At 48.3% G+C, this 110,063-nt stretch overlaps 7 long non-coding RNA genes, 2 other non-coding genes and 3 pseudogenes across 12 annotated transcripts, besides 15 other annotated features; 8 read left to right on the top strand and 4 right to left on the bottom strand.

Annotated features, from left to right (window-relative positions):
- Positions 1-11,228: 11,228 nt before the first annotated feature.
- On the top strand, positions 11,229-11,310 carry MIR4267 (microRNA 4267). The gene has a single exon (NR_036225.1). It is a non-coding gene; the product is annotated as a microRNA 4267 (primary transcript).
- Positions 16,874-17,374: an enhancer, noted in NCBI's record as "H3K27ac hESC enhancer chr2:110821474-110821974 (GRCh37/hg19 assembly coordinates)". NCBI's record gives its function as "activates a minimal SCP1, AML or CMV promoter by ChIP-STARR-seq in primed H9 embryonic stem cells {active_cell/tissue: H9 hESC(primed)}" and the evidence as "EXISTENCE:reporter gene assay evidence [ECO:0000049][PMID:30033119]".
- Positions 25,957-26,495: an enhancer, noted in NCBI's record as "H3K27ac hESC enhancer chr2:110812353-110812891 (GRCh37/hg19 assembly coordinates)". NCBI's record gives its function as "activates a minimal SCP1, AML or CMV promoter by ChIP-STARR-seq in naive H9 embryonic stem cells {active_cell/tissue: H9 hESC(naive)}" and the evidence as "EXISTENCE:reporter gene assay evidence [ECO:0000049][PMID:30033119]".
- Positions 26,496-27,034: an enhancer, noted in NCBI's record as "H3K27ac hESC enhancer chr2:110811814-110812352 (GRCh37/hg19 assembly coordinates)". NCBI's record gives its function as "activates a minimal SCP1, AML or CMV promoter by ChIP-STARR-seq in naive H9 embryonic stem cells {active_cell/tissue: H9 hESC(naive)}" and the evidence as "EXISTENCE:reporter gene assay evidence [ECO:0000049][PMID:30033119]".
- Positions 31,696-32,541: an enhancer, noted in NCBI's record as "H3K27ac-H3K4me1 hESC enhancer chr2:110806307-110807152 (GRCh37/hg19 assembly coordinates)". NCBI's record gives its function as "activates a minimal SCP1, AML or CMV promoter by ChIP-STARR-seq in naive and primed H9 embryonic stem cells {active_cell/tissue: H9 hESC(naive and primed)}" and the evidence as "EXISTENCE:reporter gene assay evidence [ECO:0000049][PMID:30033119]".
- Positions 32,706-38,416, top strand: LOC105373986 (uncharacterized). Its single transcript, XR_001739118.2, has 6 exons — positions 32,706-32,896; positions 33,253-33,352; positions 33,660-33,747; positions 34,177-34,651; positions 37,240-37,410; positions 38,072-38,416. It is a non-coding gene; the product is annotated as an uncharacterized LOC105373986 (long non-coding RNA).
- Positions 33,390-34,236: an enhancer, noted in NCBI's record as "H3K4me1 hESC enhancer chr2:110804612-110805458 (GRCh37/hg19 assembly coordinates)". NCBI's record gives its function as "activates a minimal SCP1, AML or CMV promoter by ChIP-STARR-seq in primed H9 embryonic stem cells {active_cell/tissue: H9 hESC(primed)}" and the evidence as "EXISTENCE:reporter gene assay evidence [ECO:0000049][PMID:30033119]".
- Positions 38,047-38,612: an enhancer, noted in NCBI's record as "H3K4me1 hESC enhancer chr2:110800236-110800801 (GRCh37/hg19 assembly coordinates)". NCBI's record gives its function as "activates a minimal SCP1, AML or CMV promoter by ChIP-STARR-seq in naive H9 embryonic stem cells {active_cell/tissue: H9 hESC(naive)}" and the evidence as "EXISTENCE:reporter gene assay evidence [ECO:0000049][PMID:30033119]".
- On the top strand, positions 39,833-41,636 carry LOC105373549 (uncharacterized). Its single transcript, XR_923182.1, has 3 exons — positions 39,833-40,377; positions 40,865-41,089; positions 41,552-41,636. It is a non-coding gene; the product is annotated as an uncharacterized LOC105373549 (long non-coding RNA).
- Positions 40,466-41,188: an enhancer, noted in NCBI's record as "H3K4me1 hESC enhancer chr2:110797660-110798382 (GRCh37/hg19 assembly coordinates)". NCBI's record gives its function as "activates a minimal SCP1, AML or CMV promoter by ChIP-STARR-seq in primed H9 embryonic stem cells {active_cell/tissue: H9 hESC(primed)}" and the evidence as "EXISTENCE:reporter gene assay evidence [ECO:0000049][PMID:30033119]".
- A 20-nt stretch (positions 41,637-41,656) lies between the features above and the next one.
- Positions 41,657-45,432, top strand: LOC105373548 (uncharacterized). 2 transcript variants are annotated; one of them, XR_923180.1, is made up of 3 exons: positions 41,657-41,692; positions 43,691-43,814; positions 45,359-45,432. It is a non-coding gene; the product is annotated as an uncharacterized LOC105373548 (long non-coding RNA). The 2 variants fall into 2 exon arrangements; XR_923181.2 differs by lacking the exon at positions 45,359-45,432 and adding an exon at positions 44,232-44,409.
- Positions 44,930-45,767: an enhancer, noted in NCBI's record as "H3K4me1 hESC enhancer chr2:110793081-110793918 (GRCh37/hg19 assembly coordinates)". NCBI's record gives its function as "activates a minimal SCP1, AML or CMV promoter by ChIP-STARR-seq in naive H9 embryonic stem cells {active_cell/tissue: H9 hESC(naive)}" and the evidence as "EXISTENCE:reporter gene assay evidence [ECO:0000049][PMID:30033119]".
- Positions 46,071-48,510, top strand: LOC124906058 (uncharacterized). The gene is made up of 4 exons (XR_007087177.1): positions 46,071-46,189; positions 47,217-47,418; positions 48,167-48,283; positions 48,370-48,510. It is a non-coding gene; the product is annotated as an uncharacterized LOC124906058 (long non-coding RNA).
- Positions 48,800-49,448: an enhancer, noted in NCBI's record as "H3K4me1 hESC enhancer chr2:110789400-110790048 (GRCh37/hg19 assembly coordinates)". NCBI's record gives its function as "activates a minimal SCP1, AML or CMV promoter by ChIP-STARR-seq in naive H9 embryonic stem cells {active_cell/tissue: H9 hESC(naive)}" and the evidence as "EXISTENCE:reporter gene assay evidence [ECO:0000049][PMID:30033119]".
- Positions 49,606-50,105: an enhancer, noted in NCBI's record as "H3K4me1 hESC enhancer chr2:110788743-110789242 (GRCh37/hg19 assembly coordinates)". NCBI's record gives its function as "activates a minimal SCP1, AML or CMV promoter by ChIP-STARR-seq in primed H9 embryonic stem cells {active_cell/tissue: H9 hESC(primed)}" and the evidence as "EXISTENCE:reporter gene assay evidence [ECO:0000049][PMID:30033119]".
- Positions 49,689-61,366, bottom strand: LOC112268438 (uncharacterized). Its single transcript, XR_002959478.2, has 2 exons — positions 60,158-61,366; positions 49,689-52,028 (listed from the first exon to the last, which is right to left on the bottom strand). It is a non-coding gene; the product is annotated as an uncharacterized LOC112268438 (long non-coding RNA).
- Positions 52,153-52,974: an enhancer, noted in NCBI's record as "H3K27ac-H3K4me1 hESC enhancer chr2:110785874-110786695 (GRCh37/hg19 assembly coordinates)". NCBI's record gives its function as "activates a minimal SCP1, AML or CMV promoter by ChIP-STARR-seq in naive H9 embryonic stem cells {active_cell/tissue: H9 hESC(naive)}" and the evidence as "EXISTENCE:reporter gene assay evidence [ECO:0000049][PMID:30033119]".
- LOC105373985 (uncharacterized) lies at positions 52,630-53,790 on the top strand. Its single transcript, XR_002959476.2, has 3 exons — positions 52,630-52,716; positions 53,363-53,512; positions 53,706-53,790. It is a non-coding gene; the product is annotated as an uncharacterized LOC105373985 (long non-coding RNA).
- Positions 55,024-55,908: an enhancer, noted in NCBI's record as "H3K27ac-H3K4me1 hESC enhancer chr2:110782940-110783824 (GRCh37/hg19 assembly coordinates)". NCBI's record gives its function as "activates a minimal SCP1, AML or CMV promoter by ChIP-STARR-seq in primed H9 embryonic stem cells {active_cell/tissue: H9 hESC(primed)}" and the evidence as "EXISTENCE:reporter gene assay evidence [ECO:0000049][PMID:30033119]".
- LOC124900614 (platelet endothelial aggregation receptor 1-like) lies at positions 55,782-56,622 on the top strand. Its single transcript, XR_005647120.2, has 3 exons — positions 55,782-55,868; positions 55,976-56,200; positions 56,539-56,622. It is a non-coding gene; the product is annotated as a platelet endothelial aggregation receptor 1-like (transcript).
- Positions 56,744-57,381: an enhancer, noted in NCBI's record as "H3K27ac-H3K4me1 hESC enhancer chr2:110781467-110782104 (GRCh37/hg19 assembly coordinates)". NCBI's record gives its function as "activates a minimal SCP1, AML or CMV promoter by ChIP-STARR-seq in naive H9 embryonic stem cells {active_cell/tissue: H9 hESC(naive)}" and the evidence as "EXISTENCE:reporter gene assay evidence [ECO:0000049][PMID:30033119]".
- Positions 61,367-70,288: 8,922 nt separating the features above from the next.
- LOC645135 (zinc finger protein 532 pseudogene) lies at positions 70,289-73,614 on the bottom strand (annotated as a pseudogene).
- On the bottom strand, positions 85,990-94,291 carry LINC01123 (long intergenic non-protein coding RNA 1123). 3 transcript variants are annotated; one of them, NR_046110.1, is made up of 4 exons: positions 94,081-94,291; positions 92,469-93,710; positions 87,452-87,636; positions 85,990-86,870 (listed from the first exon to the last, which is right to left on the bottom strand). It is a non-coding gene; the product is annotated as a long intergenic non-protein coding RNA 1123 (long non-coding RNA). The 3 variants fall into 3 exon arrangements; NR_046111.1 differs by lacking the exon at positions 87,452-87,636; NR_046112.1 differs by lacking the exons at positions 87,452-87,636; positions 92,469-93,710.
- ZBTB45P1 (zinc finger and BTB domain containing 45 pseudogene 1) lies at positions 92,908-94,925 on the top strand (annotated as a pseudogene).
- GPAA1P1 (glycosylphosphatidylinositol anchor attachment 1 pseudogene 1) lies at positions 96,183-97,206 on the bottom strand (annotated as a pseudogene).
- Positions 99,442-99,941: an enhancer, noted in NCBI's record as "H3K27ac hESC enhancer chr2:110738907-110739406 (GRCh37/hg19 assembly coordinates)". NCBI's record gives its function as "activates a minimal SCP1, AML or CMV promoter by ChIP-STARR-seq in primed H9 embryonic stem cells {active_cell/tissue: H9 hESC(primed)}" and the evidence as "EXISTENCE:reporter gene assay evidence [ECO:0000049][PMID:30033119]".
- Positions 99,942-100,443: an enhancer, noted in NCBI's record as "H3K27ac hESC enhancer chr2:110738405-110738906 (GRCh37/hg19 assembly coordinates)". NCBI's record gives its function as "activates a minimal SCP1, AML or CMV promoter by ChIP-STARR-seq in primed H9 embryonic stem cells {active_cell/tissue: H9 hESC(primed)}" and the evidence as "EXISTENCE:reporter gene assay evidence [ECO:0000049][PMID:30033119]".

The following is a 110,063-nucleotide window of genomic DNA, read 5'->3' as shown; positions in this document are numbered from 1 at the left end:
AAAATACCTGGGGTCAGTCAAGGCACCACGTAGATGCCTCTTCTGTTCTAACTTACCTGCCAGGAGGGTCCAGGAAACACACTGGTTTCTGAGTCCACATCTAGGATCTCCATCCCCTGAAGGGCCTCCCTTGCTGGGTCATGGCGACTCCTTAGAGGCATCATGTCCTCAACTGACAGATGAGGAAACAGTCCAGATTTCACATCCAGAACACATGGCAGTCAACACTTAGATTATGCCTTCTTAAATGCCAACCTCTGTATTTCTCCACCTTTTCTTCCTCATCTCAACCTTTAGCCATAAGAAGTTTTTAAAGGACAGACCCAGCTTATCGGAACATGCAAAACATCATCCCAGGAACATTAACTGTCCCGGTGCATTCTGTCTTCTCAGGTGATTTGATAAATTAAATGTGTGGTTTTAAGTGTCTGAAACTTCTGTGACAGTCAGTGCCCCGGACACCCATTCCTGCCTTCTCCTTTGCTAGCACACTCCTGAGATTATACTGTGCCTGGGCTCCCTGGCAGCCAGGGCTCAATTCTGGCCACTGAGACAGAAGCCAAGGTCTGCTCCAGGGCTGGGGTTGCTTTCCTGATACGGGGCTTAGACTGACTTTCTGGGGACAGAAAGTCTGAGACGGAGAGCCCTGTGCATGCAGGAAGTTTACTGCGGGGGCTTTTGGAAGATGCACCTGGGACAAATGAGGGGGCAGTGGGAAAAGCTGGCTGGCAATGAGGTTGCAACTGAGGCTGTGGCTGACACTGCAGGGAGTTCTGGAGCTGGTTGGCCCTGCAGCTGCCCTGCCTTGAGTAAAGTGGGCAGAGCCTTTGTCTCTCACGTCAGCCGGTAGGTAGTTCCCAGGCAGGGGTGAAGGCATCTGTAGCAGCTGCTCTCCCCAGCAGCTGTAGGGAATGCCTTGGCTTGAACAGGTGACCTGGGCAGGATACCACCACATCCACTACACTGCCACCTCCTCTTCCTGCCTTGGACAAGGACTTCATGGCCAAAGAGATGGCAAAAATAGAATCCCAGATGCTGGCAGCTGTTCGACCAACACCAGCCACCTCTTTGCTTGAACTTTGTAAGAAGTCCAAGATGACAAAATCCGTTTCCCACCGTGGTCAGCTCACGATACATGCAGCTGAATGCACTGCAGCCTGGTAGAAGTACTCTTTCCCACCTTCCACTTCCTCCAAAGGCCCACCAGGGCCTTCCCTCCAAAGCATGGTCCTCCCTCAGGCCTGATCCAGAGACTCTACCTCCAGAATGGACCTGGAATTGGTCTTCTTCCTCCTACCTCCCAGCCTGCCCACACCTTCACCACTGGATACTGCAGAACCTACATCCCAGAGTCAGGCAGCATCTCCAAAGACTTGGGCCAGTCTCTCAGCCATGGTCAGATTCTGCCCATCTCTGGCCCCCAATTCTTCCCTGCCCTCAGGATAAAGTTCGAACCTTTTGGAAAATGACCTCCCATGCCTTAATGACAGGTATGACCTTGCCTTATGTCCAGCTGCAGCTCTTGCTACCCGCATCGCCCAGCCCTGATGGTCCAGTGTCAGCATGGCAGCTGCAGCCAGCTCAGCCCTGCTGTTGCGTCCGTGCACACGGTGGACATTCTATTCCCTCTCCCTGGGAACATGAAGCCCTCTTCTTGTCTATATGAAAAACTCTTGTTATCTTTTAATCTCAAAGTCTTCCTCAACGCCCCCAGCCCTTCTGTGCAGTTAATCAATCATTGGCTCCTTGGACACCTCTGCACCCGGGTTGCGTGCTGTGCTGTGCTGTGCTGTGCTGTGCTGCGTTACCCACTCATGCAGTGCTGGTCTCCCTCACAAGACTATGAGATTCCATGAGCAGGAATTTGGTTCTTGGATGTTTTTATCATCTTTGCCCTTCCCTATGCCCAGCACCCACCCCTGACCCCACCAACCTCAGCTCTGAGTGCTCTGCTCACACTGTTCACAGGAATGGGGACTTGCAAGAGCCACAGCCGGGCTACAGGGACGGATGACATGGCTGGCTCTTAAGCCCTCCTAGTCCTCACCCCCAACCCACTGTCTACATCTCAGGGGAAAAGGGATGTTCTCTGCTTCTTTCCTTTTCTCCTTGGCCTGCACTATGGTGAATTAGTTTCTTTCACTCTAGCTTCCCATCTGTACAAAGAGGAAGAGACTGGCCTGCCACTGCCAGGACCCGGTCCAGCTTTGGTGGCCCTACAGGGCCATGAATCATGCACAGCCAAGGATGTCTTGGCTGTAGGGAAGGCTGGCCAGCTGAGGAAGGGCCCAGCTTGATTCCAGGCCACCCCTGGCTCTGGGCCCAGCACTAGTAGGTGTTGACTTAAAAGGAAGAGTTTGAGGCGTAAAATATAAAGAGTTTACTTGAGCCAAAGTAAGGACAGCTGCCTGGAAGACTCAGACCCAAGTAAGCTTGGAAATGAGCTTCATTGGGTCTTTGTTATAAGAAGTTTTTTAAAGGCAAAAGCGGGGACAACAAGTGGGCCGATATAAATCCATCAGGAATTCTCATTAGTTTATAGAAATAACCTTGAGGCTGAGTACGGTGGCTCACACCTGTAATGCCAGCACTTTGGGAGGCCGAGTCGGGCGGATCACTTGAGGTCAGGAGTTTGAGACCAGCCTGGCCAACATGCCGAAATCCTGTCTCTACTAAAACTACAAAAAATTAGCAGGGCGTGGTGGTGGTGCCTTTCCCAGCTACTCAGGAGGCTGAGGCAGGAGAATCACTTGAACCAGGGAGGCAGAGGTTGCAGTAAGCCAAGATTGCGCCACTGCACTCCAGCCTGGGTGAAAGAGTGAAACTCCACCGCAAAAAAAAAAAAAAAAGAAAGAAATAACATTGATTCATGATTGGCTCTACATTGTGAGGCCATACTGCGTGGTTTAGTGCCTGGTGTGGCTTTATTAGGTTAATTTATGGCTCCTTATCCTTGGCAAGCAGTTTCAAGAGCTGAATACGTAGCTCAAGGTTGATTACTATCTCATTTTATTGTCTCTCTGGGCCTGATAATTTAAATGGACTCTCATACCTCAGGTAAAAGTTCTTTTCTTTCTTCATAGTGCTGATAAAAATGTGTTAAGTGCCCCCAGAGCCCCAAGGACCTGTGTGTGAGGACCTGTTCTGAGGGAACTGCTAGAACAATGGCTTTAAAAATGCCAGAGCTGAACTGGAGAAGCAGCAGGATTTGGGGGCCAGGAGTAGCAACTGTGGCCTTTGAGTGAGATGGAGCAGGGGTCTTCACTTTCCCCCTGGAGGAAGCTGGAGCTGGCTGGAGCAGCTCTGCTCAGGGCATCTCCTTCCTCTGCCTTTGCTTCTTATGTGAAGACTGACATTGTGACATATAATAAGAAATGGAGCTCCTAAAACCCTTGGGATCTCCAAAGTGATATATGGCTTTTTGTAACTAACGAGATGACTAGGAGGGTGGGGGCTCCTGGGTGGCCTCGGGATGGTGCTGGTTGTGAGGGAAACCAACTGTGTGATTAGACGGTTGAAATACTCAGCCCTACTGACTGCCGACTTCTGGTTTGGGAGAGGAGCTGGGGATGGAGTTAATCACCAGTGGCCAGTGATTTAATCAATCATGCCTACAAAATGAAGCCTCCATTGAAAAATGCCAACATGATGAACACCTCCAAAGTGATGGTGTTGGGAGAGCTTCCGGGTTGGTGAACATGTGGAGGTGATGGGAAGGTGGTGTGTCTGGAGAGGGCATGCAAGCTCCATGCCCCTTCCCCATACCTGGCTCCATACATCTCTTCCACTGGCTGTCCCTGAGTTTTATCCTTTTTATTATTATTATGTCAGTAGTCTAGGGGGAGCAGGCAGCATTTGGATGCGTGGACAAGTGCTATAGCGGTGAGTTCTGAGATTTTGATGCACCCGTCATTCTTATGTCTTTGCATCCCTGAGTTGTATCATTTATAACTAAACTGTTCCCATGAGTTCTCTGGGCCATTCTAGCAAACTATCCAGTATAAAGAGGGGGTTGTGGAAACCTCAAGTTTATAGTTGGTCAGAAGCACAGGTGCCAACCTGGACTAGAATTTGGCATCTGAAATGGGAGTGGTCTTGTGGGACTGAGCCTGTAATGTGTGGGATCTGATGCTAACTCCAGGTAGATAGTATCAGAACTGAGTTAAATTATAGGACACCTAATTGGTGTTCCAAGAATTGGAGAAGTGGTTGGTGTGGGGAAAATGCCCGCACTTCTGGTATCAGAAGTGAAGCATTGAGAGCAGCAGTAGGAAGGAGACAGGATTCACATCTCAGAAACATGCTGTCACTTTTAGGAAGAAGGGAGCATGGGGAATGACTCTCTCAGGGTCAACTCCCACAAGCTACCTGACCCAGGCTCCAAATTTAGAGATCAGGGAAGCAGGAAGGAGAACATGAAGGAGGCCCCTTGTGCTTCTTTCTGGCTTTGCCAACTCAGGAAAGTCATGCCACTGCTGAAAGACTCAAATTTTTGTTCATAAATTGGGATGCGTAAGGATTCCTACACCGTATGTCAAGGTGTAGTTACATCAGGGTGGCTAATGCCATCCTGTCAAGGGGTTATTCCAAGGTTAGGTTAAGTCAAGGTGCAGTTAGGTTAGGTGTAATTACAACAAGGTGTAGCAACATCAAGGTGCATTCACTTCAAGGTTTAGATATGGCAAGAGGTAGTTATGTCAAGGCGCCATCATGTTAAGTTGTAGTTATGTCAAGGTGGGGGTTATGGACTGAATTGTGTCCCCGCCGCCAGCCCCCAAATTCATATGTTGAAGCCCTAACCCCCAATGCAACTGTATTTGGAGACAGAGTTTTTAGGAGACAATTAAGTTTAAGTGAGGTCATAATGATGGGACCCTCATTCAATAGGGCCAGTGTCCTTAAAAGAAAAGGAAGAGAACTCGCACTCTCTGCCATGTGAGGACACAGTGACAAGGCTGCCACCTGCAAGCCAGGGACAGAGCCCTCACCAGGAATGGAATCCCCTGGCACTTTGATCCTGGACTTCTAGCCTGCAGAACTGTGAGAAATAAAATGTTGTTGTTTAAGTCATCTGGTGTTTTGTTATGATGGCCCAAGCTGTCCAAGACGGTAAGGTTATGCCAAGGTGCAGGTGAGAGGTACATGTGCAAGTATGCCTGAAGTAGGTTTGAAAGCCTATGAAGGATCATTACTGATTTGCATCATCACACCTGGCAGGAACCTACCCGGTGACATTCCCTCAGCCATGAGAGGAAACAATCCTGCCGCTTTTACATTAAGATCGTGGAGCTATTACTCACTGCAGAGTTAAGGCCCTTTTTTTAAATTTTATTATTATTGTACTTTAAGTTTTAGGGTACATGTGCACAATGTGCAGGTTAGTTACATATGTATACATGTGCCATGCTGGTGTGCTGCACCCATTAACTCCTCATTTAGCATTAGGTATATCTCCTAATGCAATCCCTCCCCCTTCCCCCACCCCACAACAGTCCCCAGAGTGTGATGTTCCCCTTCCTGTGTCCATGTGTTCTCATTGTTCAGTTCCCACCTATGAGTGAGAATATGCAGTGTTTGGTTTTTTGTTCTTGTGATAGTTTACTGAGAATGATGATTTCCAATTTCATCCATGTCCCTACAAAGGACATGAACTCATCATTTTTCATGGTTGCATAGTATTCCATGGTGTATACATGCCACATTTTCTTAATCCAGTCTATCATTGTTGGACATTTGGATTGGTTCCAAGTCTTTGCTATTGTGAATAGAGCTGCAATAAACATACGTGTGCATGTGTCTTTATAGCAGCATGATTTATAGTCCTTTGGGTATATACTCAGTAATGGGATGGCTGGGTCAAATGGTATTTCTAGTTCTAGATCCCTGAGGAATCACCACACTGACTTCCACAATGGTTGAACTAGTTTACAGTCCCACCAACAGTGTAAAAGTGTTCCTATTTCTCCACATCCTCTCCAGCACCTGTTGTTTCCTGACTTTTTAATGATTGCCATTCTAACTGGTGTGAGATGATATCTCATTGCGGTTTTGACTTGCATTTCTCTGATGGCCAGTGATGGTGAGCATTTTTTCATGTGTCTTTTGGCTGCATAAATGTCTTCTTTTGAGAAGTGTCTGTTCATGTCCTTTGCCCACTTTTTGATGGGGTTGTTTGTTTTTTTCTTGTAAATTTGTTTGAGTTCTTTGTAGATTCTGGATATTAGCCCTTTGTCAGATGAGTAGGTTGCGAAAATTTTCTCCCATCTTGTAGGTCGCCTGTTCACTCTGATGGTAGTTTCTTTTGCTGTGCAGAAGCTCTTTAGTTTAATTAGATCCCATTTGTCAATTTTGGCTTTTGTTGCCATTGCTTTTGGTGTTTTAGACATGAAGTCCTTGCCCATGCCTATGTCCTGAATGGTAATGCCTAGGTTATCTTCTAGGGTTTTTATGGTTTTAGGTCTAACATTTAAGTCTTTAAACCATCTTGAATTAATTTTTGTATAAGGTGTAAGGAAGGGATCCAGTTTCAGCTTTCTACATATGGCTAGTCAGTTTTCCCAGCACCATTTATTAAATAGGGAATCCTTTCCCCATTGCTTGTTTTTCTCAGGTTTGTCAAAGATCAGATAGTTGTAGATATGTGGCGTTATTTCTGAGGGCTCTGTTCTATTCCATTGATCTATATCTCTGTTTTGGTACCAGTACCATGCTGTTTTGGTTACTGTAGCCTTGTAGTATAGTTTGAAGTCACGTAGCATGATGCCTCCAGCTTTGTTCTTTTGGCTTAGGATTGACTTGGCGATGCGGGCTCTTTTTTGGTTCCATATGAACTTTAAAGTAGTTTTTTCCAATTCTGTGAAGAAAGTCATTGGTAGCTTGATGGGGATGGCATTGAATCTATAAATTACCTTGGGCAGTATGGCCATTTTCACAATATTGATTCTTCCTACCCATGAGCATGGAATGTTCTTCCATTTGTTTGTATCCTCTTTTATTTCACTGAGCAGTGGTTTGTAGTTCTCCTTGAAGAGGTCCTTCACGTCCCTTGTAAGTTGGATTCCTAGGTATTTTATTCTCTTTGAAGCAATTGTGAATGGGAGTTTACTCATGATTTGGCTCTCTGTTTGTCTGTTATTGGTGTATAAGAATGCTTGTGATTTTTGTACATTGATTTTGTATCCTGAGACTTTGCTGAAGTTGCTTATCAGCTTAAGGAGATTTTGGACTGAGACAATGGGGTTTTCTAGATATACAATCATGTCATCTGCAAACAGGGACAACTTGACTTCCTCTTTTCCTAATTGAATACCCTTTATTTCCTTCTCCTGCCTAATTTCCCTGGCCAGAACTTCCACCCAGATTCATAAAGCAAGTCCTGAGTGGCCTACAAAGAGACTTAGCCTCCCACACAATAATAATGGGAGACTTTAACACCCCACTGTCAACATTAGACAGATCAATGAGACAGAAAGTTCACAAGGATACCCAGGAATTGAACTCAGCTCTGCACCAAGTGGACCTAATAGACATCTACAGAACTCTCCACCCCAAATCAACAGAATATACATTTTTTTCAGCACCACACCACACCTATTCCAAAATTGACCACATAGTTGGAAGTAAAGCTCTCCTCAGCAAATGTAAAAGAACAGAAATTATAACAAACTGTCTCTCAGACCACAGTGCAATCAAACTAGAACTCAGGATTAAGAATCTCACTCAAAACCGCTCAACTACATGGCAACTGAACAACCTGCTCCTGAATGACTACTGGGTAAGTAACGAAATGAAGGCAGAAATAAAGATGTTCTTTGAAACCAATGAGAACAAAGACACAACATACCAGAATCTCTGGGACACATTCAAAGCAGTGTGTAGAGGGAAATTTATAGCACTAAATGCCCACAAGAGAAAGCAGGAAAGATCCAAAATTGACACCCTAACTTCACAATTAAAAGAACTAGAAAAGCAAGAGCAAACACATTCAAAAGCTAGCAGAAGGCAAGAAATAACTAAAATCAGAGCAGAACTGAAGGAAATAGAGACACAACCCTTCAAAAAATTAATGAATCCAGGAGCTGGTTTTTTGAAAGGATCAACAAAATTGATAGACCACTAGCAAGACTAATAAAGAAGAAAAGAGAGAAGAATCAAATAGATGCAATAAAAAATGATAAAGGGGACATCACCACTGATCCCACAGAAATACAAACTACCATAAGAGAATACTACAAACACCTCTACGCAAATAAACTAGAAAATCTAGAAGAAACGGATAAATTCCTCGACACATACACCCTCCCAAGACTAAACCAGGAAGAAGTTGAATCTCTGAATAGACCAATAACAGGCTCTGAAATTGAGGCAATAATCAATAGCTTACCAACCAAAAAGAGTCCAGGACCAGACAGATTCACAGCCGAATTCTACCAGAGGTACAAAGAGGAACTGGTACCATTCCTTCTGAAACTATTCCAATCAATAGAAAAAGAGGGAATCCTCTCTAACTCATTTTATGAGGCCAGCATCATCCTGATACCAAAGGCGGGCAGAGACACAACCAAAAAAGAGAATTTTAGACCAATATCCTTGATGAACATTGATGCAAAAATCCTCGATAAAATACTGGCAAACCGAATCCAGCAGTACATCAAAAAGCTTATCCACCATGATCAAGTGGGCTTCGTCCCTGGGAAGCAAGGCTGGTTCAGTATACGCAAATCAATAAATGTAATCCAGCATACAAACAGAACCAAAGACAAAAACCATATTGAGATATGATTATCTCAATAGATGCAGAAAAGGCCTTTGACAAAATTCAACATCCCTTCATGTTAAAAACTCTCAATAAATTAGGTATTGATGGGACGTATCTCAAAATAATAAGAGCTGTCTACGACAAACCCACAGCCAATATCATACTGAATGGGCAAAAACTGGAAGCATTCCCTTTGAAAACTGGCACAAGACAGGGATGCCCTCTCTCACCACTCCTATTCAACATAGAGTTAAGGCCCTTTTTAAGAGAAAATAACTGGGGAGCCCGCTGGAGGCGGGGATCTGGCTGAGAGCTGGGTTCGGTTACTCGAATGCACCACTGGGTGGCGCCCGCGCTCCGCGCGAAGGCCGGGAGGGGCAGTCCTCGAGTGACATCAGGTGGGCAGAGCCGGGAGCCCGGACCGGCCCGTGCAAACTCTCAGGATCTTACCGGGAAGGCACCCTATGCAGGCGCAGGAGTGACACGGAGGTGCCTGGAAGAGGGGCTTCCACTTGAAGCCCCTTTTTGCTCAGTCGGGTCACTGGGCGCCCGCAGTGTCCCAGGGCACGCCTGCGCTAAAACGGGACACCGGCTCATGCTGGCGGCTCCCGGGGCAGCTGAGGGACCGTGGCTAAGGACATTGGGGTCCCAGGGCTACAGGGAAAGAATCGTGACTGTCCACACTTTGTTAAAAGCCCACCTGTTTCCTTCATCAGCCGCTGCTGTCTGGTGTGTATCCAGGTCTCTAGAAGCTTCCAGGGGCACCTTGACCTGCCCCAGCTCCTACCCTTCCTCTCCAGGGCCCTATAAGACAAATTTACACAGGTGTTTCTCTCACCCTGGACCCGATTATTTGGCCCCACCTGCTGCTGAAATTCTGCCGCTGGGTCCAAGGAGGGGCTGCCCCAGCGAGCACTGGCTCCCACCATCTGGGACACATGCCCGTCTCTCTGTGCCTCAGTTTACTTCTCCATGTACTGAGGGACACAAAGATCCGCTCCAAGGCCCTCCCAGGTCACTACCACCTCCTAGAGAGGGGCAGAGTGTGCCCCTGGGCCACTTTCGTGCAGTGAGAGGGCACATCGTGAGGCCCGAATCAAACCCAGGGCTCCTTCCTTTTATTTTTTATTTATTTATTTTTTCAGACAGGGTCTCACTCTGTTGCAGCGGCTGGTGTGCAGTGGCTAGATCATAGCTCACTGCAGCCTTGGCCTGTGAGGCTCAAGCGATCCTCCCACCTCAGCCTCCCAAGTAGTTGGGACTACAGGTGTGCACCACCCACCTTGCTAATTTTTCGTTTTTTGTGGAGACAGATTTGGCCATGTTGCCCAGGCTAGTCTCAAACTCCTGGGCTCAACCATCTGCCTGCCTTGGCCACTCAAAGTGCTGGGATTACAGGTGTCCGTGCCCTGTCCTGGGGTCCCTTCTGAACGAGGCTCCTTTGGTGTGGATTCAGGAGACACAGATGTGGGAGAAGCTGAGATCTTCCAGGAAGGACACAACCCTGGGAGCACGTGCCTGCTGAGACAGCCATGATGTTTGCTTTCAGCCAAAGCTGGAAGATTTAGTTCTGTTGCACACATGGCTGCTGAGCATCTGCTGGGTGCCTGTTCCTGGGCCAGGGCCTCCTGCTCTCCAGAACCTGGAAGGCTGGGAGCAGAATAAGACAGATCTAGAGGCCTCACGTCTTAGGGTGAGGGGTCACCGGCCCCAGCTGGAAGTGGAGGGGAGGGACTTACTAGAGGCCTCCTAGAAAGTGTGACCTCCCAAAAGTTACTAGAATGATTGCTGGTCAAGCACCTGGACCCTTCTGGTCTACGATCACCCTGGTGGAGCTCTGGAGGATGAAGGGCAGCCTGTGGGGAGAGTCCGCTGGGAACAGCATGAGGAAGGGCACCGGAACAGCAGCAGCCAGCTGGCTGGTGACTGGCGAGAGTCTGGGCCAAGGTCTGGCTCACAAGGATTGGGTGTTCCTGTGACTTCCCACAGGGAATGGGGAGCTCTGGAAGGGGGTAGGGTTTAAGCAGGGAGTGGCAGATCCTTGTGCCTGCACTGGCTACCGGGGAGGGTGACGACTGCAGGGAGGTGACCTGAGTCTCTTTGAGAGCTGTGTCCTTCTCAAGGACTTTGTGTACTTTGAATTCCCTAAGAACTAAACATTGCCATTTTGGGTCAACATCGTGATATATATTCTATCATTATACTTTTTATTAGGCTTAGTAACTATTATAATAGCAGTGTTCTCATGGAGCCTCGGAGGATCAAAGCCCTTGCACGGATGTTTTCTCCATGGCCATTGGGATGTCTACTTGTCAGCAGATTGGCAGATATTCGATGACACCCTCACAGTCCCCCAGGGAGTGATGACTTCTGGATGAGGTTGGCACTAGGGCTGCCATCTCAGAACCCAGAGTAGGCCCAGGGGTGGTATCTCCGAAGGAGCCGAGGATTCTCCGTGATGACTTGCAAACTCAGCAGGCTCCAGCTCGGTGGCACTGGGGGAAGGCTCCAGACCCCAGCCTCTGTCATCCCTGCATGGAGCCCACATCTCCAAGGAGGCTGGGAGATCCTGTTTGGGGGTCAATTTAAATGTGAAGGAGCAGAATACAGAGAGTTTGGGAACCCAAGGAGGGGACAAAAGACAGAATCAGGACCCAGTCTTAAATACGCTCAGATTGCTGGGCACCTCCTCATGACAGGCTGGGCCCTGGGTACTGGATGCTAGGATGAATGAGAAATGGCCTCTGCCCTTGAGGGGCTCACAGACACCAGAAAAGACAAACCAGGAGAGTCAGAAAAAGGAAGAGCAAGGTGCTGGGGAACTGAGCCCCGAACCCCATTTCCCACTCTTACTACCCATGCCCCCTGCATGTGACATGGCCAGAATTTGTCCCTGCCTTGTGCCTTTAACTGTGGGGAATCCTGGAATTTTCTAGAAATCCAATTTCACAGAATGAAAGTTTTTCTTTTTCAGAGGTGATCCACTAAAACTTTAACTTAATTTCATTTTATGCTTCTTTAAAATTCGTTGATGTAAATAACTTACAAATCAAAAAAAGCCAAATTTGGTTTTGGAAATTACAGCCTGCACAGTTCACACATATGTGTGCACACATGCACAGGCACACACACAAAAGGTGCTGCCCACCGTGGGAGCTCAGCCTGAACTCGCACATGTGGATACATGTGCTTGGGCTCAGACCCCAAGCAAAGGCCAGAAGAACAGCTGTCGCTCTGTGAGAATTGGCTGGAAGCTGCAGGGAACACCTGTAGGAGCTGTTGGGGAGCCCTCCTGCCTCTGGCCACCTGTGTTGGGGTAGGTCAGGTAAGGAGTGATGGAGAAAGGTGGAGCGATGGTGGACAGGACGGGCGCTTCTCCAAGCATAGCCTGCTGCTTTCTTACTGCTTCCCCTGGGCTCATTTCAAAGGTGCCTGCAGTAGCACAGCCCAGTTGGTCACTGGGTCCCATTTCCCTGGGATGAAGATTTGGGCCCAGCTCAGCTGAGGGAACACGGAGGGTGAGGGAAAGGACATGAAGTGGGACTCAGGATGTGCCAGGCACGTGACATCTGGTCCTTCCACCCCCCCACGGACCTGGGCAGGGTTCCTCACCCGCCTGGGCTCAGAGAGGTCAGGCTGCCAGCCCACAGCTCACAGGGTGGGTGACTGAGGAGGTTGCATTCTGGCTTAGATCTGACATGCCGAAGTGCCATGGCCTGTGCTACCAAGAGGAAGGTTCAGAGGAGCCAGGGCTCTTCCCCTGACCTCACAGGCTACTGCGTCCTCAGACAGCTTGTGTGACAAATGGGTAATATTTCCCATGCATTTGGGAAGAGGGCAAGATCAGCAAGATTTCCCCGAATAGCATCCACCTTGGGGAACCACTCTCTGCCAAAAAAAAAAAAAAAAAAAAAAAAAAAAAAAAAAAAATTGTATTGTATTCTATGCATTTCATGACATGTAAAAGGTTGGGAAGTAAATAAAATATAAGAAGGTTCTACTATGTGCCAAGGCTGCTTCTGTTTTTATTTTTTGGCTCCACTCCTGCCCAAGTGCAGTCACAACACTCAAGGCAGGTGGACTCCTGGGCCCACGGTGTCTGTGTTCTCAGCTCTGAATTAGGCCAGAGTATTCTGCAGCCCCACGTCGAACCACTTGCACAGCAAAAACCAGCCAGCCTCTTAGGCATCTCTTACTGGTGCAGCTTACATGAAACACTTGTCTTTCATTTCAGATGCAGAGTGGAAATAATACTGTAGGAATAAATTCATACTAAAGTGTGAATGGTATACATAGGCCATTTCTTCCTTTGGCAAGTATCTCTTGAGAGCCAGCTGGTTAGGAGTCAGAGACTTGTCCTGGGCCATTCACTCACCTTTTTGCCTTCTGTTGTGAGAATTAAATAAGGAAATGTGGACCAAGAGCCTGGCACAGTAGAACCTTCTTATATTTTACTACCCAATCTTTTTACACATCATGGAATGCATAGAAAATAATAATTTTTTTTTTTTGCACAATGGAATAAAGTACGGACTTAGTGAAAAAAATCATCACATTACCTTTCTGTATACATTTAACTATGATAAAAATAATTTTAAAGGTATTGGGAGGCATTAAAGGTGAAATTGATATGAAACATCAAAATAAAGGCTTTTTAAAAAACGTAATGAGAAACTTGGGCTTGCATTTATGTAAATACTATTTTGTGTAAGTCCATTTGCTTGAACCAGCTACAATTACTGATTAAGACTTTTAGATTATTCCTTAGGTGAGTGAAACTGCCAACAAGTTCTGCAGGCAACTGGGATAGCAACTGCCCTTCCCGGTAGGCACACACATGCCAATCTCAGAAGGATTTGCATGGGTTCAGGAAAATTTAGGTGTTAATGTCTCAGTGTTAAGAAGTCTGCACATTTGGAATTTTCTGCAGATAATACATTAGAGATTTGGGACCTAGACTCTGGTGTGTAATTGCATAGTTACTTTAGACTTGTGGTTTCAGGTTGAAATCTAAGTTAACAAACTGTTGGAACATTTAAGAGAATATAAAGTTCATCATATTTCAAATTTAACTTACTGATACAAAGGCTCATTTAAGAGACTGAAAACCAATTTATTGTCAGATCACTGACATAATTAAAAAGGAAAATGAGTATATTAAACTTATAAAGGCAGTTTAGAATGTTGGAAGATATCTCCTTAATTAAATTTGCAATTGCACCAAATGTTGGCAAGGTGTAGTGGTTCAAGCCTGTAATCCCAGAACTTTGAGAGGCCGAGGCAGGAGGATTGCTTGAGGCCAGGAGTTTGAGACCAGCTTGGGCAATATAGTGAGACCCCCATCTCTACAAAAAATTAAAAAATTAGCTGAGCATCATGGCACATGCCTATATTCCCATCTATTCTGGGAGCTGAGGTGGGAGGACTGCTTGAACCCAAGAAGTCAAGGCTGCAGTAAGCTGTGACTATACCACTGCACTCCAGCCTGGGTGGCAGTGAGACCCTGTCAGAAAAAAAAAAAAAGCAAATGATTTTCATCAAAGGCCTATTAAAAGTGATTGCTGGCTAAATATTAGTAGTAAACAATCCAAAAGTACAATTAAGAAAAACAATTTCATGTACATAACATCAAAAAGAAAAACATAGGAGTAAATTCAATTAAAAACTGCAAGATTTGTACACTGAAAACTACAAAACACTGTTGAAAGAAATTTAAAAACTCCTAAATAGATAGAAAGGAATCCATGGTTATGGATTGGAAAACCTAATATTAAGAATGCTATATTTCTCAAATTTATCTACAGAGGAATGCAATCCCTAGCAAACCCCAATGGGAAATGGCAATTTTGGAGAAATTCACGACCTGACCCTAAAATTCAAGTGGACATGCAAAGGACCCAGAATGGCCCAAATGATTTAGATCTTGAAAAAGAAGGACAAAAGTAGAGAGCTCACATTTCCTACTTTCAAAACTTAGTACAAAGCTACAGTAATCAATACAGTAAAAGTGGTATTAGCAAAAGTGTAGACATCACAACAACAGAATATAATTAAGAGTCCAGAAACAACTCGCCATATTCACAGTCAATTGATTTTTGACAAGGATGCTGTATTAATCTGTTTTCACACTGCTGATAAAGACATACCCAAGACTGGGTAAATTATAAAGAAAAAGAGGTTTAATTGACTCAGAGTTTCACGTGGATCATGGCGGAAGCAGAAAGGCACATATTACATTGGTGGCAGGCAAAAGAGAGAATGACAGCCAAGCGAGAGGGCCTTTGCTTTATAAAACCATCAGCTCTCGTGACACTTATTCACTACCATGAGAACAGTATGGGGGAAACCACCCCATGATTCAATCATCTCCCACTGGGTCCCTCCCACAACACGTGCAGATTACAGGAGCTACAATTCAAGATGCGATTTGGATGGGGACACAGCCAGACCATATCAGATGCAAGAACAATCCAATGGAGAAAGAATAGTCTTAGGCCAGGTGTGGTGGCTCATGCCTGTAATCCCAGCACTTTGGGAGGCCAAGGTGGGCAGATCACAAGGTCAGGAGATCGAGACCATCATGGCTAACACGGTGAAACCCCATCTCGACTAAAAATACAAAAAATTAGCCAGGCATGGTGGCGGGTGCCTGTAGTCCCAGCTACTCAGGAGGCTGAGGCAGGAGAATGGCGTGAACCTGGGAGGTGGAGCTTGCAGTGAGCAGAGATCGTGCCACTGCACTCCAGCCTGGGCGACAGAGCGAGACTCCGTCTCAAAAAAAAAAAAAAAAAAGAATAGTGTTTTCAGCAAATGGTGCTGGAACAACTGGATATCCACAAGCAAAAGAATGAAGGTGGACCCCTACTTCACTCCATATACAAAAACTAACTCAAAATGTATAAAAGACATAAAACGTAAGAGTTAAAACCACTAAACTCTTAGAAGAAAACACAGGAGTAAATGTCCATGATCTTGGATTAGGCGGAGGTTTCTTAGGTGTAATGCCAAAAGTATCAGCAACAGAAGAAAAAAATAAATTGGACCTTGCCTTAAAACACAGATGGCAGAGAAGAAAAAATATACTTCATCAAAATTAAAAACTTTTTTGCTTCAATGAGATCATCAAGAAAAGTGAAATGATAACCCATAAAATGGAGAAAAGCACGTATCTGATGAGGGATTTGTATCTAGAATACAGAAAGAACTCTTACAACTCAATAATAAAAAGACAAAAATTCCATTAAAAAGTAGATGAAGGTTCTGAATGGTGAATGTATATATATGTATATATATACACACACAAATAGCCAAGAGCCACATTCAAAAATATTGAACTTTGTTTGCCAGCAGGGAAATGAAAATTAACACAAAGAGATATCCCACACACCTATTAGAATGACTAAAATAAAAAAAGCTGATAACTAGCAATCGTGCTCCTGGGCACTTATTTATTTCAGAGAAACAAAAACTTACATTCACACAAAAACCTGTACACAAATGTTCATAGCAGCTTTATTTGTAATAGCCCCAGTCTAGAAACAACCCAAACGTCCTTTGACAGGTGTCTGGTTAAACACACTGTGGCACATCCATCCCATAGAATAGTACTCAATAACAGAGGAATGAACTCCTGATATATACACCTTGGACAAATTTTCACAGAGTATGCAGAGTTTAAAAATCTAATCCTAGGCTGGGCACGGTGGCTCACGCCTGTAATCCCAGCACTTTAGGAGGCCGAGGCAGGTGGATCACGAGGTCAGGAGACAGAGACCATCCTGGCTAACACTGTGAAACCCCGTCTCTACTAAAGACACCAAAAAAAAAAAAAAAAAAAAAAGCCTTCCCCCTCCCCCTCCCCCTCTCCCGTCTCCCTCTTTGCACGGTCTCCCTCTGATGCCGAGCCGAGGCTGGACTGTGCTGCCGCCATCTCGGCTCACTGCAACCTCCCTGCCTGATTCTCCTGCCTCAGCCTGCCGAGTGCCTGGGATTGCAGGCGCGCGCCGCCACGCCTGACTGGTTTTTGTATTTTTTGGTGGAGACGGGGTTTCGCCGTGTTGGCCGGACTGGTCTCCAGCTCCTGACCGCGAGTGATCCGCCAGCCTCGGCCTCCCGAGGTGCCGGGATTGCAGACGGAGTCTCCCTCACTCAGTGCTCAATGGTGCCCAGGCTGGAGTGCAGTGGCGTGATCTCGGCTCCCTACAACCTCCACCTCCCAGCCGCCTGCCTTGGCCTCCCAAAGTGCCGAGACTGCAGCCTCTGCCCGGCCGCCACCCCGTCTGGGAAGTGAGGAGCGTCTCTGCCTGGCCGCCCATCGTCTGGGATGTGAGGAGCCCCTCTGCCCGGCCGCCCAGTCTGGGAAGTGAGGAGTGCCTCTTCCTGGCCGCCATCCCATCTGGGAAGTGAGGAGCGTCTCTGCCCGGCCACCCGTCGTCTGAGATGTGGGGAGCGCCTCTGCCGGGCCGCCCATCGTCTGGGATGTGAGGAGAGCCTCTTCCCGGCCGCCATCCCGTCTAGGAAGCGAGGAGCGTCTCTAACCGGCCGCCCCGTCTGAGAAGTGAGGAGCCCCTCTGCCCGGCCGCCACCCCGTCTGGGAGGTGTGCCCAACAGCTCATTGAGAACGGGCCATGATGACGTTGGCGGTTTTGTCAAATAGAAAAAGGGGGAAATGGGAAAAGAAAGAGAGATCAGATTGTTACAGTGTCTGTGTAGAAAGAAGTAGACATAGGAGACTCCATTTTGTTCTGAGCTAAGAAAAATTCTTCTGCCTTGGGATGCTGTTAATCTGTAACCTTACCCCCAACCCCGTGCTCTCTGAAACATGTGCTGTGTCCACTCAGGGTTAAATGGATTAAGGGCGGTGCAAGATGTGCTTTGTTAAACAGATGCTTGAAGGCAGCAAGCTCCTTAAGAGTCATCACCACTCCCTAATCTCAAGTACCCAGGGACACAAACACTGCGGAAGGCCGCAGGGTCCTCTGCCTAGGAAAACCAGAGACCCTTGTTCACATGTTTATCTGCTGACCTTCCCTCCACTATTGTCCTATGACCCTGCCAAATCCCCCTCTCCGAGAAACACCCAAGAATGATCAATAAATACTAAAAAAATAAAATAAAATAAATAAATAAATAAATAAAAAATTAGCCGGGCACGGTGGCATGTGCCTGTAATCCCAGCTACTTAGGAGGCTGAGGCAGGAGAATCTCTTGAACCCAGGAGGAGGTGGAGGTTGCAGCGAGCTGAGATTGCACCATTGCACTCCAGCCTGGGTGACAGAATGAGACTCCATCTCAAAAAAAAAAAAAAATCTAGTCCTAAAATGTTATATATGGTGTGATTCAATTTAAATAGTACTCTTGAAGTGACAAAATTTTAGAAATAAAAAACAGATTAGTGGGCCACGGGTTAAGGAGAGGAGGAACAGGAGAGAAGTGGGTTTGGCCAAAAAGGGCAGTGTGAGGGATCCCTGTGGGGAAGGAGATGTTCTACATCTTTTCTTTTTCTTACCTTTTTTTTTTTTAAAGAAATGGGGATCTCACTGTGTTGCCCAGGCTGGAGTGCAGTGACTGCTCTAGCATTTAGAGTACCAGATGACAGAGGTGTTAGGTATCTGCATCCACATTGCTCCAGTCATCTAGGTGGGGCTCTTTTATACACCTTATCACCAAAGATAAAAGGACCAGAATTGTTTATAAACAAGGTCAGAGTGGAACTTGTGATTCCCAAGTTGGGGTTTGTTGCTGTGCCTTGTCTTCCGTCATAGCGGCATCTGTGCATCTTTATCCTCCACGCGTCTCTCTCAGTCCATAGGAACAGAACGGGTTGCTAAATCTGATAGAGAAGGCCTTTAGTTTTGTTTTGGCAGTTATAGGACTTAATTTTGTAACCTGGCCAAGTTAGTCCAGAATTCTAATCTATCCACATGTGATCTTTGGCATCTGCTGGCCTCATAAAGGAAGGAAGGAAGCTTCTTCTGACTTGGGAGCCCTTTGTAAGATCTGGTGATTTGGCAAATGTTTATATCATGAGAGTCAGATCAGGACTGTTTTTGACCTTTGTGAGATTTGTGACATTTGTGAATGTCAATGATGGAATCAAAGCACAGGGTTTGATTGCAATACCTCATTGGTGTGTTACCTAAGAAAAAGTCCAGCATAATTTCTGCTTTAATGTAGAAGGAAAAAATATTTTAATGACTTTATCAGAGCAGAGACAGTCCTGGAGCTCTCATAAAGATTTCTCTGTGTCTAATTGATTTACCTAAAGGACAATAGCATGACACTGTTTTCTCTTGTCATACGTCTATTTTCTGGACTTTATCTACCAGACAATTATAATGGCAGAAACACGTTCACGTTCTTTTGAATAACCTAGATGTTGCTTAACCAGTGATCAGATTGATTAATTATCATAGTGAGGGTTTGAAAGGCTAATGTAAAACGGTGCCAGGTCTGTGTCCAACCTGTTGGTAAGTGTTAATTAGAGCAAGATACAATTTGAAAAAAAGCATTTATAGTGGAGGGTTAGAGAGAGAATAGAATAGACTGAGAAAGTCCCTAGTCAGCTTTTTAACAGGCCATCAACAGACAGGAAAAAAAATTGTCAACCAAAAAAAGAAGAGGTTTTTTAAGAAAAAAAAAAAAAGTTTTTAAAGGTAGAGTAATACAGAGTCCTAAAACAGGGACAACATAGGTGGAAGTAAACTTTCTTGATCTGTGATCTTGGGAAAAGTGTCTACTTTGAAGAAATACCATCTAAAGGTCACCTGTAGGGGTGATTTTCCAATTCTCTTGAGAGTGCTTAGCAGGATCTGGCTTGGTGTGACTTGCATGAACGAGGAGTTGTTTTATTTTACTTTGATGGTAGTGTAAGTAGTCAGCAGTACTTCACATGGACCTTCCAGTGAGGTGACAGTGCTTGCCTTCTTTTAAAAACCTTTGTGTACACATCATCTCCTGGTCAAAAAGCATGGCAAGTCTTGTCAGTTGGTGGAGATCACACCCTTTTTATCTGTTGATGATAAGCTCCAAATATATTAGTGCCCGTATATAGCTAGTCATAGCATCAAATTGTTCACAGGTCCCCATAGTGCTCATTCAACCCAGGAATGGAAGATTTAGAGATGCCACCCAAACACTATTTCAAAAGGGGTAATCCATGTCTTTTATTCCGAGTATTCTAAATTTCTATAAGGGCCAGAGGTAATGCTTCTGGCCCTTTAATTCTGGTGTCTAGACAGACTTTTCTCAAATTCCATTTAATGTTTAAATTTTTATGCTCCACTTGCCCTGGGGATCGGGAATGGTATGGGTTATGAAATTTGGAGTACCCTAGAGTGGTTGCAGGCAAGTCGTTTATGCTGTAAAATGAGTTCCTGGCTGGGCGTGGTGGCTCACACCTGTAATCCCAGCACTTTGGGAGGCCAAGACAGGCAGATCACCTGAGGCCAGGAGTTCAAGACCAGCCTGGCCAACAGGGCGAAACCCCATCTCTACTAAAAATACAAAAATTAGCCAGGTGTGGTGGCAGGCACCTTTAACCCCTTCTACTTGGGAGGCTGAGGCAGGAGAATCACTTGAACCTAGGAGGCAGAGATTGCAGTGAGCCGAGATGGCACTGCTACACTCCAGCCTGGGAGACACAGCGAGGCTCCATCTCATTAAAAAAAAAAAAAAAAAAAAAAAGATTTCCTTGATCTGACAATCCATAAAAGGAAGCCAAAGCAATGAAGAATCTGTTATGAATGTTTGCACCACACTGTGGCATCAGAACAGGAAGTGGGACAGCATTCAGTCCATTCACTAAACATAGACAATAGCCAAACTGAGAATAGCCTAAAGCTGGAGGTCAACCTATGGAATCCACTTGGACTGCTGCAAGGGAAAGTGTGGGCCTTCCTGAAGAAGGGTGCTTTCCTCCAGAGCTTTGGTGAGATTTGCAAGTAATGCATTGGGAAATAATTTGGTCAGAAATTTTGTAAATCTTAGAGAAAAAACAATTATTGTTTAGTTCCTTAACTGACGCCCCTCTGCAAACCAACAGGTTAAAAGAAATGGGCCATGGAAGGTCTATCTTTGGAGCATATGCTTATTAATAATATTAGTCAGGGATAAAGGCAACTTAATAAATTGTGTGGAAAATGAATACAGGGGTTCATTTTGGGCTGTGTACTTGGCAGCCTTGTGTTCCCTATCATTCCCTGAAGATATAGTATTAGTCTCCTTAGTGTGGGCCAGAAAATGAGCAATAGCAATTTAATAGGAAGATGAATAGCATGTTTATTACAGGCAGCAATTACACATTCATTGGCAATAGGAGTGCCAGTGGAGGTTAAGAATCTACAGGCTTCCTAGATTTTGCTGGCAGCATGACAGACTCTGAAAGTGTATCTGGAGTCAGTATAAATAATGGCAGTTTTTATTTTTTGTCAGTGTGCAAGCTCTAGTAAAAGCTTTAAATTCAGCAGATTGGCCAGATTCAAGGCAAAGGGTATGTCTCTAGGGCTGCATGCAGGGAAACTATGGCATAGCCATTTATGCTGTTCCCCTTAAAATTTCATTTATGAGAGCCATCATAAAATAGAAATCTGGGTTTGTTACAGGTAGTTAGATAAGGCAACGAGTGGGGCAGGAGAGGGCTCTCCCCCCACCCACTAGAAATGTCAGGTGATTGTTCAATGATTATCACACTTCCTCTCTAACAGTGATAATTTGGCAGCCAGGGAGAGGCCATTTCTTCATAGTCTACACCTGCTGAAATCAAAATATTAATTGAGTGTAGGCCCCAGTGAGAAGAAACTTCCTGGGCATGCACATTAAGAGACAAAAATGGCAAAGTATCTTCTGGGTACACTCCACGAGAAAAGGAAGAAAGCCTCAGATGGGCATGTGTATAACCTCCTAAACACAACGAGCTGTTCAATTCCAAAGGGTACAGAGAGCACTGAGCATGCAGGAAGCTCGCCCTACGGGAAGAATCATGGGAGAGACACAAGCCTATAGAGTCCAAAGATCAATGTTAAATGCATTTTTTGCTCTCCTTTTCTCTCTTTGACTTTCAGGCGCCCACTAGGATCTCTTCCAAGGGTTCTTTCCTTTCTTTCCTGTTCTAAAGCCTGTTTAGTAAACTTCCATTCCTGCTGTGAAACTTGCCTTGGTCTCTTTTTCTGCTTTATGCCCCTCAGTCAAATTCTTTCTTCTGAGGAGGCAAGGACTGAAGTTGCTATGGACCCATACAGATATGCCACGGCTAACTCGGGATAACTCGGATCTCTGCCACTGCTAACATGTTGTCTAAAGGAGTGTCTGAGAGACCCTCTTGTGGCTTTGAAGCCATTTCTATAGCTGCTAGGCAATCCTGTGGAATGGGATGAAGATGTCCGTCATCAGGGAGGGTAGGAGCATAGCAGGATTTAAGGGATTTAAGGTGCTACGAAGATGTAAGATAATAGAGGGATTGATTAATAGGACTATTCATATGTAGTGTGTCTTCGTGTAGAGAGGTGCTGTGCCTTAGGAACTTGTAAGAGCAGAGAGAGTGTGGGGAACACAGAGGCAAATGGGGGAGCCTAATGTAAACGTGGTGGCTTTAGCAATTAGGGGGCAGCTGCTGACACTGCACGTGGGCATGGGAGCATGGCTGCTGCCACAGGATCCACTTGGCATGAGAAATATGCTACAGGGCATATCTGAGAGGCAAAAGGCTGGCCTAGAAAACTTGCAGTAATCCCATTATCTTCATGACAATATAGGTGAAAAGGTTTATCAAAATTAGGTAAGCCTGGGGTGGGGCGGGCAGGGGTGTAGACAATGCTAACTTCAAGGCTTCAAAGGAAGTTAATGCCTCTAAGGACCAGAGGATGGGCTCTTGACTGGCATGTGGGGAGAAAGCATACAGTGGTTTGGCAATAGCAGCAGAATTAGGAATTCAGTGCTAGCAACAGCTAGCTACCCCTAAAATTTGCCTAGCTGCTTTACCAAATTGGCTTTAAGGATCTGAGATAATATCAACGGGAGTCACAATATCCCTGATGCATGTATGTCCATGCTAATTGTCCCCCTCTAAATGTAAGGCAAAGAGAAAGCCAGAGGCAATTTCTGCCCATTGTGGAAGCTCAGGCCTATCACAGAAATACAGATGTCCAGGAGGGATAGGGAGAGCCAGAGATTTGAGAGAGCAAGAGAGAAGGGGGAAATGCCCCAGGACTGAGGCTAGGGAGAGAGGCAAGGAGCACTGTGGTCATGATGGCTCCCTCCAGTCTTTCTGGGTGTGCCCCAGGGGTTGAAAAGAAGCCCAACCCCTCAGCACCAGTGAGAGACAGGACTAGCTGGATTTCCTAGGCCAACTAAGAATTCCTAAGCCTAGCTGGGGAAGGTGACTACACCCACCTTTAAACATGGGGCTTGTAACTCAGTTCACACCCAACCAATCAGGTAGTAAAGAGAGCTCACTAAAATACCACTTAGGCTAAAAGCAGGAGGTAAAGAAATAATCAAATCATTTATTGCCTGAGAGCACAGCGGGAGGGACAATGATCAGGATATAAACCCAGGCATTCAGGCCGGTGGCGGCAACCCCCTTTGGGTCCTCTCCCCTTCTATGGGAGCTCTGTCTTCACTCTATTAAATCTTGCAACTGCACACTCTTCTGGTCTGTGTTTGTTCCTGCTTGAGCTGAGCTTTCGCTCACCGTCGGCCACTGCGGATCGTCCCCATTGCAGACCCACCATTGACTTCCACCCCTGTCGATCTGGCAGGGTGTTCGCTGCGCTTCTGGTCCAGTGAGGCGCCCACTGCCGCTCCCGATGCTGATCGTCGCCATTGCAGACCCACTGTTGACTTCCACCCCTGTCGATCTGGCAGGGTGTTTGCTGCGCTTCTGATCCAGTGAGGCGCCCACTGCTGCTCCCGATTGGGCTAGAGGCTCACTGTTGTTCCTGCACAGCTAAGTGCCCGGATTCGTTCTAATCAAGCTGAATACTACTCGCTGGGTTCCATGGTTCTCTGCCCTGACCCATGGCTTCTAATAGAGCTACAACACTCACCGCATGGCCCAAGGTTCCATTCCTTGGAATCCGTGAGGCCAAGAACCCCAGGTCAGAGAACAAAAGGCTTGCCGCCATCTTGGGAGCGGCCTGCCGCCATCTTGGGAGCTCTAAAATCAAAGACCAGCCTGTAACACCAGCATTCCCAGCCTGACAAAGATCCCAGGTCCAGACTGGACACCCACCCTTAGAGCCTCCAGACCAGAAGAGGCCACGTGCTTAAGATGGCTGATGTATCTGCAGAGAGAAGAAGGGCCTCCCCGAGGCTTTGGTGCAACAAAAGAACTGAGAGAAGAACTTTTATCTGAAGAATGTGAGTTTTTTAAAATTATCAGGCCAAAAGGGACATTAAAATGAGAGAGCAATCACCTCTGGCGTTCCCCTTGAGCTACGTGTTCACCCCTTGAAACTTCTTGCTGTTGCCACGATAAAGGGGACCAGCTCCTCCACGTGGACCTGCGGGTGTTTCTCATCAGGTGGAACAAGAGACTGAGAAAAGAAATAAGAGACAGAGACAAAGTATAGAGAAAGAAAAGCGGGCCCAGGGGACCGGCGCACAGCATACGGAGGACCCGCACCAGCACTGGTCTCTGAGTTCCCTCAGTATTTATTGATCATTATCTCTACCATCTTGGAGAGGGGGATGCGGCAGGACAATAGGGTAATAGTGGGGAGATGGTCAGCAGGAAAACATGTGAACAAAGGTCTCTGTGTCAGAAACAAGGTTAAGAAAGGTGCTGTGCCTTGATGTGCACATACATAAACATCTCGGTGCATTAAAGAGCAGTATTGCCACCAGCATGTCTCACCTCCAGCCGTAAGGTGGTTTTCTCCTATCTCAGTAAATGGAACTTACAATCGGGTTTTACACTGAGACATTCCATTGCCCAGGGACGAGCAGGAGACAGATGCCTTCCTCTTATCTCAACTGCAAAGAGGCCTTCCTCTTTTACTAATCCTCCTCAGCACAGACCCTTTACGGGTGTCGGGCTGGGGGACGGTCAGGTCTTTCCCTTCCCACGAGGCCATATCTCAGGCTATCACATGGGGAGAAACCTTGGACAATACCTGGCTTTCCTAGGCAGAGGTCCCTGCGGCCTTCCTCAGTGTACTGTGTCCCTGGGTACTTGAGATTAGTGAGTGGTGATGACTTTTAACAAGCATACTGCCTTCAAGCACTTGTTTAACAAAGCACATCCTGCATAGCCCTAAATCCATTAAACCTTGAGTCAACACAGCACATGCCTCTGCGAGCACAGGGTTGGCGCTAGGGTTACAGATTAACAGCATCTCAAGGCAGAAGAATTTTTCTTAGTACAGAACGAAATGGAGTCTCTTATGTCTACTTCTTTCTACACAGACACAGTAACAGTCTGATCTCTCTTTCTTTTTCCCCACACCACGAGTAGTTGTAAATTAGCCTAATAATACCATGCCAGACACTGCAACCACGTGCTATAGCTTCACAATATATAGCAAATCACTAATCCGTGTTATTTCTATAATCCAGTGAGAATTCCTAACAAACAGCTTTTATCAGCCACTTCCTGTCCCTCTTTTTTCCTTTAAAAACCCACTAGTAACTGCTGCTCATTGAAATGCATATTCGGGGCAACTTGAATCTATACTCCAGTATAGCAGTCCTCAAGCTTGGCCCAAATAAACGGTCTTCTTATGTGTGTTTTGCCTTTTAGGTTGATCCAACTATGGGGACTTGGCCATAAAAATGACTTGAAACACACAAATGTCTGAGGTTAGGTTTTTTTTTTTTTTTTTTTTTTTTAAACCAGTGCAGCAGGATGGAGTTGAATGGCAAAATTAGAGTGATTTCATAAAGCAAAATATGTCAGATTTTTTTGCTCTCCTGAGTACATGGTTCACACCCTATTGTTAGGAATAACGCTCAAAATCCTAAAGAAATTGAACACTCGAACAAAGGATTCTTAGCAAAGCAATTTTACCTCCGTGCAGAGGGGTGCCTCCTTGGCCAGTTGCCATGGCAGCACACCTGAACAAAGGGCACGAGAGCCTTTATTCCTGATGCAAGTCCTGCCCCTGTACCCTTTCCCCACTGGCCAGGGTCCGGTCATACAATCTAAACTAATCCCAGTTGGCTAAACATTTGAATTTTTTTTAGATAAGATGGGCACATAAAAGAAAGTGGAGAGGAAGGGGAAGGGGTGTCTGTAATGAACTAGAAAGTTAGTCCTCTTTCCAAATAAGGAAAGGAATGTGAGCTGGTACTGATAACGCCTGGTACTGTGGCGTGCCTGGGCATCTAACAAAGGCAAAAAGGAAAAAAGGTTGGGGGAGGGGTACTATGAATTAAAGAATAAAAGATTGATCAGATTATTTGAAGAGAAACCTCATCATGAGGCACCGTCTTGACGGCAGCACCTTACGTGTGCCAGTCCAGCATCACACTGTAGCCTGGAAAAAAACTGAGGCAGGGCTTATACAATGAATAATTCATTTGAGCCAAATTTAAATGCTATCGCCTGGGAAATACTTCCAAGTTAACTTGGGAAGTGTTCCAGAGAACAAAAGAGAGGCTGAGGCTTTGGAAACAAAAAAATATATGACAAATCAGGAGAGGGCTCAATTACAAAAGTTGTTTTTCAGCCATTCCAGTTGGTGTGATCATCTCTAGAGCAGTCTCGGAAGTCAGGGTATTGCTTGTCAGTGAAAAAGGCGGTCTGTAGTCAGGGACCTCCTAGCTCAGCAGAAGGCAGGCAGCTGGAGTTCTGGCCGTCATGCATTCTTCCCTTAAGGCGTGCCTGTGGCTCAGCTGAAATGGCCTTCCTGCTCCATTTTAGGTGCCTTTACCAAACCAGTGTCATTTTCCTTCCTCCACACTTTTGTTCACAGAGCACCTTGAGATAGCTCAGTTGATCCTCCATTATTGATCTCAAAGATTAAGGGGCCTGTTGAAACTCATTTGAGATTCACACAGTGATGTGCTGGTGTATGTGTAACAACCAGCTCTCCAAAAACAATTGTATATACATATATATGCATACATTCATTGTAAAACATTTTTGATATGAGGAATGTATGCCACACTACTTACAAATAATAATAAAGTAGACAATACTCTTAGTTGTAAATTCCATATTGCCATTTGATTCTCAAAGAACGCTTTTGTTAATTCTTGACAAATTATTGTTTCTGTAGCCAACCTATGGGTACAATTGACAAATAAGAATAGTTCCAATATAAATGATAGTTGATATTTTCCTTTAAAGAAAAACAATGCATACATATGTCACAACTTTACTCATCCATCCATAACATGAGCAACTTTTTTGCTGAATCGGATAATGGTTTTTAAATTTTGAAAGAATATTCAAAATAGCAGAATCTGAAAGCATCCCAGACCACAAATTTGCCCTCTTTAGAGTAATTTTCAACACTTAGAATGCAGATACAGATCACGCTTCATATAAACCACAACAGTTTATCTGGTTTGTCAGTGTGCAGATGAGAACCACAACTATTGTTTTCCAAAGAAGAGGGCTTCCAGACGTTCATGATGAGGGCTGCTAATTCACCCTAGTGTGTAACCTATGCAAGACCTCAGAAAGGGTGAGACAATACTGAATCGGTGAAATGTCACCTCTTCTGACCAGAATTGTGGCTCTGTGCAGAAATCAAGCTGGAGGGTGGGTTTATCTTCAAATCAACTCATTTCCTGGCGGCAGTTAGTGACGGTAAGGACACAGAAGAAAGATGGGTTTAATGGGTATACTAATTTCAGATTTATTTCTGCTGATTTTGCAAAGCTATGTTTTGTTTTGTTTTGTTTTTTATTTTTTGAGATAACCTCTTCTCTGTGGGAAGAGAAGTTTCGCATTCTGTTTGGCACAGCAGCAACTGCCCCAGGATACTGCAAATTCCTGAAACCAAAGCTGGAACCAGTTCAGAAGGAACAGGGACCTTGAAGGTATGGATAAGGTGATGGGGCACAGCGCTGACGTGCTTAACTAGTGGGGATTCGTGGGGTTGGATATCTGGATTTTTAAGAAGTTTCCAAGGGGATTCAAATGTATATCCAAGGATAATAATCTCGTCCGTGTGTTTAAAATCACAGGCTTTAAAGACAGACAGGCCTGAATTTGGTTACATCTTGGCCTCACAATAGAAAAGTGATTTAGGGAAATGATGCAATCTCTTCATCCATAACATGGAGTTCATAATAACAGACACTTCACAGAATGATTGATGGAGCAGAGGAAGTAATGTTCATATGATGTCTGGAAGAAAGCAAGCCCCCAAGAAATGATTGTCATTGAGACAGCCAGGTGGGAAGGGGTCCGCAGAGAAACTCCAACCTGCCTGCACACTGGGGTGGAGTTACAGAAGTTCGCACTGTTTGCAGCGGGGAGGAGCCTGGCCCCTCCTCTTCCTGGGTGGAAACTGGGATTCGATCTGCAAGGCAGGAAGCGCACCAGCAGGGACTCCAGCTTCGTGGAGGGTCTCTGTTTCCCATTTTTCCCCTTTTTGTCCAATAAGCTCCTTTTTTCTCACTCTTCAAAGTGTCTGCAAGCCTAATCTCTCATGACCTTGTGACAACAGCCTGGCTCTTAGCTGAACTAAGGAAAAAGTCCTACAACATCGTCATGACCATCACCATTATCATCATTGCTGTTATCACCTTCATCACCATCACCATCATATCAGCAACATGATCATCAACACCATCATCACCACCACCACCACCATCACCATTATCTTCATCATCACCATCATGTCATCATCACCAATCACCATCACCAATATCATCACCATCATCCAACATCATCACCACCACAATGACCGTATGACTTGAAATGGCCAGGGTCCTTCCCTGATTCTCACTGTCCCCTTCTGAAGTCAGGGCTCACACATCAAAAGCTAAAAAAACAAAAACAAAAACAAAAAACAGTTCCTGCTTCCCAAGCCCATTAGATTCAGACATCCTTAATTTGTTGGAGCAGTTGCCTTAACAAAAAGCCATCCATCCACTGGACATCTGCCATAAGCTCACCAGTTTTTGCTTTATGTGTGGAGTGGGAACCAGATTTTATCAGTGCTAACACGGAAGCCGCACCTAGGAGTGATTAAAAGGGAAGTAGGAAATGCAGCCAGACAGCCGCCTGCAGCCCTAGCTGCCCTCCCTTGGAATCTGGGAGAGGTCTGAGTATCAGGTCAGGTCTGAGTTTTATAAATGGGCCTGAAACTGCCCTTGGCTTTGAGGTTCTGACAGGTAACTTGGCCGGGTCTTCTTCTCTTGAGGCCTTGTGTTGGTGAGCCCCCTGCTCCACAGACCTGCCTTAGCCAGGCAGACTTGGCTCCCAGCCTCCCTTTCCACACTACAAATTGAGTTTTAATTGGCAATTCTTATCTATTATTAAGAACAATTACATGAATTCCCAGGAATTTTTTTACCAAGTAGATAAAAATAGATACACCTGGGTTCTTTTTGGGATGGTAAACTTACTTGATGCAGTGCAGCAGATGGGGCCATGCTGATTGGCAAGGCAGAGGCCAGGCCTTTGTGGGATGCACAGCACAGAGACGGTATTTCTCCTGCCCCTTCGTTCTTTACCAGGATGCCTTTTGGAGTGCATTCCAGCGGGGAGGCTAGGTCTGGGGCTCACTTCCGGCCTCCATCTGAGAGCCGGGAGACCGGGGCAGGTGTTGGGATGGCCAGTCCAAAGAGGGTCCTGGGCCTGACAGCTGATTAAACACCCACGTGGGTGACAGCAAGAATAGGGGACCCTGTACTCTTCTCAGCATGTCTCTCACTGCGTGACCTGGAGCACATGACCTTACCTCTCTGCCTCTATTTATCCACTGGAAAATGAGGAGCTTGTCCCAGACCAGTGGTTCCTCAAACTGTGTTCTTTGAACCCTGGGGGCTGTGAATGGGACTTGCAGGGGCTGCTTATGGAGGAAGTTCAGCACAGCAGGGGTCCCTGGGCCCCCACATGCCTTCAAGCCAAACAGAGCTGCTCCACTCAGATCTGCTTTGTTTACGAGGAGTCTATATCAACCTGAAAAATAAACTTCTGCGGCTAACAGAGTTGTTGTGCTGGGGCATCTCTCACCCCTTCCCTGAGAACTCACTAGGTTCCTACCATATGCCAGGCACCATGCTAGGCACTGGGGCCACAGAGGACAGACCAACCCGGTCCCTTCCCTCCTGGGCTTGGAGTCCAGTGGAGAAAGACGGACAATCTGTAAACAAACAAATAAGATGAATAATGGTGGGACTGAGTGCAAGTGGAGAATTAAAACAACGTGGTAGACCCTTAAGCAGAACTCTGAGATGGTCCTTAGTGGGTGAGGAGCAGAGGGGCAGTGTTATGGTTGGCCATGGGATGAGGGAGAGTCCCACAGCTGAGGTCCAGCCACCAGTGTCCCTGTGTCTCAGAGCGGCCATCTCTGGGCAAATGCAGGGGCCTCTACATTCGAGTCCGGAAGGTCCCTGGGGAGCGGGCCACAGTGAGCATTGAACCATAGTCTTCACCCCACCACTGGAAGTGTGTTGAGTCAGCATGGGCTCAACTCAACCCCACACAGACCAGCTTCCACCACTGGCTCGCAGGGGCACCTCATGCAGGTCACTGTTCTCCCTGCATTCACAAAGAGGACACCGCTAGGCAGGGTTGCACGTGGGAAGAGGCCAAGAACAGGGCCTGGCCCACAGTGGGGCCACATAATTGCTCGCCTGCAGCCCTAGCTGCCCTCCCTTGGAATCTGGGAGAGGTCTGAGTATCAGGTCAGGTCTGAGTTTCAGAAACGGGCCTGAAACCGCCCCTGGCTTTGAGGTTCTGACAGGTAACTTGGCCGGGATACAGGTGTTCATCATTGCTTCCTGGGGGCTAGTCCGGGACCTTTAAGTCAAGCCCTTAGGGACATGAGTCAGACTTTGGCATCTCTGCCTCCCCCTCACAGCCCCTCTATTCTGCAGGCAAACAGCAGGTGCCCAATAAATGCCCAGGGCATTGAAAGGTGAATGAGTAATGATGCTGAGTGTGCCTGTGCAGGCGGGCCCCACTCAGAGGACTCCTCCTTTAGCCCTCCCACAGTCTAGCAGGTGGGCTGTCCCAGCACCGCTGCTTGCCAGGCAAGGAAATTGAGACAGCAAAACAGTAAGTTATTTCCCAGACCCCATAGCCGGCAAGTTCCCAGGGGACTGGAGCCTGGCAGTCTGGCTCTTCTGGAAGGACAGGGCAGGAGAGCAGAACACAGAACACGTCTCCCCTCTCTCTTCTGATGCTCTCAGGGAGGTCACATTTCCCTGGGGCCCTGGGAGAATCCTGGGTCAGATTACAGCAGCACAGGTCACCTGCTCCAGCCCAGACAGGCCCAGGATCTGGCCCATCCACTGGCCCGGCCCTTCCTGGCCACCACTGTAGCATGTCACAGCCTGGGCTCTGGGTGGGCCTGGTCCCTCTCCTGGTTGCCGCCACTGCAGGTGAGTCAACAGCGAGACAACACAGTAACACCCTGCACAGGGCCTAGAGCCTACACCTGCCTTCTCTGTCAGCCTCATCAGCTCTATGCAGTGAGGACGCAAGGCTGAGAGAGGTAAATTGCTTGGCTGAGGGCATGCCTCCAGTAAGGATCAGGTCCAGGTAGGAAACCAAGACATAGCCTTCACTGCTGCTGGGGAGGTGCCTGAGGATGGGGCGGGAGGGGGCACATGCTCACCAGCCTCCCCTTTCTGGGTTTCTCTGACCCACCCTCTGTTCCTCGTCTTCAGGCTTCAGCTCTCATCCCTGACCCAAGGGAGGCATTTCCCACACAGCTTTCCTCCCTTCCGGGGCTCTCAGGGATGGCGCCCTCCCTCCACCCACTCTGAACCTTTTCTGGAGCCCCTGAATCCCATGCAGCCTCAAGAGGTTCCTGATGCCCTAATGGATGTTAGCTTTTCTCTGTGAATTGTCTGTCTCCTTTCCTTGGGAGGGAGCAAGGCTGGGCTTCACATGACACAAGTACTAGGATTTTGCTTTGTCAAAGGAATGCATATGATTTATGTGTGTGTGTGTGTGTGTGTGTGTGTGTGTGTGTGTGTGTGTGTGTATATATAGTATTTTCCACTTATTGCCTATAATTCAGAGGTAGGTATCGTGTCCCAATTTTGCAAGTGATAAATCAGTCTGAGAGAAGTTGCTAACTTGCCCAAGGTCACACTGCAAGTGGGTGGTAGAGCTGGGATTTCAGCCAGATCTGTCTGTCTGTCCCCAAAGCCTGCGGCTTCCCCACTGGAACCTGGAGCCTCTCAAGGCCTCCAGAAGGATTTGCTGAGCAGTTTCAAGATAAAGCTCAGTCAGCCCTCGCTTGGTCTTCAGTCCCGAAGGAGGCCACAAGCTGCCTTCGTGCCCAGCACAGGTTTGGTTTGCGTGAGTGGCTGAGGATGAGGCAGGAGCCCACACCAAGCTTCCTGACTTGCCAAGGGCACAGACAGGGGCTTGGATGCACTGCACCCGCACCCAGGCCAGCCCTCCCTCCAGGGCTTCAGGGTAGCTTTGTGAGGTCACTCAACTGCTTTGGGTCTCAGCCTCCCCAGGTGTAAATGAGAGTGTTTCTGTGCCAGGAGATGAAATGTCAGCTCCACTATTCTATGATGTTGATTGCAAGGCGCCCTGAGCTCCTGGAAACTCTAGGAGGTGATGATGATAACTGAGCCCCTGTGGCTTCCTCCCAGCTTAGGTTACCAGGCTCCTGGGCCTCACAGCCAGCCTGTGGCCTGTGTTACATGACCTCTCTGCTTTTCTCTCCCTGCAATTCATGCCAGCTGTGTCCTGAGCAGCCGACCTCGGCACCAGCCACCACGTCCCGTGTCCTCAGCGCAGGCTTGCTGTTACAGCTGTCACGAATTGCAGTGTTGGGCTGAAGTCACACCAATGGAGATGGCCAGCTCAGAGGGGCCTTCTGCAGAGATGAACGGGAAGCAGGGCTCTCATACAGGCTCTTCACTCTTTGCAGGAACGGCTATCCCCTTCCCCCAAGGTGGAGCTGACAGCCACTGCCTGTGCCTTGTTGTCTGCCTGGCAGGCCAGCACTCCATGGCTGGGAGCAACCTGCAGTGCCCCCTGGGCTTTTAGTAAGGAGCAGACATCCCGGTGTTCCAGGAAGATAGGAGGGGAGGGAGGGAAGGGCAACACTGCCTAGGCAGGTTCGTTCCACAATGGACCTGAGTGCAAAGGGCTCCCAGGGGGATGAACACTGCCTGGAGATGCGTGCCAGGAGTCTGGTGCCCAGAGCCACCAGGGCCCACCCCAGGATATAGCCCCTGAGACTTTTGACCTTGATGGAGGGTGGGTGCTATGCCAGAAGTGAGCTGTGGCCTGGCTCTGCCTCTCACCTGTCCTGTGACCTGGGCGACTCCTCACCTGGGAAGTGGGGCTGGCGGTCAGAGGTGCCGCTTCCAAAGGACATTCTCTCCCCACTCACCATCAGCAGTTCCTGCTGCTGTGGCCTCCACCCTTGGACCAGATGAAGGAGTTCATCCCTCTGCCCATGACCCCACTGCTCCGACCCCTCCACCTGGGCCCCCATGGTGAGTCCAGATTGATCACACTGGTCTGGAGCCTGCACTGACACCCCAAGGTCTGTGTGGAAAGACCCTGTCCTCAGGCCTTTCGGCATTGACACCAGCTCTGAGTCATCCAGTTGGGGACACCCTTCTTTCTCCATCTCAGCCCATCCAGTTGGGACAGGCAAACATTCAGCCAGGCAGTGGGGCAGGCAACTGTACATGCCGGTTTATGTGACGGGCCTCCATGCCATCTTTGCTGCCCTGGCTGGGCACCTCCTCGGCACACAAGGCTTCTCCTCAGCCACTTTGTTTTCTCTGGTCTCTGCAGCTGCTGGAATGGAGTGATGGCTTTGTGGCTGGGCCCCAACAGCACCTGCAGTCGGCTCCCAGAACTCACAGACAGCGAGGACTGCCAGGTGACCCCAGTGGGAGGGCAGCTCTGTCTCAACCATTCTTTGCTGGGGAGAGAAGCAAGGAGGTTATGGGGAAGTCCCCAGAAGAGGCTAAATCTCTGGGGATCAGAACTAAGCCTCATTCTCCATGCCTCATTTATGAGGTATGCATGAGGTGTCCATGCTGTCCTTGGGGAGCAGTCAACACCTCCTGCCCATTCTGACCTTGTACCGCGGGACTTGCCTAACCTGGAAATGAGCTTAACCCACCTCCAGGGCTGCTGTGGGGATGGAATGGGAAGATGCACAGGGAAGTGTGAAGAGGCTCAGAGCGACCATGCCCACACAACACTCAGGAGAGAAGCCATGGAGATGTGGGGTGCACAGTGATATGCACACTCGTGGCAGCCGCCTCGTGACCCAGCCATTCCCACACATGCCATGTGTTGCCAGGTGCCCCGTGTGTGCAGTACAGGTGCAGAGGAGGACGAGGCAGGCCCCCTGGGAGCTGGCTATGCCCCTGCGGTGTCCTAGAACAGCTGCAACTGTTGGGACTGCAGAGCCACAGAGAGTTGGAGGAGAAGGTGAGAGCCTTTCCTTAGCCCCAAAGCTCCACAGACCACGTGGACTAATTCCTGCTCACTTCCATGTGCAGGGAATTTTCTTTTTCAGAGGAAGTTGGAGGGACAGAGAGCTTGGGGGATCCACAAAGAGTCTCGGCAGAGTGAACACCTAAGCTGAGGCCCTGACTCAGCTATGTGCAGGTTTGGGTATCAGTCACCATCCCGCTGCCTTCTCACCCCGGGCCCTGTTGTCCCTCAGCAGTGCCCACCTGAACAGGAGCCAGGCCCACAGTGCTCCAGCTGCATTTTGTGCTCTCTGCACTACTTCACAGGCAGAAGCCCCAGCTGCCAGCCCTGCCCCTCAGGTAGGTGTGACTGGGCTTCCCCAATGACATTCGGGAGGCACCAGACCCTGGAGTGAGCTGGGAGGGTCCTTGGGTCTCCTGTGTTTGGACTAGCCTGTCCATACCCCAGGAGCCCAGGTGGCCTCTGAGGGGTAGAGCCCAGCTAGCCCTGGGCCCAAACACACAAAGAACTATCAACACAGGAAGTGGCACAAATGAAATGAGATGATGCAGAAGAAAGAAGTATGCAGAGTGTTGGGGAACGGGGCATTGGAGGATGGCTGGAGTCCTGTTCTGCTCCTGGCTAGGGTGTAATCTTGGCAGACTGTTGCAGTTCTCAGTGTACAGGTCCTGTTAAATTTATCCCCAAGTAGTTCATGTTTCTGGATGATGTTGTAAGTGGAACTGTATTTTTTATTTCCATTTCCAGTTGTTCATTGCTGGTAGTGATTTGTGTGTATTGACCTTGTATCCCTCAACCTTGCTTACTTCATTTATTTGTTATGGTAGTTTTTGTGTAGATTTTTAAGGGTCTTCTCTGCCGGTAATCATGTTATCTGTGAATAAAGATGATTTAAATTCTACTTTTCCCTTTTTTTTTTTTTTTTTTTTTTTGAGACGGAGTTTCACTCTTGTCGCCCAGGCTAGAGTGCAATGGTGCAATCCCAGCTCACCGCACCGCAACCTCTGCTTCCCAAGTTCAAGCGATTCTCCTGCCTCAGCTTCCTGAGTAGCTGGGATTACAGGCATTTGCCACCATGTTTGGCTAATTTTGTATTTTTAGTAGAGATGGGGCTTCTCCATGTAGTCAGGCTGGTCCCGAACTCCTGACCTCAGGTGATTTGCCCACCTCAGCCTCCCAAAGTCTTGGGATTACAGGCGTGAGCCACCACGCCTGACCAACTTCTACTTTTTCAATCCATTCACATTTTGTTACTTTTCCTTGCCTTATTATACTGTCTAGGGACTCCACTACTGTTTTGAATAGAAATGAACATCCTTGGCTTCTTCCTGATCTTAGGGAAAAAGCATTCAGTCTCTAATCACAACGTTGCTGTTAGCTGTAGTTTACGGGTGCCTTTAATCAGGTTGAGGACATTCTCTTCTATTTCTTGCTGAGTTTTATCAGGGATAGATATTTAATTTTGTCCTGTGTTTTCCTGAACCTATAGGGGTAAGCATATGGATTTTCTCTCCTTTGCTCTGATAAGATGGTGAGTATCATTGTTTTTTGGATGTTAAACCAATCTTGCATTCCTGGACTTCATGTGGTTATGATGTTATCATTTTTACATATCATTGAATTTGATTTGCTAACATTTTTGTAAGTTTCTTTTAATCTTATGTGTATGAGAGACATTGTTCTGTAGTTTTTTCTAGTCTCTTTGGTATCAAAGCAACACTGGCTCAACTAATTTTCCCAGGAAATTACTTGCAAAGTAGTCCCTGCTCTTCTCTTTTTCTGGAGGAGTTCATGTCTGTCTGGTATGAGTTCTCTCTTGAGTATTGTATAGAGCTTAGTAAAGCCATAGGGCTTAGAGATTTCTTGGTGGAAAGATCTTTACGAATTAAATGTCTTTGACACGTTTAAGGCTATTCAGATTTTCTATTTCTTCTTGCAACAGTTTGGGAATTTGTGTCTTTCAAGGAATCTGTTCATTTTCTGTTAGGTATAAGGTTGATTGTCAGAGAGTGGTTCAGGCCACATGTTTACTGCCCTTTCAGTGTGTCATCTGCAGTGAGAGCTCTTTTTCATACCTGATATTGGTACATTTTTTTCTCTTTTTCTCTTTATTAGTCTAGTTAGGGCTTTATCAATGTTATTTATCTTTTCAAAGAACTAGCTTTTGGTTTTATTGATTGTCCTTATTGATTTTTCTGTTTTATTAATCCTGATTTACATTTGCTCTCCTCTTTTCAGCTTCCCAAGGTGAAAGTAGATAGCTGATTTTACATCTTCTTTGTTTTCTGATTAGACATTGAATCCTGTAAATCTGAATCTATGCACTGCTTTAGTTATATCCCACACACTTTATGATGGTGTGTTTCTATTATTACCCTTTGAGTTAAAATGCTTCTAATTTCCCTGTGATTTTTTGTCTAATGGATTGTTTTGGTGTGTGTTGTTTAATTTCTAAGTGTTTGGGGCTTTTCTGGGTGTCTTTGATTTCTAACTGAACTCTATTATGATCAGAAAACATACTCTCTAATATTTCAATCTCTTGAAATTTATCAAGACTTTCCTTATGGCAAACTGTGTGAGTTTGGAAGGTATTTAACTCTCCTCAGGCCTCCCTTTCCTTATCTCTAAAGTGGAATTGATCATAACAGTGCCTGAATGCTTCTATTAGGTGAAGTCCTACATAGAAAGCTCAAAGTCAACACTCAGTAAATGGTAGCTACTGCAGTTAGAGCCAGACTGGTTAGTAGCTACCAATTTAAATGCAGAGCTCCCAGTTGGGGCTGGACCTCTGCGTCTAAAGAAAATAACAGGCATGGAGCACCTCACCTCGGAGACAAGAGCTTTGTCATTTCTCATAGGTAAGGAGCCCCTTGGCCGACCCTGCAGCCCCCAACACATGCAGCCCCTGTTCTTCCCACCTCTCCAGCTCCTGAGTGTTCCACGGCCCCACCGTTGCCTGTGTTCTTAGAAGTGGGTGCAGGTAACCCAGACAGCAGCAAGCTGGGGAGAGGCCAGGTTGGGTCAGTCTTCATTCCCAACCCACAGATGACAGGCAGGAAAGATGAGTGGTCGCCTCACCAGCCACCGTGGATGTGAAGTAAGCACCTTCTCAGGGAGGATTTTGGGCATCCCAGCCCACCCAGAGGTGCACAGACGACAGCATTGCTGTGCAGAGCTGGGTGTGCAGTGACAAGGACCATGGGGGACACTGAAGCCTGTGGGAGGCGATGTTATGGAGAAAATGCGGACACCTGAGACTGCCGGGTTCTAATAACCAGGGCTCCCCAGGCTCAGAGGGGTGGCTGGAAGAGAGGAGCCCAGGAGCTGGGCTTCCAGGCACCCCTGCTGACCATCAGCAGTGCTGCTGAATGCCAGGAAAGTCACACTCAGGGGTGCAGCCAGGGTCTGGCAGGCCCCAGCCCTAGGAATTCCATGTTCTCTGGGCTCAGCTAGGAAAATCAGGACCCGTACAAGTTTAAAGGCAGCCTGGATTATTCAACTTAGAGTTTTAGCCAAGACAGAGGAACGATGTGGCTGGAAATCACTAGCTCTGAGGATGTGAGCCATGGAGAAAATCCTTCCAGATCCTGAGGATTAGGAAGGGTGGGGGAGGGGAAGGGCATCTCAAAACATTCGTTATTTTCATTATTGTTAACTTTAAGACTGTGTAGGTTCCCCCCCAACACCCCCACAAAGGCAAAAGATTTACCTCCTCAGTTTTGTTCAGGGTGGAAATGAAATGTGTCATTCATTCCCAGTGCTCTGGCCACAGGGCAGCAGCGGCGAAGGCACGGAGGGGAGCCCAGCACAGGAGGGCAGGAGGGAAGCGGCTCAGACACCATGTGATCAAGGTTCTCTCATCAACTCACCTCCACTTCTGCAAGGCATTACCGCCCCCACCTTGAGGCCCTCGGCTTTCCCTTTGCCCACCCACTCTGGTGTGTGTTGGGGACAGGCCAGGTGCCAGGGCTGGGAGGGGGCCCCTGGAGAGGAGGGGGCATGGGCTACAGAGCTGCTCCATGGGAAAGAACAGGCCCTGGTGCTGCTTTGCCTGTCAATAAGAAGTGGGGGCCTCAGCTAAGTGTCTGGTGGTCTTGCAGGGGACCACAGGTTACACTGCAGTGACAAGGAGGGGCTGAAGGGGCAGAAGGGGAAGAGAAGCAGAGCTGACAGGGGTCCCAGCATCCTTCCGGCCCTCTGTGCACCCCCACTTCTGTCTCATGTGCCAGGCCCTGGGGCAGCGCTGAGGGTCCAGGTGCTCCCCATCCAGGGGAGAGGCAGACGCCAGAGCTTCCCTAAAGCTGCGACCTGGGAAGTATTGAATCAGGTGGAGACAGGGCCCTTGAGGCTCAGATGAGGCACCCCTGAGAGTCTGTCTGCTCAGGGAGGAGCCCAGGAGGCTTCTTCCAGGCTGGGAGCGCTCCCCACAGAGGAAGCAGCACTGTGCAGAAGCAGAGAGTAGAGCCTGTGCTGCTCTACCCTGCTCCCTGGCAGTGATGGCACATGGGCCCGGGGTGGGACCCAGCCTCACCCTGCATGGTGCAGACCCCCCAGAAGCCACTCCAGGTGCCAGGCTTCCAGCTCACCCTCCACAGCCAGCAGACTCCCCAGGGGATGAGGACCCCAAGCCCTGGTGGGACCCACCCCATGAGGCCCCCCTCACAGGCTACTTCCACCCATATGGTGCTGCCTTTGTGCCACGCCATGCCGGAAACTTCAAGGACAGGAGAGAGGTGCCCCACCAGGACACCAGCTTCTGCTCAGCAGGTCAGTTCTGGATTCTGCCTTCTGCTTGCAAGACAGGAAGAGTGGCCTTGACTCTGACCTTGCTGATTGGTGCTTATCAAACGCTAACAGAAGCTGATGTTAAGGGACTGACAGCAGCCCGGGCAGCGAGTCCAGGTACCAGTCAACGTGTGAGCCCCAGGAAAGCCACACCCGGGGTGCAGCCAGGCCTCATCAGGCTCCAGCTCTGGGAACTCCATGTTCTCTGGGTTCAGCTGGGGAAATCAGGACCTGTATAGAAAGTTCCAAGGCAGCCTGGATTGTTCAACCCAGAGCTGCCAGTAAAGACAGAGGGTTGACGGGACTGGGAATCACCAGTGCTGAGGACAGGAGAAAAAGAAATGAGAAGTTTTAAAGTAAAAAGTGAGAGTGTCAGTAGGTACATAGGAGGCCTTTCTTGGGAGCGGACAAAAGACTGGGCCTAGAAAATGCCAGGCCAGGGATGGCCCAGATCTGCTATGCACAGGCTGTGTGATATCAGCAAGGTGCTTCACCTCTCTGAGCCTCATCTTTACACTAGAGGCAGTGATACCCCTTTCCTGGTAACCAGGGATGGTGGCAGCTCCTGCACTCCCAGGCCCATGGGAGGGTCAGGTGTGGCCAAGGCCTGTAGAGCTTTGGTTGCTTTTCTTGTCACTGCTTCCCTTGAGAGAGAAAACTGCTGTCTCCCCAGTTCTCAGCCTGTGTCTTCGGTGCCCTGTGGGACACTTCTGCCCCAACAGAGCCACCCGCCCCATCCCATGCCAGCCGGGTACATTTGGCCCCCGCTTAGGCCAGGATGAAGCCACAGACTGCACCCCTTGCCCAGCAGGCAGGGCCTGTACCCAGGCTGGGCTGACACACCCCGACGCAGCGTGCTCACCGGGGTAAGTGCCCGCCATTTCTCAATGATGAGTGTCCCGATGGGGGCCAGAGCCATCCCCCTAACACCCTTAGAGAATCAGTCCCAGGTCAAGGCCAGACTTCTCCCAGCCTCTGACCCTCTCAGGGTTCGGAGAGGGCTGCGCCTTCAGATCAAAGCTCTGTCTCAGCCAGCCCAGGGCTCCAGGACTTGCCCCCGAGCACCGAGGCCCAGCACTGTCTCAGGTCCATCCATGCTCAGGAGGCGTCTAGGGAGCTGTCTTCCTGGCTTTGTCCATGGAGAAAGTAGCTCAGAGAGGCCAGGTTACCATGCAGACTCACAGAGCAGGCCAGGGGCACGGCGGGATCTGGCCATGACTCTCCAAGATGCCGGGCTCTGCGTGGTGGGCACCAGGTGCCAACTCCCCTGCTGCTGTAGGTACGTGTGCCCTTCAGGCTCCTCCAGTCCCCACGCTCCCTCCCATGCCTGCCCTCCTGGGACCTTTAGCAACCGCAATGACCTCTCCCACCCATCGCAGTGTGAGGTCTGCCCCGAGGGACTAGCCTGTCCTGGGGGTAAGTGAGGAGGGGGACAGTGGCCTCACCACCTCAGGACCCTGCCTTTGGGTGAAAAACCAGTTCCACCCCGGGACAGGGAGACCAGGACAATAGACCCTGACCCATAGCCCCTTTGTTCCTCACAAAGAGCATTGCCCACCCCTCCATGGGGAGCCCAAAGGATTGGGCAATTAAAAGCAGCCTGAGTCCCGACCCTGCTGCCTCGGGTACGGTGGCCTTGGAGGTTGTTAATCCAGATACCCCCTGCCCCGAGGCAAGGCCCCAGCCCGTGTCTCTGACGCCTGCCAGGGGTTGTGGCTGGAGAGGGGCAGCAGCCCTTCAGGTCTAGTTCAGTACTGTGTTTGCAGGAACCGGGGGCCCAGACTGGCCCCCCATCCCCTGCTCAGCTGGCCATTATTGCCCTCCCGGCACCAAAAAGCCAACCCAGTTCCAGTGTCCTCCCGGCATCTGGAGTAACCAGACTGGATTGACCATGAGCGAGGAGTGTATGCCCTGCCCCAGGGGCTGGTTCTGTGTCAGTGGAGCTCAGGTGCCCTCAGGGACATGCAGGGCCGGGCATTACTGCCCATGAGGTGAGTGGGGCCAGACTCTGCCCTGGCAAGGTTGCAGGCAAGTGCCAGGAGAGGGTGCCATGGGCTGGCCTGTGCACCTCCTCTGGAGCAGATGCAGCAGGAGAAGCCTGGTGTGCAACGGGAGAGGGGAAGCTTCCATTTCAGGACCACCTTCCTGAGAGGAGGGCTGGGAGGAGCAGGAAACTCGGGGAGGCTGTGGGGACAGAAGCCACCAGCAGGCTGGGGGCTGGAAGGGATTGATAAGCCTCAGAGCCTCCTAAATGGGGGTTCCCAGGTGTCTCAGCCCAAAGCACAGCTTCCTAAAGACTGTGTCCTGGAGAGTGACACCCCCTCCCCCTGCCCCATCCCCAGTGGCCTCCCCTGGGAACTGTCTCCAGGCAGCAGGTGAGGAGCTGGTGTGCCAGTGATGACACAGGTCCGACCCCTCTTTCTTCCTCTGAACCCCTCTTCTCTCTGAAACAGGGGCGAAGTGGAGGACACAGTTCCCCTGCCCAGCAGGCACCTGCAGCTCCCAGGCAGGCAACGGCCAGCTCGAGGACTGTCTGCCCTACCCCCCGGGGCCTTCCGCCCCAGTGGGGTCCCTGAGCCGGAGCTCTGCCAACGGTAAGGAGGCCGCATGTGTGGTTGTTATTGAGGCCAAATCGCCACGTTCATTGTGTGCCTGCTGGAGCCCAGCACTGGACACTGGTACCAAGGGAGAGGAGGGCCCAGCCTGCCCTCAGGACCTGGCCACCTTGTTGAAACAGGACACACAGGAACAGGATGAGCTGGACCCAGGGCTATAGGTGCCCCAGGTCAGGGGCACCCCTACAGCCAGGAAGTTGAACAAGAGAGAATCACTCTGGGTTACAGTCAGTGGAGAAGCCATCAGCTTGTGGTGACTCGATTCAGCCTCAAAAGATGGGCAGAGTGCCGGGCATGATGGCTTGTATCTGTACTGACTGGAGTAACTGGCCTGGATTGACCATGAGCGAGGAGTGTGTGCTGAGGCAGGAAGATTACTTGGGGCCAGGAGTTTGAGACCAGCCTGGGCAACATGGTGAAACCCCGTCTCTAAAAAAATATAAGAATTAGCCAGGCATGGTAGCCTGTAGTCCCAGCTACTCAGGAAGCTGAGACGGGAAGATCGCTTGAGCCCAAAAGTTCCAGGATGCAGTGAGCTATGATCATGCCATGGTACCCCAGCCTGGGCTACAGAGCAAGAACTCATCTCTAAAATTATAAAAAATTTATTTAAAAGATGAGCAGAGTCCAAGGAGGGATGTGAAGGTATCCCTGCTGAAGCAGCCGCGTACCAGCCCACCATCCTGAAAAAAGAAGCTGTTTCAGAGCTGCCCACTCTAAAGGCCAAACCCCTCCTAAAGCTAATTGCTGCAGAGATCTCAGCAGAGATCATTTGGCCCAAGCTGTGGGATTATCTGTGGATTTTACTGTTTTATTAAAATGTGCCTTTTATTCCTCTGGTCAAAAAGAAAACTTAGGGTTTGTCTTACTAAAAACAAGCAATACACATTCTTCATGTAAAAAGTGGAAATGACATTGATCAAAACAAATTTCAGATCAAATGCAGATTTCAATTTTAAAAAGCCAAAATCACAAAATCACAAAGCATAAATAGATATTTATAAAACTTGAGAGAATGTGGAAAATCTAAGCCTGGGCAACAAAAGTGAAACTCCGTCTCAAAAAAAAAAAAAAAAAAAAATGAGCCAACCTCCCTGGCAGCTTACAAGCAAGGGTTTATAGAGGCAGGGGTAAATTTCAGGAGAGAAATTTACCCTTATACAGGCAAAATTGTAAATCAAGACATGAAGGTTACACATTGGCCTAAAAGGGCAGTCTGTCTTGAAGCAGGCACTTCCGCGTCATAGGTGGAGTCAAAGATTCCCCGTTTGGTTAAGGAATTGAAGCTGTGTCTAAACTCTTAGGGTCAGCAGAAAGGGATGTTAAGGTCTGGCCTGCGGGCGTGCCAGGAGCCCCCAGGCAGAAATTTAGAACAAAGCACTGAGGCAGTCAGAGTTCAGTCCTCACTCCCCCCTTATCTGAGGTCTGCCTGCCAGTGGGTCCATTTGCTGGGGGTCCTGGTTTCTGAAAAGCAATCAGGGACATATGCTAAGATGGCATCTTTAGCTTCCAGAGAAAACCAAGCCTCTCGTGGCTCTGACTTCCTTGGCCACTGTTCAAAGCTGCAGTTACCTTCTTGCTTATCGGGCTGCTCATTTACTCCTCAGGGCTAGTGAGGTGCTGGACTTTCCCTTGAAGGAACTCAAGATTTGTCTTTATTTCCATGCTGGGAGGGTCAGGGGTAGCAGGATCCTAAGAGGGGCCCCGGTGCATCTCACAGACAACTTTAGAAAGAAGCACAATTAGCCTGGTTTTTAAATCTCCTGCCCTGCCTTCTCCAGCTGAGGCCACACCCTCAGCCTCCCCTACAGGGCCTCCTAAGGCTCAGGCGGGCTGGGAGTTCTGCCCTTACACTCTGAGGGGAAGCTGGGGGACAGTGGAGGGATCTGGCCTTGGAGAAATGGCGACTTCATGGGTGGGGACTCTTCCCCAGGAAGGCCGTGGGCATCCACCTTTAGCTCTCTCCACCCCCTCTAGAGGAACGTACTGCCAAGGTCCAGCAGCCAAGCTGGCTGTGGCCTGTGTGCCTCGCCCTGCCAGTCACCACTGCCCTGAGAGAGGCACCACCACGCCACGACCATGCAGCACTGGCAGCTTCTCTGTAAGTGTTCCCAGAACAGACTCCATCCTCAGAGGGCTCTGAAGAGTGGGGGATCCTAAAATTGGGAGGTGCCTGCCCCAGCCTGCCCCGATGGTGACTCCCCAGAGCTCCGCTCAGGCAAGGGAAACACGCAACTGCAGGGAGAATCCTTTGCTCCAATGTGGGCTTGGGAGCTGGGCAGGCCTCCAGGTGCTTCTTCTAGGGCAGAGGGGGCAGGCCTGGGCCCTTGCTCCATGGGCCAGCCTGGCGCCTATTGGGGAAGGGGAAGGGGAAGAAGCAGAGGGAGGGAGATGGGGGAACAGAGTCATTGCCCTGAGCCCACTGGGGTAGGTGTCTGCATTTAGTTCCCTCTACAGGGAGCTATGGGTGATGAAGGCAGCACACTTCCATTTTACCTCCTCTTCCCCCACCACCCAGGTAAGCAATGAGCAGGAGCCTGGGACATTGCATGACATTGGCCTTCCAGACCCAGAGGAGCTATCGGCACCCTCCTCCCCACTGCCTGCCATGTGCACTCAAGTGTCAGGAAGGGGGTGCCATTGCACGAGTCCCTCACTGCTCTGCTAATGCCATCTTTGCAGGCTTCTTCAGTGAAGCTTGGTGATTATTCCAAGAAATGATGTCAAGCTTAGGGAAGCCACAGGTGGCCCTGGGGAGTTGTGCAGTCAAAGAATGTGCAGTTTATTCAGTATCTCGCAGCTTTCCACACAGGGCAACTGTGGCCAGTCACTGCAGCCCAAAGAGCCCAAATTGTGTTTCGGACACAAAATCTTCCCCTCCTTCTCAGGAAGCACTGTCATCGCCCCTTACAGTTACCTGGAGCTCTACCATCTACAGCAAATTGTGTTTCAGACACAATCTTTCCCTCCTTCTCAGGAAGCACCATCATCCCCCCTTGCAGTTACCTGGAGCTCTACCATCTACACAGCACTCACTGTGTCAGCTCAGGGATACCCACACCCCCAGCATAGCTTTCCCCTTCAAGATGAGGAGGGGTCTGCAGATGGCACAGCTGGGAGGCAAACCCAGCAGGGCTCCAGCACCAATACTCACCTGGCATGGCAGCCCCCAACCTTCTGCCCTGAGTCTTCCCAGTGAGCCCAGGCCTCTATGTGGACACCTCGAGAGCGCTGGCAGGCATGGGGAGGTGGCAGGGTGGGTGACCCAGAACCCACAGTATGGCCCACTGTGCAGCCATCGTGACGGCCCTGCCCAGACCACTCATGAGTGCAGCCCTGCAGGGCCACATTGGCCTCTCCTGACTCATGCAGAGGCCTCCCGGAGGATCAGTAGCCCTGAGAAGACAGAAGGAGCCTCCAGCCTGGGCCCTCCTCCTCCGGGCATTGCCAATCCTGCAGCCATGTGCTTGGAGAGCTCCCTGGTTCTGTGGCATCCGCCTTCCTCATAGGGGAGGTACGCACTGAGCCAGGCCTGGCCAGCAGCAGCCCCACATACCTTTCCTCAGTACCTGTCGTGCACCAGGCCCACCTATGCATTCCAGGTGTGGATGGAACCTCGACCTTATTGTCCACACCCCTTTCCAGGGTCCAGGTCATCTCTGGTGCCAGGAGTGCTCAGGAGGAAAACTCTGCAACCAGACAAAGCTGCTTGGCCCTGGGCCATTACGTGTCGCCCTGGGCACTACTGCCCAGCCCAGGGCCTGCTATCCATCCCCTGCCCCATGGTGAGCCTCTCCCCTGGGATCCCCAGCTGGTGTTTCTGGTTCGGCATGGGAAGGCTCTGGAGCCATTGGCCCCATACTGGTGGTTGAGAGGGACAACGTCCCTTCAGCATGACATGGCCATACCCAGCCCCTGCCTCCCCCACCACTCAGATAAGGGCTGGGCTGCTCACATTCCCACGGCTAGTTTCCCTACGGTGCCAGACCAGAAGGTCACGAGGGATGGAGTAACCCAGGCCCAGGGAGCAGGAGGTGGGGAGGAGGAGGGAGGGGGGAGGGAGCTGGGGAGTTAGGTGCAGGTGGTACTCCCCGTGGGGGCAGCCTCCCCTCTGTTTTGCAGCCAGACTTCAATCTATGGAAACCTCAATCCCACACACTAGTGGATGGGTCCTGAGGGCTCTGTCCTTGGTGAGGACAGATTGTCTTCTCCCTGGTTCTGTGTGCCCAAGGAGAGAGGGTGGAGGGCCCTGCTCTGCTTCCTCCCTGGCCCCACTGTGGCTTCCAGAACCTTGACCCTGGTGACATCCCTCTATCTGCCCAGGGCACTTTCCGAAAGGCCCCTGGGGCCGCCCGTGTGGAATACTGCCAGCCATGCCACCTGGGGGCATTCTGTGGCAAAGCTGGCCTGGCCGAGCCCCAGGGCCTGTGCCACCCTGGGCATCACTGCGGGCCTGGCTCCAACACCTCGTCCCTGGTGAGTGCAGGCCCTATCGGGCCTTCCCAGGGCGGGGGTCAGGGACACCACAGGGCAAAGGCCCAGCACCTGCCTGCCCCGTGAGGGGCAGAGTAGCCCTGAGAAGATAGAATGAAATCACTGCAGAGCGGGTAGAACTGCAGCCATTATACATGGCCCGTGAAAACATGTAACCAGTGAGGAAGGGCCCAAGAGGCTAGCATCCAGTACCCACTGCAAAAGGCACCAAATACAAATATGTCTTCAGCCAGGAAAAGGCTCAGTGGGCTGACATTAAGGGCACATGAAGCAATGCCACTTCAGTACCCGACGCATCTACTAACTACTGATAGTAAAGCAAGTGCTGAAGGCCTCATAAGACGTCCGTGTGGGAGAGTCCATGCTCTCATGCTCTCCGCTGCAGCCTGGGCCCAGGGGCTGCTGCAGTCTTGCAATACCTAACGAGAGCCTAGGGCAGCTTGGAATTATTGGAATTGATCCAGTAATTCCAATGTGGGAAAGAATCTGAAACGGGAAAAAAGTCATTTGTGAAAAAACGTTCAAAGCAACAACAAAACACCATAAAGGCCCAATAATAAAAAAAAATCTAGACAGAGATATAGCTTATCAACCTAGAGGGATACTAGGTAAGCATTAATAATTGTTGTAAGTACATCGTTTGATGCATAGATGATTGATAGATGATAGATAATTGATTGATTATTTGAGAAATGATAAATATAGATTGATTAATTGATAGATGATAGTTGCACCTCATCACAATTAAAGCTGTGTGTTGGTGATATTAGCAGAGAGTTGGAATTGGTTAGGTTATTTAACAACTTAACAATCAAAATTTACTTTCTTTTTCTGAAGTTAAATTCCTGAGTGTTTCCCAGAGGGTTCCTGGCGGTGCAGAACAGGTGTGGCTGGGCTGAGCTGGGCAGGCTTCCCTAGAGAGGGGCTCAGGGAGGAAGAGGAGGGAAGCCAGTGGAGAGAACCCACTTGCTCTCAGCTTGTAAACCTCAACAGACCCCTCTTCCTCTAGAAGGGACTCCCCTTTGGTGACCTCTGTCCCCCGGGTCATTTCTGCCCTGCTGGCACCAAGGACCCCAGGCAGTGGCTCTGCCCGGCTGGCACCTGGAATGCAGAGAGAGGGGCACAGGACATAAGCTGGTGCCTGCCTCGCCCACCTGGGCTCTTCTGTGCCACCACAGGCCAGGCTGCCCCTGGGGGCCCGTATGCACCAGGTAAGGACTCCTACATCCCTCTGAGCATGAAGCAGAGCACGGCTGGGACCTGCCACCCTGGGAGCCTCAGTGCCTGGGGGAGAGGCACGCTGGAGAGAGCCCAGGGCAGGTGTGCCTGGGCGGTGTGGCCAGGCTTGTGTGAATGAGGAGGAGGCAGGCTGGAGACTGGGCAGAGGCGGATACTGAACATGGTGGGGCGGGGTCTCAGACGGCAGCATCCAGCTGCTCCCAAGCTGCTCACATCCTCCCAGCTTGAGGCCCGGGTGTTGCGGGAGGCGAAGGGGATGGGGGAAGTGTCCTGGAGGGTGAGGGGAGGGTTCTTTCTGCTTGGCCCAGGGAGGCCTGCCACCTCTCCAGAGAGCACTGCCCATCTGTCCCTGGGACAACACTTGGACCAGCCTCTGAGAAATGGGCTGAAGGTTCCTCAAGAGCCTCTGCGCTTGGGGTCCCCATGCACAGCAGGCTATCCATGGGTTTAGTGAGGGGCGAAGTTTGGGTCCAGACAGACGAGAGGCGGGCACCGTCCTCCACTATGCTGCTGCCCACACTGCCACCTTCACTCGGCCATGTGGGAGACACAGATTTGAAGATGTGGATTTGAGAGGGTCCTACGTTATGAGCTTACTGGGGCACCTCCAGAGCCCGATCCCACCACAGCAGTCACGGGTACAGCCGGAGCCTCGTGCATGGGAAGGCGGGAGCCAGGCCTCTCCAGAGAGCAGGCCGGCCTGGTGCTTCCCTCCTCCAGGTTTCCACTGCCCAGGAGGGGCGCAGACCCCGACACCCCTTGGTGGGCTGTGGGGACACTTCGAGGGCTCCCTGGCGGCCACACCTCGGCAAGACGGGGAGCACAGCTACGGCACAGGTACTCGGCCTGCTCAGAAAGCACAGCAGGACACCTACACACTGGACGGGCGAGGCCTTGGGATGACTGAGGTCACCTTTTTCCAGGCTGAGAGACCCACCAGGGGAGGACCTGCTCCCCAGGTCATTACTGCCCCCAGGGCACTAGCCACCTCCCTAGGCCCTGTCCTCCAGGCGTGTCCAGTCCCTGGGAGGACCGAAGCCAGGCCCACAGCTGCCCGCCATGTCCTGCAGGTGAGGAGGGGGGGCAAGGCTGTGCGGTGGGGCCCAAGGGACTCAGCTCCTGGAAAACCTCTTTTGCTGTCCCAGGGCCCAGAGGTCTGTGATGCGAGGTGGTAGAGGGCAGGGCCTTTGGGCGGAGTCAGAACCCACTTCCTGACTGTGGGAAATCCCTTAACTCGGGAATCCTGAGTTCTCCCCTCAGATGAGAGCTGAGATGAGCATTAAATAAGACTGAGCACAGGAAGGGCAGTAAAGAAACACCTGTCCTGGAGGAGGCTGCAGAGCAGAATAAGCCTGAGGAGAGGCAGGGCTGGACGTGGACCCCACCGCCACGATGGCCCCTCCCGCAGGGCAGGCGAGCGGCAGGGACGGAGGGCATAACAGAGAAAGGTAGGATCCAGTCTCTGCAGGGTCTCTGACATGCAGGAAATGTCCCATCTCTGCTGGTGCCTGGCCAAGGCTTCCACGCTGCCCAAAAGATGAGAGCAGCATCAGGACAGCTTTCCTGGAGAAGTTAAGGGCTGAGCTAAAGAAGGAGGATCATAAAAAGGTCAATTGGAGGGTGCTGGGCTGGAGGAGCTTTAGGAGCAGGACTTCCCACATGTCCTTGCAGCCACAAGAGGCAGCCTGGACCTGTGTTCCCCGAGGCCCTTGAGTGGCAGGCCCAGCCTTCAACCCTGGCATAGTCCCAGCATGACCTTGGTGGCCCCCAGCCCACAGGCAGGGCTCTGAGGACTATGTTGTGGGATTAACATCCACCCAGCAAGCCAAGTGGCACTTTGGCTTCACAGGCAGTGGCTCCAGGACAGGGTCCAGGGACACCTCAGGGTGGAGAGGCTAATAAAACCACCCCTGGCCTGAACCCCAGCCCCACCCTCCCTCTCCCTGAGACAGCTCATGAGGTGAGGTGACCTCTCCCCCTACCGAGTCACCTGAGGGCTGGTGGTTGTGGAGATAACTTTCATGCATGCTGTGAGGCCACCAGTGCTTTCACCTGAGCTCCTCCACCTTCTTTTTGCACCTTTGGCCACCTGTGTGGGGAGGGTGAGGTGTCGTCTTCCACGGGTGTCCCCACCCTCCCATATAAGACATGTCTTCACACAAAGCCGTTGGCTTTAGGGACAGTCACACATTACTGTTTCTTTTCTCTTCCCATAGAAATATAAGGGCCCCTTCTCCTTAGAGTACTTGTCAGTGTAATTTTTATTAAATTAGGTCCATCTCATTCAGAAAGGGTTTGAGCAAACCATAAGTGATGACATAATGAATATGTAAATGAAAACAAGCTTAGCTGGAGTGGAAGCAGGTTTCTAGAACACTCATCTGGAGGCTCCCTGAGTGGGGTCTGGAGCCCCAACTCTTCAGTGCCTTGCAGTGCCCTCCACACCAAGAGTGGGGCTGAAGGCACCACACCCACCTTTCCACAGGATGGGCAAGTCCTGGAACCCCCATGCTTTCTCCCCAGCTTTGGGCTCCTAAGCAGGGTCTGGCACAGATAGCCAAGAATTAATTCAGAAGGGGCCGCATCTCAGGGCCCACTGCCGTCCCTGGGCTTGAGAGCCACCCTGGCAGTGGAGGGCACTGTCACTCCAGCTCGCGAGCTCTGCTCCCTTATTCTGGGAAATGTCCCACTGCAGGGGTGTGTGAGCTGGGGGTGGTCGAGAGCCTGACTGGGGGCCAGGGAGGGCTGCTCTGCAATCTCAGCCACTTCTGATTCTCTGGGCAAGAGCTGAGGTCACTCATCCCAATAAAGGCATCCATGTGACTGCGGGAGGGCCCTGCCCTCTAGGTCACTTCTGTCCAGTGGGCACAGGGGTGGCCCTGCCCTGCCCTATGGGCACCTTCTCAGGTTAGTGAGTATGAGTGCCACTGCCCTGGTCCCAGGGGCTGAGCCCAGACCTCCTCTCGGTCCTCCTTTCCACTTAACAGCTGACCAACAACATCCCCCAGCCATGGGAGAGTGTGAGGCTTGGAGAGCCGGACTTCCACCTGGGCTGCGAGGGCAGAAAGCCTTGGGGAGTGTCGGTTGGAGGGGCCAGATCGAGGGCAGGCCATGCGGGCTTTGAGGGGCTTGAGAACACGTCATACTCAAGAAAGCAAAGCCATTAAGAATTTGTGTCTGCCGATATCTCTTTTGAGACCAGACCCATCTCCTCATCTTTAGGACCCTCCCAGCTCCCAAGAGAAGACAGCCCAAAGCAAGGGCCAGTCGTGGAGCTGATGGCTCAGGGGAGGGCGGGGGGTAGTGTGGGGCACTGTTAGATGTTCTGATTGTAGCTGCCAGATCACAGAGGTCTGTGGCCCTGGACGGCCTGAGCTTGAATTGGGATTAAGACAGAGAAGAATTATAACCAGGTGCATATCTCAGAGGGGAAAGAGAGACAGAGAGAAGAGCCCTGCCACACTTTCCCTCAGGCACCTGCCGGAAATGCTACCTGGAGCCAGTGTAGGCAGGAGTCACAGGGAGCCTGAGAGAGGAGAGATGAAAAGGAAATCGCGGAAAGGTGGTCCCTGCCAGGGTGCGCCTGGGTCCACACTTTCAGAGAGGCCTGGTCCCACAGCCCCTTCCTCCCGCCTGCTCCCCTCCCTGGCTCATCTCCTGGGTTTCTTTCTGTCTCCCCAGAATGTTTCTCTCCATGGTCTCTGAGGGCCTGTCCTGTCCCCCTGGCCATTTCTGTGGTGCCTCTGGCCTGGCTGCGCCCTCTGGCCCCTGCTCCCCCGGCTACTTCTGTCTGGCAGGAGCCTCCTCCCCAACCCCGACAGGTGTGGAGCCCCCTGGGAGCGGGTGAGCCCTGTACCACCCAACGCCCTGAGGTGGGGGCTCTCATGGTTTGGCACCGATGGGCTGTGGGTGGTTTGAGGATGGAGGGGACGTATGTAAGAGGGGCTGGAGTCAGATGGCTGAGGCGTGCTGTGGTCTGGCTGCCCTGCCCATTTACGGTCACACCTGCGGCCTCCCAGCCCACCTCTGTCTCACTCAGACCTGCTGAATCCACCACAGGTTTGCCGGGAGGTGGACAGAGAGGACGGGTGTTGGGGGGAGGGGGTTGCAGTCAGTGGACACCGAATGGTGCCCCATGGGCCACCCAGAAGCTGAGCTGATCGTGGGCATTGGCTTTCTTGGGTAGGTGGGGGCCACAGCCAAGACTCCCAGAGCAGACCCTCTACACATCCCCCTCGAGGTGCAGGTCAGGAGAGGGGGCAGAGCATTAGGCCCTGGAGGTCAGCGTCCAGGATGTCTGCTTCCTCTAGAGGCTGCTGACCATCTTCCAGAGGACGCCCCCTTTGCAGCCATCTCCAGTGGTCAGGGGGCAGCCTGGAGTCTCTGGGTCCTCAGGAACATGTGAAGGCAGATAGGGCAGCTGATCCTTGGCCAGGACCCTTGAATCCCTCTGCTCTGACACTTCCATTATTCAGAGAACATTGGAGGAGCGAGTTCAGCTCTCAGATGGAAGGTTGAGTTCTGGGGCATCATGGATGAGGACTGGAGAGCCAGAGCCAAGCCCCCGTTCAGGCTGCTGAACCTGGACAAAAGACCAAAACAGAAGCAGCTGGCCTGGCTTAGTACAACTCAGTGGGAAAGCCCTGGTCTGTCAGCCTGTTTTACTGAAAAGTGCACAATCATGGTGTGTCCTAGAAAGAGCACTGGGAGGGATGTCTGGAAAACCAGCTCTGAGCCAAGGCAGAGTCCAGGGAGATCCTGGCTCGCCCGCTAACGTCTTAGGACTTCATCCTCAGTAAAAACCAATCATTGCTCTTGTCCACCTACCAAACAGGGATTTTTCTGAGGCCCGAATAATGTGACATTTGTGTAAAACACATGCTTTTTGATCTGTAAGGTGTGGTACAAATGCCAGTCACAAGCACGGCTCCTCTCAAAAACAAACCTCTGACCTAAACTGGAGTCCACATTTGGTTCTGGTGCCGGGGCACAAGCCTCCCCCAGCTCTGGCACTCTCTGCTGGGACTGGGGTGTGCACTCCTCACTTAGCTTCCTTCCTCCCCTCAGGCCACTCAGGGCAGGGGGGCCCCTGTCCCCGAGGCCACTTCTGCCCCAGGGGAACCAGCCTCCCACAGCCCTGCCCTGCCGGCTCCTACAGCTACCTGACTGGCCAGGCCTCCTGCTTCCCTTGCCCCACTGGCTACTACTGCCCCGAGAACGTCACCAACTACAGCAGGCACCCCTGTCCCGCTGGCTTCTACTGCCCCGAGGTGAGCGCCTAGGCCACAACTTCCCGGGGCGAGGCTGGGCAGAGTTGTACAGCCGCTCTAGGCTCAGCTGGGGACTTGGGGGCTCACAGCAATGCAAACTCTGTGGCAACAGACACATGCATAGGTGTGTCCTCTGCTTCCGGGCTTTCCCACCACCCGTCCTGAAGGCCAGGGATATGAGGGCACTCCAAGGATGAGCTCTAAGCAGCTGGTGACAAGTATGAGTTCCATCCAAGTCTCCAGCTGTGTTTTAAAATGCCCGAAGGTTTTACATTGTATTCCATAGCATATCCGTGTTGGCTAAAAAACAAATATGTGAAATTACTTTAGCAAAACGTAGAAAGTTTGGGTCCCGTGCCTTTCAGTGAAGTTGAGCACCAGGAAGGGGAGTAGTGCACATGCTGTGGCTTTGTGGAGCCTGGGTCTAGGGCCACCCAGCCCAGGGGCTGAACTCTCCGGCCTGGAAGGCCAGGAGTGAGTGAGTTGTGGGGTTGAGGTGGGGAGTCTGCCAAGGACCAGCCCTGCAGGAGGAGGGGTACAGGGAGCAGCTGGCCACATTGAGCCTCCCCTGCCCCAGGCCCTGGAGCAGAGGGCGCCTTCAGGAACCAGCAAGCTGGGCTCCCCTCCTCTGAACTTTGCTTCTCAGGCACGAAGTACGCCACCCAGTTCCCCTGCCCTCGGAGCTACTACGACCCAGACCCACTGACCCAGAGCCTGGACAGCTGCCTGCCCTGTCCCCCAGGCCACTGCTGCGGGTAGGAGAACCTGACCCGGGCCTCTGGGCCTTGTGCGGCAGGTGAGTCTCCTGCCTTGCCCTAAGAAGCCCCCTGTCCATCTCTGCACTTCCCATTTCTGCCCCTGGACCTGGGGTCATCCAGACTATCTCCTGGAGCAGCTACTGGGAGGGATGGGTGGGCCTGCAGCCTGGTAAGCCTGGCCTTGGACTCCTTGGCCCACCACCCACCCCTCCCCACTGGTTTCTACCCCAGGATGGTTCTGTGTGTCTGTGGCATGGACCGCCCGCCCCTTCAACCTGGACAACTACACCAGCACCAATTGCCTGTGCCCAGCCACAGCCACAGGGGAAAAGTGCCCTGCTGGCTCCTACTGTCCAGAGGGCAGCCCAGAGCCCATGCCCTGCCCACCAGGCTCTTTCTGTGGCACCTCTGGTAAGGACCTATCGTGCTGTGGCCTAGGCTGTGGCTGGTGGGAGAACCAATGTGAGGGTGAACATGTAACCGCCATCTTTCCCTGTCCAATGAGAAGCACTGCCTGCCTACCTCAGGGGGCTGTGCCTGGCATGCTTCCTGGCAGGACTGTGCTTCATAAACTGTCACTGTTGCTGTCACTCTGGGTGAACGCAGGCCAGCCACCACAGAACAGCAAGGTAGGGAGGAGTGGCCAGGCCAGCAGGTCTCTATGCCCAGGGAGGGGCTCAGTGGCACCTCCCTGATCCCTCTCTGTACTCCCCATGTCTGATTGCCTGCACTTCCCAAGCACCTGCTGTGGACAACCCTGCTGGGCACCGAGCACCCAGGCATGCACCAGGCTCCTTCTGCCTTGGGAGGCTCTCAGCTCTACAGCCCCTGAGGTCAAGACCTTAGGCTGTGTTGGCTAAACTTGTACTCTAATGTCAGCTCTGCACCTTACTGATGATGACCTGAGGCTCTTTGTGAATGAGAGTAGTACCCATGTCACAGGGTTGGGCAGGAGCAGATGGCACACTTAGCTCAGGCTCAGCACAGGCTCAGCCCGGGATCAGTACAGGCTCCACAAAGGTGCAGCACAGACTCAGCCCAAACTCAGTCTCAGGTCTCAGCACAGGGCTTAGCACAGACTCAGCTCAGCCTCAGCCTCAGGGCTCAGCACAACTCAGCCTACGCTCAGCACAACTCAGCCTCAGGGCTCAGCACAACTCAGCCTACGCTCAGCACAACTCAGCCTCAGGGCTCAGCACAACTCAGCCTCAGGGCTCAGCACAACTCAGCCTACGCTCAGCACAACTCAGCCTATGCTCAGCACAGCCTCAGCCTCAGGGCTCAGCACAACTCAGCCTCAGGGCTCAGCACAGCCTCAGCCTCAGGGCTCAGCACAACTCAGCCTCAGGGCTCAGCACAACTCAGCCTACGCTCAGCACAGGCCCAGCACAGGGCTTAGCACAGACTCAGCAGAGGCTCAGCCCAGGCTCAGGACACAACCAGCACAGGATCAGCACACGCTCAATGCAAGCTCAGGACAAGGACTCAGACCAGGCTCAGCATATACTCAGCACAGACTCGGCACAGGCTCAGCACAGGGCTCAGCAAAGACTCAGCACAGACTCAGCAGAGGCTCAACACAGGCTCAATGCAGGCCCAGCAAAGGCATGACCACTAGTATAACTCTCAGTTCTAGCTGAGTACTCTAGTCACACCCCGAGTCCTCCGAGGACTGATGCCCACAGGGATCCCAGTTGGCTCCAAAGGCCAACGTCTTTTATAGTGAGTCTACTCAGCATTTAACCCAGTTCCCCTCCACCTCCAGGCCTCTCCACCCCCAGCGGGCCCTGCCAGCCTGGCTACTTCTGTGCAGAAGGTGCATCATCCCCTTCTCCAAAGGACAGGGTGACAGGGGCTCCCTGCCCCCTGGGATCCTTCTGCCGTGACTGTATCCTTGGGCTCCGCTCTCAGCCCAACTCGCCCTCCTGTCCCAGGACTGCAGACAGATCTGATTCCTCCGGCTTGCACCTGTGCCCCTGAGCAGGTGGGAGGAAGCCAGAGGAGAGGTGCCCCGCTAGAGTCAGGCCTGAGGCAAGAAGGCTTGCAGAGGGTTGTGGTTGTGGTTAAAGTACATTTTGGGCATTTGCTGTGGCTTGAGTTGTTTGGTGGGGATGGCTGAGGGATCACCTTGGCTGAGGGATCACCCCAGCCAAGGACCTGTGAGATTGGAACCTTCCAGCCCCACATCTGGGGAGAAAAGTGAGGGCAGCCCTTGCTCTGCAGGCACCCCGGCCACCCAGGCCTGCCCCTCTGGCCACTACTGCCCTGGAGGAAGTGAGACCCACTCGGGAGCTCCCCAGGCCTGCCCTGAGCATACCTACCTGGCAACAGATGGAGGCCATAGTCAGGCGGAGTGCCTCCCCTGCCCTGCTGGGTACCACTGCCCATGGCCAGGTAAGAGCCTGTCTGCAGGCTGGATGTGGGGGCCTTGGGGAGGAGAGGGAAGAGGCTGTCAGGAGCCCCTCAGGCAACCCTTCTTAGCCTGATGCTTTTGCCCCCAGGTCTCTCTTCCTTTGAAGACCACCCATGTCCTCCGGGCCACTGGTGTCTAGGTGACCAGGGTGCCTTTTTCTGCCCACCTGGCACCTTTAGGTCAGAGCCAGGGGCATCAGCACAGGAAGACTGTGAGCTCTGCCCTCCTGGCTACCACTGCCCAGACCCTGAGCTTCAGGGTCATGCAAATGTGTTTGCCATCCCCTGCCCAGCTGGATCTGAGTGCCCAGCAGGTGAGGCTGCAGGATGACCCCAGCCCCTTCCCATCCCTTCCCTCATCCCTGAGGCTCATGCCTGAGCTCTGCAGAAAGCCCTGATTGAGCTCAGGCCACAGATGTGGCACAGCCACACCTGACCAGCCCCCACAAGGCACACCCAGTCTCTGGTGGCATCCACACCACCTGGATGTCCCCAGACCAAGGTGCCTTCAAGTCACCTCTTCCTCCCCATCTGGGTCAAGGAGGAGGCCGGCCAGAGGTTTAACTAGAAATAGCATGCCCCCTACAAAGTGTCCAGTACCTGCCACACCTCAAGGCACAACCAAAAGCACCCTCCTGTTGGCTGCCCTCAGGTGAGCTGTGGCCTCAGTGCCACTGCCCTGTGCGTCCTCATCAGAGCTCCCACCTCCACCTCATGAAATGCATCCTCCTTCCCCACCGCGGCGGCTGGCTGCACAAAGACACGGGAACTTCCTGCCATTGATCTCGGTTCATGACACCACCACCCGCACGAGTCACCCTCCCTGACCACACGAGATCTCCCTTCACCTGCAAGCTCCGCACTCCTTCCTGGTTTCCACACTGTTCCCCACCACCTCAGAGGCCTCACCCTACTGCTGTCCTCCCTGCCCAGGCCTCACCTGGGGAGCCTGGGGACCCTCCTGAGTTCTCCTCCGGCTCTGGACCTCTCCTGGCTTCCAAGTGCCATTGATGGGTGAAGAAGGGACTTGGGGTGTCCTCCAAACCATGCCCACATTGTGGCCTGTTCTCCCGCATCCCTGGCCCTGTCTCTTCAGGTGCTGTGGCTGAGGTCCCTTGTAGGCCCGGCTCCTACTGTGGGCCTCAGACGGGGCTGCCCCCACTCTGCCCCGGGGGGCTATGCCTGCCCTGTCAGCTCCTCCACCTACAGTGGCCTGGGGCAGCGGTGAGTTCCTTCCCCCTACCCCCCCAAGGGTCTGAGCCCCAACCCCAGCCCTGGAACTGCTGTCAGCACCCTATGTGAGGCCCCACCATGACAAGCATGTGTGCCTCAGAAATCCAGCCAAAGGGCAGGGCCCAAAAGCAAGCCCTGGTGACCCTCTGCCTGGGCTTCCCAGCTAGGGCCAGCCCCTGCCTCTGCCCCAGGGAAGGTGGGGTGAGGAAGCACATTGCCCTGGGATGCCCCATCAGAGTGCAGGCTCATCCTGGTGGGGCAGCCAGATGGAGCTCACAAAAATACAGCACGCCTAGTTACATTTGAATTGCCGGTAAAGGACAATGCATTTTTACTGTAAGTATGGCCCATGCAATATTGGGGGTGCACTTCTACTAAAATCATTCTCATTGTTTATTTGAAATTTGAATAGGACTGGGCATGGAGTATTTCATCTGGTAAGCCCCATCCCGTGTCTGGGACTAACACCCTGACATCAGATCCACTCCACAACACCCCTCTGCCCAGGGTGGAATGGGCAGGCAGTGCCGGCCTGGTTAACTGGGCATGGCTCATCCACCACCAGAAAGGCAGCTTGGTGCCGTGGCCCCACCAGACACAAGGCAACCCCAGGACCCCTGACTGGGACAGTAGCAGAGTCCCCGTCCGCTAGCAGCTGAGGCCCCAGGCCAGGGAAAGTCGGCCCCCGCTAGCGAGAGAACCCACCGCACACACAGGTTCCGGCAGCATGAACCAGCCGGGCTCTGTCTCTGCAGCTGTGTCTTTCCCCATTACTGCCCCCCGGGCAGTGCCCAACCTCGTGCCTGCCCTGGGGGCTCCGAAGCCCTGAATGGGACCAGCCTCAGGGTCTCTGAGGAGATATGCTGCCTGCCGCCTCTGTGAAGCGGGCACCTACCGCAGCCGGGCCCTGGATGCTCTACCCTTACAGCCCTGCCCGCCTGGATTCAGCTGCCCCCAGGGTGAGTCCCTGGGAGGCCTGGGCAGGAGCAGGGGGACCGGGACTGGAGGTGACCCAGAGTGGAGATCAGTGAGGCGGGTGGAGGCGCAGGCAGGGAGGGCCCCTCAGAGCCTGGGGACAGCCCAAGAGGCCTGGAGCAGCCCAAGACACAGACCCAAGAACATGTGGAGGATGGAGACACAGAGCAGGTGAGTGTCAGCTGCCTCCGTGTCAGGTTTAAAAGTCCTCTAGACACAGGGCAGAGCAGCATGCACACAGATGTGTCGGAGCCAGTGGCCCAGGCACTCTGGAGAGAAGGAAAGCCACTGCCCAGCGCCCCGCACCTGACTGAGAGGGAGACCAAGGGGCTGGCGGGGAGGGTGAGGGGTTACAGGGCACAGAGCCCTCTACTGCCCCCACAATCTAGATTCTTCCCCCATTTACTGCATTGTTTCCCCCCTCCCTCAGCAGGCATATCCCTACCCTGGACACCCCCAGTCCACTCTCAGTCCCTGCCTCGGCTGGGGCAGAATTTCCCCTCTGTGTTCCTCCAGGGTCAGAGAGCTACCAGGGCCATTCCTGCCCGGTGGGCCACTACTGCCCTGCAGGGACTCGCAGCCCAAGGCCCTGCCCAGCAGGGACCTTCAGAAGCAGCAGCAGGGCCAGGGCAGCTGAAGACTGCCGGCTCTGCCCTGCGGACACCTTCAGTGCCCTGCCTGGACAGGTGGGCTGCCTCACCTGCCAGAGCGCCGCTTTCTCTCCACCAGGCGAGTGTCAGGTCTGCCTGCTCCAAATGCCCTGTCTGGGGCCTGCAGCTTTGAGGGCCCAAGATGTAAGGTTTCAGGAAACAGCCACCTATGGCTGAGTGGAGCTGTTCTAGGAAAGCTGCAGGTGAGGGCAGGAGTCTCTCGGTGACTCCCACGCACTGGGTTGGGTGTGTGGATGGAGCAAGTGTGTATGCAAGGACTCCAGCAGGCAAAGGAGTGGGTGTGAGGGAACCAGCTCAGACCAGCCTCAGCCACTTGCTCAAGGTGGCTCGATGGATGGGGCCAGCACCGCTCTGAGGCCGTCTAACAGGCTGCAATGCTGCATCGCCCTCCGGGGAACACCCTCGTTCTGCTCACCCAAGTCAGTCCCTGGTCATAGGGTCAAGGGCAGAGCTGCAAGTGCAGCTCCCGGCTTTGAGCCAACAGTGCTGCTGATGTCTCCACTTCTCCCCATTTTGAGGTGTGGTCTTCTCATGGTCTTTGTTGTGGCACCCATTTGCAGGCAGTCCACTGTACAAACGGAAGTAACCAGATAATCTTGCGATAGATAATCCAAAAGTTACATGCGTCATACATAGTTAGCCTCAGTGGGGGCTCCAACTGAGGGCTGACCCCAGATCTCTGCTGATGGTGTTGGCAAGCTTCCTCTCTTAAAGCAATGGGAGTGCTTACCACATGCCAGGCATGTTCTAATGCTATCTAATGTCAGCTTATGTGATCCTCATGACAACTCTATGAACCAGACACAGTTATTATTATCCCTGTGTTATGAGTATGTAAACTGAGGCACAGAGACTTTAAATAACTTGCCCACATCAGACGGTTAGTGATGGCAGAACCAGGATTTGAACCCAGTCTGGCTGACTCCCAGGTTCCTGCTGTCAACCGCCACACCATGACACCTTCAGATGGTGTGATTTGAGGTGCCCAGGGATCTGCCATCGTTTCTTATCTTCCAGCTGAGGTATTCTGCCTCTGAGGTGACCAACCCCTGAATCTTGTGACCCCCCACCCATATACCTGGAGACCAGGGGCTGAGTAAAGTGGGTCCCAGAGGTGGTTGTGTCCAAATTACATTTCACTGGTGGGTTCGTAACAATCACGTACAGGCATTTGTGTGCTTTTCCGTTATTGAGGGGTATATTTTTAACTGGGTTGGACATGTGATCGTAATATTGGTAGTGAAATGACCCTTAGATAACACTAAAACCTTTTCCAGGCTAATATTATTGCAGCCATTCTCTGTGACATGGAACTCTCCAGTCTGTGTTTGTCTGCTCTGTCTGCCATAGCTTAATCCCACAGATGGCGGGGCTTGAACAACAGAAACTTACCTCCTCAGAGTTCTAGAGGCTACAAGTCCAAGATCGAGGTGTCAGCAGGGTTGGTTTCTCCCAAGGCCTCTCTCCTTGGCTTGCAGCTGGTCACCTTCTCCCTGTGTTCCCACATGTTCTTTTCTCTGTGCCTCCATCTGGTGTCTCTGTGTGTGTCCAAATGTCCTCTTCTAATAAGGGCAACAGTCACATTGGAGTAGAGCCCCCTCCCACATCTTCATTTTGACCCAGTTATCTCTCAAGAGGCCCCACCTCCAGAGACTGTCACATTCTGAGGTACTGGGGGATAGGGCTTCTGTGTGTGAATCTAAGGAAACACAATTCAGCCCAAAACGGGGACCCTAATCGCCTCTGGGCTCAGCACCGGAACAAACAATGTTCTCCTCAGGCTGTGTCCCAATTATGCTTCTTTGCGTCTACGGTAAGTCCCGCTCCAGTTGATATACTCTCCTTTTTTATTTCCTGCAAATTTTGTTGATTTGTTATATATACAGGTTATGAGTTAAGGTTCAAAATAAATTTTTCCCAAATAGATATCCAATTGGCATGGAACCTAACATGAATTATTACCCAGGTTTGTCATTAATCAAACATTTCATAAACATGCAGGTCTGTTTGGGAATCTCATGTCTGTTCCACAGGTGTTGTACTCTATTCTTGTATAGATATCACCCTGTCCTAATCACTGTAGCTACATAAGTCTTAAATGAGTAGTCTGTCTTGCAACTTTGTTCTTTTCAACAACAATGGCTATTTGTGGTCCTTGCATTTCCATATAATCAGATTATTAGCATCTACAAAGGAACCTGCTAGGATTTCTATTGGGATTTCATAGAAACAATTGATCCATTGGCAGAGAAATGACATTATTACTATGTTGAGTCTTCTAGTTCTTGAACATGGCTTATCCTCCCATTTATTTATGTCTTCTTTTATTTTTCTAAACAGATTTTTGTGGGTTTTTTGGGGGGGTAGAGATGGTGTGTATCTCGTTAGATTTATTATTGGACGTTTTATGTTGTAAATGCTATTAGGTTTTTAAATCTTTATCTAGTAATGTTTTGTTTGTCTGAAAGGTGTGTTTTTTCAGCTTTATTCTTTTTTTTATTATTATTATACTTTAAGTTTTAGGGTACATGTGCACAATGTGCAGGTTAGTTACATATGTATACATGTGCCATGCTGGTGTGCTGCACCCATTAACTCCTCATTTAGCATTAGGTATATCTCCTAATGCTATCCCTCCCCCCTCCCCCCACCCCACAACAGTCCCCAGAGTTTGATGTTCCCCTTCCTGTGTCCATGTGTTCTCATTGTTCAATTCCCACCTATGAGTGAGAATATGCGGTGTTTGGTTTTTTGTCCTTGCGATAGTTTACTGAGAATGATGATTTGCAGTTTCATCTATGTCCCTACAAAGGACATGAACTCATCATTTTTTTATGGCTGCATAGTATTCCGTGGTGTATATGTGCCACATTTTCTTAATCCAGTCTATCATTGTTGGACATTTGGGTTGGTTCCAAGTCTTTGCTATTGTGAATAGTGCCGCAATAAACATACGTGTGCATGTGTCTTTATAGCAGCATATTTATAGTCCTTTGGGTATATACCCAGTAATGGGATGACTGGGTCAAATGGTATTTCTAGTTCTAGATCCCTGAGGAATCACCACACTGACTTCCACAATGGTTGAACTAGTTTACAGTCCCACCAACAGTGTAAAAGTGTTCCTATTTCTCCACATCCTCTCCAGCACCTGTTGTTTCCTGACTTTTTAATGATTGCCATTCTAACTGGTGTGAGATGGTATCTCATTGTGGTTTTCATTTGCATTTCTCTGATGGCCAGCGATGATGAGCATTTTTTCATGTGTCTTTTGGCTGCATAAATGTCTTCTTTTGAGAAGTGTCTGTTCATGTCCTTTGCCCACTTTTTGATGGGGTTGTTTGTTTTTTCTTGTAAATTTGTTTGAGTTCTTTGTAGATTCTGGATATTAGCCCTTTGTCAGATGAGTAGGTTGCAAAAATTTTCTCCCATTTTGTAGGTTGCCTGTTCACTCTCATGGTAGTTTCTTTTGCTGTGCAAAAGCTCTTTAGTTTAATTAGATCCCATTTGTCAATTTTGGCTTTTGTTGCCATTGCTTTTGGTGTTTTAGACATGAAGTCCTTGCCCATGCCTATGTCCTGAATGGTAATGCCTAGGTTTTCTTCTAGGGTTTTTATGGTTTTAGGTCTAACGTTTAAGTCTTTAATCCATCTTGAATTAATTTTTGTATAATGTGTAAGGAAGGGATCCAGTTTCAGCTTTCTACATATGGCTAGCCAGTTTTCCCAGCACCATTTATTAAATAGGGAATCCTTTCCCCATTGCTTGTTTTTCTCAGGTTTGTCAAAGATCAGATAGTTGTAGATATGCGGCGTTATTTCTGAGGGCTCTGTTCTGTTCCATTGATCTATGTCTCTGTTTTGGTACCAGTACCATGCTGTTTTGGTTACTGTAGCCTTGTAGTATAGTTTGAAGTCAGGTAGCGTGATGCCTCCAGCTTTGTTCTTTTGGCTTAGGATTGACTTGGTGATGCGGGCTCTTTTTTGGTTCCATATGAACTTTAAAGCAGTTTTTTCCAATTCTGTGAAGAAAGTCATTGGTAGCTTGATGGGGGTGGCATTGAATCTATAAATTACCTTGGGCAGTATGGCCATTTTCACAATATTGGTTCTTCCTACCCATGAACATGGAATGTTCTTCCATTTCTTTGTATCCTCTTTTATTTCACTGAGCAGTGGTTTGTAGTTCTCCTTGAAGAGGTCCTTCACGTCCCTTGTAAGTTGGATTCCTAGGTATTTTATTCTCTTTGAAGCAATTGTGAATGGGAGTTCACTGATGATTTGGCTCTCTGTTTGTCTGTTATTGGTGTATAAGAATGCTTGTCATTTTTGTACATTGATTTTGTATCCTGAGACTTTGCTGAAGTTGCTTATCAGCTTAAGGAGATTTTGGGCTGAGACAATGGGGTTTTCTAGATATATAATCATGTCATCTGCAAACAGGGACAACTTGACTTCCTCTTTTCCTAATTGAATACCCTTTATTTCCTTCTCCTGCCTAATTGCCCTGGCCAGAACTTCCAACACTATGTTGAATAGGAGTGGTGAGAGAGGGCATCCCTGTCTTGTGCCAGTTTTCAAAGGGAATGCTTCCAGTTTTTGCCCATTCAGTATGATATTGGCTGTGGGTTTGTCATAGATAGCTCTTATTATTTTGAGATACGTCCCATCAGTACCTAATTTCTTGAGAGTTTTTAGCATGAAGCGTTGTTGAATTTTGTCAAAGGCCTTTTCTGCATCTATTGAGATAATCATGTGGTTTTTGTCTTTGGTTCTGTTTATATGCTGGATTACATTTATTGATTTGCATATATTGAACCAGCCTTGCATCCCAGGGATGAAGCCCACTTGATCATGGTGGATAAGCTTTTTGATGTACTGCTGGATTTGGTTTGCCAGTATTTTATTGAGGATTTTTGCATCAATATTCATCAAGGATATTGGTCTAAAATGAAAAAGAGAGTTTATTAAAGGAAGTTTGTGTGTGATTAAGTTTGCTGTAACACAAATATTTATCTCTCTAAATATGGAGCTTTGATATTAAAAATACACTAATACAAAACTAAAAATTGGTCCCCTGTGTTAGAATAAGATTTTCTGAAAGTATTTATTTGTTCTTAATAAAATTACAAGAGGTTTTGTTTCTTTTTGAAATTTCTCAAATTTATGTCTCAGAAGTTCAAATTCTGCTCTCTCTCACTAAATGTGATTTGCAGTTTATATATCATTGCCTTCTGTTCTTTATTCCCTTAAAAGGTAAATCTGTTTGCTTACCTGGGATAAGTCTCTTCTTCAATATTTTTATTAACTCCCATAATTATTTTCTTCTACTCTACCTCTGATGTTGTGGCTGGACACTAAAATGTTTATCTTGAAGGTCTAGAATGCAGTGTTTTCCTCTAGAATAATTTGATTCTGTAGTCTTGGCTTTTCTTCAGTAGAGGGGAATTCTCATGCTGTTGCTGAGAGCCATGTATTTCTGTGCTCAAGGTATGAGTTTTCTTGTTTACATTCCTTTATACTATCGTGTACACATATAACCCTGAACACGCTGTTCTTACATCTGATTAAGCTCAACTACCCTTTTTATCAGGCTTGACTTCCGGGATATCTAAATGGGCTTCCCATAAGGAGAATTAGTCATATTTGTGTTAGTCCATTTTGCAGTGCTATAAAGAAATACCTGAGACTGGGTAAATGATAAAGACATTTATTTTGGCTCACAGTTCTGCAGACTGTACAAGAAGAACAGTGCCAGCGTCTGATTCTGGTGAGGGCCTCAGGAAGATTACAATTACATTTATGGTGGAAGGTGAATGAGGAGCAGGCATGTCACATGGCAAGAGAGGGAGCAAGAGAGAGGAGGAGGTGTCAAGCTCCTTTAAACAACCAGCTCTCGCATGAACTACCAGAGCAAGAACTCACACATTGCCATGGGGATGGCAATGAGTCATTCATAAAGTATCTGCCTCTATGGCCCAAACACCTCCTACTAGGCCATCTCCAACACTAGAGGTAACATTTCAACATGAGATTTGGAGGGGACACACATCCAAACTAAATCAACACTATAGGAGGTTTTGTGGGGATTTTTGTTTATTTGTTTGTTTACCTTTACAGTAGCTGGTCTAAAAAGAAGAGATTTTATGTTTTATTAAAACAATTTCTGCACTATTCTTATTAGGTTTCATATTACTTAGGAAAACTGAAATTTAAAAGGGGTAAGGATTTTACATTCATAAAAATTTCTGTATTTCTTTTGAAGTATTTTGATTACCACTCTACTTGTGTGAATAACTTTTATTTTCCAGTGACCTATGGTTTTATTTTGATCTAGTTTTTTGAAACTTTTGACATCTTTGTCATGTTCCCCCAGGATGAAAATCCTAAATTAAGTCTTTTTGTATTAAATAATTAGACTTATTTGGCAGATTCTTTGTAAAGTATTATCAAATGATAATTGATACTAGATCTTTCTGTTACAATTATGGGTACATTATTGACATAAATGTTCCAAAACTTATATAAATTTACAAAAAGCTAATTTGTTATCAGTCATAACTTTGATTACTATATTAAATCTTAAGTTATATTTGTAGGGGTATGTTATTAATGTGAATATTCTAAAGATGATATAAAATTTATGAAAGCCTGATGTCTCTAACATGACACTGTCATAATGATTCTGGTTGTTATCTTAAAATGCTGCAAATAATAGAAATAACAAAATTTCCTTGTCTATTGGGAACTTTCATCAAATCTTAACCATAGCTACACCAAATTTTGGTCATCCAGTGTTACCATTCTCAATTCTTCTCTACAAACATTTGCAATCAGCTCTAGTCAAAAATTGCTGCGGTGTGTGGTGGCTAACACCTATAATCCCAGCACTTTGGGGGGCCAAGGTGGGATGATCACTTGAACCCAGGAGTTTAAGACCAGCCTGGGCAATATACCAAGACCCTGACTCTACAAAAATAAAATAAAATTAGTTGGGTCTAGTGGCACAAACTTGTGGTTCCAGATACTTGGGAGGCTGAGGTGGGAGGATTTGCTTCAGCCTAGGAATTCAAGGCTGCAATGAGCCATAATCACACTACTGCACACCAGCCTGGGTTGCAGAACAAGATCCTGTCTCAAAAAAATAAAGAAAGAAAACTTCTTTTTTATGAAAAAGATTCTAATAAGTACGGGCACAAAAAGAGGAAAAAACTAATACAATTAATGAAAGAATATACAAATGTATGTTCTAGTTTTGTTGAATATTTATCATGATTTTTCTCCAACGTGTCACTACTTTGATGATATTTTGTGTAAAATTTGTAGTATTCTTGTAATAGTCTTCTTGAAGTGTTGTGATAGGTGCAGAAAACTGCAATGTCAGAAAAAAAACTGAATCATACTAATTAGAAAAATAGATGAGTGAGGCAGAAAACTAACAAGGAAATTCTGACTTAAATTCAACACTTCACCAATTGGACCTAATAAAAATTGACAAAATGTTCCACCCAACAACCACAGAAGATACATTCTTTTCATTTGCACGTGGCATATACTCTAAGATCAATCACATATTTGGCCATAAAGCAAGTCTCAATAACTTTTTTTAATGAAGAAACAACACCAAGCATATTTTTGGACCATGGAGAATAAAAATAGAAGGCAATATCAAGAAGATACTTCAAAATCACACAATAAAATGGAAACTAAAGAACTTGTTTCTTAATAACTTTTGAGTTAACAAAATTAAAGCAGAAATCAAATAATTATTTAAAATAAATGAAAACAGAGACATAATTTACCAAAATCTCTGGAATGTAGAAAAAGCAGTATTAAGAAGAAAGTTTATAGTGCTTAAGTGGTTTGCCTACCTCAAAAAGCTAGAATGATACCAAATTATCAATCTAACATCACACCTAAAGGACCTAAAAAAACAAGAACAAACTAATCCAAAGCTACCAGAATAAAATAAATAACAAAAATCACAGCAGAAATAAAATTGAGACCCAAAAAGCCATATAAAAGATCAATGAAATTAAAATTTGGTTCTTTCAAAGAATACGTGAGATTGATAGAATGCTAGGTAGACTAACAAAGAAAGAAGATTCAAATAAATACAATCAGAACTGATACCCACGGAAATACAAAAAAGCCTCAGAGACTATTATGAACACCTCTGTGCACACAAACTAGAAATCTAGAGGAAATGAATAAATTCCTAGAAACACAAAACCTCCCAAGGGAGAATTAGGAAGAAATTGAGATCCTGAACAGATCAACAGCAAGTTCGAAAAATATAAACCAGTAATAAAAAACCTACTAACCAAGAAATGTCCTAGACCAATTAGTTCACAGCCAAATTCTGCCAGACATGCAAAGAAGAGCTGGTGCCAATCCCACTGAAACATTCCCCAAAAAATTGAGGAGAAGGAACTCCTCCCTAACTCATTCTATAAAACCAGCATCATCCTGATACCAAAATCTGACACAGGCACAACAAAAAAAGGAAACTACAGGCCAATATTCCTGATGAACAGACACAAAAATCCTCAACAAAATACTAGCAAACTGAATCCAGCGACACGTCAAAAAGTTAATTCACCATGATTGAATAGGCTTTATTCATGGGAGGCAAGGTTGGTTCAACATATGCAAATAAATAAATGTGATTCACCAAATAAACAAAATTTACAAAAAACATGAACACAAGTAAAAACTTCATGATCATCAACAGATGCAGAAAAAGTTTTAAATGAAACCCAACATCTCTTCATGATAAAAACCCTCAACAAATTAGACATCAAAGGAGTATACCTCAAAATAATGAGTTACCTATGACAAACCCGCAGCCAAGCTCATGCTGAACTGGCAAAAGCTGGATTCATTCCCCTTAAGCATCAGAACAAGACAATGTTGCCCATTCTCACTATTCTGACTCAACATAGTACTGGTAGTCGTAGCAGAGCAGTTATGCAAGAGAAAGAAAAACAGGAAATTCAAACAGGAAAAGAATAAGTCAAATTATCTCTCTTCATAGATGATATTACTCAATACCTATAAAACCTTAAAAGACTACCAAAAATTCAAACAACTGATAAATAACTTCAGTAAAATTTCAGAATATATAATCAATGTACAAAAGTCAGCAGCAGTTGTATACACCAATAACATCCAAGCTGAGAGCCAAATCAAGAATGCTATCCCATTTATTATGGCCACATAAAAAAATACCTAGGAATATATCTAACCAAGGAGGTGAAAGAACTCCACAAGAATAACAAAAATTTCTGCTGAATAAAATCACAGATGACACAAACAAATGGAAAAACATTCCATGTTCATGGATGGGAAGAATGAGTGTCATTAAAACGGCCGTACTGCCCAAAGCAATCTCTAGATTTAACACTATTCCTATTAAATTACCAATGTTGTTTTTCACAGAATTAGGAAAAACACTACTTTAAAATCCATATGGAATGAAAAAAAGAGCAGAAATCACCAAAGCAATCCTAAGCCAAAAAAAAAAAAAAAAAGAAGAAAAAAGAAAAAAGCCAGAGACATCACACTATCCAACTTTAAACTATATTAGAAGGCTACATAACCAAAACACTACAGTACTGGTACAAAAACAGATACATAGACCAGTGGGACAGAATAGAGAACCTAGAAATAAAGTCACACACCTACAACCAAGTGAACATCCGTGAAGCTGACAAAAATAAGCAATAGGGAAAGGACTCCGTATTCAATAAATAGTGCTGGGATAACTGCCTATCCATAGGCAGAATGAAACTGGCTCCTGTTCACTGCTCTGTGTCTTCTGTTCCTAGAAGCCCAGTCTCTATGGACCAGCAGGTATTGGGAGATCCATAGCTAAGACACCAGAACCTGCTGCAAGCCTAGAAATGGAACTGTTGACATTCAGGGATGTAGCCATAGAATTCTCTCCAGAGGGGTGGCAATGCCTGGGCACTGCACAGCAGAATTTGTATTAGCATCCGATGTTAGAGAACTACAGAAACCTGGTCTCTCTGGCTTTGTGTTCTCATTTCACCCAAGATTATTGACCAGAGCAGGGCATAAAAGATTCATTCCAAAAAGTAGTACTAAGTAGATATGGAAAATACAGACAAAAGAATTTACAATTAATGAAAGGCTGTAATGGTGTGGATGAGGGTAAGATGCAGAAAGGAGGTTATAATGAACTTAGCCAATGATTTTCAACTACATAGAACAAAATATTTTTTTCAAATGTCCCACGTTTATTTACATATGAAATGTGTTTCATACAGTTATGATGGATGGAGTGTATAACACCTGACAGCAGCAAGACCTTTCGAGGAACCGAACATTGACTACAGTATATCATGCAAGTGTCTATATATACACAAAATAATTCCTTTTCTTAAAAAAAAAAGTACAAAACATGTTCAGGGATAAATACAAGATATAAAATTCAAAAGAAAACACAAAACAAAACCAAAAAATATAACTCTCTCAGAGAACTATAAACGGAAGGGACAGAAGAGTACCTCTACTGCATTTTAGTAAAGCAGAACTGCCGACGTTAAATGTACCTCTTGAAATGGCTGAACTAATCCCGTGTGGCTCAGTGCTTAAGGTAACGGCCAATTGTGACACACAGCCGGCTGCATTGATAAGTCGGTGGTTGACGTCGTGCATCCCACCTCTAAGCACCAGAACGTTTGGCAGTAGCACCCAGAACAGGAAACGCCAACTCTTTTGACAGCAAAGGATTAAGTCAGCTGATTTTTTTTTTCTATCAAGAGCCAGAGAAATACTTGATATTCTTAGTTGTGTTTCTGTAATAGTTAATAAATTACATGACAAAAACCTGACTATATAGATCTATTGGTCTAACTACGTATTTGTAACTTTTACAGTAGTCCAGCCCTTTTGTTACTTTTCCTCCTTGTGCTCTTAAAGCCAGACTTGCAGATCTACCCAGAAAACCTGTCCCATTTTTTTTCTTCTTTAGAATAGCCTTCCCCATTCCTCAAAATGGAATTGAGGAAATCAGCATTCCTTATTAGATTCCTGGCTTCAGTTTTTATCCACGGCTGGGAAAGGAGCGACCTGCAAGGCTGCTTTAGACACCCTTCGGCGTGGCCTGAAGACAAAGACATGCCCACACTGGAGTGCAGTTGTCTCAAACGTGTACTCGCTCCCTCAGGGCAGGCACATGGAGGAGGTGCTAAGACATTTAAAAGTTCCTAGTGTTTTTGAGACCCACGATTACTTCCAATTTATGTAGTGAATTCTAACAATTAAAAACACTAAAAAAGGCATTATTTTAGCCTGTAATTAGTTAACCCATTCAAATTCGAAACATACAAAATGATTTATTTGAATTCAGGAACTGCCCCTGTTACTAAGAACTCTGTTTTAAAGAAACAGCACAAAAAGAAAAATTCTAACCCAAAACAACTCAAAACGTTTTCCACTGAATACTGATACAAACATGTAACAAAGAGTATAAAAAGTTATTCATTTAAATATATACAAACTCTTTTAAACTCAAAATCTGTTTTAATACTTAATGAGGATATATATGACAAGATGAAGAAGGAAGGCACGTTGAAAGAGAATATATTGCAACAGCCTAGACAGTATTGTTAACTCTATTATACTGCAAACTTTGTGTAACAAAAGTGTCTTATGCCAATGTGGACAGGGATTTTCCTCATGGAGCGTCTGTGGCTATTTCTCGTCTGAGCTCATCCTTTTGGATTTGATGAAGGCCATACCATGTGTCTGCATGTGAGTGTTTAAGGCAGCTTCAGTTTCAAAAGTTTTTGCACACACTTTGCACTTTCTGTCTGACATGGCGCCATTGGGAGATTCATCCTCGTGACTGGGTTTGTTCTCCTGTTGGTTATCTTCCCCAGCCCCGTTTTGCTTGGACACTGGCTGAGGTTCCTTTAACTTGTGTACAACAAAGAGGTGCCTGGACAGAGAGACGTGACATGTAGCAGAGGCCACACTCCCGGCACTGGTAGAAAGAACCATCCGATTTGTGCTGAGGGATGTGTTCGTGGAACTGCAGCAGGTTTTCGGTGGTGAAGCCACACACGGCACACTTGTGAACCTTAAAAACATTGATTTTCAGCTTTGGTTGAGTGATTGCTCCTCTGGGAGGCCTGAACTCCAGAACCGGTTCTTTCAACTTCCACTTGGGACTGGGGACCTTGGGGTCTTCTTTTATTTCTGTTTCCTCCTCATTGATGGCGTCTGTCATTTCTTTCAGGTCAGGGTCCTTGATGCCATGCGTCAGCTGGACATGCTTCTCCAACATCAACTGTTTGGTAAAGGTACCTCTAGAGTCTGAGCAGTGTGAACAGGTGTACACTTTCCTGATGACTTTGTGCTTGATCCGGTTGTGCCAGCACAGGCTGTGGGATGAGCTGAAAGGCTTGTCACGCTGGCAGCAGGGTTGTTTCTTCATTTGTTTCCCATGCTCCTTCCTGACGTGGGATATGTACACATCTCTCTGCATGAACAGGCGGTCACACTCCCAACATGTCCACCCAGGACTGGCCACTTTCTTGGTTTCCACTGATTTTTTTCAAAGGAGATGGAGATTTCTTTTCCAATTTCTCTTTCCCATTCATGGATTTGCTGTCCTCTTTGTTCTGATATGCTGAATTATAAGTTGCAGGCTTAATGCTCAAAGGCAAGTTTACACCCAAGTTGGCCCTTCAATGCTTTGCAATGTCCCATGCATAGACTTGATATGGTCCACCATAAGTTGCTTCTGTGCATATAAAAGAGAACAGTCTGGACACCTGAGAACAGACACCTTCTGGTTTTCAATGTGTTGGTCAAAGTGGCGATACAGCAAGGTTTGCAGGGTGAACACAGTGTTGCACATGGAACACTTATATATTATTTTTGATTCTCCTATCTTGATGCTAGGATGCTGTGTGTAGGTGTGGGAATGTGTGCTTGGGGCAGACTTAAACGTCATTGGACAAATAGGACACTTGTAGAAGACTTCACAGTGAGAACCTTGAATGTGAGACTTCAGAGCAGCCACATCAGAGTACACAACATTGCAACGTACACATCAAAAACCAACTCTCCTTGTGTAGTGCAGACAGTTCTTGGTGACGTGGGTCTGGAAGTGCACCAACCTGCAGATGGCCCTGCACTCAGGGCAGGTGTAAGGAGATTTGTGCTGATGGATTCTCTGCACTGGTTAGGAAGCAGCATCTGGCAGATAGTACAAGTCTTTTGTCCACTCATATCTGCAGCCTGCTGGAAATGTGTAGCCAGCGATGTCTTGTCCTGGAAGATTTCATTACACTCCAAACATTTTAGATTATGTCTACACAGCTTGGAGGGGTCTTCATCTAGGGGTATGGCTGTAGTGCTGGGAGTTCTTGAAGGAGCCGATATGACTGTCCCAGTTATGCCAGACTGAATTTTTGTGACAGTGTGTATGCCAGCTCCCACAGGGCTCTGAAGAGTGGATTTTTCCTCTGATGAAGAAGAAGTATTGGTTGATGGAGAAACTATCGTTTGACCTGCTGGGACTGGCTTTAAAATTGAGTAGGAACATTGCATTACCACCCCTTTCTCCTTATGCCCACGGGCATGGGAAAGGAGGCTGCATTTGTTGTAAAAAAACGAGGTTCTTTGTACAAAGGTTGCATGTTACTTCGATGCACATGCTCCATCTGTCATAGTGCTGGGTCAGACTCTTTTCAAGTTCAAAGGAGTCCCTACACTCCAAGCACTTGTACCAAGGCATCAGTAATGTGATCCCTGCATTGGCAGGAGGACTGAGGTTTGGGATGTAAATGGACTGGATTGACACTGCTCAGCACCTTGTTGAAAGTTTCCACCACAGAACTCTGCAAGGACGACACCACCCGGACTCGAGACACCTTTCTGGGGGCTTGTGAGGCTGCTGCATTAATTATTGCCTTCTTTATCTGTTGCTGAGTTTTGATTGACACTTGGCAGAGTTCAGAGGTGGCCTGGGCAACCTGAGGCAGAAGGTTAAGGTTGGCAAGATGCAGTCTTTGGCACAAGTTTGGCATTGGCCAGGCTGGATGCTGGCATCATGACAGTTTGCTGCTGGATGGCATTGGCAGCTTTAATGATGGTGCTGCTGGCACTCTGGACAGAGGCAGCAGGTACGACCGTGGCTTTCACCGTGGTGTTGTTAGCGAGCTTCAAATTAATGACTTGGGATCCTGCTGTCTTCACAGCAGACACTGGGAGGAAAGCAGTAGCCACAGGCTTGATTGTGACCTGTTTAGGGGTGGGCTCTGCAGAGGAAACTGCATTGGTCACCACTGCAGACTGGAGAGGCACCCTGGCGGGAGAGGAAAGGGTGGCAGCTGATGCGGGAGACGACAGAAGGGATGTCACAGAGGCCATCACAGACACCGTCTGCTCGGAAGGTTTCTTCCCAGAGTCAAGATCCACTTCTGGCAATACCCTGGTCACTGTTCTCTTGATTTCCCCAGAAGACGTCTTAGTGGTTTTTATGCGGACTTTGGGGATTGGTGGTGTGGACCCTGCGGGAGAAGCCGGGGTTCCTTTGATGCTGTTCTCACTTGAGATGTTTCTGGGACTATCCAGTTGCTTTAGGGATGTTTTTTTGGTCCCGTCGATGAGATTCTGGGATTCAGGAGACTTGTCGGCGGCTCTCGGACTGTCGTTTACTTCTTTTGATAACGAGGAGGATTCCCTCGAATTGGCCACTTGTTCTTTGGAGGAGTCTGATGCCACCTTTTTAGTGCTGAGAGCTGCGATGGCAGTGATGCAGGACAAGAAGTTGGAGAACGACTTTGTTTTTGATGGCGCAATGCCGGGGAGCCCAAAAATTTCATATACAGTCAAACAAACTTCATAAGCAAAGGAGAAGATACTTTTCAGACAAGCAAATGTTAAGGGAATTTATCACCACCAGACCTGCCTTAAAAGAGGTCTCTAAGGGAGTGTTAAATATAGAAACAAGCCAGGCGCAGTGGCTCACGCCTGTAATCCTAGCACTTCAGGAGGCTGAGGCAGGCAGATCACTTGAGCCCAGGAGTTCAAAACCAGACTGGGCAACATGGTGAAACCCTGTCTCTACAAAAAATATAAAAATCAGCTAGGAATGGTGGTATGCGCCTGTGGTCCCAACCACTCAGGAGACTAAGGCAGGAGGATGGCTTGAGCCCAGGAAGCAGAGGTTGCAGTGAGCCCAGATCATACCATTGCACTCTGCCTGGGCAGCAGAGTGAGATCCTGTCTCAAAATAAAATAAAATAAATATGAAAACAAAAGACCATTACCAGTCATCACAAAAACACACTTAAATACATAGACCATTAATGCTACAAAGCAACTACAAAATCAAGTCTAGTCTGCATAATAACCAGCTAAAAATATATATATATAAGGACAGGATCAATTCCATACATAGAATTATTAACTTTGAATGTAAGTGGGCTAAATGCCCCAATTGAAATGCACAGAGTGGCAAGTTGAATAAAGAAGCGAGACCCACTTGGGTGCAATGGCTCATGTCTGTAATCCCAGCACTTTGGGAGACCAAGGTGGGCAGATCGCTTAAGCCCAGGTGTTCGAGACCAGCCTGGGCAACATGGGAAAAACTCATCTCTATAAAAAATATAAAATTAGTTAGGCACGGTGGCCTGCACTTGTAGTCCCAGCTACTCCAGAAGTTGAAGTGTAAAGATCACCTGAACTCAGGAGATTGAGGCTTCAGTAAGCCATAATTGTGCCACTGCATTCCAGCATGGGTGAAAGAGACAGAACGGTCTCAAAAAATTAAAAACAAACAAACAAACAAACAAGACCCAACTGTATGCCATCTTCAAGAGACCCATCTCACACATGCAATGACACAGATAGGCTCAAAGTAACGGGATGGAGGAAAATCTACCAAGTAAACAGAAAACAAAAACAAAACAAACAAACAAAAAAATAGCAGGGGCTGCTATTCTAATTTCAGACAAAACAGACTTTAAGTCAACAACAATCAAAAAATACAAAGAAGGGCATTACATAATGGTAAAGTGTTCAATTCAACAAGAAGACTTAACTCTTCTAAATATATATGCATCCAACACAAGAATTATGTGTGCACCCAGGGAGCACCCAGATTCATAAAAACAAGTTCTTAGAGACCTGTGAGGAGACTTAAATTTCCACACAATCATAGTGGGAGACTTCAACCCTCCACTGACAGTATTAGACAGATCATCAAGGCAGAAAACTAAAAAATATATGACCTGAACTCAACACTTGACCAAATGGAACTAACAGACATCTACAGAATTCCCCACCCCAAAACAACAGAATATATATTATTCTCATCACCACGTGGTGCATACTCTAAAACTGACCACACAATCAGACAAAAAACAATTCTCAACAAATTTTTAAAAATTGAAATCATACCAATTACACTCTCAAACCACAGCACAATAAAAATAGAAGCAAATACTAAGAAGATTGCTCAAAACCATAAAATTACATGGAAATTGAACAACCTGCTCTTGAATGACTGCTAGGTAAATTATGAAATTAAGGCAGAAATAAAGCTTCAAAACCAAAGAAAAAAAAGATAAGACATACCAGAATCTGTGTGACACAGCTAAAGCACTGTTAAGAGGAAAGTTTATAGCATTAAATGCTCATGTCAAAAAGTTAGAAAGATCTCCAATTAACAACATAGCATCACACCTAGAAGAACTAGAAAAACAAGATCAAACCAACCCTAAAACTAGAAGAAGACAAGAAATAACTGAAATCAGAGCCGAACTGAAATAAAGTGATGCATGAAAAAACATACAAAAGATCAATAAAACCAGAAGTTTTTTTTAAAGACTAAATAAGATAGCTAGAACGCTAACTAGACTAACAGCAGAAGAAAGAGAAAATCCAAATAAACACAATCAAAATTGACAAAGGAGACATTATCAATGACCCTACAGAAATACAAAAACTCTGAGACCATTATGAACACCTCTAGGCACCTAGAAAACCTACAAAATGTGGAAAAATTCCTGAAAACACAACTCCGCAAAATTGAACCAGGAAGAAACTGAAACCCTGAACAGACTAATAATGAGTTTTGAAATTGAATCAGTAATAAAATAATTTCCATCTAATTTTATGATTTTGAGCAAGAAAAAGCCCAGGATCAGATGAATTCACAGCCAAATTCTACCAGACGTATAAAGAAGAGCTGCTACCATCCCTGCTTGAAACTATTCCAAACAATTGAGGACCAGAGACTCCTCACTAACTCATTCTATGAGGCAAGCATCATTCTGATACCAAAGCCTGGCAGAGACACAGCAAAGAAAAAACTACAGGCCAATATCCTTGATGAACACAGATGCAAAAATCCTCAACAAAATACTAGCAAACTGAATCTACCAGCACATCAAAAAGCTAATCCGCCATAATCAAGCAGGGTTTATGCCTGGGATGCAAGGTTGGTTCAACATATGCAAATCAATAAATGTGACTTATCACATAAACAGAACTGAAAACAAAAACCACATAATCATCTCAATAGATGCAAAAAAGACTTTTGATAAAATTCAACATCCCTTTATGTTAAAAACCCTTAATAAACTAGGTATTGAGGGAACATACCTCAAAATAATGAGAGCCATTTATGACAAACCCACGGCCAACATCACACTGAACAGGCAGAAGCTGGGATCATTCCCCTTGAGAAGTGGAACAAGACAAGGATACCCACTCCCATCACTCCTATTTAACACAGTACTAGAAATCCTAGCCAGGACAGTCAGGCAAGAGAAAGAAGTAAAGGCATCCAAATAGGAAGACAGGAAGTCAAACTATCTCTGTTTGCAGATAACATGATTTTATACCTAGAAAACCCCATAGTCTCTGCCTAAAAGCTCCTAGATCTAATAAACAACTTCAGCAAAGTTTCAGGATACAAAATCAAGGTACACAAATCAGCAGTATTTCTATACACCAACAATATCCAAGCTGAGTGCCAAATCAAGAATGCCATTTAATTCACAATAGACACACACACACACACACACACACACACACACACACACACACACAAATACCAAGGAATAAAGGGAACCAGGGAGGTGAAAGATCTCTACAACAAGAAAACAAGAATTACAAAGCACTGCTGAAAGAAATCAGAGCTGACCCAAACAAATCGAAAAACACTCCATGCTCAAGGATAGGAAGAATCAATATTGTTAAAATTGCCACATACTATCAAAAGCAATCTCTAGATTCAATGTTATTCCTATCAAACTACCAATGTCATTTTTCACAGAATTAGAAAAAAAACCTATTCTAAAATTTATAAGGAACTAAAAAGGAGCACAAATCACCAAAGCAATCCTAAGCAAAAAGAACAAAGCGGGAGGCATCACACTACCTCACTTCAAACTATACTACAAGGCTACAGTAACCAAAACAGCATGGTATTGGTACAAAAACAGACACATAGACCATTAGAACAGGATAAAGAACCCAGAAATGAAGCCACACGTCTACAACTAACTGATCTTTGGCAAAGGTGACAAAAATAAGCAATAGGAAAAGGGCTTCCTATTCAATAAATGATTCCAGGATAACTGGCTATCTAGATGCCAGAATGAAACTAGACCCCTACTTATCACCATATACAAAAATTAACTCAAGAGGGATTAAAGACTTAAATGTAAGACTTCGAACTATAAAAACTCCCAGCACTTTGGGAGGCCAAGGCAGGTGGATCACCTGAGCTAAGGAGTTCAAGACCAGCCTGGGCAACATGGTGAAACCCCATGTTTACTAAAAAAAATACGAAGAATTAGCTGGGCGTGGTGGCACACGTGCCTGTGGTCCCAGCTATTCAGAAGGCTGAGGTGGGAAGATTGTTTGAGCCTGGGAGGTGGAGATTGCAGTGAGTCAAAATCTCATCACCACACTCCAGCATAAGGGACAGAATGAGACCCCTCTCAAAAAAGAAAAAAAATTCTGGAACTAGAGAGTGTTAAGAATGTCCTAAATGTCACTGAATGATACACTTTAAAGTGCTTAATCTTATGTAAATTTTTCCTCAATTTAGAAACTTTTTCAAATTCTTGAAAAAAAGAACTACGTAACATATATAAATATATACATAAACATAATATATATAGTATAAACATTTATAGCATACATATGTAATCTCTCTGCCATTTTGGGCTACCTTAACAAATAAGGCAGAAGCAACACATAAAAATTAAATATAAATATATGTACATATACACACACATAAATATGCATATTTATAAATTTAGAAATATAGAACATAGGTGACTATTCAAGGAAACATATATTTATGAGCATATAAATATATAGGTAACATACATAAATATATTTAATATAGAAATTTACACATATATATGTAGCACTCTGCCACTCTGGCATACTTTGCTCATACAAGGTAGAAGCAAAAATATATACTCACATACATGTGTATGCACACACATAGGTATGTTTTTATATATGTACATACAACTACTTATATTTATTAATATATATAGAAATACATAAAAAGCGTAAAATATACATAAGGGTATTGTTAAATTGAATTATCTTTGTCCTAAAGCTGCCTCCATACTTATTTTAAGTTTGGCCTAATGAGTTCTCTATACATAGCTAGTTGAAACCTAACTTAATGTGTAAAAATAACTAACTTAACCCAAGACTGTAGTCTTATAACATGTAACTATGTCTCAGCCAATGAAAACAGCTGAGCCTTCAGCCAATCAGAGGCTGAAAGCTGCCAAAACATGACTATATAAGGTAAATGCCAACAGCAGCCAATCAGGCTGTTTCCGTGCACTTCTTTTTCTCTAGCTGTAAATATAACCTGCACATACGGTGGCATGGAGTGTTCTGAGCCATTTTTGGTGCAAACTGATGCCTGATTCCTAAATTGTTTCTTTGCTCAAATAAACTCTGCTAAATTTAATGTATGTAAAGGTTTTGTTTTTTTTTTTAACAGATTCGTGTAGGAAATGCAATCTGAAGTAGAACTTCCATCAAACCCCAGAAGCATGGAGTGGCCAAGCACAGCGACCCACCAGGCCCATTGTGCACACAGATCTCTCACAGCAGCAGGGGTCCTGGGCAAGTTCTCTCTCAAATTTTGAAGCTCCAAGAATTTGTGTTTTGAGCTATGCATTTGTTTAAGCCAATTTTTTTATCCAGACTGGGTTTCAAAGTTGATTCTGAAATAATAAATAAAAGCTAAATAAGATCTTTAAACTAAATTTGTTGTAATTTTGTCTTTTGAGAGTTCTGGCAAGCTGAATGGGATCCACCTCCCAAGACCCCTTGAGGAAAGCAGGAAAGACACTGCTGGCCCCTTTGCCCTCCTTCTGAGGTTGTACATTCCTCTTAGGCCAGACTCTGTTCTTTTTGCATTGAACCTTGATCCTTTTGGGTTTCAAATCCAGGGTTTTGTGCTGTGAGAGGGCAAATTATCTTGGGATGGGTGCCAATGGCCAGTTTCTGCTGTGAGATAATATACGGCCTTTTGAGGTTTGGGTAGCTGACGAGTCATTGGCAAAAACTTGACTGAGTCCAGCATCAAGTTGGATTTGATTGTGAACTGCATTGGATCGAGGTAGGAGGCCACTCAGTCTGATGATCAGATGGAAACTGGACTGGGTTCAGTAGATAGATAAGTTTGGCCTCCCTCAAGATAACCTAGAGTTACAGTGGTGACAGTGGGGAAACCCTTACAAAGGTAAATAGGTGCGTGTCTTCCCAGTTACAACAACTGCAGGGATTGAGAGTACTTGTACTTGTGCATGCAAACTAAACACCCCTGTGCCCTAAGATGTCTGCCTTTTTTGCAAATAGCCAGGCCACTGGAAAAAGAATTGTCCACTTTTACAGCAGCCATCTCACGGGTCATCCCTTTGGCCTGGACTGTTTCCCCACTAAGGGAAGCCCTCAAAGGCATCACTCTTGGGACAACTATCGACTAATCTAATCAGCCCTCCCTGTTTTCTCTCTCTCTCTCTTTGATCCTGCTTCTCCCATGGGAACCTCTCAGTTGACTGAAACCACTCTTTTCCAACCCTTGCTGCCACTTCTTTCTTATTGTCATGAACTTTGCCATGTTCCCGAAGTCTTACTTAGTGAAAATAAGCCTTTCTGACTTAATTTCCTTGTTGAGAAGGGTGGCCAGCAGCCAGGCTAGTGATAAAATTAATTAAATATGCCACCGAATTAATTCCTACAGTGTTAAAAGAGAAGCACCAACAATGTCAGTGACCATGTAACATGGATTTAAGCTACAAGTCATAGAACTGTGATAAGAAGCCTCAGCGCTGTAAAACAGAGGGTGGAGGAAAGCATTTCCTCTCTCAAATGAGCTTTGCCGGGTATACTTCTTGAAGAGTAGGAAGTTGAAGTGTTCAGGACTTTTATATCTATTCTACTTTGGCTTAGTTTAAATGATTCTTAGTTTATTAGCCTAGAAATGGCCAAGAAAACTTAAGTCTCAATAATTAGTTATAAATGTGAAATATCCCCAATTTTTAAGATAAAAACAACTTATAAATGTATTTGTAAAAATTGCGTATATTTTTAGAGAGCGTGTATTTCTTTAAAACGGAGGGGAGTCTCTCATTTATATTAGTTTTCTTCATACCCTTTTGAACTTTGCAATTCCTATGTGTAGGAACCTATTTCTTACAGTTTTTCTACGCTAAACTCTGTCCTGGTCAGTTCTAGCGTGTACGAAGAACCAAATGATGTAATTGTATGCGACCTGGCTGTAGTGGAACAAATTTGACTCTTAAGTATGCAGGCTCTAATTTTCCTGTCTGATTTTTGTAAGTATTCCTTAGATAGGTTTTTTCTTTGAAAATCTAGGATTGAGAGGTTGATGAATGAAAATTAATCCTTTCACTTTGTTGTATATAGGTTTGCAATAACTAGGTCAGAGTAGAGTTTTTAGGTCATGAAGGGGGCTGATGACTTACAAATAATGGGCTCTGATTGGGCAACTACTCATCTGAGTTCCTTCCATTTGACCTAATTAAGCTTGTGAAATTTACACTAAGCCACGAGCTCATCTTTAAAAAGCTTTTACTAAAAGATTTTCAGCTGTTCCAAATGGGACTTATTAGTGGAATGTGTTTTAAAGAATCATATCAGATGAATGAAAGGTATTTGATCCTTTATTTCCTAAATAATTAAATGATGGCTAGAGTCTAACCACAGTGCTATTATTAGGCTTTCTTGTTAAACATAGGTCTGAGCCTAAGTACGTCAATACAACAAATACTTACTGTTTCGTTTCTATTAATGAGAAAAAAAAAAAAAAAAAAAACAAGTCTTTCTGGCATAATGATGATTTTCATCTGGTTATTTTGAAACATTTTTGTAAAATAAATTTACATCTATAAAGAAAATTTTTATTTGTAAGGAGGGGTATGTCTCTGTGCACTGGAAGAGAGGAAGGACTAAATTACTGGGAAGTCTTATGATAAAGAAGCCATTGGCTTAAATCAGCAAAGCAAGCCGTCCCTTGGTTTAAGGTGTTTTTCCTGGCCATCCTGTCTTGACTAGAACTTTACCTACACGCTCCTTTTTGGTTTAGGCAAATGATAGTATCTAAACCTGAAGTCTCAACTCTGTGCCTTTGAGATATAAACATTCTACCATGTCTTCTCTGGAACCTGATAACTATCTGTCTCTTTAAAATGCAAGTCTAGGGAGATGACTCATCAGAAAAAGAAGAAAAAAGAGGTATTTGGAAATTGTGCAAATTAAAGCAGCCCCTGATGCCAAAGTCTACACATTCCTGAGTGAGTCAGTTCTGGCCAGTTCTAGCTGGATCAAGAGAGCCCTGCTGGGCAGGCCTGAAGAGCACCTGGATGGCAGACACCTGAGGAGCCAGGTGCCTGAAACTTCCTCCACCTGCCTGAGGAGCACCAAAGCCCAGGCTGGCTAGACAACCCCTTCTGGCTGCCTAAGCAGGTGGCAGAGGAAGGAAACAAGGTCAGAGGCAGAGTGTTGAACCCTGCCTCCCAGGTGGGTGGAAGATGCCTGTCACCAAACTAGGGCCCAGCTTGCCAGGTGAGGTGGGTGAACTGGTGATCCCCCGAGAGAGTGGACGTCAGAACTATATGGTCCCAGACTTCACCTCAGCCAGCAAAGGAGAGAGAGGGTTAATGTTAACTGCACGAGGCCCACTCTAGCCTTAAATTCTGTAATGCAAACCCTTCCCTTGGAGACAAAACAAACATGACAAGGAATTCTGAGGTCAGGGGACAAGAACCACAAGTTCCCTAGTGGGAGACTGAGGAGGCAGTGTCCTTCCTGCCATTGGTCTACTGGCTAAGAACCTTCCTCAGCCTGACCTTTCCACATTGCACTTTCAGCTCTGTTTGCAATTTTCCTCCTTTAGTGCTGAGGGAATCCCAGTGTTTGATCCTGAAATCTATAGGTTCCTAATGGGTGGTTAAAAAAAACCTCAGCGAGAGAAGCAGAAAATGTTTCCTCTTCCTGAAAAACTGTAGAAAGGCAGGCACCATTCTGGGTGAGGACATGGTCCTTGCAAATGTCTTTTTTATGTTTTTTATTTTTTTTATTTTGAGATGAAGTTTTGCTCTTGTTGCCCAGACTGGAGTGCAGTAGTGCGATCTCTGCTCACTGCAACCTCCGCCTCCTGGGTTCAAGCAATTCTCCTACCTCAGCCTCCCGAGTAGCTGGAATTACAGGCACCTGCCACCACACCTGGCTGATTTTTGTATTTTTAGTAGAGATGGGGTTTTGCCATGTTGGCCATGTTGGTCTCAAACTCCTGACCTCAAGTGAGCCACCTGCTTCTGCCTCCCAAAGTGCTGGGATTACAGGAGTGAGCCACCGCGTCCAGCCTGCAGATGTCTTTAAAGACAGCGTTTCAGAGGCTGTGACAGTGCCCTGTGAATGTGCCAAATCTCGCAGTCCCGGGAGCTCTGAGGGGCAGGCCCAGCTCCTTGCCAGGCTGATGGTACTGAAACCCTGCTCTCCAAGACATAACTGATGGCCCTGCAAGATTTCTTAATCGACTGTGGACCGTGAGAACCTGCATCTCATTTTAATTAAGACAGGAAAAGAAAGAACAAAAGAGCAACTCCCAGGTTATAGAGAAACTGGATTTTAGTATAATATTCAAGTGTAGCACTGCTAATAATAACAAACCTTTCCCCTCCCAAACGGTAAACACTTGCACTGCCTATTATACAAAAATTCAACCACCCCTCTGTTCCCCCCATATCTCCTCCCCAGTGACACCCCCCCCCTCATGTGGCCTCATGAGCCTGGCCAGTGGTGAATGGCACTTTCAGGGGCATGAGACTTCACGTGAGTGGGACTCAGCTGGGACCCCTCTCCAGGTGGGAGCCGGAGAAGCTGCCCTAGTACCAGCTCAAAGTGTCCGTGATGTCCCTGCTGCTGAGGTAGGGGCCGCCTCTGAGCTGGTCTCGGGGTGTGAGCTGCTGCTGGTAGTGGGCTCTGCCCTGAGGGCCTGGTGGCTGGTCGGAAGGGCAGGCACACATGGGTGCCTCCCCAGGGACCCAGGCCACCTCCCCACCACAGCCCTGCACTGTGTGCTCCAGGCATGTGCTGAGTGCCTGGTCAATCACCAGTGCCCCATTGATCCCAGTCTCCAGAGAGAGCATTTAGTGTCACTCCACAGAGGGGGAAACTGAGGCCCAGAGAAGTAAGGTGACTCTCCCCAGTCACAGGGCTGGTCAGAAGTAGGATGGGAGGCTAGTCCCTTGCTCTCTGACTCCCTGAGCCCACCCATAGCCCAAGGCAGCCAACCTCTGCCCGCCCTGGTTCAGGCCCCGACTGGCCCCTGTGGTGGGTGATGTCTACCTTCCTGGCCTTTGTGCTCCCAGCCAACTGGGATGGAGCCTCCAGCTGGCATGACAGGTTGTAGCTATGGACAGAAGAGTGGCTGTGAGGCTGCCAGGAATCTCACCAGGGCCCCCTCCCAGGGCCTGTGCAGAGTGAGGTCTGGGTACCCCAGGCATTGCCAGACCACAGGATCTGATGTTGGCCAAGAGGCCATGGCCACAGGCTTTCTGAGGCTGGCCCCCAGGGAGAGTTCAATCCTAGTGTCCCAATTCCTGCCCTGGCCTTACCTCTCAGTCTCACCGAGCTGCTTCATCGTCCCAAACCAGGACCCAAAGTGCTGCTTGGGCTCAAGGTTGTAATTATTTGCAGCCAACTGGAGCAGCGGACCTCCTTGCTTACTTTGAATTCCTGGGTCCAGAGGGAAAAAGTGGGTGGTGACAGGGACTGGACAGGGATGCCACAGGGGCCCTGTGGGGGTGTTAGATGGGGTGGTGGCCAGTCTTTGCTCATAGGGCACCCCCTCCTCCTCTCCAGTCCTGTCCCCACCTGTTCTCAGAGCTGGCTCAAACAGCAGCTCCTCCAGGAAGGTGTCCTTGGTTTCAACCTGGTACTCCCACCTGCACGTCTTCCTGGAGTGTCTCCTCTTTCTCTCTGTATCCCCATAAATCTAAGATGAGGGGGATGGATTTGCCCACCGCTACTCACCTTATGACTCTTGTGAGGTTGATCAGTCTCCCCTGGAAGGCCAACAGCTGAAGTCCATCAGAAAGGGTCCTCTGGCCCAGAGCCAGCCCCTGCCCACCCCTGTCATGCTGCACCCAGGGTGCAAGACCCAGATCAGGTCTGGGTGACAGGAGGGGGATAGAGGGGCTGAGGCTCAGGGGCCTTCTAGCCTAACTTGTCTGGAGACAGCTGGGGAAACTGAGACCCCAAGCAGGGAGGTATGGCTCCAAGAGATTATTCTCATTAACCTGAAACATTTTTGCAAGCTGTTAGGTATAGGAAGTCTGTCACAGGTAAGAGAAACGCTTTTTGAGAGCATGAGAGACAGCAGGGTTGTGATAATATTGAAGCACCACTGTGCAGATTCACCGATTGCCACCACCGGGAGCCCCCCTGAGAGCCATTGCAGATGCACAGCCCTCCCCTGCAACCCCTGGACCTCCCCATGGTCTGGCACCTAAAGGGTTACGTCTCATGGCAGGAATCAGGGCCCTCAGGATGCCCTGCCCACTCCAAAGTCTGCCTCTGCTCTGATTGGTCGCTGACATTCAGATTGTCACCCAAATATAAGGACGTTAGCAGAAAGACCCATGCAATACAAGTGGACTCAGACATAGATAGGAATTGGGTTGCAAAAAGCCCCTTTTGTTTATTTTATTTTGGAAAAAAATTTTATTGTGAAAATTCACATATATATATAAAAAATTCAATCAATACAAAAGGATAGACAATGAACAAATGAATTCCCCTTCCACTCCAGATCCCCACCCCAGATCCAGACCTCCTGAGCCCACTTCCCCCATCTCATCACAGATCCAGACCTCCTGAGCCCACTTTCCCCATCTCATCACAGATCCAGACCTCCTGAGCCCACTTCCCCCATCTCACCACAGATCCAGACCTCTTGAGCCCACTTTCCCGATCTCATCACAGATCCAGACCTCCTGAGCCCACTTTCCCCATCTCATCACAGATCCAGACCTCCTGAGCCCACTTCCCCCATCTCATCACAGATCCAGACCTCCTGAGCCCACTTCCCCCATCTCATCACAGATCCAGACCTCCTGAGCCCACTTCCCCCATCTCATCACAGATCCAGACCTCCTGAGCCCACTTTCCCCATCTCATCACAGATCCAGACCTCCTGAGCCCACTTTCCCCATCTCATCACAGATCCAGACCTCCTGAGCCCACTTCCCCCATCTCACCACAGATCCAGACCTCTTGAGCCCACTTTCCCCATCTCATCACAGATCCAGACCTCCTGAGCCCACTTTCCCGATCTCATCACCAGTGATTTCTTGGGCCCTGCATTAGTTTTCTATTGCTGCTGCAACAAACAGCTACAGACTCAGTGGCTTCCATTTCTGTCTTATAGTTCTGATTGCCAAAAGTCCTAAGAGGATCTCACCAGGCTAAAGTCAAGGTGCTGGCGGGGCTGTGTCCCTTCTGGAGGCTCAAGGAAAGAATCGGGTCCCTGCCTTTTCTAGCTTCTAGGGGCTCCAGCTTCTAGGTTTGTGGCCTCCTTCCTCCATCCTCAAAGCCAGCAACAGCAGGTGAAGTCCTTGCCCATCGTGCATCACTCTCCCTTCTGCCTCCTTCAACTTTTTTTTTATATTTAGGGGGAACGAGTACAGGATTCTTCCATAGTCAAAAAGCTCCTTATAGAGAAGCTCGGAACTTTCAATACAGCTTTGCATTTTTTACCATTTTAATTTTCCATTTAATTTAAATGTATTCTCTCATTTGACCTTCATACTCTGTGGAGAAATATTTCTATTTTGGCTTGTATTGACAAGCTGTTTTCACACAGCCCCCACATCACCCAACCACCCAGCAGAGATCCTCATTCCCATGAAACAGATAAAGAAATTGAGACCCAGGGAGGCTAAGAGTCCTGGCAGGATCATTCACCTTCCAAGGTAAGGAGCCAGTTCCAGACCTGGGTTTGTGCAGCTCCAAGCTCCCCCGTCTTTCTACAATGCTAGATTTAGACTATAGCAATCTAGCAAGTGTGGCCACACAATGGTCAAGTTGGATTTAGATGATGTTCTCTATAAATCCATTCTCCTCTCCCGTGTAAGCAAGGCAAAGTACTCCAGGCCATGGGGAGTCCCTGAAGACTCGATGAACTGCAATGGCCATATCAGGAGGTTGCAGGTTGACCAGAACTCACCGACACAGCAGGAGAGCAGCTTGGAACCTTCAACCCAGCCAAGACCCAGTGCCTTGGACTGGGGGAGAAAACATGCAGCCATTCCTCTCTCTCTCTGCTGGCTAGAGGGGATTCTGGCTTTTCCTGCCAGAGCCACCCCTTTCCCTCCTCCTAAAGTTGATGGTGGTTCTTTAAGGAAAGGGAGAAGTGCACGGTGTGATAGGGCAGGAAGAGAAGAAAACGGAGGAGAAGAGGGGACTTTCCCATAAGCAGGCAGAAGAAACGGCAGCTGTGTTGTGTGATGGACATGGATGCAGCGGTGTCCAATGTGGGGTCAGCCCTAGAGGAGAGACAGAGAGAGAGACAGACAGTGAGAGAGTCCTGGCCCTTATGATTAACATGGGATCTGCCTGCAAATGCTGTTTAGGGCCATCGCCTCTTCCTGTACTGCTATTTTTGAGAGTGATGCTCCTGAGCCCCATGACCCAGTCAAATTTCATGTCCCCTTGAGCCAGATTCAGTGCTGGGAGTCCAGTGTGATCTGCCTGGATCTTGCTGCACTGAGAATAGGGCAGATCTTGATCCCAATACAGGGGCTGGATATGAACAGGCAACAGCTGGGTTTCTGAATCAGAAAGACTTGGTTAATTGCTAATTGCTTAGGTGAGTAATTTAATTTTGTTGAGTCAGATTCCTCAGCTATAAAATGCAGATGACAATACTTATTCCTCCAGGTTGTGGGGAAAATGGAGACTCTAAGCACGATGTCCATTTCACAGAAAGATACCAATTTGGTGGCTTATTTTTCTTTCTACCTTCAGAAGTGGCTATCCCTGCCACCCAAACAGACCCTTGACTCTCAAGTGGATGTCCCATTTGCACAGGGGGAGACCTGACAGCCTACGTTGAGTCTATACTTACCACTTAGTGAGCATTGTATCCACTCAGGGGCCTCTGTGGGCATCCGTCTCCTCTGCAGCATCTTTCCTCCCCACAGCTGGGTCTGCACATGACCCCCTCCTTGGGTTAGGCCTCTGATCAGTGATGACCTTGGTATGGTGGTGATGGTCAGTCTTGGCATCAAATGAGCCAGTTTATATCATCAGCTATTCAATAAAACACTAATCTAGGTGTCACCGTGAAAGTATTTTGTGACATTGTTATGTACATGTTGTTACAAATGTGCATGATGCATTTACTACAGTATAGAATTTTGCCTGGGTGCCAGCCTGAAGTCTGTCTGACAGATCATAGCCATGTTAGTCCAATAGTCACAGGGGCCAATTGATTAAATTATTTTATCTCCCTTGAGAACTAAAAATGAAACCCTAAGCCCCCCACCCGACTTAACAGACCCCCTGTTGGCCAACGGAACCTCAAATAAATCTTAAAATTCAGTTCTTGGCCATGACAGGACAGGAGGTCAGACATAACTCCCTGTACCTCTCTCCCTCTTATGGTTTAGACCCAACAACTGAACAGCATTAACGTTAAAATAGAGATCATGAGACTGACAGAACAGACTCTTTGTGGCAATAAGACCCCAAATTATAAACAGGACCTAGGGCCATGCCAGGCAAGGGTTAAGTCTTGTACCCTACTCTTAAAGAATAAACTAGATTCTAACTACCACATAGTTTTTATTTTTCTCTAGCAGCCAAGCAAGCACTGGCTATGAGAGAAGCAAGATTAAAACAATTACAACTCACCCAGTTCACAGACACTGAGTAACTGATCTCCTGCCCCACCGACCTTAACGACAGCTTTCACTGGACAAGGGACTGATTTCAGTAACTTTCTCCTGATAAGAGACCATCCTCCATGGACTGGTTCTGGCCAGTTTTAGAGGCTGTGCCTTTACAGAGGCTGAGTACCTTCATTCCCTGCTTCACTTTTTGATGTGTAGGGCCTAATTATAACACATTTAAATGTCAAGTCTCCACCCCAGAATGAACATGCATGTTTATTCAATATGCATGTGTTAGGACCTCTTTTATGAGTATTCTCATAAAATGATATAGCTCCTCTGATATCCTATTGAGTATGTATATGTAGTCAACTCATTCAGCTCAAATTCCTGTCCTCTCCTTCCCTCCCTGGAAGGGCCTGCCTCTAGCCTTGGCTGTAGGCCACACTTCCCAGCCTGTCATAATGGCCACCTTGCAGGCTGCAAACCTTTATAAGAAATAAAGCTCTCTTTTCTAAATTTATAAAATTGTGTGATTTTTCAGTTGATGCTCTCTTTCTACACACACACACACACACACACACACACACACAATTTATACAGAAAGAAATCTGGAGAATATATGTGGGAATGGATATTAAGTGTGTGGCACCATGGTGGAAGTAACACAAAGTTGGAGTAGGCTAAATTTATTAATGTTGGCCCACTAAACAGAGATTCTGGATTCAGGGTTGTAGGTCAAAGTTTTAGAAAGGGCTCCAAGGGTTGGTTTGATCGGTTACTTGGTTGGTTGGTTGCTTGCTTGCTTGCTTGCTTGCTTGTTTGGTTGGTTTGTTGCTTGCTTGCTTGTTGGTTGATTGGTTGGCTGTTTGCTTATTTGTTTTGTTACTTGGCTGGTTGGCTGAAACAGAATCAGAGTTTACCTAAAGTACATAAAGTTGAGATGTCACAACTTCCTTGGTTTATGTGTATAGGAAGGTATGCAAAAACTCAGGGAGACTGGATTTATTATGTCAGACCTGCTCACTCACACTGGAGGGTCTACAGAACATACTTCTCACAACGATCATGAGAAAGAATATTGTGAGAGGAGCCCAGTATCCTGGAAGAGCTTTGAGCTCGTGCTCTCAGTAGGCAAAATGTTACAGCAGAAACTGCAGCCACTGGACTGGGATCTTTAAATAAAATGAGGATAATTGAATCCTGGGGTGGCAGGGAACATGGGCTGTCCTTAATCACCAAAGATGAGGTGGGTGTGGTCACTACAGTGGAAAGCAGTGTCAAAGCAGCAGTCAGAATGGTTTGACTCACAGAAACCCATGGCATTGTGTAGTCCATGGTATCCACAGGGAGAGCTAATGGGCTGTACCAAAGTCTTAGTTGTTTTTTAAAAAATGAAGAATTCTAGGTCAACTGAATAAAAGACTAACTCAAATTAATGAAACACAGATCTAAACCCTCAATCAATTCCCAGACTTGAGCCAGTTCACAGGCCCACAACCCCTAAGTGAAGGGGAGGCTGGGTGATCTTGGGGAAGTACGCTGCTACATTGCCAAAAACTTACATAGTTAATCTTTTTCCCAGTCTTCCCCAAAGGGACCTACAGCCTTCTACCAGGATGACTGTGACTTAGAGAAAAGAAAATTCTCAGATATTTGGGGAATTCTGGACACTGGCTCTGATTTGACAGGAATTCCCAGAGACCAAAAACATCACTGTGGTCCACCAGAGTAGGGACTTATGGAGGTTAGCTGGTGGATGGAGTGTGAGCTCATGTCTGTTTCACAGTGGATCCAATGTGTCCCTGAACCCACCCTGTGGTTGGAATAGACACATACTCAGCAACTTTCAGCATCCCTACATTTGTTGTTTCACCTACGGACTGAGGACAAGTATGATAGGAAAACCCAGTTATGAGCCACTAGGACTGGTTTCACCTAGTAAAAGAGTAAACCAAAAGCAAGAGTGCATTGAGTGCTATGTAAATGCTCTCCAAAGGGTGGCCTTGGCAGAGAAGGATTTCAATAATCAAGCAGATAGGATGACCTGTTCTGTGGACACCACTCAGCCTCTTTCCCCAGCCACCCCTGTCATTGCTCAATGGGCTCATGAATACAGTGGCCATGGTGGCAGGGGTGGAGGTGATGCCTGGGCTCTGCAACATGGACTTCCACTCCCAAGGTAACCTGGCTGTGACTCTGAACCACCTCCATCATAGAAGAGGCAGTGTCTTGTTCTCACTGAAACAGACACTATGTATGAGAATTTCCCCTCCTACCCTCAATGTTCCTATCACCACTGATAAATTGTACTTCATAAAAATCACACTACTGTCTGGACTTACAGAGTGCCTTATCCACCTCATGGTCTCCCACACCAATTGGTTCTCATCATCACTATTACCCCTAGTGACACACCAGCAAAATTTTCATTTCCTGTCCCTCAATCTTATGCTCTGCTGGTCTAGAAGTCTTGGTCCCAAAAGGAGGAATGCATCCCCCACGATACAAAGAAATGATTCTACTGAACTGGAAGTTAAGATAGTCCCTGTCCACTCTGAGCTCCTCATGCCTCTGAATAGACAGGCAAAGAAGGGAGTTACCGTGCTGGCAGAGGTGGTTGATCCTGACTACCAAGGGTTAATTGCTTCTACTCCACAGAACTAAGAAATAATACTTCTGGAATACATGGGATCTCCTAGGGTGTCTTCAGTGCTACCTACTACCATGCCCTGTGATTAATTTAATGGAAAACTACAACAACCCAATTCGGGCACAGCTGCCAATGGCCCAATTCCTTCAGGAAGGAAAGTTTGGGTCATTGCCCCATATAAAGAATCAAGACCAACTGAGTTGCTTGCTGAAAGCTAAGGGAATACAGAATGCGTAGTAGAAGAGGGTAGTTATAGTTACTAACTAGGAACATGTGACCAGATACAAAAATGAGGACAGTAATTGTTGTGACTTTGACAAGGGAGACAAGGCAATTCAATGGGGAGTGAATAGTCTTTTCAAAAATGTCCTGGGACAGATTGATGTTCACATGTACAGACTGAAGTTAGTCCCCTCCCTCACACCATTTATAAAAGTTAACCCTAAATGGATCAAAGACCTAAATATAAAAGCCAAAAGTTTAGTACACGTAGGAGAAAATATGGGACTGAGGCTTTGTGACCTTGGGTTAGGCAATGATTTTATGGATATCATACCAAAACCACAAGTATAATAGAAAATATAGATAAGCTGTACTTTATAAAATTCACAAATATTCCTGTATCAAAGTAGACTTTCAAGAAAATGAAAAAATAATTACAATGTGAGATAAAATGTTTGCAAACCCTATATCTAAGAAGAGAATTGTATAAGAATATGTTTGGGCCGGGCGCGGTGGCTCACACCTTGTAATCCCAGCACTTTGGGAGAACAACGTGGGTGGATTACGAGGTCAGGAGATTGAGACCATCCTGGCCAACATGGTGAAACCCCGTCTCTACTAAAAATACAAAAATTAGCCGGGTGTGGTGGTGCATGCCTGTAGTCCCAGCTACTCAGGAGGCTGAGGCAGGAGAATCACTTAAACCCGTGACGCAGAGATTGCAGTGAGCCAAGATCGTGCCACTGCACTCCAGCCTGGCAACAGAGTAAGACTCCGTCTCAAAAAAAAAAAAAAAAAAAAATATATATATATATATATATATACATGTTTGAACATTCACAAGTCAATAGTAAAAAAGAAAATAACACGATTTTAAAATGGGGAGACAATCTGAATAGACATTTCTCCAAAGAAGATATACAAGCAGCCAATAAACATGAAAACATGCTCAATCTTATAACTCATTTAAACAATGCAAATCAAAACCAATGAGAAAGCACTCCACATCCATCAGGAAGGCAATAACTAGAGAGACAGATAACAATAAGTGTTTGTGAGAATGTGTGGAAACTGGACCCCTCGACATTGCTGGCAGGAATATAAAATGATGCTGTCCTTTGAAAAGCAGTCTGGCACTTTGTCAAAAAGTGAAACACGGGGTTGCCATATAATATAGCAATTGCACTCCTAGATCTGGAGAAATGAAATCATGTGAAAAGCTTGTATGTGAACGCTCAGAGCAGCATTATTTAGAACAGCCAAAACGTGGAAACGACCTAAATCCCATAAACTGCAGAAGAGATAGATAAAATACGGTGTAGGTAAGTAACAGAATAGAAGTCAAACATAAAAAGTAACAAGCTACTGATACATACCATGAACATAAATGAACCTTGCAAACTTTGATAGAAGCCAGTCACATAAGACCCAGTGTTGTGTGACTTCATTTATATGAATGGTCTAGAATAGGCAAATCCATAGACTGAAAGTGATTACGGATTTCCTAGGGCGGGGCAGATCAGGGAAATGGGCAGTGGCTGCTGATGGGTACGTAGTTTCTTCTGGAGTGATGAATGTTCTAAAACGATGGTGATGGATACACAACTCTGTGAATATATACAAACCCCTTGCATGGTACACTTGAAATAGATGGGCTGGATAGCATGTAAATTATATCTCAATAAAACTGTATAAAAATAAAGAGAAGCGCCCGGAAGTGCTGCCTTGGAGTCGGTGAGAAGGCGGCCACGGCCAGGCCTGGTGCCTGAAGAGGAGTCGGAGTCGGCGGCTGTAGAGGCTGTGCGCCACATACATCTGCAGAACTTCTCACGCTCTCTGCTTGAGACCCTCAATGGGCAGAAGCTGGGTGGGCACTTCTGCGACGTGACTGTGTGCATTCATGAAGCTTCGCTGCGTGCGCACCGCTGCGGGCTGGCAATCGGCTCGCCCTCCTTCCAAGACAAGCTGCTGCTCGGCCCCTCTGAGATCCGTGTGCCTTCGGTGGTGCCTGTGCAGACGGTGCGACAGCTAGTCGAGCTCCTGTACAGCGGTTCGCTCGTTGTGGCACAGAGTGAAGCCCCGCAGGTACTCATGGCTGCGTCGGTGCTTCGCATAGACAGTTATCGACGAATGCACGCAGATTATCGCACGCGCTCCTCTGCACCCGCGAGCACCTCTGCACCCGCGCCCCTGCCCACCCCTGTGCCCCCGCCACTCGCACCTGAGCAGCTGCGTCACCGCCTGCGCCACCTGCTGGCTGCGCACCCCCGGGGCACCCCGGTGCCGCGCACAGCGGTAAGCAGCGCCGGCCCGCGAGTTTGCAGCTGCCTGCGCCCCCGACACCTGCCAAAGCCGAGGGGCTTGGTGCCTACCCCTCACTGTCCGCGGCCCCTGACGACCGAGGTGACAACGATGACGAGGAAACTGACGATGAGACCGATGGCGAGGACGGCGAAGGTGGCGGCCCGGGAGAGAGCCAAGCACCTCCTTCCTTCCCAGACTGTGCTGCCGGCTTCCTCACTGCTGCTGCTGACAGCGCGTGCGAGGAGTTCCATGCACCCACTGGCCTCTCTGACTACAGTGGTGTGGGAGAGATTTTCTTCCGGGATCTGGGGCAGCTGAGGACGTATTTCCAGACAGCTATGTAACCGCTTGGCACGACAAGGATGGCGCTGTCCCCGAAGGCTGTCCCACCGAGACCCCTGTCCAGCCCGACTGCATACTGGCTGGACCCCGCCCGCCTGGCGTGAAGACCCCAGGGCCGCCTGTCGCACTCTTCCCCTTTCACTTGGGTGCTCCCGAACCACCCGCACCACCCCCTTCAGCACCATCCGTGCCAGCCCCTGCGCCCCCACCCGCCTTCTACCCCACACTCCAGCCCGAGGCAGCCCCCGGCACTCAGCTGCGGGAGGCCCCGGCTCCCTCTGCTGCTCCCACCACGGCCCCCTCAGGCACCACTGCTCGCACTCCTGGTGCCGAGCCACTTGCCTATGCGTGCGGCCACTGTTGCAAGACGTTCAGCTCAAGGAAAAACGACACCAAGCACATGTTCATCCACTCGGGGGAGAAGCCGCACCAGTGCGCCGTGTGATGGCGATCCTTCTCGCTGCGCTACTGCCGTTTCAAGCACATGGTCACGCACACCTGCGCGCACGCCTTCCAGTGCGCGGTCTACGCCAAGCCCTTCCCGCAGAAGAGTTCGCTCAATATGCACATGCGCACTCAGCGGCCAGAGCGCGCGCCCTTCCCCCGTCTACCGCAAGGTCTCCTCTCACTGGGCGCTGCTGGAGCACCACCTGGCTGCGCACCCCGCGCCCTGATGGGGCTGGGGCCTGGTCTCGCCCACTGTGGATCCGCAACCTCCCGCACAGGCGGCCACGCCTGCTTTCCCACCAGTAGGCCACGCTCCCTCCTGAGCGCAAGTCCTCTTTCTCCCTTCACCCCTTTCTCCATACGCCCAAGTCCGCCTTACTCCTCTCCTCCATGTACTTGAACCTTCCAGGTGGTGCTGGGCTGGGGCTGGGCCTGGGACTGGTTAGGGATCGGACCACCTCTGAGAACTAGACCATTTCCGGCCTAAACCAGGCGCTCAGGCCCTTGGACCCGGCCCAAGATTTGACTCCGGTTCTCGCCCCGCCCTCTTCTGGGGTTGGGGTGGGGACTGAGGCCGCTCTCCTGCTCCAGTGTCGGGCTGGGCAAGGTCCCTGGCTCCCTACCCAAGCCATCACTCCCTCATGGGGCTCCTAAGGAGGCTCAAGTGGACCCATCATATATGGGGGCTGGTCCTCGGGACCCTCACTCTAATAAAGGAGTGTAGGCCATGGTGCCTAAACAATAAATAAATAAATAGAAGCTCCAGTTCACAGCCCCCATGGGGCCTAAACAAACAAACAAACAAACAAATAAATAAATAAAAGCTCTAGTTCATAGTCCCCTTGTGTTAGGTGTAGTCCTATGACCAGCTTTTGCCAAAGGGAGGCAATGGACTAAGGTGAGCCACTTCCAGAGCTGGCCCACAAAAGCCTCCAATGCCTTTCTCACACTCTCCCCTTCTACCGATAGATGCAGGTGGGAGGAGGTCCCAGAGATGACGGAGGCACCTGATGGAAAGATTCTGGGTTCCTGCATGCCCACGCAGAGGAAAGCAGCCTCTACCCTGAACGCCCAGCCAGCAACTTCTGGTGGGCCCAAAATATAATGTGAAGTCAGTGAAATCTGGGGGAGTCATCTGATATTTCAGCACATGTAACTAATGTATCTGCTTAAAAACTTGGCCGGGGCCGGGCGCGGTGTCTCACGCCTGTAATCGCAGCAATTTGAGAGGCCAAAGCAGGCGGATCACTTGAGGTCAGGAGTTCAAGACAAGCTTGGCCAACATGGTGAAACCCCATCTCTACTAAAAATACAAAAAATTAGCCAGGTGGGGTGGTGGGTGCCCGTATTCCAAGCTACTCAGGAGGCTGAGGCAGGAGAATTGCTTAAGCCCAGGAGGCGGAGGTTGCAGTGACCCTCGATCGTGCCACTGCACTCCAGCCTGGGCAACAGAGTGAGACTCCATCTCAAAAGAAAAAAAGAAAAACACTTGACCGGGGGCAGTGGCCCACGCCTGTAATTCCAGCACTTCGGGAGGCTGAGAATGGTGGATCACCTGAGGTCAGGAGTTCGAGGCCAGCCTGGTCAACATGGCGAACCCCATCTCTACTGAAAATACAAAAATTAGCTGGGTGTGGTGGTGTGCGCCTCTAATCCCAGCTACTCAGGAGGCTGAGACAGGAAAATCACTTGAACCTTGGAGGTGGAGGTTGCGGTGAGCTGAGATCGCACCACTGCACTCCAGCCTGGGCAACAAGAATGAAACTCCATCTCAAAAATAAATAAAATAAGTAAAAATTTAACCACACTGTTAGCTAAGTATTTTTTAGACATTTAAACCCATTTAAACCCAGCCATTTTGTCTCAGAAAATTTTGTTCCTATGCAATGTTTGATTTTGTGCTAAATAAAACATTTAAATCAGAATTATACCAATCTTTAAATCTTTTTGCTAACACAGTATTTTCCAGGGCATTTTTTTTTTCTATTTTTTTTTAAAGCAGCTGAAACAGGCACTTGTTTATTTCCCCAGAAGGAGGCAGAATGGGGTCCTTGGGGAGTCTCTGTCCCAGCCTGGTGCCCCGGACAGGCAGATCTCACTTCCAGAAGAGCACATTCCAGAAAAGTAGTCAGCAAGGGCAGAGGCCCAGGGACAGCAGTGGGAAGAGCAGGGCGCCTTAGGTGTGGTGCTCCAGCGCACCCTGGGCCAGTGCTGCCAGGAAGAGCTGCCAGCCCTTGGCCAGTGACAGTGGTGCCTCCTGCAGCTCCCGCCACAGGAATGGGCTGCCAAGGAGCGTGGCTGCCGGGCTTGTCAACACCAGCAGGACAGCACAGAGGGTCCAGGGCCCAAAGGCTCGGCGAGCACAGCGGCAGCACCATAGTGGCGGCCAGCAGGAAGTCCAGTCAGAAGTTGGTGAGGGCGATGCAGCCCAGCTGCAGTATTAGGTAGATCAGGGCTACCAGCTTCAGAGCCATCCAGCCCCTGTCTGGGACCTGTGTGCTTACCATCCTGTGCTGGGGGAGGGGGGACACTAGGGTCAGGGACCCCCCTGAGCTCCTCAAGGCCCACTCCGGCCTCATGCAGCTGCATCCACAGTTGCAGAGCCTTGAAACCAAGGACCAGGAGCAAGAAGCTGGTGGCGGGCATGTAGAGGCCGATGGAGACGAAGCGGGACAGAGTGGGGAGCAGGTAGAGGAAGAACAGCTGGTGCGGGTGTTCCAGGAGGTGGTTGAGCTTGCAGAACATGCCCTCCAAAGCCTTGCCCGCTGCCACCAGGTCATACTTGTACTGGCGGAAGCTACTGATGCGACGCAGGGTTAGGGCCTCCACGTGGTAGTGCAGGAAGAGGCCACGGGAAGCCTGCCACAAAATCATGAGCAGCAGTGTTTGCAGGCCCTGCAGCAGTTCGTCCAACAATGTCCAGTCCTGGGGCTGCAGCTTACCCTGAAGCGTGCACAGCAGGCCCACTTTCTGGCAGAAGGTCTGGAAGAGATTGAGCAGGTCAAGGTTGGGCAGCTGTCCATGGCAAATTTTATTCAGACATGTTAAAACCTTGATCCATTTTATAAAAATAAAGGATAGAAACCCAATTCTAACTCATCCACTTTATTTTTTATTTTTTTATACAGAGTCTTGCTCTGTCACCCAGGCTGGAGTGCAGTGGCATCATCTCGGCTCTCTGCAACCTCCACCTCCTGGGTTCAAGCCATTCTCCTGCCTCAGCCTCCTGAGTAGCTGGTATTACAGACATGCCTCACCCATGCCTGGCTACTTTTTGTATGTTGGCCAGGTGGGTCTTGAACTCCTGGCCTCAAGTGATCCACCTGCCTCGGCCTGCCAAAGTGCTGGAATTACAGATGTGAGCCACCATGCCCAGCCTCTAGCTCATCAACTCTTATTTTTAATTCACCAAAACTATTTTATCAGGATTTTTTTTTATTTAAATGACTCTGTTTTGGGCCACATCAAAATTAACTGACTACAGATTCTGCTATCGTAAGTTTTCTTTAGGGATCAGTATTTCTTTAAGTCAACTTTTCAGGATCAAATTAAACACAACAAAATATTTTCCAAAATATTTTTCTTCCAACAATTTTTGGTCATCGTAAGTTGTATCACATATAGTTTTAACCGTTATCCATTTTGCGTGGATTATTTGTATTATTAATCTTCACTATGAGAATTGAAATATCTCTAGTCAAAATGGTGGGGTCAAACCATTCTACTTTTTTAGTTTAGAGATTTAAATTAGTCTTAGCTTTTAGGAACATGCTGCTTGCCTAGAAGTCTCCATAAACCCCTGTGCTGGCCTTGCCCCATTGATGAAACAGAAGAGGATTTTCTCAGAGCTCCTTACAAATTACAGTCAGGTGGAAGCCAACACATCACTTCCTATCATCCTGCTTAGGCACTGAAAGCAGCCTTCCTACTCACATATCCTGGCTGAGAGCCATGACTTTTTCTCTCTCTTCAATGAATACATACCAAGAAAAGAGAGTCTGTTTTAGACAAATAAATTCCCAATTTATCTAAGGGTAACTCAGTTCCTCCCCTTCATCTTGCAGTTCAGTGCAGGGAGACAACGCTGGTCTTCACCCGGGATTTTCATACTTCCCTGTTTCTTAAGAACAGAGGGCTCGGTTTTATCCTCGGCAACAACTTGCCAAGCGAAAAGGCTACCGCTCCTGACTAACCTACCTTGTAGCTAAGGTGACCAGAACAAGTCCAAGCTAACTGGGCATGAGCAGAGGCACTGTGAGGGGCTCGCAGAGGCTGTCTGCCTGGAACTCACACAGCTGAGCAGGTCTTGGTCCTTCCTTCTCTCCTCTTCCTATCTCTGAAGCACAGCCCTCTGGGGTCCAGAGACAGCATTGAGGACAGAAGTCAGCTACTGAGACTCTGGGACAGCAGGACAGGTGCTGGCTGATGGCTATGGGGACAGCCCGGGTCAGCATGGACAGCCACCTCCAGAGTTCTTTAACAGGAGAAAGAAAGCGCTCTCTCTTGTCTGTGCCACAACTGTTCTGAACTTTCTGCTGTGTGTAGACAAATCTAACCCCAGCTGAGGCACTCACTTTTCCCTGAATCTCTGTGAGCTGGGACCAGTCCTGCCCTTCCCTGGGACACACGCTCCTGCAAGAGGCAGGGGTGTAGGTGACCGGCATGACTGTAAAGATCTGGGGCTCTCGCCGGTCCCACATCCATGGCCACTTCTAATAGTCACAGAGGCTCAGTTTCCCCCTGGGGAACTACTCCCTTCCTCCAAGTCCATGTGGTTAAGTAAGGTTGGCTTACTTCCTGGTTGCAGGAGACAGGAACCGTGGGACACGCGCTGGAGGAACCACTGGTGCCATGCAATGTGCTGTGCAGTGTGGCTCTGGTGCACCTGCCGCCTGGGGCCCATGCAGACCGTGTGTGCATGTGTGGCCATGGGCATGAGGCCCAGGCATCTCCTTCAAGGTTCACGCATGCCCACTCATGTGGAGGCCCAAGGTTACCCCAGAGCACATCCCACTCACCCACCAGGTATGGAGGGAGCCAGACAGGTCCACACTGAGACTTCCATATGCAGTTCCAGTCCAACCCCTCATTAGACACTTGGGAAACCCAGGCCCAGAGAGAGGAGGGGCTGGCCCAGGACACAGGACATGGGCAGAGTCCAGTTACCATCTCCTAGGCCAGGGCTGAACCATATCCCATGGGGTTGCTTTGGGAATCGGAGCCCCTAAAATCCTGCAGACCCTGACTCACTTTTCCCAGGAGAGGCTGTTTCCTCTCAGCATCCCCAAAGGTGCATACCCACAGACACGCACAAGCTGACATCACAGGGGGTGACTAAGGGTAGGATGGGAGGAGAAGCGGATCCTGGGTAGGTAACAAAGGGAAAGAAGAAAGAGGCTGAGGCAGCTCTGCTACAGACAGCAGCATCCAATCACCAGAACCATGACCAGGGCCCATAGCATGGGAAGGGGAGAGATGCAAAGAGGCCAGGCTGGGGGATCCCTAAGGTCCCCTGGGTCAGCCTGGTCTGGTACCACCTCCACGGCAGTCAGGGGAAAGCAGGGCCTGGGGTCCTGTGTCCACTGCTGTGGGCACCTTCAACCAGGATGAGCCCCCTAGACTGAAGGGGCTACAGGAAAGAAGACCTCAGTTTCCTTCCCTACATACTGAGGTGCTTGGCGTGGGTCACCCCAAGAGTCCCACAGGCTCAGAAAGCCTCCGTTGCCCCAGCTCTCCATAGGTGACCCACTGTGCTCCAAGGTTCTTAGAAAATGCTTTCTACCCCTGGAGTTCCTTCTGAGCAGAGAGAGGCAGGGTGGTTGATGCACTGAGACTTGGAGCAGCAGAGCATGGACCACGCATCCCTGGACAAGGGCAAAGACCCCAGTGTGGGAGCCTCAGGTCCTCCTACTGTGGAAGTGGAGCCGGGGCCACCTCCCTGGATGTGGTGAGGAGGCCTTGGAAGTGTCTGGACCCCAGGCCAGTGCTGGCAGTAGGAATAAGAGGGTTTTCTGATATTTCTCTCAATCCTCTTGGATTTTTGCCCCCTGGGATGTGGGAGCGTGGATTTGCCTTGCAAGTTCTGTGTTGTGGTTTTCCTTCTTTGGATGCAGTGCAAGCTCTGGCCACCAGGGGGAGACATGTGCCCACTGTGTTCTGCGGGAGCACCTGAGCCAGGGAAGAGCCAGGGGTCATTCAGGCCATTCCCCTGCCTCCAACCTGACCTGCATTTCCTATTGTCAGCATCCATCTCCACAGTCCGAGCTGGTCCGTGGTAGGATGTGGGAGTGAGGGGCTCCAGATCCTCTCATTTACTCATTCAGTCTTGATACCCAGAGCACTTACCTTGTTCCAGGGTCTGAGTTCAGCTTGGGTGCTGCAGTGAAAAAGACAGATATGGTATGGTCCCTGCCCTCCAGGAGCGCACCATCTGGAGGGGGAGCGGGACCAAGCCACAAAACATATAAGTGGGGAAAGGAGCAAGTGCTGTGTCGAAGTAAAGCAACTGATGCAGGGGAGGCTGGGGGCCACTTCATGGTGGGGGGATCTGAAAAGGCCTCCCTGAGGTGACAGTCATGCCATGAGCAGAATGACAAGGGGGAGCCAGCCCTGCAGGCATTTCCAGCACAGTGTGGGGAGGTGGAACTGTGCAGGGGCTCTAGGACAGACATTAGTTTGTCCAGAGAGGAGCTTAGAAAGGGGGACAGCGTGGCTGGAGGGAGCTGGGGGGAGAGCAGGGGAGGGAGGGAAGGGTGGAGCAGATCCTGGGCCAGGTCCACCGTATGATGGCCCCACTGCTGCGTGGAAACACTGCCCCACCCGTAACCGCCCGTAACAATGGGCGCTCACCCAGGCCCAGCCCAGCTCAACAGGGTGCTTCTACCACATGGTCTCTCAGGGGGCTGGACTGAGGTCTCCTCTGAGACTCAACTGGGGCAGGATCTACTTTCAAGTTCATTCATGGGGCTATTGGAAGGATTCCATGTGGACTGAAGGGCCAAGTTCCCCTCTGTTGTCCTCTCTGGGTCCTAAGCCACAGGAGCCTCCCCTTAGGGCAGCTCCTAACAGAGCAGCTGCTCCCCAGAGCCAGGGTTCAGAGAGAGGAAAGGAGAAAGAGAGGAGGGAGAGAGGGGAGAAGAGAGAGCTGAGAAGATCTGAGAAAATGTCAGCCATGGTTACTAACAACTAAAGCTTGGAGGAGATATCCCATCACTTTTGCCATATTCTGTGATTAGAACAGGGTCTAGTCCACACTCAAAGGGAGGGCGTTGCACAAGGATGTGTATCCCAGGGGTGTGGATCACGGGGAGCCATTAGTGAGGCTGCCTACTACATAGGCAAGAAAGGTACTTGGGTTTTAATGTGGATATAAAGAGAAGCCACTGGAAGGATTAACGGAGGAAGACAATATATGAAATCATTTAACTTCAACCCAGCATGGCCAGAAGGAGAATTGACATTTCCAAGTTCACATGGCAGCAATCCAGGCCTTCCACAGGAGCTGTGGGGAGGTGGTGTTGCACGGATGGAGATGTCATGGAGTAGGAGGCTGAGCAGTCAGCACGCCTGAGAAGCATTTGGGGTCCTCTTATCAGATAAATTTGGGATAAATCTGTTTTCTGACCTGAGTCTTACTTGCACAGCACATTGACTTTGCGAAAATTCATCACCTTGCATGTTTCATCTGTGCATTCTATTTCCTTTCCAATTTAATACCAGAAAATTAGAAAAAGACTTCTGGGAAATCTTTAAACCTCCAAACATGTGGTTTTACCCTCTATCTCTAAGGATGGGAGGGAAACTGTGCCAGTGTCTGGGTTGTAGGTGGAGTAAAGAAACTTGCAGTACCCCGTCTCTACTAAAAATACAAAAAAATTAGCCAGGCGCGGTGGCAGGCGCCTGTGGTCCCAGCTACTCGGGAGGCTGAGGCAGGAGAATGGCGTGAACCTGGGAGGCAGAGCTTGCAGTGAGCCAAGATCACGCCATTGCACTCCAGCCTGGGCGACAGAGTGAGTCCGTCTCAAAAAAAAAGAAAGAAAGAAAGAAAGAAACTTGCAGTAAAGTAAGTTTGATGAAAAACAGGTAGTCCCAGACCAGGATGGAAGGATCTAGGTGCTAGGAGGAGTAGGTCTGCCCCGATGGACCCAGAGCAGTTTCCTCCCCCAGCGCTGTGATGTGGGCCTGGAATTTAACACTCGTTTTGAGTGTTCTCTGGGCCCGTTGCTGAGGCAGCAGCACACTTTAGATGATGAGAAGGTGGCTTCTCCTGCATTTGGTGAGCCTGGGGCTTTGGAACCCTCTTCCATTATTTGTGTGAGGTGGACATCTTTTTCCTGTAATGCAACTGCATTCAGTGCATCCAGTCATCAATATGCAAGAAAGACAGAGACATCCATCTGATGAAGGAACCCTAAGCCCAGCCCACTAAAAGACTCTGACTCTTGGTTTCATTTGCTTTCTTTTCACTTTTCTAATCAATTATTGGCTTACAGAGACCCCCCCTAGGGTAGAAAGTCATAGGAGAGAGGAGAACATCAGTCTAGAGGAACTGGTTGGGCGGGGCAGGAGGTGGAGGGCAGACTGGGGCTTCTCCCCAGTCTCTCCTGGATTCCAGGCTAAAACCCTACACACTATGCTTTTGGGGCCATAGACTGGCTCCTGGCAGCCCAGGAGAGTATCCCGCAGCCCCTGTTCATCAGCTGCCTTCCCTTCCCAGGTGAATCTGCACCAGGCCTGTCATCTCCTCTATGGCCAGCCTAGTCCGAACTGCTTTTATGCACAACTCAATTCTAACACTTACTAAACAGAGTTAGTGCAGACCCCACAGGTTAAGGGCTCAGCTCCATAAGGCTGCCCTCACTTCAGACACCAATCACAAGCCCCAGGCCTCTCGTACTTCTGACTGGCCAGCTTTCAATGGAGGGTTTGCATAACCCCATCCCCAGGCTCCATGATTAGCTGGAATGATGCACAGAACTCAGGAAAGCACTCAGCTTCCTATCACTGGTTATTATAAGGGACACTACTCCAGAACAGCCAAGAGGAAGAGATGCACAGGGCACCGTGGCAGGGGGTGCACAGAGCTCCTATACCCTCTGGGCACAACACCCTCCCAGCACCTCCCTGTGGTCACCAACGTGGGAGCTCTCAGAACCCAGTTGCCTGGGGGCTTTATGGGGGTTCCATCATGTGGCATGATTTATTAAATCACTGGCCACTGGTGACTCACTCTATCTCCAGCCCTCTTCTCTCCCTGGGGGTGCAGAGGTCACACAGACTGTTTCAACCCTCTCATCATGTGTGTGGTCTTTCTGACCAGGGCCACCCTGAAGCTTCCTAGGAGCCTACCAAGAGTCACCTCAGAAAAAAAGAAGCTCCTGTCACCCCTACAGGTCTCAGAAAACTGCAAGGGCTTAAGAACTCTACTGCCAGGGACTGGGGACACAGACCAGTCACATGCTTATAATATCACAAAATCACACTGAGAGAGCAAGACTGAGCCTCTCGGAGACTCTGGGGAGACACTGATCAATCCCAGGATGGACGCACACTCAGCCCTCAGGGTCCGTGGGGGACTGATTCCAGATCCCCAAGGATACCAAAATCCACAGAGACTCAATCAAGTCTCTGATAGAAAATGGTGTAGTATTTGCATATGACCTGAACATATCCTCCTGTGTACTCTCAATCATCTCTAGATTCCTTATAACACCTAATATAGTGTCAATGCTATGTAAATAGTTGTTACGCTGTATTGCTTTTTTATTTTTATTTTTTTATATTTTTCACCTGTGATTGGTTGAACCCATGGACTGAATATATTGAGGACCACATGCAGAAAACTATTTTTACTTGAGTTTTGTAGAGGATGGAATAAATATTTCAATCACTTTACTATCACTATCAAAGACCACCAATCTTAAATCACCCTAGAAGGTCAGCATATTTGTTGATAATGGATGTTTGCTGCTTCCTTAGGAGGCAGCACCAATGTGCTGGCAGGAGGACAAACAAGGCATGAGTTTCAAAAGGTGAGGTTTCTCCAGGCGCAGTGGCTCAAATCTATAATCCCAGCACTTTGGGAGGCCGAGGCAGGAGGATCTTTTGAGCCCAGGAGTTTGAGACCAGCTTGGGCAACATAGCCAAACCCTGTCTCTACAAAAAATACAAAAATTAGCTGGGCATGGCAGTACAAGCCTATAGTCCCAGCTACTAGGGAGGCTGAGATGGGAGGATCACCTGAGCTGGGGAGGCGGAAGTTGAAGCAAGCCATGATCACACTACTGTACTCCAGCCTGGGTAAGAATGAGACTGTGTCTCAAATAAGTACATAAATAAAATTTAAAAATAAAAGGTGAGGTTTGCTGTCCAATGCTGGTCCCAGCCAAGTATGACCTTAGCATCTGCTTTCTGCAAAGTCCCAGGTCCCCACTTGCCAAGGACAACAGTTCCCAGAGTGACTGGCCTCAGAAAACAAGGTGTCTGAGGGGATGATCAGAGGAAGGAGCCTGGTGGAAATTGGACAGGGAAGGGCTCTGTCCATGAGGTGGCAGTCGCCCATAAGCTGTGGTGTGGGAGGAAGCATAGGGAACCTAGGTTGGTGCTGGAGATAGCATTTCCTGGTCCTGACTTGGAGGAGTTGTTAACCCCGACATTCCTGACTCCTCCTTTGAGGAGGCTCCTGGCCTGCAAATCTCACGGGGTTATTGTGAGGGTCACCTGGGATGATGGGTTTGGATGCACTTTGTGAATGACACAGTGGGCCTTCCTCTTTCTGTCACTGGCCCTTTGACCTTGAATATGAATTGCCGGGGATCTCCAAGTCTCAATGTCTAAATGTCTAAGCCTGACAGGGTATGAGCTGCTGCAATGGAACATTCTACAGTGCCTCCTGGAAGATTCCCTGCTTCTGTCTGCACCTGACATAGCCCCTACTCCTGTTCCCCAGCCCGGAGAGCTTGCCCAAGGGGCACCCGGGTGGTACTGGGCCTACCTTCTCTTTGGAAAAGGTGATGACTTCCTCATTTCAGCTCTCCATCTTCCTAGCTTGCCCCATGGAATTCCAGGGCTCTGGCACAGCATTTGCTGGACATGAGAGGGAGAAAATCTAGGGCAGGGATCTGCCCTGGGGTGGGGGTGAAGGAGTATCCTGGAAACTGGGTGTCAGGAGGGTGAGTCCCACCCAGCTGGCCAGCGCCCTGTCCCCATGACACTGCTGGGTGCACATCAGTCCTCCTATCTCCCGCACAAGCTCCCTTCCAAGGGTCGCTTTCCAGAGTGGCTACAGCGCGGTCCATGCTGTCATGGGTGATGGAACAGCCCTGGAGGCCAACATACTGCTGTGTGGGGAGCCAGGGAAGACACTTCTCTTTCCCATCACCTTTGAGGTCCAATGAGCCATCATGTCCCTGATCTCCTCACCCAGGGCCTGCACCCTCCCACCGACCTGTGCAGGGCCCAGGCCACCTGACATCGGAGCTGCCATGGGCAAAGAGCTATAAAACCAGAGGCACATACCAGCGTCCTAAAGAGACATGCACTACTGACAGACCACAGGGTGGGGCAGCCTTGTGCATGCCTTGTGCATGGATAGCCTTACTTGCCTCCCCCTTCAACCCACATGCTTCAGATGGATGAGGGCGTAGCTAGAGAGCACAGGTAAGGCAGGGCTGATGGGTTGGGACCCATCCATCTCAGCCTCTGCCACCACGCACCCCTGGCACAGAGAACCTTTTAACACTGAGTCCGTTTACTGTCACTTTGAATTGTCACAGCCCCACAGAGACCAGCCCATAGCTGGACACACCCTATCTCCCTAAAATAACCAGTTCAAGAGCACCAGACAGTGGAAGTGCTCGTGTCCTAAGGGCTTCCTGCGGGCCTTCAGCAGGACAAGGTTGTGGCCACTAGTCCTAGGAGCACAGTGCCCTGAGCCTAGGCAAAGCAAGCAGGCATTACTCATCTAAAACAGCATCAGGAAAGACACCGAGAAACCAGGATGACTTGATTTTGTATTTGTGCAGCAGCAAACTCTTGAGGGACGCTAGAGGTAGTAGATGTGTCTGTGTGACTCCCAAATATACAGCAGGAGCCGATTTGGCAGAGAGACCCCTTGCCAATGCCATGTTCAGAGTGGAGGTCGACTTGAGAGCCACTGATCTGAGCAGCATGAAGTCCCCTGACATTAGCAGCATGAAGTCCCCTGACTTCAGCCACTTAGGTGTGGATTGCTGAGGGTTCAGGGCAGACAGTGTTTGAGTTCGGGCTGGGCCCACCTGTTTTCCCTCCAAGTGGCATCACCAGGTCCAGTGGGGAAAACACTGTTGTGGGTCTACATTGATTTACCTATACTGCTCAGAGAAGCTTCCTGTGGGCTTCCATAAACTGGCTTGGGTTGGTTATTACTGGCTGCAGCAGCAATTGATTGCTCTTCCTGTACCTTGTTACCCTGGAGATGAAAATCCAGACTTGATGGGGAGAAAAGAGAAAATCTCCATCAGGAGAATCAAGTGGTCTGTTCTCCTCCTCCACTGCCATTGTCATAAAGCATGGGGTTGGCTGTGGGGTCATTTGGAGTGCAGCGGTCCAAGTATCAGGAGCAGCGTACTCTCAAAAAGACTCACGGATGTGACCAAAACTGCAGCCTCCAAGGGTTTTGAGGCCTGCAGGCTGGGAGTTCTTGGCCTAGAGCATTTCACCCCTCTCTTCATTGCTTTCCTGGATGTTCCCAGGGGTCAATCTGGGCTGTTTTTGAGGTGGGATAAAGATTTAAATTGACTCGGGGAGGAGGGAAGTTATCTAAGGGTATAAACACAATATGGTTTTTTTTTATTTTTTTCTTTTGTAACAAGATTTTTTAAAAATCTCTTATTTAACTGAGAGTCATACTTTTGTCTATTATAGTAGCTAATTTACTATTATGATAGATAATAGAATTGGGTAAATAACAAGTTCTGTTCATCACTACAAAACACACACACACACACACAGTATGTGAAAATGCTTCCTATAATTGCTGTACACCATGGCCAGAAAGACAGACTTGAAGATGTAGGTATTAATGATAATGTAGATTATAAAGTACAAAGAATACCACCAGTTGAAGTCATAGACAGGCATGCTAGAAGAAAATAATCATGTTTCATGGTTTTCCATACCCTAGTTCCACAATGCATATAAGGCTGACCTTAGGCAAAATCCCACATGCACAGTCCATGTGCACGAGGCACCAGAAAGCCTCCTGTAACATTCGCTCTCCCCCATAGGGTGTGATGGGGCCTCAGAGCCATCACCATCCCTAATGCTGAACAGCTTGCTTCACACCTGCCCTTCTGAAATTCTTAGTACCTTACAGAGGCACCAATTTTCACAGTGGCAGGACCTTAGTGATCTCCCAATTCAGTTTTCTCCCTCCACAATGAGAAAATTGAGGCCTAGAAAGGACAGTGACTTGCTAGGAATTACAAAGAGAATAAGAAGCATGGCTGGGAAGAGGGCTGTGCACTGCAAAGTCAGGTAATCCTTGCTGTGTGGAACACCCAACTGCCTTGGCTGGGGCCAGATCATATTCTAACCACCCAGGGGACGATGCATGAAAGGTACCCGGTGATAACTGTGGAAGGGCAAGTTGTGACAGGTGCTCACTCTACCTTTAATGGAAACTTAATTTCCTACAGGAGGGGACGTCAAGGGGTGCTGGCTAGGCTGTCAGCCAGGGGTCTGAGGAAAGACCCAAGAGAACATAAGCAGGGCCAGGGCCAAGGCCAGGCCCAAGAGTGAGCAACAACCAAGAACAAGTTGATCTGATGAACCTACACATCACAAGATGACAGAAAACCTGCCTCTCTGAGGTCACTATTGGAGCAGATGTGGACTGACGTTTGCAGTGAGGCTCTGCCCACTCTCTAGAGCTGGAGAGCTAGCTACTCTGTGCAGTACCACTTAATAACTTTACCCTTATGCATGAGGTAAATCCATAACAAGAAGTCATTCCATGAGGTTTTTCTCCTAAGTAATTTCCACACGTGTGGAGAATTGGCATTTTGCAAGCAAGGTGGCAATTACTGTTGGGAAAAAGCTGAGTGTTGGGAGAAGCTGAGGCAGGGCTTGCAAGTCTGACATAAGGTAAAAGAGTCTTGGAACATGTCTGGGGTCCAGGGTCTAAAACCCTTTGTGGCCTTTGGAACACCAAGCTCTGTGCTAAAGGGTGGAAGGCTACCCTGATGCACCATAATCTAAGCCCAGGGCATAAAACCCCTCGTGACTTGGACAGAATCCAGGGCTCGTGGCTCTGGAACGTGTCTACACTTGCTGGCTCCATGCTCCTTGCTCTCCCAGGATCGACTGTATCTTGAGTTAAAAGAACATGCTCTCCATTATCTCAAGTAGCAGAGCAAATGCTAAACCATCACAGGTGTAAATCATGTGCTTAATGCAATGCGCCCTTTCAACCTCCACATTCTCACCACCTGTTTCTTTGCTGGATTACCAATAAATAGCACTGGGCTCCCAGAGCTTGGGGCCTTTGCAGCCTCCATGATTGCGATGGCCCCTTGGTCCCACTTCTGTCTCTCAAACTGTCTTTTCTCAATCCTTTGACTCCGCCGGACTTTGTCACCCCCACAACCTGGTGTTGGGTCTGATCACCCCAACAATTAGTGATGTTTACATTTATTTCCTGTTTGATGTAGCCAAAAAACTGCATCAATGCTTAGGAGAACCAGACATGATTCCTTTACAAAGATGGCTTATGTCTTTAAATTCAAGACTCAAAGAAGATTCCAGAATAGAAAGTGGGCTCAAATATTAAGAATTGTATCTCAAGAGATGTCTCCTGTTCCTTTCCATTTTGAAAGAATTCATTTAAATTTAGTGTTAAGTAGAGAGGATAGGCTACTAGTGCTGTAAAATTTTATATTCTTCAAAACTTTTACAGTGAATAGGACTAAACAGAAAATCACTCTTTGTCCTCTCACAGCCCTACTAGAGTCAGGAGACAGCCGCTTTGAATAGTGTGAATTCTGTTATGGTAAAAGATGTTCATGAACACGGATCAAGGATGCGCGGACATGATGTCAGGGCTGTTCGCTGTAGTGACCAGCACGTAGAGCTCAAATGCTATCTCCAGAATGTTTTCAAACTAAGGCGATCCCTCTGCTGTTTTCAGACCACTAAAGAGGAACCAAAAACATAAAGTGAAAACCACACACGTAAATTAATACACTGATACACTTTTTCCCTTTCAAGAGCACTCCTGCAGTGTTTGAACATGGAAGATTGTGTTTGGTGACAGATTGTGCCGCCAACAGGCTCAACCTAAATATGGGAGAATTCCCAGGCAGAAACTTCCAGAGAAGTGTGCTCATCGATTCCCAAAAAGCTTCAAGGCCATCAGGCAGAACATCAGCACACTGAACATGAACAATAGAAGACATAGAGGATATTGGGCAGGGTGTTCTGGAGGCTTTGGAAAGCCCTTCAGATCTATGGAGACAAAATGTTACTTTACTTACAAGAAACCAGCTAACTTTCGGCAAAAACAAACCATCACGTATCCTAAATCATATGCTTACCTGACGACTTTCAGGGAAGTTAATTAGGAAGACCGGCCTTAAGGCCCTTGACCATCTGATGCTGTGGATGTTAATAGCTTCCAGGGACCCACAGATAATCAGATCGATCAAGGTCAGCTGTGAGAGACACAGGCCAGAGATGTCAGTATTACACTGTCCAAGGACAGTGGATGGGTGTTCACCAACCCAGGAGAGGTACAATGTTATGTGAAAAAGCACGTTTCATAGACAGCATAGTACCACTTTTGTAATACGACATTAATAATAACTAATGTTTGACGTTTTACTGTGTTCCATGTACTATAA

Source organism: Homo sapiens, chromosome 2, assembly GCF_000001405.40.
Source record: "Homo sapiens chromosome 2, GRCh38.p14 Primary Assembly".
Taxonomy (NCBI): Eukaryota; Metazoa; Chordata; class Mammalia; order Primates; family Hominidae; genus Homo; species Homo sapiens.
Note: the sequence above shows the minus strand (reverse complement) of the source record. Positions and strands in the feature narration are given on the sequence as shown.